This window comes from Oncorhynchus tshawytscha, linkage group LG02, assembly GCF_018296145.1.
Source record: "Oncorhynchus tshawytscha isolate Ot180627B linkage group LG02, Otsh_v2.0, whole genome shotgun sequence".
In the NCBI taxonomy this organism is placed as follows: Eukaryota; Metazoa; Chordata; class Actinopteri; order Salmoniformes; family Salmonidae; genus Oncorhynchus; species Oncorhynchus tshawytscha.
In genome coordinates this window covers 15,885,142-15,996,108 of record NC_056430.1, presented here as the reverse complement: position 1 = coordinate 15,996,108, position 110,967 = coordinate 15,885,142, and the positions used below count along the sequence as shown (strand labels likewise).

At 44.4% G+C, this 110,967-nt stretch overlaps 1 protein-coding gene and 1 long non-coding RNA gene across 5 annotated transcripts; both read right to left on the bottom strand.

The window, feature by feature from the left end:
• Positions 1–1,225: 1,225 nt before the first annotated feature.
• LOC112220915 (semaphorin-3F-like) lies at positions 1,226–108,046 on the bottom strand. Of its 4 annotated transcripts, none has more exons than XM_024382890.2 (19): positions 107,727–108,046; positions 105,684–105,841; positions 35,648–35,808; positions 35,485–35,547; positions 30,638–30,757; positions 28,737–28,823; positions 26,483–26,576; positions 25,154–25,273; positions 22,092–22,231; positions 20,773–20,887; positions 8,680–8,749; positions 6,559–6,703; positions 6,236–6,458; positions 5,163–5,251; positions 4,892–4,933; positions 4,548–4,705; positions 4,265–4,347; positions 3,873–4,006; positions 1,226–3,679 (listed from the first exon to the last, which is right to left on the bottom strand). In XM_024382890.2, the coding sequence occupies exons 2-19, from the start codon at positions 105,796–105,798 to the stop codon at positions 3,206–3,208; spliced, it is 2,433 nt and encodes an 810-aa protein (XP_024238658.2). In that variant the 5' UTR covers positions 105,799–105,841; positions 107,727–108,046; the 3' UTR covers positions 1,226–3,205. The 4 variants fall into 4 exon arrangements, with proteins under 4 accessions (XP_024238658.2, XP_024238665.2, XP_024238672.2 ...); XM_024382897.2 differs by having other exon boundaries at positions 4,265–4,332; XM_024382904.2 differs by lacking the exon at positions 28,737–28,823.
• LOC121847850 lies at positions 37,214–41,154 on the bottom strand. The gene is made up of 3 exons (XR_006084735.1): positions 40,132–41,154; positions 39,880–39,942; positions 37,214–39,631 (listed from the first exon to the last, which is right to left on the bottom strand). It is a non-coding gene; the product is annotated as an uncharacterized LOC121847850 (long non-coding RNA).
• Positions 108,047–110,967: the final 2,921 nt, after the last annotated feature.

Sequence of the window (110,967 nt, the reverse complement as noted above, 5' to 3'; positions counted from 1 at the left end):
AAGAGGGAGCGAGAGAGAGAGAGAGAGGATGAGAGAGAGAAAGGAAGAGGAAAAAAAGAGAGAGAGAGAGAGAGAGAGAGAAGAAGAGAGAAAGGAAGAGGAAGAGAGAGAGAGAGAGAGGATGAGAGAGAGAAGAAGAAGAGAAAGAAAGAGAGAGAGATGAGAGAGAGAAGAAGAGAGAAAGAAAGAGGAAGAGAGAGAGAGAGAGGATGAGAGAGAGAAGAAGAGAGAAAGGAAGAGGAAGAGAGAGAGAGAGAGGATGAGAGAGAGAAGAAGAGAGAAAGGAAGAGGAAGAGAGAGAGAGAGAGGATGAGAGAGAGAAAAAGAGAGAAAGGAAGAGGAAGAGAGAGAGAGAGAGGATGAGAGAGAGAAGAAGAGAGAAAGGAAGAGGGAGCGAGAGAGAGAGAGAGGCTGAGAGAGAGAAGAAGAGAGAAAGGAAGAGGAAAAGAGAGAGAGAGGGAGAGAGAGAAGAAGAAGAGAGAAAGGAAGAGGAAGAGAGAGAGAGAGAGGATGAGAGAGAGAAGAGAGAAAGGAAGAGGAAGAGAGAGAGAGAGAGGATGAGAGAGAGAGAAAGAGAGAAAGGAAGAGGAAGAGAGAGAGAGAGAGGATGAGAGAGAGAAGAAGAGAGAAAGGAAGAGGAAGAGAGAGAGAGAGAGAGGATGAGAGAGAGAAGAAGAGACAAAGGAAGAGGAAGAGAGAGAGAGAGAGGATGAGAGAGAGAAGAAGAGAGAAAGGAAGAGGAAGAGAGAGAAGAGAGAGAGAGAGAGAGAGGATGAGAGAGAGAAGAAGAGAGAAAGGAAGAGGGAGAGAGAGAGAGGATGAGAGAGAGAAGAAGAGAGAGAAAGAAGAGAGAAGAGAGAGAGGATGAGAGAGAGAAGAAGAGAGAAAGGAAGAGGGAAGAGAGAGAGAGGATGAAGAGAAGAAGGAGAAAGAAAGAGAGAGAGAGGATGAGAGAGAGAAGAAGAGAGAAAGGAAGAGGAAGAGAGAGAGAGAGAGAGGATGAGAGAGAGAAGAAGAGAGAAAGAAAGAGAGAGAGAGAGAGGATGAGAGAGAGAAGAAGAAAGAAAGGAAAGAGAGAGAGAGAGAGAGGATGAGAGAGAGAAGAAGAGAGAAAGGAAGAGGAAGAGAGAGAGAGAGAGGATGAGAGAGAGAAGAAGAGAGAAAGGAAGAGGAAGCGAGAGAGAGAGAGAGAGGATGAGAGAGAGAAGAAGAGAGAAAGGAAGAGGAAGAGAGAAAGGACGAGAATGAGCGAAAGAGAGAGGTAAATAGAGAAAGAGAGAGGAGAGAGGTAAAGAGAGAGGGAGAAGGAGAGCTAAAGAGACAAAGGGGCCTCTGTGTGTTTAATATTCCCCCACTAGGGTATGACTCCATCTGCCTTTCCATCCACTGACATCCACAGCATAGCTTTTTGGACGAATATCATATACAGTACATAATACATTTCATGCACACAATGAAAAGCCACCGTCCCAAAGAGTTTGGTATGTGTTTTCCTGTGGTCAAGAGCAGATCATTCTAGTGGCTGTAGCTATATACATAGAGTTGTACATGGAGACGGAGTCATTTTCATGCAGAATACCATCAACAACGGCTGATCAGAGAAGTTGAATAAACTCTTTAGTGAGAGTTGTGTAACATTTACCTTCTGTAGGAGATGGACAACAGCTCTGACAAACCTATGGTAACCCTCTCCAACATGTTACACTTTCATTTTTAAAACAGTCTTTGCGCACTTTCCCTTTAGTGACTTCCATGGACTAACCATTGTCTTACGTCAGGTGGCGTCACTCCTACGCTCGTCCCTCAACCGCCAATCAGTGCAGGCAAAATTGTTGCGCTATCTGACGTAAAACAATGTGGACTAAGGGTATATATATTACAAGGAGAGCTGTGATATTGGAAACTACATGGCAGGATTGGAGGAGTGTAGAAATGTTTAGCACAATTCATATGAAACAACTGACCTCATACGGAGAATAGGTATAGGCTGGAATGCAAACCAGTATACTTATGGATTAGTTTGGAGACTAAGAGATTTCTTTATCTCTTGTAGTAATTGTGCAAAATCAAATTGTCACAAATTATGTAGCGGCCTGCTTGAAATTCTAATCTCAATTGAACAATGGTGTACAAAGGAAAGTCAATGTTATTTCTATCCCCCAAAACACTTATTTTTACTATCACAGCCTCAAGGGTACAACATTGAGATGTCATATTTACATATACTACATATACACACAAAAAGTCCACAGCAACTAGTTCTGGAAGAGACTGGCAATATCAATGTAAATATAACAAATGGGGTTGAAAGAAAGCCAGATTGGACCACAGAACACACAGGCACACCTCATCAGCTTCTGGAAGAGTAGAAAATACTTGAGGGAATTTGGGGTCAAGTCTGGTTTCACCCCTGTTAGGTCAGTTAGGCTGGCTAAGGAAGAGGAGGGCATCATTTCCCACAAGGCCTTTCACTCTCGTGTCTGTCTGTGGCCGTGGGACAAACTCAAAGCTGCAGCCTCGTATCGGCATTTCCTCATCTATCTGCGTGTCCAATGAAGTGCCTTGAAGTGACATCCTTATAGTTCATTGGCTGTGGGAATCAACTGTCCATCATATCTTTGGGGGAGGTTCATCACACATCAGTGATCTGACTCCTCCCACCTCAGACTGCATACTGCCAGCAGTGGAATGATCCAACACGGAGCCAAATTAACAAAATCTTTTTGAAAGCATTCTTATCAGTCCATTCAGCTGTAGATATTTACACTTTCAAATGTCCTTTCGATGTGTTGCTGCGCTTCATCCAAAATACAGAACATAAAGATTTTTTGCAATGTAATAACACCATTTGTAATAACCAATAACACTACCAACAATAATATCATTATAATAACAATCAGATTTGCACAGATTTGCACAAAAAAGCCTTGTTTTGTATTTAAGTACAAAGAAATCCACAGAATCTTACTATGTACAACCTACAATAAATACTGTGTATCTTTTTAACAGTTAAGAAGAACCTGTTTGTTGTTTGCTTGTTGTGGTTTCTCTTTCTTATCGCTATTGATCATTACCTTTTTTAATCCTTTGATTGAAGTCTTTCCCATTTTTGGAGGGTTGTGCAGAGAGGGAGAGAGCAGATGGGACAAGGGGTCGGGGGTCGGGTGTTGGGGTAGTGTGTGGCCTGTGGTATAAGCCTACGGCCTCATGTTTCGGCTGGGGTGGTGTGCTCATCGTCATCGTCCTCACGCTCATCCTCATCGTCATGATGCCGGCGGTTGCGGGGCTTCTTCTGCTCTTTCAGCTCCTTCAGTTCCTTGGCCTTGCCAACGGCCAGCATGGGGTCCCCCGGACTGCCCTCTCCCAGCTGCCAGTAGTCCTGACAGTACTGGTTGATCAGGCCCATCTCTGGCTGGCTCAGGATGGTCAGCAGGTCCTTGTACTGACCCGCACTGGGGGTCCAAGGGCTGGACTGGAGGTGTGGCAGGGCTGGGCTGCCTGTCTCTACCAGGATGCTGTTGACCGTGCGGCTGGACAGGACCACCAGCTGTAGCTTGACCAGCGTGTGTTTGAAGTTCTTCTCTGTGGCTGTGCACAGGTAGACGCCGTTGTCTGATGACTGGAGGGAACGCAGCAGCAAACCCTGCTCTGTCTTTAGTGTCCGGCCCTCAGAGCGGATCTGACAGCAGGGAGATATCATTCATTTATCATTGCATTCATTCAGCAATCATTTCCCATAAACAGCAGGTCATATTGTTAAATAATAAAGTAGTCATTTGTCTGATTATCAGCCTGTTTAGAAGGCAGGCTGTATAAGAGTCAATACAGTAGACTACAGTACAGCTACAGTGGGATGAGAGTTCCTGACTCACCTCTTTCTTCCTGTCGCTGTTCTCCCTCTGCAGGTGCCATTTGAGAGACACATGAGGGGACCTGGCCTGACACTCCAGGAACGTAGTGCTGCCCTCCACCCCATACTGCACCATCTCCAGCGTGTTCTTATTGGCTGCAGCAAAGCATAAGCATCATGACAACACATGCATGTATTTCCTCAGACCAAATCAGTAAATTACTGCTCAACAGTTAGTGAAGTAGCACAGTAGTGGAATTGACCAAATCATGTCCTCTGTCAAAATTACAGTCCCCTTTCACAATATTATACACGTGTGATGTTATTGGATACTGCTGCTGTCAAACTGAATGGTAACCTCAGTGCTGTTAGAGTGTCTATTTGAGGTACGTTAGAGTGTTCTTGTCAGCTCACCATTGGAGTTATAGCCTCTGCACTGGCGGATTGGGTTGCCATACTTTACATCCTGTCGACGGCTGCGCCTAGAGGGGTCAGATCAACATTCCCCCAAAATAAAGAGGTTAACTACAAAACGTTCTACAAACTGCAAGTCTGCAGTAAATGTCAAAATATAATTAAAGAGGGGTGTGTAGAGACAATGTTGAGAGAACATTGTATTGGCATTTGGCAAAGGTTCCTGCCCCTAAACATGAGCAACACACACACAAAGACACACACACACTCTGTTGGTACTCACCTCTTCTGCGAGGCGGAGTAGCGGGTACAGGACTTTCCGTCCCAGGCGCAGTAGGGGTCCCGGGCCAGGCAGCAGTCAGCACACACCTCCCCGTACACGTCACAGCGATGGAGGGCCAGGTGGGTCACACCCAACACTGAGCCCACATACAGCTGTTGCTGTAGGGAGGAAGAGAAGGCGAGACAGAGCGAGGAATAGAGACCAATTGGAAAATGTCGGCATAGCATCATCCAGACTTCGGCATTCACTGTTTAAGCTCTGCAGTGATTTATGTGATATTTTATAGGAAGAGAATTCTGAATGTGTGTGCACTGAACCAGCAGACTGTGGAATGTTCAACTTACCCTTTTGGAGGAAATCTTCATGGTGGTTATGGGAGTTGGCACCTGAAATGTAAGGGATAGAAGACGATCTTAATAAGAGAAGAATAAAAGTTGGAACGATGTTCTACAGAATAAATGTTTCTTACATGAGGAATGAGTTGACAAAAATGGAAAGATACTACTGAGAGAGAGGGAGGTAAAATAAGGAGAGAGCGAGAACATGAAAGAGAAAGAGAGGGAAAGGTAGAGGGAGAGAGAGGAAGAACAGGAGAAGAGAGAAAGAGAGACTCACCCTGAACACCTCCACCTCCTCTAGCACCAGCTCCTCAGTCTGCAGGTCATCTCTGGGCAGGACAATTACCTTCTGAACCGTCCCCCTGTCTGAAGACCCAGAGGAGTGATCAGGTTAACCTCTAGTCCAGACCAGATCCAGAGGAGTGATCAGGTTAACCTCTTCTCCAGACCAGACCCAGAGGAGTGATCATGTTAACCTCTACTCCAGGCCAGATCCAGAGGAGTGATCATGTTAACCTCTTCTCCAGACCAGACCCAGAGGAGTGATCAGGTTAACCTCTACTCCAGACCAGATCCAGAGGAGTGATCATGTTAACCTCTACTCCAGACCAGACCCAGAGGAGTGATCAGGTTAACCTCTACTCCAGACCAGATCCAGAGGAGTGATCATGTTAACCTCTACTCCAGACCAGACCCAGAGGAGTGATCATGTTAACCTCTACTCCAGACCAGACCCACAGGAGTGATCATGTTAACCTCTACTCCAGACCAGACCCAGAGGAGTGATCATGTTAACCTCTACTCCAGACCAGACCCAGAGGAGTGATCAGATTAACCTCTACTCCAGACCAGATCCAGAGGAGTGATCAGGTTAACCTCTACCCTACTCTAGACTCAGAGGATCAGGTTCTACTCTACTCAAATGTCATTAGGGGAATAGGAGTATAGGAGGATCCCCCCGGTCTTGTACAGTGGTCTACAGGAGCCATTCATCACCAGGATGAGTGAGCACAGTACAGTCATCAACTGTAGGGTCTTCCAGCTCCCACCCTCTGAATCACACCATGATTTACGGCCATAGGGACAGGCTGTGTGAAGTACTGCCAGACGATGACCAGGGTAGTATTACCGTACATTCAAACAAATTACAGTAACTCCACCCTTTCCATAAAAATAGTACTGTAGGCTGTGTTCTTTCGTCTTTGAGAAGACAAGCACTTTGACCAAAATTCTAACAAAATACTTTCCCCAAATTATAGTTTTTTTTCTGAATCTATCACAGTTGTGAACACACACTTACAATAACAAGACTATCAAATCAATCAGCAGGCAGGGACTCAGTGCACTGACCTGTCCCCAGGAATAGGACCTCATAGCTCCCATCGGCAGCAGCCACCTGGTCCACGGTGATGGTGGTAAACTCATAGTCCACGTTGTTCCGGACCACCAGGGGGCGCTTGTGTATTGGGTACACAGTGTTGTACATGGTGGGGTGGTTCCGCATGAAGTTAATCACCTCGTCTGGGTAATCCTTAGTGGACTTCATGTTGGGGGTGAACGTACCTCCGGGACACTGGGTTTAGAAAGAGAGCAGAACCAGCCATGTTAAATGTGGTCATTTATTGAATTTATGAATATGTGTGTTTGTTTATCACCCTCAGCACGTCACTCACCGTCCCAGGCCGAGGGTAGGGGATCTTCCCAGTATAGGCCATCCACTGGTAGTTGGGCCCCTCCTTGTGAGCATAGGGTCCATTAAAGACCTGACGGATGTCAGCCATGGAGTAGACACACACTGCTGAGCCCTTAAACACGGATCTGGAAGGGAGAGGTAAAGGGATGAGGAGGTTCAGAAACACTAAAGGGAACAGCTTTAGGAGACATGGGATTACGACTCACTCTCTGAGAAATTAGCTACATTCTCCCTCACATCACATATTCTCTCATAGACATAAGGCAGGCATACTCCAACACTATGATGACCCACAAACACTCTCCACCACAGACAAGCTGTCTGACATACTCCCAATCAAAGATCCACACACAGCCAAGCTAAACATCAGAGAGACAGCAGCACAGCACACCACAGCACAGCACACCCCACCACAGCACAGCACAGCACACCCCACCACAGCACAGCACACCCCACCACAGCACAGCACACCCCACCACAGCACATCCCACCACAGCACACCCCACCACATCCCACCACAGCACACCACACCACACCATATCCCACCCCACCCCACCCCACCACAGCACAGCACACCCCACCAGAGCAAAGCAAAGCACACCACAGCACACCCCAGCACAGCACACCCCACCAGTGGGGTGTGGTGTGCTGTGGTGGGGTGCGTTGTGGTGTGGTGGGGTGTGCTGTGGTGTGGTGTGCTGTGGTGTGCTGTGGTGTGCTGTGGTGTGGTGTGCTGTGCTGTGGTAGGGTGTTCTGTGCTGGGCTATGGTGGGGTGGGGTGTGCTGTGGTGGAGTGTGCTGTGGTGTGCTGTGGCAGGCTGTGCTGTGGTGGGGTGTGCTGTGGTGTGGTGTGATGTGCTGTGGTGGGGTGTGCTGTGGTGGGGTGTGCTGTGTTGTGGTGGGCTGTGCTGTGGTGGGGTGTGCTGTGCTGTGCTGTGGTGGGGTGTGCTGTGGTGGGGTGGGGTGTGCTGTGCTGTGCTGTGGTGGGGTGGGGTGTGCTGTGCTGTGGTGGGGTGTGCTGTGGTGGGGTGGGGTGTGCTGTGGTGGGGTGTGCTGTGTTGTGGTGTGCTGTGCTGTGGTGGGCTGGGCTGTGGTGGGGTGTGCTGTGGTGTGGGCTGCGGTGGGGTGGGGTGTTGTGGGGTGTGCTGTGGTGGGTTGCGCTGTGGTGGGTGGGGTGTGGTGCGCTGTGGTGGGGTGTGCTGTGGTGTGCTGTGTTGTGGTGGGGTGTGGTGTGCTGTGGTGTGCTGTGGTATGGTGTGCTGTGGTAGGGTGTGCTGTGATGGGGTGTGCTATGCTGTGGTAGTGTGTGCTTTGATGGGGTATGTGGTGCTGGGGTGTGTTGTGCTGTGGAGGGGTGTGGTGTGCTGTGGTTGTGTGTGCTGTCCTGTGGTGTGCTGGGTGTACAGTATATTACTATATTAGTACATTCTGTCGAGGGGCCTATCATTAGCACTACAGTAGTTTTAATCAATTGGGCTTCAAGGGGGATGATAACTGTGGCGAGTTAGCATGGAGGCCTTGGGTGAGACGGGGAAACAATTACAGAGCACTTCTCTCACAGACACACATACCAGCATATTTATTATGACTGGGTGTGTGAGTGTGAGAGCGAACTCTCTCTGTGTGTATCCTCCACACAAAATCTACTGTTGCATATGTGGGGGCAGGAGCTGCGAGCCGTTTCCTTGAATCCTAATGCTGTGCTGAATGATGGCTTGTTATCAAAGCCCAGCCATGTGGGAACACAGGTTAAGTCTCTCACTGGAGACCCCTTCCCCTCTGTGCTACGGACTGACTTCCTCTTCTGCCTTTGTAGTGTGCAGAGCAGACTGTGTGGAATAGGCTGTTTCAATAACAGAACGTGTTACACAGGTGCCTTCGGGCAGAATGAATATGGATGGGAGACGGGAAACCACGGGGGGGAACCAAACATCTGAACCACTGACTTCATATTTTCTACAGGTCTGCTGAGGAGATCTGATTGAGTGAAAGCTGAAAGGGGTTGTATTGTTCTTCAATGAGACAGATACAGTGGTAATGACAGTGGTAATGATGTGGTTGAATTAACTGAGACAAATAACACAGTCAATCAGTGGCTCACCCTGAAACTGAGAACACTCCGTAGATGACAGGATTCTTTGTGTCTTGAGTTGGCTGGATGTACACGTCCCCTGTTAGACACAAAGATAATTACATATTGCTAAAAGTGGCACTGCAAACATTCTTTCACAATCACAATACTATCACAGTATGAAGGACTCTGGTAAAACACTGTTAATCTGAGATAAACATGGAAGGATGGTGTCTATTCTCTTCTGTCTCCCTTAGCTAAGCGGGGGATCTATTATTCCAACTGGGATTCCTGAGCAGCCAGAGCTAATTCAAAGCCTGATGTACGGACAGTTTCTACTTCCGGTATTGACACAGGACAGGAGGCGGGTTCAAGGAGAAGACCTTTTGGATTGGACAGCACAGCGGTGGTTAGGTTTGTTAGCCGCGTTTCCGGCCATAATGGGGTCCTGAATCAGAACCCTTCCAGATTAGACACTGATTCCTGCATCTCAGAGGGGGAAGGTAAAAAAATTGAGATCTGTGGTGTAACAAAGCTTTAACGGGAGCCATATGCTGCCCATGACTGTCAGAGCTGAGGTAACGGGACCCTGTATCCTCCAGTGGTTTAATGAGTTAGAAATGAAAGGAAAAACTATAAAGGGGAAAATGTAAATCAATTTTGAGTCGACTACCTCAGTTGAGAAGTATAACACTTCAGCCCCTTGTTGGAAACACAATTCCTGGGTAAAGGTTTTCCATTGAGAGAAAAGTGAAGGGGACAGGGAGAGTAGATTGGACGTGTTAGCCCACAGTCACAAGTCATTGGAAAGTTCAATAACTATGAATGTCTAATGATTAGATGATGCATGAAACATTATACTCTCCATGTATAACTCTGGACCACTGTCATGGGCATTTATGAAGCCAGACGTTACTCGATATCGAGCCTCGTGTATATATATATATATATATATAAAGCAGCTCCACACCCTGACTCTACCCTTTCAGATAAATCTCTCAGCAAATATCAAGTTGAAATGTAAAAACCCTCAAACAACAAAACAGCAGCTCTCTCCATGTACACACTCACCAAATCTCACTGGATTAAGAGTAGAGTCGTATAACGAAATGTTATTTTGAGTTTATCATGCATTAAGATTGTTTGACCAAAGAATAAACCAAATCCGCTTTGACCCACCACTCCTTATTTTTGTAAAGAGAGATTCTTGGCCTCTTAGAAAAGCTGTAACTGAGTTTCTTTGACATTCATGAGTGTGTAAAAATACATTTTTTATTGCCAGGACATGAGAATGACAGGTAATGGCCGCAAACAAGAACGGGAATGAACTTTTGGCTAACAGGAGAGACATTCATAAAACATCGGACGCCAGTTTGACATCCCTCCTGGCTACAGACAGAGAACTTCAATCAAATGTGGAACAAGTTGCATCATTTTCTTTTATTCTGGACCTTTTTGTTTTTATTTATTTATTTATATTCTGGACTGAGGAGGAGTTTCTAAAGTCAGTAGTGTTCCTGCAAAAAGAATGCTCTGTTGTTAATGCTAAAATATCATAACTATGAGAGAAATTGTGTTATTTTGTGTATTTTCATTTTTGTCAATGTGCATGTATAGTTTTATTAAGGATAACCAATAACCTTGCATTTTGCCTTATGCTGATTTTACAAAGACCATTTATATCAGGAAGAAAACTAATGCAGCATAATGATCTTCAATAGTTGGAGTTTCATTCCAAAACGCTCTAGATCAATTTTCAGAAATATTGGTAAATGAGCTGTTATTGTTTAAAGAAATTATGAAAGAGATTGGTGTGTTTTTTCACTATCTAATCATGGCATGTTCAATGACAGACATGTATTTGTTTAAAATCGATCACAAATCATGTTTATTTGTATTTTATTTTTACAAAATGCTATATATCCACATCACTCTCAGAGAAATAATAGTTTCTGATGAAAAAACACAAATGTGAAAATTGGTTGATACAGCGAAAATTGGGCTGAGACAAGTTTGATATGTTACAGTAGATAAATGTGACAATGTGCATTCACAAAAGTCTCTTCTGAATGGTCATGGTGGGTAAACAGAGAGACATAGGGTCTGATGACTGTAATGACTGCATTACCAAAAGATGGTGTATGGTCTCTACCCTGTGGACCCGTCCGACTGCAAAGCATTACAAAAGTATATGGTCTCTACCCTGGGGACCCGTCTGACTGCAAAGCATTACAAAAGTATATGGTCTCTACCCTGGGGACCCGTCTGACTGCAAAGCATTACAAAAGTATATAGTCTCTACCCTGGGGACCCGTCCGACTGCAAAGCATTACAAAAGTATATGGTCTCTACCCTGGGGACCCGTCTGACTGCAAAGCATTACAAAAGTATATGGTCTCTACCCTGGGGACCCGTCTGACTGCAAAGCATTACAAAAGTATATGGTCTCTACCCTGAGGACAGCCACCTAGCACTGTTGTTTTGTTAGCAGTGTTTCTGAAGTACAGCCACCTAGCTCTGTTGTTTGGTTAGCAGTGTTTCTGAAGTACAGCCACCCAGCACTGTTGTTTGGTTAGCAGTGTCTCTGTAGTACAGCCACCTAGCATTGTTGTTCTGTTAGCAGTGTTTCTGAAGTACAGCCACCTAGCTCTGTTGTTTGGTTAGCAGTGTTTCTGAAGTACAGCCACCCAGCACTGTTGTTTGGTTAGCAGTGTCTCTGTAGTACAGCCACCTAGCACTGTTGTTTGGTTAGCAGTGTTTCTGTAGTACAGCCACCTAGCATTGTTGTTCTGTTGGCAGTGTTTCTGTAGTACACTCACCTAGCACTGTTGTTTGGTTGCAATGTTTCTGTAGTACAGCCACCTAGCATTGTTGTTCTGTTAGCAGTGTTTCTGTAGTACAGCCACCTAGCATTGTTGTTCTGTTAGCAGTGTTTCTGTAGTACAGCCACCTAGCACTGTTGTTTGGTTAGCAGTGTTTCTGTAGTACAGCCACCTAGCATTGTTGTTCTGTTAGCAGTGTTTCTGTAGTACACTCACCTAGCACTGTTGTTTGGTTGCAGTGTTTCTGTAGTACAGCCTCCTAGCATTGTTGTTCTGTTAGCAGTGTTTCTGTAGTACAGCCACCTAGCATTGTTGTTCTGTTAGCAGTGTTTCTGTAGTACACTCACCTAGCACTGTTGTTTGGTTGCAGTGTTTCTGTAGTACAGCCACCTAGCATTGTTGTTCTGTTAGCAGTGTTTCTGTAGTACACTCACCTAGCATTGTTGTTCTGTTAGCAGTGTTTCTGTAGTACACTCACCTAGCATTGTTGTTCTGTTAGCAGTGTCTCTGTAGTACAGCCACCTAGCACTGTTGTTTGGTTAGCAGTGTCTCTGTAGTACAGCCACCTAGCACTGTTGTTTGGTTAGCAGTGTCTCTGTAGTACAGCCACCTAGCACTGTTGTTTGGTTAGCAGTGTCTCTGTAGTACAGCCACCTAGCACTGTTGTTTGGTTAGCAGTGTCTCTGTAGTACAGCCACCTAGCACTGTTGTTTGGTTAGCAGTGTCTCTGTAGTACAGCCACCTAGCACTGTTGTTTGGTTAGCAGTGTTTCTGTAGTACACTCACCTAGCACTGTTGTTTGGTTGCAGTGTTTCTGTAGTACACTCACCTAGCACTGTTGTTTGGTTAGCAGTGTTTCTGTAGTACAGCCACCTAGCACTGTTGTTTGGTTAGCAGTGTCTCTGTAGTACAGCCACCTAGCATTGTTGTTCTGTTAGCAGTGTTTCTGTAGTACACTCACCTAGCACTGTTGTTTGGTTGCAGTGTTTCTGTAGTACAGCCACCTAGCACTGTTGTTTGGTTGCAGTGTTTCTGTAGTACACTCACCTAGCATTGTTGTTTGGTTAGCAGTGTTTCTGTAGTACAGCCACCTAGCACTGTTGTTTGGTTGCAGTGTTTCTGTAGTACACTCACCTAGCACTGTTGTTTGGTTAGCAGTGTTTCTGTAGTACAGCCACCTAGCACTGTTGTTTGGTTAGCAGTGTTTCTGTAGTACAGCCACCTAGCACTGTTGTTTGGTTAGCAGTGTTTCTGTAGTACATGAGAATGAAGTAACAAAATAAAATGGCCACTGGATTGATGGAAATAATCATGATATCATTCTGCCAGGTAGACATAAACTACTTTGTAGCTAGTTAACATTTTATTGAGAAGGTTTTTGGGAAAGCCTTTCCATCTACCAGAAGACGGTTAGGCTTATCATTAGGATCGCTATATTTGTTCTTGCTCCTTAATTATTTGAAAGCCCCTCTCAGCCCTCCTCTCAGCCCTCCTCTCACCACCATCTCTCAGCCCCCCTCAGATGGCTCTTCTGGGCTCCACAATTAAACTGTAATCCTTACGGTGAAACTGCCACGTCCGCTTGCAATGTTACAACAATAAAGACGTTATTGCAAACAACCAACACTGTTTTCCCCCTCTGACATCATTGCATGTGCGATAGAAGAGCACAATATGTACGGCAAAAAAACAAACAACGGTTGTCAGTGGTACTGTTTCCCCCTACTGCGGATTCCATCTTTATGATAGAGACTTTAGACATCCGTCACGTGTGATGGATAGCTGTACGTTCAGTGGTGACAAGCCTAGTATGACCTCACTGAGTGTGTCCCAGACTGCTCTCAGACTGAGGGAAACCTATTGACCTGCAGGAGGGACTGTTAAAGAGGTGATGACATTGACGGAAGACGAGAGAAGTAAGAAAAATAGACATGGACATTGAGTAAGAGTTGAGTACTGCTGAACACAAGTGTGTGGTTTGGGTAGTCATGTTGTATCAAAACAAATGGTCCTTCACAGCCCTCAGCCTAAGGCTGAAATGAGCCTCCACTAGGCTACAGGCCTAATATATAACAAACACAATCAAGTAATGATTGATGGCAGCAGTAAAAACAAATGACCTGCAATAAAACAAAATCACATCAGTTATTGTGATTGCATTGGACCGCTAATGAAATATGTCCCACTAATAAGGGTAGCCTAGTGGTTAGAGCGTTGGACTAGTAACTGGAAGGTTGCAAGTTCTAAACCCTGACAAGTTACAAATCTGTCGTTCTGCCCCTAAACAGGCAGTTAATCCACTGTTCCTAAAATAAAAATTTAAAAAACTAGTTTTCATGATCATTTCAAGGAGACTCCTCAGAGTCAGACTTCCTCAACACAGTGCATTTCACTGATGTTTTCCTTAGATGGTGAGCTATCAGTCATCAGAGATGTGAGTGACAGGCAGGGATGATCCCTCTAACCCTGCAGGGTGCCCCCCTGGCTGATCCAGAGACAGACCTTAAAGCCCTGCGCCTCATTACCAGTCCTCCCTAGACACCTACACACACCTCTACTCTCAGCACTTCCACTGTTGTCTTATTGAGGCAACCTGATCCCAGATCTGCTTATCGTACAGGAGTGATGTTGATGTACACAGCTGGGTGGGACAGCGATATCTTAACCACTGCAGTACCTTCCTCAGAATTCCAATCTGTTCCCAGGTGCAGAACGTGTACAGACGGACATTCTGTACCTTGCAGAATAATTAATCAAACAACATTGTAACAGTCATCAACTCTTTGCTGATTTCCTTTTTGCCCTAAATCAAAACTATACCAGAGAGCAGAGCTGAAGAGATGGCATTTTGCTACACCCGCAATAACATCAGCTAAATATGTGTATATAAACCAATGAAATTTGATTTGATTTCAGTGAAAACACAATGGAAGAGTTACTGTGTGTGAGGAATCTGTGCTTGGCTATGGGGGTGCATGTGGAATCTGTCAGCAGATCCATATACACTCTTGTTTTCTATTAGCCGGGTCATGGCGTCACATTGATGCTTTCACTCTCCACCAGCTAGGCTCTCAATTAGGGCTGTGGTGGTCACGACATGTTGTCAGACGGTAAATATCAAACAAATGACTGCCCGTCTTATGGTAATTGAGCGTTAACCATCAGAAGAACGTTTAGCTTCTCCAGGCCTCCAGCATACAAGCCGCTGATGCACGTCTTGGGAACATCAACATTTAAAAAAGTCGAATAAATCCATTTAATATACACAACATCACAATAAATCCATTATCTAGATCATTTAGCGGACAATATATGTTTATACATTTCATGCCATTATTTTAAATTATATAATTTTATAGTAAGAAGAATACATACTGAACAAAAATATAAAAGCAATATGTAAAGTGTTGGTCCCATGTTTCATGAGCTGAAATGAAAGATCCCAGAAATCTTCCATACGCACAAAAATCTTATTTCTCTAAAATGTTCTATGTGCAATAATGTGCACAAATGTGTTTATATCCCTATTAGTGAGCATTTCTCCTTTGCCAAGATAATCCATCCATCTGACAGGTGTGGCATATCAAGAAGCCGATTAAACAGCACAATCATTACACAGGTGCACCTTGTGCTGGGTACAATTAAAAGGACACTCAAAATGTGCAGTTTTGTCACACAACACAATGCCACAGATGTCTGAAGTTTTGAGCGAGCGTGAAATTGGCATGGTGACTGCAGGACTGTCCACCAGAGCTGTTGCCAGAGAATTTAATGTTCATTTCTCTACCATAAGCCACCTTTCTCTACCATAAGCCACCTTGTTTTAGAGTATTTGGCAGTACGACCAACCGGCCTCACAACCGCAGACCACGTGTAACCACGCCAGCCCAGGACCTCCGCATCTGGCTTCTTCACCTTATGGGATCGTCTGAGACCAGCTACCCGGACAGCTGATGAATCTGTGGGTTTGCACAACCGAAGAATTTCTGCACAAACTGTTTGGGATGCTCTGGATTGATGTGTATGACAGCGCGTTCCAGTTTCCGCCAATATCTAGCAACTTCACACAGCCATTGAAGATGAGTAGGATAACATTCCACAGTCCAAAATCAACAGCCTGATCAACTCTATGCAAAGGAGATGTGTAACGCTGCATGAGGCAAATGGTGGACACACCAGATACTGACTGGTTCTGATACACACCCCTACCTTTTTAAAAAAGATATCTGTGACCAACAGATGCATATTTGTATTCCAAGTCATGTGAAATCCATATATATACACACAGTGCATTCAGAAAGTATTCAAACCCCTTAACTTTTTCCACATTTTCTTACGTTACAGCCTTATGCTAAAATGGATTAAATATTTTTCCCCTCATAAATTTACACACAATACCCCATAATGACAAAGCGAAAAACAGATTTTTAGACATTTTTGCAAATGTATTACCAATAAAACAAAGAAAGACATTATTTACATACTAAGTATTCAGACCATTTGCTATGACAATAAGTTGAGCTCAGCTGCATCCTGTTTCCACTGATGATCTTTGAGATGTTTCTTCAACTTGATTGGAGTCCACCTGTGGTATATTCAATTGATTGGACATGATTTGGAAAGGCACACACCTGTCTATATAAGGTCCCACAGTTGAAAGTGTATGTCAGAACAAAAACCACACCTTACAGCCCCTGGAGTTTGCCAAAAGGCACCTAAAAACTCTCATGAGAAACAAGATTCTCTGGTCTGATGATACCAAGCTTGAACTCATTGGCCTGAATGCTAAGTGTCACATCTGGAGGAAACCTGGCACCATCCCTACGGTGAAGCATGGTGGTGGCAGCATCATGCTGCGGGAAAGTTTTTCAGCAGCAGGGACTGGGAGACGAGTCAGGATTGAGGGTAAGATGAACGGAGCAAAGTACAGAGAGATTGATGAAAACATGCTCCAGAGTGCTCAGGACCTCAGACTGGGGCAAAGGTTCACCTTCCAACAGGACAACAACCCTAAGCACACAGCCAAGACAATGCAGGAGTGGCTTGGGTCAAGTCTCTGAATGTCTTTGAGTCGCCCAGCCAGAGCCCGGACTTGAACCCAATCGAACATCTCTGGAAAGACCTGAAAATAGCTGTACAGTGACGTGTGTCATCTAACCTGACAGAGCTTGAGAGGATCTGTAGTGAAGAATAGGATAAACTCCCCAAATACAGGTGTGCCAAGCTTGTAGTGTCATTCTCAAAAAGACTCAAGGCTGTAATCGCTGCCAAAGGTGCTTCAACAAAGTACTGAGTAAAGGGTCTGAATACTTATGTAAATGTGATATTTCAGATATGCACTACCATTCAAAAGTGTGGGGTCATTTAGAAATGTCCTTGTTTTTTGTCCATTAAAATAACATAAAATTGATCAGAAATACAGTGTAGACATTGTTAATGTTGTAAATGACTATTGTAGCTGGAAACGGCAGATTTTTCATGGAATATCTACATAGGCGTACAGAGGCAACCATCACTCCTGTGTTCCAATGGCACGTTGTGTTGTCTAATCCAAGTTTATAATTTTAAAAGGCTAATTGATCATTAGAAACCCCTTTTGCAATTATGATAGCACAGCTGAAAACTGTTGTACTGATAAAAGAAGAAATTAAACTGGCCTTCTTTAGACTAGTTGAGTATCTGGAGCATCAGCACTTCTGGGTTTAATTTCAGGCTCAAAATGGCCAGAAACAAAGAACTTTCTTCTGAAACTCGTCAGTCTATTCTTCTGAGAAATGAAGGCTATTCCATGCGAGAAAATGCCACGAACTGGAAAATCTCATACAACGCTGTGTAGTTCTCCAATCCTAGAACAGCACAAACTGGCCCTAACCAGAATAGAAAGAGGATTGGGAGGCCTGGTGCATAACTGAACAAGAGGACAAGTACATTAGAGTGTCTAGTTTGAGAAACAGATACCTCACATGTCCTCAACTGGCAGCTTCTTTAAATAGCACCCGCAAAACCATTCTCAACGTCAACAGTGAAGAGGCGACTCCGGGATGCTGGCATTCTCAGAACAAGAATAGACTGATGAGAAATGTCTTTGTTTCTGGCCATTTTGAGCCTGTAATCGAACCAACAAATGCTGATGCTCCAGTTACTCCAGTGTACTCCAGTTACTCTAAAATGTCTAAAAAACAGTTTTTGCTTTGTCATCATGGGGTATTGTGTGTAGTTTGATGAGGGAAAAAAATTCTTTAATCATTTTTTGAATAAGGCTGTGATGTAACATCATTTTGAAAAAGTCAAGCTGTCTGAATACTTTCCGAATTAACTGTATATATACATTTTAAAAACAAGGCAGTTGTGATGGAAACAGGAAGTTTATATACTCTTGAGTACAAAGCTGTCATCAAGATGTGCAAAGCTGTCATGAAGAATCTAGGTGTGTCCAAACTTTTGACTGGTACTGTATATACAGTCGGAAGTTGACATACACTTAGGTTGGAGTCATTAAAACTCGTTTTTCAACCACTCCACAAATGTCTTGTTAACAAACTATAGTTTTGTCAAGTCGGATAGGACATCTACTTTGTGCGTGACACAAGTATTTTTTCCAACAATTGTTTACAGACAGATTATCTCACTATATCACAATTCCACTGGGTCAGAAGTTTACATACACGAAGTTGACTGTGCCTTTCAACAGCTTGGAAAATTCCAGAAAATTATGTCATGGCTTTAGAAGCTTCTGATAGGCTAATTGACATAATTTGAGTCAATTGGAGGTGTACCTGTGGATGTATTTCAAGGCCTAGCTTCAAACTCAGTGCCTCTTTGCTTGACATTATGAGAAAATCAAAAGAAATCAGCCAAGATCTCAGAAAAAAATGTAGACCTCCAAAAGTCTGGTTCATCCTTGGGAGCAATTTCCAAATGCCTGAAGGTACCACGTTCATCTGTACAAACAATAGTACGCAAGTATAAACACCATGGGACCACGCAACCATCATACCGCTCAGGAAGGAGACACATTCTGTCTCCTAGAGATGCAAAAGGTGCAAATCAATCCCAGAACAACAGCAAAGGACCTTGTGAAGATGCTGGAGGAAACAGGTACAAAAGTATCTATATCCACAGTAAAACGAGTCCTATATAGACATAACCTGAAAGACCGCTCAACAAGGAAGAAGCCACTGCTCCAAAACCGCCATAAAAAAGCCTGACTACAGTTTGCAACTGCACATGGGGACAAAGATCGTACTTTTTGTAAAATGTCCTCTGGTCTGATGAAACAAAAATAGACTGTTTGGCCATAATGACCATTGTTATGTTTGGAGGAAAAATAGGGAGGCTTGCAAGCCAAAGAACACCATCCCAACTGTGAAGCACAGGGGTGGCAGCATCATGTTGTGGGGGTGATTTGCTGCAGGAGGGACTGGTGCACTTCACAAAATAGATGGCATCATGAGGCAGGAAAATTATGTGGATATATTGAAGGAACATCTCAAGACATCAGTCAGGAAGTTCAAGCTTGGTCACAAATGGGTCTTCCAAATGGACAATGACCCCAAGCATACTTTCAAAGTTGTGGCAAAATGGCTTAAGGACAACAAAGTCAAGGTATTGGAGTGGCCATCGCAAAGCCCTGACTTCAATCCTATAGAAGATTTGTGGCCAGAACTGAAAAAGCATGTGCGAGCAAGGAGGCCTACAAACCTGACTCGGTACCACCGGCTCTGTCAGGAGGAATGGGTCAAAATTCACCCAACTTATTGTAGGAAGCTTGTGGAATACTACCCGAAACATTTGACCCAAGATAAACAATTTAAAGACAATGCTATAAAATACTAATTGAGTGTATGTAAACTTCTGACCCACTGGGAATGTGATGAAAGAAATAAAAGCTCAAATAAACCATTATCTCTACTATTATTCTGACATTTCACATTCATAAAATAAAGTGGGGAACCTAAGGGAATCTTTACTAGGATTAATTGTCAGGAATTATGAAATACTGAGTTTAGATGTATTTGGCTAAGGTGTATGTAAACTTCTGACTTCAACTGTATGTATACATATATTTTTAGATTAATTTATTTAAATTGACTGATTTCCTTATATGAACTGTAACTAAGTAAAATCTTTGAAATTGTTGTATGTTGCATTTATATTTTTGTTCAATGTAATTTAACTTATTTGATTAAAATAGAAAGGATATTTTTCCCATTCCTGAGCGAGTGCGCATGTGAAGTGGCTATGTTGAGTGTAAAAGTGATAATTTAAAACAGATCTTATACTCTAGATGTAGAGTAATTTGACAACTTTAGTTGAGAATAATACAAACCTTGGAATGTCTTAGAAATCAAAACATATGGGCTGCATGATGTGACTATATTGATGATTTGAAAAAGTCTAATAAAATACACTTTCGCTATGTTTCTTGCCTCAGGCTGCACATGCTGTTCTCTCATTAAGTGATAACATTCTCATCCATCAGACTATTTTCAATTCAATCTCGCCTTTACTAATATTTTAAATTTGTTTTGATTTAAAATGGCCATCATCAGATAGGTAGGAACAGGGGTCGGGGTAAAAAGATGTCATCCAAATGCACTCAAATAGTACATCACTGGGTCCAAGCTTCCTGCCATCCAGGACCTATTTTTATACATTTTTTCTTAACTCTATTTCTTGAACTGCATTGTTGTTTCAGGGCTTGTAAGTAAGCATTTCACGGTAAGATCTACACCTGTTGTATTCAGCGCTTTCCTTTGGTTCCCTTTTCAATTATGCCAGGTAGGCTACTCTGGTTTTACAGCTGAGCAATGTGCTTAGCATCTGAGAAATAAATATAGTAGCAGTAGAAAGCCTCTAGCTCCATACCGCCCTAACTCTGTATGCCATGGGCTCTCCAACCCTGTTCCTGCAGCTACCCAGTGCTTAGTTTGCAAAACCAAGTGAAATCTGTTCAGGAACATTGATAGTAACATGTTTTCACAACCAAACATATTTAATTAAACTGTTGACAGTGTTGTTTAAAAAAAATGCTTTTCTGTAGTGCGTCATGTGCATTAGTGCAGTTTGGAATGGTTCAGAAGAACTCAGATGTTACAGAAATACTACAGAAAGATGACAGAAAGTGGGTTCTGAACTGATGGTTTGTCCTTTTACACACTTTCCCTTTTAGGTTGAGTGGAGCAGACTATGTTTAGTGTCTAACAGTTGAGGGTAGGACAACGCTTGAGGAGCATTGTAGAGTTACTGTAAGAACATAACAACTAGGCTGTACCACTGTTGGGAAATGATGCCTACTTACGGAGTTCATCGAAGTGGGTCTCTATGCCGTCCACCCCAGGCACAGAGCAGATGAGTCTGGCCTTCAGGAAAGTGCTCCACTTGTTGACCAGACAGCAGTGTCCACCATCATCATTCTGCAGGGGGGAGGCAAACACAACAAGTGGACCGGTCCACAGATTCAAACCAACAGCTGTTTGATACAGACAACTAGCAGCCAATACTAGCTTACAGAGAAGTTGAGAGTGAAAACATCAGATCTGTGGGTCAGTCTGTCCACCCCATCTGTTGTGGACAGATGCCTGCCCCTACAGAGAGGTGGGGAGGGAGGTGATGCCCATGGAAAATTACTCACAGCCCAGTAATCCTTGCAAAACATTACGAAACGTGTTCATTATGAAATGTCCAAGTTAAAAATCATAGCATGCTATTTATGCAACAATTTATATTGGAGTAATATGCTACTGAACATCATGCAAAGGTTAGAATATTCTATTGTTTTGTAGCTCCTACACAAAAATGTTATGTACTCTGAAATTGTATCAACATGAGCACTCTTTCTACCATGTATTATGTGTATACTGTATCCTTAATGGCCATGTACTCTTAAAAATCAGCATCCGGCACAACCAGAAGAGGACTGGCCACCCCTCACAACCTGGTTTCCTCTCTAGGTTTCTTCTTAGGTTCCTGACTTTCTAGGGAGGTTTTCCTAGCCACTGTGCTTCTACATCTGCATTGCTTGCTGTTTGGGGTTTTAGGCTTGGTTTCTGTATAAGCACTTTGTAACATCTGCTGATGTAAAAAGGGCTTTATAAATACATTGATTTGATTTGAGGACAGTGACTTAGGGTCCAGAGACAGACAGGACCAATGTCCCAACGGTCCCATAGGAGACGTGCAGCAAGAGGGGGAAGGTTTGCACACAGCACAGGGTTACCCTCTGACCCCCTCTAAGGGTAAACAACGTTCTGAGTCACTGCAGCCACTGGATACGTACATCATTAGATCAACATTACCCTGAGAGTGTTATGTGTATGTGTGTTTATGTGTATATACTGGAGGCCAAAGGCAAACTCTCCCACTCCAACAGAATATCACAGGGGACAACAAGCATTCCCTTTAGTTTGGTTTCTTAGACTCCTCATTGGCTGTTGAGGAAGTGGGGGGCAGCGATGATTTAAGGGGATTTTCCAAGGAGACCCCTCTACTCTGGGGATGTCTCAGTATCAGGAGTGGCAGGGTACTGGGTTTGCAGGCTCAGAGGTCACAATATGAGACGAACCCTCACAATTGCAGTGAGAAAACATTTGCAGATAATGTGGTAGTGTGGGCACTTACCAGACAGATCCTGCCTATCCTGGACTGGGCCATGGGACTCTGGCCCATCTCTGAAGCCTTCTCCCGGAAGAAGAAGTACAGCTTGTCATCATTCTTCTCAGCACTGTCTGGGATGAGGTGTGCCTTGATGAATATGGGATCTGAAAATAGAGAGAAAGAGCGAGAAAGGAAGAGAGAGCAAGAGTGAGAGATAGAGAGAGAAAGAAAGAGAGAAAGAAAGAGAGAGAGAGAGTTGAAGACGAGACAGATGCTAGTGAGAGTCAGTTGAGGCCTCAAGCTGAGCACATGTCACTACATTCCAAATCAGTTTTATTAATCTCACTGAATGAGCACAATATGGCATCAACCTCTCTTCCCCATGATAGCTCACTGATTAGGGCACTGCTGGACAAATCAAACTGATCCTTTCCTCCCTGCTGCAACAGACACAACCCATATGGGGGCAGACCATGTGGGATGGGGGAGTACATAGAATAGGTTAGAGATGAGTTCATTAGTCACAGGGATGCAGCTGGAACTGCTGGGTACAGTGAAAATCTTATGCTGAGGGCTCCAACAGCACAGGTCAAAATAAAATACAAATAAGAAAAGAGAAGGAGAAAAAATCTAGATAATAATAATAATCTATACACATTTACAATTGTAGCAATGATAAATTACCATTGGGTGGTGGGGGCAGGTTAAGAATCTGTTGGGGGATGCCCATAAGGGGAGCAGCAGGGGAGGAAGTGAGAAGTGAATGAAAAAACAGTAATAAAAATAATAATATATACATATTTATATTGTAATAGTGATAAATGTCCATTGGGGGGGCAGGGTAGGAAGTCTGGGGGCAGGAGGGAGACAGGGGGAGCAGGTTGGCTATTCAGCAGCCTGATTTTTAAAATGTTTTATTTCACCTTTATTTAACCAGGTAGGCTAGTTGAGAACAAGTTCTCATTTGCAACTGCGACCTGATAAAGCATAGCAGTGTGAACAGACAACAACACTTGTTTACTCCAAGTTACACATGGAGTAAACAATTAACAAGTCAATAACACAGTAGAAACAAAAAAAATGATGGTCTGGGGGTAGAAGCTATTGGCCAGTCTTCAAGTTATTGCCCTGATGCTCCTGTACGGTCCCCGTCTGAGAAGCGGGGAGAACAGGGCATTGCTCAGGTGGCTGAGGTCCCTGATTATCTTCTTGGCCTTCCTGCGACACCTGGTGTTGTAGGTGTCTTGTAGGGCAGGCAGTGTACCCAATGGTGCGTTAGGCAGTGTACCACCCTCTGTAGCACCTTGCAGTCTGCGGCGGTGCAGTTGCAATACCAGGCTGTGATGCAGCCCGACAGTATGCTCTCAATGGTGTTCCTGTAGAACACTGTGAGGGCCCTCAAGGACAGGAAGAATTTCTTCAGTATCCTGAGTTTTAAGAGTCGCTGTTGTGCCTTCTTCACAACATTCTCTGTGTGGGTTGACCATTCCAGCTTCTCAGAGATGTGCACGTTGAGGAACTTGAAGTTTCTGACCGTCTCCCCATTGATGAGGATGGGGGCGTACCCAGCCTGGTTCCGCCTGAAGACCACAATCAGCTCCTGGCACCATGCCGTCAGAGTGCCTACGTCCTCCCTGTAGGTTGCCTGGTCATTGTTAGTAATCAGGCCAACTACTGTCATCAGAAAACTTGATGCAGTCGTGGGTTTATAGGGAGTACAGGAGGCGACTGAGGACACACACTTGTGGGGCCCCTGAGTAGATAATCAGTTTTGAGGAGGTAACGTTGCTTACCTTCACTACCTGGTGGCGGCCTATCAGGAAGTCCAGGGCCAAATTGCATAGGGAGGAATTCAGTCCCAGGGCCGTGAGCTTTGTGGTGAGCTTAGAGGGCACTATGGTATTGAAGGCTGAGCTGAAGTCTATGAATAGCATCTTCAAATATGCATTCCTTTTGTCCAGGTGGGTGATGAGAGTGTGCAGTGCAATGGCGATTGTGTTGTCTGTGGATCAATCAGGGCGGTAGGTGAATTGTTGAGTGCCAAGTGTGTCGGGGAGGGAGGAGGTAATGTGGCCTTTGACTAGCCTCTCAAAGCACTTCATGATAACGGAGGTGAGTGCTACGGGACGGTAGACTTATATGGGGGGTTGACCATGTGGGTTGTGGGGTGGGGTACATAGACTCATATGGGAGGTAGACCATGTTGGGGGTGGGATATGTGAACCCATATGGGGAAAGCAGGATGGATCAGGACGTCATAGTGTGGCCTTGGGACTGATGAACAGGACTCAGGTGGAGATGGGGAGTACCTCCTGCCGTGGACTCAGCCCTACTAATCAATGGTGACACTTTCCTCTCAAAAACACTGACCTCCCAAACACACTGACTTCCCAAACACACTGACTTCCCAAACACACTGACTTCCCAAACACACTGACTTCCCAAACACACTGACTTCCCAAACACACTGATCTCCCAAACACACTGACTTCCCAAACACACTGACTTCCCAAACACACTGATCTCCCAAACACACTGACTCTCCCAAACACACTGACTTCCCAAACACACTGACTTCCCAAACACACTGACTTCCAAAACACACTGACTTCCAAAACACACTGACTTCCCAAACACACTGACTTCCCAAACACACTGACTTCCCAAACACACTGACTTCCCAAACACACTGACTTCCCAAACAGATCAATGCGCAGGGGTACAAGGTATTTGAGGTAGGGCAGCCAATATGCTCTTGCAAACTCTAATATAATGAACTGTTATGCCATACATCCCAGACATGAAATGCTACCAGACATGTATGGCATGACAACAAACCATAGAAGACTTGGCTACAGAACAAACGTGACAAAACATTTCCTACTGTATTGATGTGATAGGCATTGTTGACTTTTTAATGGCTGAAACAGCTAGAGGCTTAGACCATATAAACAGTATGACATACAGAGGTGCTATGAGACAGAACAGGAATGTAGAGACTGAGGAATCAATTGATACCTGATGGAAATATAAAGACAAATGCCATAGAGAGATGATGTCTGCCAGGATGAGACGTGAGACGTTACCATTTAACCATTTGGAGTTGTATTGATCCGTCCTCATGGCAGTCTGTTTCCCTAGAGTACGGAAGATGGACGCATCTGTCCCCATGAAGTCAATGTAGACCCCAGCATAGAGCTCCCCATCTGTCAATCAGAGAAAAAGAGATGAATGGAATGTTATAGAAAGTCAAAAACCTATCGGTTGACAGGAGGTAAACCATAGGTGATTCGTGACTTACCGTCACGAATATGGCCCTGTTTTCTGTAGGACAATAACACATGGTACCCCTTCCCTCCACATAACCAACCAGCTGGTGGCCAGGGTCAGGCAGGACAGTGAGGAGGGAGGTCCCAGGGCAGACACTGGGGACCTGTGGCAGGATGTGGGGATGTAGTCATTGGCCCTGGTCTGGTCATGGTAAGCAGTGTGGGGTGGAGGTCTGGGAAATGCCCGCCACCAGTTGCTTGTGGCTGAGTGTGCGAGTGAGCAGGTGCTGCCCCAGTATGGGACCTGTTTAGAGTGTTGACAGATCTCCCGAAAGACAAGGCAGTATTTTCCTTCTATAATCCCATCAGATCGAACCCCTTCACACTGGGGTGGGTTGGCAAGGTGACCAAACATGGCAGAAAAACTGGGGTCAAGAGAGGTACATAGAAAGCCCCCGTATAAGAGGATAATTCCTTGTTTTGCATCTGCGTTATTGTGGTATGACTGGCTGTGTTGTAGGTCAGTTATGTAGCAGCTGAGTCGCTACAGTAAGTGGATGCTAGTTAGTTCCGCCCCGGTCAGCTCTAGGTGTGGGATGACATGGGAAGTCACAGAGCGGGGTCATGGGAAGTGTCACACACCCTGGGTGGCTGGGAGGTCAGTGGAGCCATGCCAGAGAGGAAGAGGTCAACAGCTAAGTCTGACCAACTGTCTGCAAGCTGGTGTCAACACCAGGCCACCTATTGATATGAGAACTTACATACCGACACATGCTACTCCCTTTATCCACAAATTACAGTAAATACACTGTGCAGTACATAGATGAATACTTCTCAATACAGCAATTCACTTTTCAGTATACTTTTATGATTATGAGAATAGTATAACAATGGAATTTTTTACATCATCACAGGGTAACTACAATTGAAGAGAAAATGGTTTTAAAAGAGGCAGAAGTTTTTGAATGAGCAAGATCTGGTGTGACTTGCCAGTCGTGCATTGATTCCACAGGGGTTGGACTGACCATAAAGACTCTTTGTGGGGAAGAGGAATATAGCTTGACTTTTGTTTCAATAACAGAGACACTCAATTCTTCCAATATTGGAACAAGTGACCTGAGAGAGAAGAGGTGAACAGGCACTTACTGATCAAAGCTGAGACGCTGTTGAGTTTAGGGTCGTAAGGACATTTGCCTTTCCCCGAATCGACTTTGCCTGGCTCTAAACGGAAGATATATTCCTGTAATAGATAGCAAATCAAATGTTATTTGTCACATGCTTGGTAAAACAACAGGTGTAGACTAATAGTGACTTGCTTACTTACGGGCCCTTCCCAACAATGCAGAGAGAATAATAGAAAAATAATTGAAAGATAATAACACATGGAATAAATAGACAATAAGTAATGATATCTTTATACTATATACACAGGTTACCAGTACCGAGTTGATGATAACTTGGCTATATGCACGGGGTACCAGTACTGAGTCAATGTACAAGGATACGAGGTAATTGAGATAGATAAGTACATATAGGTAGGGATAAAGTGAGGACAGAAACAATTAAATATGTAAACATCAATTATTCTGTTGTTTCCATTGAGAACACAGTTGATTCAGACCTTATTTATGTATTACAAGTGATTTGGTTTTTACATAATGTAACCCTTTGCAGGGAAATTCAGACACAAGGAGGATATATAGGGAATGCAGGTTGTTTATTGGGATGAGTCTTGTCCTGGAGGCAGAGCTGAGTGATTTTTACTAGATGGGTGGGTTGCAAAGTCAGCATTTGCCCTAGAACAAGCATTTGCTTTTTGGTCATAATTAAAGTTAGGTTTAGGCATAATGTTAGCAGTGTGGTTAAGGTTATGGTTAGCTTTAAAATCAGATTGTATGACTTTGTGGCTATGCCAGCTAGTGACTACCCTGCAGAGCTGCCTCTAGTACATGAGTCATCCCAATAAAGGTTGGCACACAAATATGTGTCCTTGTTTCTAAGCACAGGTCTGTCAAATGCTGTGTTAGTGTGCTGAACCAGACATCTATGTAAAACACACTCACACACCTGTATTAGCTATAAGCAAGGGAGTATGAAGTGTATAAGGTCAGTGTATAAGGTTATTGGCAAAATGGAGTGCTTGAGCAAAAATGAGAAGAGCGTTCCAAAACGAATCCACCATGCTCCTAATGTTAGAGATGTGGAGAGTGGCTCTGAAGTCCATGAGCCAGGACGGCATTGGCTTTGTGTCAAGTAGCTTACTGTACCCTTGAGGATTGGTAATAATAATGCTTATTTTATTTTAGAATATGTGATTAGACCCCATTTCTTCCACATCATAATCAGCGGCGTCCATTTTGGATGTCAACAGGCTGTACATGATGACAGGGTCTGTCAGACACCAGATGGGCACCTGACCCAGGTCTCAGACCCCAGCCCCTTTCTACAGTAGCCTCCCCAGGTTCCAGACCCCAGCCCCTTGCTACAGTAGCCTCCCCAGGTTCCAGACCCCAGCCCCTTGCTACAGAAGCCTCCCCAGGTCCCAGACCCCAGCCCCTTGCTACAGTAGCCACCCCAGGTCCCAGACCCCAGCCCCTTGCTACAGTAGCCTCCCCAGGTCCCAGAACCCAGCCCCCTGCTACAGTAGCCTCCCCAGGTCCCAGACCCCAGCCCCTTGCTACAGTAGCCTCCCCAGGTCCTAGCCCCTTGCTACAGTAGCCTCCCCAGGTCCCAGACCCCAGCCCCTTGCTACAGTAGCCTTCCCAGGTCCCAGACCCCAGCCCCTTACTACAGTAGCCTCCCCAGGTCCCAGACCCCAGCCCCTTGCTACAGAAGCCTCCCCAGGTCCCAGAACCCAGCCCATTGCTTCAGTAGCCTCCCCAGGTCCCAGAACCCAGCCCCTTGCTACAGTAGCCTCCCCAGGTCCCAGCCCCCAGCCCCTGCTACAGTAGCCTCCCCAGGTCCCAGACCCCAGCCCCTTGCTACAGAAGCCTCCCCAGGTCCCCGAACCCAGCCCCTCGCTTCAGTAGCCTCCCTCGGCCCAGGTCACAGCCCCTTGCTACAGTAGCCTCCCCAGGTCCCAGAACCCAGCCCATTGCTTCAGTAGCCTCCCTCTGCCCAGGTGACAGCTCCATGCTACAGCAGCCTCCCCAGACCCCAGGTCCTCACTACAGTAGCCTCCCCAGAACCCAAACTGCAGTCCCTTGATACAGTAACCTCCCCTCAACCAGGTCCCAGAGCCCAGCTGTTGCTAAAGTAGTCTCCTCTTGACCCCAGCCCCTTACTACAGTAGCCTCCCCTCAGCCCAGACCACAGCCCCTCGCTACAGTAGACTCCCCTCTGCCCAGGTCCTAGACTCCAGCCCCTTGCTACAGTAGCCACCCCTCGGCCGAAGGCCCACCTTTGACTCCACAGGCCCTGCCGTAGTGCTGAAGTCTGCCGCTCGGCTGGTCCTCCCTCCGGACTGGGGTGCCTGCAGGTAGAGGGCCTAAAAAAGAGGACACGTGCCACGCGATTACCACGAGGGTCCCATCGACTGCACCCGAAGGGACAACCCAAAACCAACTGAAACTCAGTGGAAAAATCAACCCAAGAGTTGACCAGAAGGAGAACAGAAAAAGCTCAAAGAAAGACCCATGACCGAAACACAACCATGACCACAACAGAAGAAATGAGAGTGGACTCTATGACATTTTTAAAAAATTACATTTAAAAATTTGGGCAGACACCAGAGCAATTAGGGTTACGTGCCTTACTCAAGGGCACAGACAGATTTTTCACCTACTGACCCAACTCTCTTAACAGCTAGACTACCTGCCACCCCATGAGAATCAATGAGAAGAGAACCCAAAAGTAACAAAAAAGAACTATGTCAAGCGAAGCACGCTAGAGAGAGTTCAGTGACGTGAATAAATCAATATGGATGAGTTTCAGAATCTGCAGCTATCTAGGTTGCCAAATACATACAGAAAACATGCCATGCCATGCAAATGAAAACATAGACACAAGGTTCAGCAACATAAAAAAGACAAATGAGACCCATTTGGGTGAAAAGCAGAAAAGGAGCTCAAAGTAAAGTGAACTCAGTGAAGACGTGAGGTAATATCTGGAAAACCTTGGGAGCTGTCTGAGGACTCAACGTGCGTGAGGCCTTTGGAATGATAACTGGGAGAACTTCCAAACAAATGGTTTCTGTTTACACCTCTAATTTTAACCAATGAAAACCTTTACAGTTCAAGCGATGTAGCTAGCAGGGCCTGGGGGAGAGGATGAATGTCAAGGGGATGACTGGCCTGTACATTGAAACCTAAGCCCTGCAATGAAGCGTTGAGACTAAACAGGCAGGATAGTAACAGTAAGTGTGCACTGGGGACGGCAGCTGCTGCATCTCTGATGGCCGCTGGTCTATGAGGGAGAGAGGGAGAAACAGAGGGAGGAATGGATGGAGGGGGTGAGTTACAAGGCTGATGATGGATGAGAGGCTCCATCGCTAATGATGGCCTTTCAGAGCCTCCCAGACAGGTCAGAGCACGACACATAAACAGGTGAGGGGGGAGAGGAGACAGCCGCTAGTAGAAGATAGTCCTGGTTGTTTTAGACACAGTCAACATTCTCTTCCCTGCAGTTCTTTAGCTGGTGGTTAGCTTCCTATGGTGGCAGTTAGCTGTCTCTCCAGTAGGAGACACTGTAACAGTGTGACTGCCAGAATAAAGGAGAGTTAACCACCTGTTAAGCGATCATTATCTATTGGGGCATTTCCACTGAGGATTGACCCCAGTGTTTTACATCAAAAGGCTCAAACTTTTCTGTTTCCATCTACTTGGGCCGGCACCCGTGTCTCACTGGGCCATGGCTCTGGTGGACCTGCTCTCACTTGGAAGCAGGACCCTGGGTACTTTTTTAGCTTTAATTTACATAACAATGGCTAACTGTGAACTTTAACACCTACTCACAAAGCAACAGTCTTGAATGATGCAGAGGTTGTTGATTCTGCTCGCCACAAGGCTTTAGTGTCACACTCCTGATGGAAACACAATTACACTATAGAGTTTATATTAACATAAAACACTAGTGGCCTACTAAGTCTCAATGGAAAAGCACCAATATGAGCCTTTCTCTGGGTTCACCAGACCATGGATAGAGCAAATCAATGTGAAAAGGGGAGCAGAAAATTGTCCCATGACAAGGACAGACAAGGAGCGGAATGAGATTTTTTGACCCTGAGTTGATTGACAGATCTGACTCTGAAAGAGGGGAGTACAGGAGTGTGACCATGGTTGGCTACATCTTGTCTCTGGTTACCTGGGACCTGCGCCCGCGGTCCACGTAGGTGCAGATGGGGTTGTATGCCCCTGTTCCACACACGTACAGGTGGGTTCGGTTCCACGGTTCGATCAGACGGATGAAGTTCCCACATTCCCCCTGACGGAGACAAGAAAGAAAACGCTGTCAGTAGGATACAAGGATAATCATTACATTTTCAGAAAGATAAACACATTCTGCTCTGGACTACTTTCAGCCTTCTGAGGAAAACAAAAGGTCCAATTGATGAGTAATAACCTTCAGCTAACCACCTCAAACTACCTCCGTTACATTTATGTATTCCACTTGTGCCCATCGAAAACATTCATTTCACTTAGTTGACAATTTAATTATCACAAGCCTAAAAAATATTATTACACACGTCAGGAATACGTATTTGACTACAAGGCAAGTTGGATGAATACAGTTTCCCTGAAAAACAATGAAAGATAGGCAGACTGATTTGATTTGAGACTGCTTTAATCTGAAGGTACACACACACGCACGTTGAACAGGATAAGGCAGTGGCCCATGATGTCTCCTTCCAGCTGTCTGGAAACCCCGTCCCCCTGCCTTAACACCAGCCAGTCCCCCTGTCTTAACACCAGCCAGTCCCCCTGTCTTAACACCAGCCAGTCCCCTGCCTTAACACCAGCCAGTCCCCCTGTCTTAACACCAGCCAGTCCCCCTGCCTTCACCCAAGCCAGTCCCCAGCCTTAATGGCAACCAGTCCCCCTGTCTTAACACCAGCCAGTCCCCCAGCCTTAACACCAGCCAGTCCCCCTGTCTTAACACCAGCCAGTCCCCCTGCCTTAACCCAAGCCAGTACCCCTGCCTTAACACCAGCCAGTCCCCCTGCCTTAACACAAGCCAGTACCCCTGCCTTAACCCAAGCCAGTACCCCTGCCTAAACACCAGCCAGTCCCCTGCCTTAACCTCACCCAGTCCCCCAGCCTTAATGCCAGCCAGCCCCCTGCCTTAACACCAGCCAGTCCCCCTGCCTTAATGCCAGCCAGGCCCTCAGCCTCAACCCCACTCAGCCCCCCTGTCTTAACCCCAGCCACTGCCCCTGCCTTAATGCCAGTCAGTGCCCATGGCTTGTGCCCATGGCTTAACCCTACCCATTCCCCCAGCCTTAACCCCAGCCAGTGCCCCTGCCTTAACGCTAGCCAGTCCCCATACCTTAACCCCAGCCAGTCCCAATGCCTCAACCACACCCAGCCCTCCTGTCTTAACCCCAGCCAGTATCCTTGCCTTAACACCAGCCAGGCCTCCATGCTGGCCACAGTGGTACAGGACCAGGCCTCCATGCTGACCACAGTGATACAGGACCAGGTCTCCAGGACCAGGCCTCCATGCTGATCACAGTGATACAGGGCCAGGCCTCCATGCTGACCACAGTGATACACGGCCAGGCCTCCATGCTGACCACAGTAATACAGGACCAGGCCTCCATGCTGTCCACAGTAATACAGGGCCAGGCCTCCATGCTGACCACAGTAATACAGGGCCAGGCCTCCATGCTGACCACAGACCAGGCCTCCATGTAATACAGGACCAGGTCTGCTGACCCAGGACCAGGCCTGACCCATGCTACAGGATCAAAGATCAAAGTGATACAGGGTCAGGCCTCCAGGACCAGGCCTCCATGCTGATCACAGTGATACAAGACCAGGCCTCCAGGACCAGGTCTCCATGCTGATCACAGTGATACAGGGCCAGGCCTCCATGCTGAACACAGTGATACAGGACCAGGCCTCCATGCTGATCACAGTGATACAGGACCAGGCCTCCATGCTGGCCACAGTGATACAGGACCAGGTCTCCAGGGTCAGGCCTCCATGCTGATCAAAGTGATACAGGGTCAGGCCTCCAGGACCAGGCCTCCATGCTGATCACAGTGATACAAGACCAGGCCTCCAGGACCAGGTCTCCATGCTGATCACAGTGATACAGGACCAGGTCTCCAGGACCAGGCCTCAATGCTGACCACAGTGATACAGGACCAGGCCTCCATGCTGAACACAGTGATACAGGGCCAGGCCTCCAGGACCAGGCCTCAATGCTGACCACAGTGATACAGGACCAGGCCTCCATGCTGAACACAGTGATACAGGACCAGGCCTCCATGCTGAACACAGTGATACAGGGCCAGGCCTCCAGGACCAGGCCTACATGCTGACCACAGTGATACAGGACCAGGCCTCCATGCTGACCACAGTGATACAGGGCCAGTGTGTGTAGGTATAGGTATTCATTGCAAAGTTGTGCTCCCCCACAGGGAGTGCAGTGTGCATGATTGCCTTTGACCTCTTGCCTGAAATGACATTCCCTTTGAATTGCTTTTGAAATGTCATAATCTGTCATTACATAAAGAGGGGGTTTGCCAAGATGTCTACAGCCAATTTTCTCTCTTATTATTACTGTGTTGGAATTCCAACGCACGCACGCACGCACGCACACACACACACACACACACACACACACACACACACACACACACACACACACACACACACACACACACACACACACACACACACACACACACACACACACACACACACACACACACACACACACACACACACACACACAGGGGCCCGAGGTGGTGAGCTGTGTGGGTCAGCGAGCGCATCTAAATGAACATTCCAGTTGGATAAACAGAAGCCTGCTCTCTGAAAACTAGCAGGGGAGCACGGTTATTATCCATACTCCATCCTGCATGCCACTGCCCAAATACACCCTTAGGGCTGTGTGTGGGGGTGTTGACATGTGTGAACAAATCAAAAGAGAAATCAGAGGAGGATCAGACCTTGATATGAATTTAAATGGTGCTCTCAGGTCCACGGGGGGCTGTGGTGTGTGTGTGTGAGTGTATGTGCAGGATTTAACCCTCTGAAACAGATGTGGTAAAACAGGAGCTATAGCCTCCAGCTACAGTCCTCCTCACAATAACAGATCATGATTCAAAGGGGTAAGGGAAGGGAATGATGGAATATGGCTGCATAATGTAAACTGTTGCGGATTATTCCATGTTTAATGGCCAACTCACTATCAAAGTGTCAAAGTGCCTCTCCAAAATAGCCGCCAAGTCACCTGGCAAGTCACCTGACGGCTATTGAAAGGAGTGATTACTGGGGCAGCGGGAAATGTGAAAGTGGACGAACTGAGGGAGAAGATTCCCTGTGTTTGTGATGCTCGTCATTTGGTGCGACGCAGACAGGATGGCGTGAGTGGTGAAACAGAAGATTCATTGTCTGTTCTTTTGAGTATTGATGTTGAGTCTTTGCCAGACAAAGTGATGTTAGGATATTTCCGTTATCCCGCACCAGCTTTTGTGCCTAATCCATTACATTGTTAAAGGTGTCACGCTTATGCGCAAGTGGCAGCAGTGTGTATGAGGGAGGATCCTAGGTGTGAGAAGTGTGCAGAAGGGCATGTGACAGCAGTATGTATGAGGGAGGATCCTAGGTGTGAGAAGTGTGCAGAGGGGCATGTGGCAGCAGTGTGTATGAGGGAGGATCCTAGGTGTGAGAAGTGTGCAGAAGGGCATGTGACAGCAGTGTGTATGAGGGAGGATCCTAGGTGTGAGAAGTGTGCAGAAGGGCATGAGACAAAGGAAAGTGTAGCATTAGGGAAAGAAGCGGTACGTTGTAATTGTAGGGGTGCCCATGGGGCTGGGATCAGAAATGTCCAGTGAGAGAGAGGCAGGTTGAGGTTACCAGGGTTAAGAAGTGCAGAGGGTGTCGTGTGCTGAGACAGTGAAGAAAGTAGAGGAAGATGGGTCAAGGGAGTGGGATCCCCTTGGGTTAAGGGAGAGGATTCGTGTGAGTAGTAGATCTGTGCTACTACAGAGGGATAGGCCAATGAGTGATATACTGTGTATTCAGTAAGATTGGCTTTTTAGCGCTCATAGCAATGGTAATCAATTGTACTGCATGGATGGAACGTACATCGCAGAAAATAGAGGTTGCGGTGGCAGCTGCAGAGAAGTATTTGGGTGTACGAGCTTTTGACGTCAGAAGAGTTACAGGGTGTGTTGAGTAGTGGTGTCCCGTCCTCCCAGGCCGCTGGCCTGAGGTAGAATCAGATAGGTTTAAATAGAGGAATAGGGTGGTGGGTTTTTAATCAGTGTAGGGTATAGGGAGGTGGCAGGGAATTGATTTATTATTATAAAAAAATGTATCACGCAAAGTATAATGGATTTATACCCCAGTTTAGTTGGTGGCGGTAATGCATAATGTATTGGATGCCAACCGCTGTTAAACCTCATCGAAGACGAACACCACACAGAGCAACAGCCCTCAGATGAAGAACCAGCAGAATGCGTCATTGACCAAAAGTGAGTTATTATCTGATGCTTTGTCTGACTATGTACTTTGATTTGTTCTGTAGTTTCTGCCTTATAAATTATGTTCTTGAACTTTACTGTTGATGCTGCACTGCCCTATTGCTTGCCCATGGCTACTTAGCTTCAGCATTTTGCATATTGTTCATTTAAGTTTAAACCGTTTCAGTAGCATTATATGGGAAATGTGTATTGAATGTGTATTGATGAATTGTGCCAGGGTAATTGTAACTTATTGTGGATTTGTTAATAACTGTCACATTTCCATTGTTCCTAGAACCATACATACTACATTCTATAACTTCAATGTCCTCTGATGATTGACCTGCCAAAATAAAACAGTTCAAAGTGAAGTCCTGAATCCAAGTCTCTCTGACAGGAGCCCTTTGGTGGCCACTAAAACCAGCCATACAGTTCTTTCAAAACTAGACCATTTCTTACACCAAGAGCACAACTAACCCACATGTCAAGATGATTGAGAGAGTATGGTACTCACGTTGATATCCTTTCCAGACAAAACACACTCAGTTTTCCTCTGAGGAGCCACAGGCCAGTGAATCTGAGCGAGAGGAGAGAGAGAAGAAGGTTAGTTTTAGTGCTAGACATGCGGTATCCAGCAGGTCTAGCTAGGATCAATAATGGAGTGGGGCATCTCTTACTATGAGTGGCTCCTTGTTGATGTCGTGCAGGTCCAGAGACAGGATGTAGTCCTTGCTGCCCACGTACATGCGGTCGTGGTCCTCATCCATACGCAGGATACGGTAGTCTGTTGAGTTGAGCAGGAAGGAGAAGTGGTGGGCAGTGCCAGTAGATCTCAGCTCTAAAGCGAGGGAGAGGAAGATCATTTGCTTTAATCACTGTAGTCATGAACAATGTGGCCGTAAAGTGCAGTGTATATTGAGAAACATGTAATTCACATACAGGTTACTGCCAAATTAATGGAAACACTTTAGTAAATGAGGGATACAAAATATATTGAAACCGGGTGCTTCCACACAGGTATCCTTCCTTAGTTCATTAAGCAATTATGCTTAGGGTATGAATAAAATGCTGAGCAGGCAAATCTTGGGGACATTATTTTAGCTACCATGGCAATGCCCCTGCTCCCATAGGATGACAATGCCCCTGCTCCCATAGGATGACAATGCCTCCATCCACAAGGAACACGTGGTCACTGAGTGGTTTGATGAGCATGAAAACGATGTAAACCATATGCCATGGCCAGCTGTCACCAGACCTCAACCCAATTGAACACCTATGGGAGATTCTGAGACAGCGTTTTCCACCACCCTCAATAAAACACCAAATTATGGAATTTCTGGTGGAAGAACTGAATAATTTCTCATGGAAGAGTTCACTGTGGTGTTCTGGCTCGTGGTGGCCAAACGCCCTATTAAGACAATTTATGTTGGTGTTTCCTTTATTCTGTATATTCAAAAGTGATTAGCCTTTTATTGAGAGTCAGTTCAAGGCAACAAGATCCTAGAACTGGCACAGGAACCTTACAGTAACAGTCCTTTTGGGGGGAAATCATATTTCCTCCACAAAGTCATGCCAACATTATCCAAGCACACACACACAAACAAACCTTGTGCCGCTTACAATAACTTCAACCACTCATAAAACTAGGCTCCAAATGTAATCCTCCGACACCCACTAACATTTACATTAGCTGTGGTGGAGCGATACCTGCTACTCCAATCTTCTGTTTACATTCAGTTGCTCTGTATGACATACGAACCCGCGCTGGCTGTTATTATAGTTTTTGCTTTTTGAATTGCTATGAGTTATGGTATATAAATGTAATTACACACATCCCAAAAGTGACGCACGAAGAGTATTTCCATAGACATTTTCATTCTGTGTAACAGTAACATTAAGAGGTGCCCGTCAGACTGTGGGTGATGCGAGACTAACACAGGGAATGGACAATATCTGTTCTTGCTGTAACGTGGTAACTAAGGGAATGCACACTCAGACAGGAAATGCAACCTGGGTTTACAAGAAGTGTCTCAACGTGAATATATAATATTTAATATCTAATATCTGCACAATATCAGCATAAGCCATCATAAAACCCCAAAGCCTGTATGGGGTTTGATTTATTAGGATCCCCATTAGCTGACGCCAACGTGGTGACAGTTAGTCTTACTGGGGTCCGACACATAACGGAAAATACATTACAGGCAAAATATTTTACAATTTACATACATTTAAAAACATGAACATGTAGTGTGTGTGTGTGGGGGCGGGACGAGACAGAGGAGGCATAAACATGGGAACAGACTCCTACCCACTTTCTCTGCAAAACGTATAGTTTGAAATGGTTGATATTCCAAACAATAAAGCCTAGAATCAACAAGAAATGTGTTTTGACCAGTCCAAATTCTGCCATATTACTGTATCATTCAGTACTTTGGCAAAGATCATGGACTTCTGAGTTATGTATTTATTCAAATGTATCACAAGCCATTTGACTGATACAGCATGGTTAACTTTATTGAAACCTCGGAAGTCCCTGAATTTTCCACAGAAATATTGTAGATCTTTAACCTCTGATACATTTCATTTGAAAAAATTGGGTGCATTGAACTGTCAACACTTTGGCAACTTTCATATATTTGGTTATGATTAAACAAAGACCTGCAAATATGTTTTAAATTTAGCTTGGAAGTCCATTGTTTAAAGAAACAATGTTTAGACTTGAAACGCATACACATATGTCTAACCATTGGCCCCAATGACTTTATCTGTGATGGCAAATGCATCATATACTGTATGCATTGACTTCCAAACTCTCCAAAACAAATGGCAATATCCCTAGCAGGACAAGCATTTGCCCAGATGACTGTTTTAGTTTACCATCACTTGACGTTAATGTACTAACAGAAATTGGGGATGGCCGATCTCTAACATCTAGAGGGGAATAAAGGAAACCAAGAATAGCAGTCCAGATCAATCTGTCCTGACACAACAAGATGATTCAAAACACATTTGATTTCCAATGCCCTCCAAAATTACATGCATAATGTCTTGCGGAGTTGTTCTATAATATCAAAGTCCGTCTTAGCCTTTTCTATTTCATCACACTGTCTGACATGCTTCTCCAATGTCCTTTTAGTATATGCATCCTCATTGAAGAGTGACTGCATGTCTTCAAAAGAACACTCACAGTGTCTGCACTTACTGTAGGTAAAGCCCACACCCTCTTTGAACCCTGCTAGTTCATGTTGTGCCAGGTGTCTCCACAGAGAGAGACCATGGCACCATATATCATTTTCTCTCCGTTAATAGTTTGCATTTGAACCCCACTGTACAATGTATCCATGTCTTCCTTGATTCTATTCAATTTTACATCTACACCAGATTGACGGAGGTCTGGTGATCTAGCCACGGCAAGTAGCCTGATAGCAGCCAGTTTAGACCTGTATTTTGGATTTATGTTTCCTAGGGTGTAGTACACCATTAACAACTTGTTTTTTGATGCAAAGGATCCTGGTGGATTACAGATCTCTATTTCATCCGTGTACAGAACAATCTGCAATGCATTTGGTTTCTCTGAAAATAAGGGATTTGATTTTAGAAGAGCACCATCAACAATGTCATGAAAAAAACATTCCCTGCACATCTGGGGTCCCTTTTCAACCAGACAAAATCCTTGGGTGTGATAAGAACTGTTCTAGACTTTTGACTAATGGTACATAATGAAATAATTAGTCTTTGATGAAAATGTCTTTGATCCTCCACATTTCATCCTGCATATGGTTCATCCTGCATATGGTTCATCCTGCATATGGTTCATCCTGCATATGGTTCATCCTGCATATGGTTCATCCTGCATATGGTTCATCCTGCATATGGTTCATCCTGCATATGGTTCATCCTGCATATAGTTCATCCTGCATATGGTTCATCCTGCATATGGTTCATCCTACATATAGTTCATCCTGCATATGGTTCATCCTGCATATGGTTTGAGCATTTGTAATGTCATCTGCATCCAAACAGCTAAACTGCTTCTTAATAACACTGCGCTTTCGAAATGTTGCAATGCCAGCAAAAGGCTCAATGAAATTGTCACATATATCCATTGCATCTTCTTCATGTTGACCTGATGTGCATCCTGAATGCTTCTTAAGCACTGCCTCCATCTGCTTCCTGAATGCTTCTTTAGCACTTCCTCCATCTGCTTTCTGAATGTTTCTTTAGCACTGCCCCCATCTGCTTCCTGAATGCTTCTTTAGCACTCCCTCCATCTGCTTTCTGAATGCTTCTTTAGCACTGCCCCCATCTGCTTCCTGAATGCTTCTTTAGCACTTCCTACATCTGCTTTCTGAATGCTTCTTTAGCACCTGCCCCATCTGCTTCCTGAATGCTTCTTTAGCACTTCCTCCATCTGCTTTCTGAATGCTTCTTTAGCACTGCCCCCATCTGCTTCCTGAATGCTTCTTTAGCACTTCCTCCATCTGCTTTCTGAATGCTTCTTTAGCACTGCCCCCATCTGCTTCCTGAATGCTTCTTTAGCACTGCCTCCATCTGCTTTCTGAATGCTTATTTAGGACTGCCTCCATCTGCTTCCTGAGGTTGTCCAATAGTGGTGATTGATACGGCTGTACCCCAGCAACAATGTCATTCACGCCGTTCTGAAAATGAGAGAGAGAGAGGTGGTGATGTCATCAATCATGAAGGTTGGAACACACCTTCATGGATACTTATGACATACAGATTTTGTATTTGACATATTCATTAACATAAGGACATAAGGGATCAACAATAGTAAGGTGGACAACCTAGCACCAAGAATGAACTCAACCATCACTGAACCACTACAAAATGCTCTGCATAAAGTAACTAACCAAATGCTGTGCTCTGTTCAGGAAAAGCATCTTACCTGTGAGAGACGATGCTTGGCTCTGGCATTTATCACAAAAGCAGTGGCATGTGTAGTCAGATCCTAAAAAAAAGTTGACATTGAATGTAGTATCCTGACATGTGCAGGCTGGACATTACTAGTTCATGACAAGTATAATGTTTGTGACAGGAGAAGTGGTTATGGAGACTGACTATGAATGCTATTAGTATAGCCAAGTACTTAAAAAAATATGGTCCATTTCAGTAGATTGCCACCAACCGAGTAACTTACCTACTTACTGTGACAGCTCCATGTTGGTCAATGCCCCTTTTCCCTTCATCTGAGTCAGGTGTATGGAGTTGCTGATCAGTGATGCTGGAGTTAGCTAGAAGGTGATCGGGTTGAATGTTGTCCTGTGTACCACATGTCAAAGAAACAGATTATTATTTCAAAGTGTATTTAGTTTCACCATTAGAGCTATTTAAGTGTTTTGTTCCTATGGGACATTGATTATTTTCACATTAACCCAGCTTTAGCCATAAGAGTCATTATAGCTAAAATGATCGAATAGCCTATGGACAGTATGACTTTGGTCCGTGTGTCGTCCATTCATTAAAACATTTTTTTTTAAAATCCAGCAGTAAACAAAACCAAATCCTAGCTAGCTACTTACTCGGCTTTCCTCCGATGGCTGTTCACCTGGTCGGGTGCCTTCAAGTAGGTGTTGAAGGTGTATCTTCTCTTTACATGATGATAGAAGGAATTGTACACTCTATATTCCTCAGTGCATCCACCAATACCACAGAGCAAGCAGAAATCAGGGCTGCGACTGAAATCTACTGATATGGCTCAATAACAGTTTCAATGAAAAAGTCTGAAAAACACAGCAGATAACGCACTTGAACGTTACTAAAAGGCAAGTAAAACGTTCCCACTGCTTACTATGAAAAGGGTGAAAAGAACTCAAAATGATGTTCACAAGTATTTTTTTTACGACCAAGTAATTTGATTGGAGTAGAGAATAACAACACTGGGACTTTTAACTATACATGTATCACTCCGCTTTACAGGTGTTCTAATAACCATTAATTAATTACATTAACAATCGTTATCTATCTTAGATTGTAACAAACGTCGCACCACAAAGATTAACATATTTCCTCAAATAACATTTTAGTTAAATTATGAATGGTCATCAGGAGAGGACGGTAACGTGTAGACCTACACAAAGTAGCAAGCTAGTGTGTAGGAAAATGTTTATGTGGTGCTTGACAACAGTCCAGTTCCAGTCCAGTTGTGGAACTATGTGTCCCAGTTCAGTTGTGGAACTATGTGTCTCAGTCCAGTTGTGGAACTATGTGTCCCAGTCCAGTTGTGGAACTATGTGTCCCAGTCCTGTCTCAGTCCAGTTGTGGAACAATGTGTCCCAGTCCAGTTGTGGAACTATGTGTCCCAGTCCAGTTCCAGTCCAGTTGTGGAACTATGTGTCCCAGTCCAGTTGTGGAACTATGTGTCTCAGTCCAGTTGTGGAACTATGTGTCCCAGTCCAGTTGTGGAACTTTGTGTCCCAGTCCAGTTGTGGAACTATGTGTCCCAGTCCAGTTGTGGAACTATGTGTCCCAGTCCAGTTCCAGTCCAGTTGTGGAACTATGTGTCCCAGTCCAGTTGTGGAACTATGTGTCTCAGTCCAGTTGTGGAACTATGTGTCCCAGTCCAGTTGTGGAACTTTGTGTCCCAGTCCAGTTGTGGAACAATGTGTCCCAGTCCAGTTGTGGAACAATGTGTCCCAGTCCAGTTGTGGAACAATGTGTCCCAGTCCAGTTGTGGAACTATGTGTCCCAGTCCAGCTGTGGAACTATGTGTCCCAGTCCAGTTGTGGAACTATGTGTCCCAGTCCAGTTGTGGAACTATGTGTCCCAGTCCAATTGTGGAACTATGTATGTTGGCAGAGCCAAATAAATTATTAAATAAATAAACAAATCATAATTTGTTGTCGCTTATTACTGTTAACTAATAAATGGTGCTTGTAGAACTGTTGTATAAAAGCAATATCACACTCGAGGTCGTGCTGTTATACTGAATATTATTATCTTCGGCACTCGGCCTGCGGCCTTGCACCCACGACCGAATCACAGCTGTGCTGATGTTCAGCACTCGCTTTCGTGTGATATTGCTTAACTGACATACGTTCATTACATTATCTAGCTACATAAGGGAGGCCTATAAATAAAAAGTCAAAGCTTTGCGTCATTTAACAACACCATGAACGAAGATGGAATGAATGACACATTCCCGGGCATGGATCATATATCAACCGCAGTATTAAAATGTAATGTTCATTTGTTTATACCCGTCTACCTTCAGTTAGCTAACGTTCATTTGAATTGGAAAGTTGGCAAACCAAGTTAGCATGCTATTTTAACTAGGTAACGTTGACTGTTAGCAGTTTAACAGTTGAACTTTGGTTAGATTGATAGTGTTTCATTGCCAGAAATAGTGATAATAAGGTGTAAATGTGCCCTAATAACTGACACCGTCAGTTAATGTTAGCTAACAAAATTAGACTACCAGTCATTGTCGAAAATCTTAGCTAGGCTATCTAAGATTAACATAACTAAGAGTTTCAAAAAGGGCGACAATTTAGTTAGTTTCATTAGCTTGCACTATCTTTTGGTTTAAAGTAATTAACATCAACGTTAATGATATACTGGTTGTAACGGTTCTCTTGAGTTGAAGGAGAGGCGGACCAAAATGCAGCATGGTTTCTATTCATGGTTCTTTAATAAAGAAAAGTATACATGAATAGACTAACAGTAGTCTAATTTTGTTAGCTAACATTAGCTAGCTTGGTAAATCATTCCTGCATTAATTGGAAAGGGAAGACAGTATGCTAATGTCTCATAACCTATATCAACCTGACACTTTGCGTCTATGTATTAGTTGCTAATTATTTAACTATTTACCATGTGGTTAAATGTGTATTTCAGCTGCTAATATAAGCACAGACATGGTGTCCAGCTTCTTAAAGGAGGATTTATGTGATCTCTTTCCCGGGCCAGAGCACTTCTTCAGAACCATTTGGAGACTTACTCATGGTGAAAATGAGATAATGTTAGATTTTCACAGTTGGGAGACATTTAATCTAACCATGCAGGCAGTGTTTCCTGTTATCAAAGCAGCATTTCCTGGCCGTCATTACAATACATGTATCTGAAGATGTATTTGTTTTGGTGTTTGCTGTTACGTTCTTGTTACAGTGTGGTGCTATTTGTTCTTTATAATTACCATTGAATAAATGTATGTCTTATACAGGGTGAAGAATCAGACCTGTGTAGACCAGGCACCTCCTCTGGGACCTGTGATTTCAGCCCCACTCCCACACCCTTTCCCTCCTCCTCCTCCTCCTCCTCCTCCTCCTCCTCCACCCCTTCCACACTCCACCCCCTTCCACTTTGTTTTTGTGGTCATATTTGTTTTTCTCTTTGTGTTTGTGTCAGTCTGCAGAAGTCCCCAACACCTTTCTTCAGGCGAGACCAATCTTCAGCCCTGTCGTGATTGTCTGCGAAACCAACTGCATACTGGCCATTGGAACCATGCCTGTGGTGACCTTCCCAAAAGAGAACATCTATGCCTGGGTGACTTATCTCATGACGTGTTATTACGCCTTTCACCTCACATATCCCAAGTGCATTGCGACACTCCTCTCGGACGCCATCCACAACCGGGAGATGACTTCTTCACGTAAAAGGCTATGGCCGAGTGGAAAAAGATCATTACTGACTAGGGTTGCACAATACAATTTTTTCAATTGCTGGTCCCGATAACAGAACTGCGTGTATCAGCCGATCCGAGAACTGATCCGATAACCTTTAATGAATAGGCAGTGTGTTTGTTGTTTATTATCAGAATGGTTTTAAGCACTGTTACATTTGTTATCTTGCCATAGGTCTTACATTTGGTCTTCGTTGTTTCTACATTCTTTGTTCTGCCCATATGCAGCCTCCGGATATACTGAGTCCTCAATAAAGAAGTGAAAAGAAAGGCAAAAAATAAGCTCTCAAAAACAAGAAAAAAAGCATTAAAATGGGGTAAATATGACTTAAAATTATCTGCCAACAAAACAGGAAAATTTCATTTGCCAAGATTTTTAAAACAAGTAAAAAATATCTAGTCTCAAAGAACGCACAGATACAGTTGAAGTCGGATATTTACATATACCTTAGCCAAATACATTTAAACTCCTGACATTTAATCCTAGTAAAAATTCCCCGTTTTAGGTCAGTTAGGATCACCACTTTATTTTAAGAATGTGTATTTTGACACCTTGCCCGAACACACTTTTTCAGTTCTGCCCACAACTTTTCTATAGGATTGAGGTCAGCGCTTTTTCATGGCCACTCCAATACCTTGACTTTGTTGTCATTAAGCCATTTTGCCACAACTTTGAAAGTATGCTTGGGGTCATTGTCCATTTGGAAGACCCATTTGCGACCAAGCTTTAACTTCCTGACTGATATCTTGAGACGTTGCTTCAATATATCCACATAATTTTCCTGCTTCATGAAGCCATCTATTTTGTGAAGTGCACCAGTCCCTCCTTCAGCAAAGCACCCCCACAACATGATGCTGCCACCCCCGTGCTTCATGGTTGGGATGGTGTTCTTCGGCTTGTAAGCCTCCCCCTTTTTGTTTCAAACATATCAATGTTCATTATGGCCAAACAGTTCTATTGTTGTTTCATCAGACCAGAGGACATTTCTCCAAAAAGTACGATCTTTGTCCCCATGTGCAGTTGCAAACCGTAGTCTGTCTTTTTAATGGCGGTTTTGAAGCAGTGGCTTCTTCCTTGCTGAGCGGCCTTTCAGGTTATGTCGATATAGGACTCGTTTTACTGTGGATATAGATATTGTTGTACCTGTTTCCTCCAGCATTTTCACAAGGTTCTTTACTGTTGTTCTGGGATTGATTTGCACTTTTCGCACCAAAATACATTCATCTCTAGGAGACAGAACATGTCTCCCTCCTGAGGAGTATGATGGCTGCGTGGTCCCATGGTGTTTATACTTGCATACTATTGTTTGTACAGATGAACGTGGTACCTTCAAGCATTTGGGAATTTCTCCCAAGGATGAACCAGACTTGTGGAGGTCTACAATTTATTTTCTAAGGTCTTGGCTGATTTCTTTTGATTTTCCCATGATTTCCCAAAGATGCACTGAGTTTGAAGGTAGGCCTTGAAATACATCCACAGGTACACCTCCAACTGACTCAAATGATGTCAATTAGCCTATCAGCTTCTAAAGCCATGACATCATTTTCTGGAATTTTCCAAGCTGTTTAAGTGTCACGTCCTGACCTTAGTTACTTTTTCATGTCTCTATTTTGGTTTGGTCAGGGCATGAGTTGGGGTGGGCATTCTATGTTTTCATTCTATGTTTTGTTCTGTGTGTTGTATTTCTATGTGTTTGGCCTGGTATGGTTCCCAATCAGAGGCAGCTGTCTATCATTGTCTCTGATTGAGAACCTTACTTGGGTAGCCTGTTCCCACCTGTGTTTGTGGGTAGTTGTTTCCTGTTTTGTGTTGTGTCACCTTGCAGTACTGTTTCGATTTTCGTTGTTTCACTTTTGTTATTTTGTGTTCAGTGTTCAGTTGTAATAAATTTAAGATGGACACGTACCACGCTGCATTTTGGTCCGATCTTTCCTATTCCTTGTCCGAAGAAGACGACAATCGTTACATTAAGGCAAGGTCAACTTATTGTATGTAAACTTCTGACCCACTGGAATTGTGATACAGTGAATTATAAGTGAAATAATCTGTCTGTAAACAATTGTTGGAAAAATGACTTGTGTCATGCACAAAGTAGATGTCCTAACCGACTTGCCAAAACTATAGTTTGTTAACAAGAAATTTGTGGAGTGGTTGAAAAATGAGTTTTAATGACTCCAACCTAAGTGTATGTAAACTTCTGACTTCAACTGTATCTACATGAACATGTAGTGTGTGTGGGGGAGCGGGTCGAGACAAGAGTAGGCATAAACATGGGAACAGACTACTACCCATTATCTCTGATCTGGCCCTGGTAATGGAAGACATGTAACGTGACTCCGGTCCTAGTGTTCTAGTGTCCTAGAGTTCTAGTGGTGTTCTAGTGTCCTAGTGTTCTAGTGTCCTAGTGTCCTAGAGTTCTAGTGGTGTTTGAGTGTCCTAGTGTTCTAGTTTCCTAGTGTCCTGGTGTCCTGGTGTCCTAGTGTCCTAGTGTCCTAGTGTTCTAGTGTTCTAGTGTTCTAGATTTCTAGGGCCACCGGTCGAAAACAGCTCGGGTGGATCAGCCTACCAACCCAGAGGGACAAGTTCATAAAAATGTAAAGTTATTAAAAAAAACAACGATTCTGATCATACCATAGTCCAGTTACATGTAGATTTGAATTCCATGTGAACTCATCGTAATGTTTTACATTTTAGTAATTTACCAGGCGCTCTAATCCAGAGCAATTTACTGTAGTAGTAAGTGAGTACATTGTTGTACTGGTCCCGTTTGGGAACCCTCAACCCTGGCATTGCAAGTGCCATGCTCTACCAACTGAGATACACAGGAAACATTTTTTGAAACAATCTGGAAATAAAACCTGTCGCAAATTACTCATCTGTCATTAATGGCGGATTGCTGCCATGGATTGGTGTGTGTGTGTGTGTGTGTGTGGGTGTGCGTGCGTGCGTGCATTTATGTGTGAGATCAGGGGTGTGAGGGCAGATGGATGGGAGGTTTGGGACACAGAGTAGAGCTTTGTTCCTGTCCTCCTCCCATTAGTTTCAACTGGTCTGGTATGATAATGGGTCCATTAAAAGGTTGAGAGGATCTCAGTGTTAAACCGTATGTCACGCCCTGGCCATAGAGATGCTTTTAATTCTCTATTTTGTTTAGGCCAGGGTGTGACTAGGGTGGACATTCTATGTAATTTTTTTCTATGATTTTGTATTCTTTGTTTTTGGCCGGGTATGGTTCTCAATCAGGGACTGATTCTCTGATTGAGAACCATACTTAGGTAGCTCTTGCCCACATGGGTTTTGTGGGTAGTTGTTTTCTGTTTTGTGTATTGCACCTTGCAGAACTGTTCGTTTGTCGTTTTGTAGTTTTTTTCCCTGGTACGCACCCCATAGCACGCATCACCCCGTGCTATGGGGTGATGCGCACTGTGTCTCGGCCGAGTATTCAGAGGCCGGTGTGCTCTGTGCCAGCGTCACGCATTTGCCGGGTGGAAGCTGGCATCCAGCCAGAACGGGGGGGCAGCTATGCGGTTGAGACTGCCAGTGCGCCTCCACGGCCCTGTATATGCAGTGCCTCGGCAAAGGAAGAGGCCGCCTGTATGTCTCCCCAGCCTGGTGAGTCCTATGCCTGCTCCCAGAACCAAGTCTCCCTCCAGTCCAGAGCTGCCAGAGCCGCCCTCCTGTCCGGAGCTGCCAGAGCCTCCCTCCTGTCCGGAGCTGCCAGAGCCGCCCTCCTGTCCGGAGCTGCCAGAGCCGCCCTCCTGTCCGGAGCTGCCAGAGCCGCCCTCCTGTCCGGAGCTGCCACGGAGCTGCCGCCCTCCTGTCCGGAACTGCCAGAGCCGCCCTCCTGTCCAGAGGCGCCAGTGCCGCCCGTCAGTCCAGAGGCGCCAGAGCCGCCCGTCACTCAGAAGCTGCCAGAGTCGCCCTTCACTCCGGAGCCACCAGAATCGCAGCCCCTCAGTCCAGAGGCGCCCCTCAGTCCAGTGGCGCCCTCTTCAGTCCGGGGCCCGCTGCGAGGGTCCTCGCTCCAGAGGCGCCACCTAAGTGGGCCAAGACTGATGTGGAGCAGGGTCCACGTCCCGCACCCGAGCCGCCGCCGTAAAGAAGGCCCACCCGGAATCCACACCTTTGGGGGGGTGGTACTGTCACGCCCTGACCATAAAGAGGCTTTTTATTCTCTATTTTGGTTAGGCCAGGGTGTGACTAGGGTGGGCATTCTATGTTCTTTTTTCTATGTTTTTGTATTTCTTTGTTTTTGGCCGGGTATGGTTCTCAATCAGGGACTGATTCTCTGATTGAGAACCATACTTAGGTAACTCTTGCCCACATGGGTTTTGTGGGTAGTTGTTTTCTGTTTTGTGTATTGCACTTTGCAGAAGTGTTTGTTTGTCTTTTTTTTTTTTTTCCAAGTATTCGTATTTATTAAAAGGTATTATGAATACTTACCACGCTGCACCTTGGTCCGATCCTTCATATTCCTCATCAGACGAGGACGAGAATCCTTACACCGTAGCTGGGAAACTGACAGGAGGTCTTTCTCTCTCTGTCTCTCAAGGTGGGCCTCTGTGCGTGCAGCTTGGGAAAGTTGATCCAGCACCTGGACCCCAAATGTCCCAGAGGACACCACGAAATAGGTCCTGTTCATTTTCCACTCCAATGGGTGCAGACAAACGACCCCCGTCTTCTGTAACTTCTACTACTTTTCCAGAGCCCTCCCCTTTCTCCTGCCGCTAATGGTATGCTCCATTGAATCAGGAGGAGAAAGCCTCTTCTCAATAAAAAAGCCCTCCCCACAACAGCTTTAGTGAACATCTGTCCATGTGGAAATAGAAGTGTATAATATTATGTTTACCCAGATGGAAGAAGTGAATGAGTGAGTGAGTGAGTGAGTAGCTCTCAAGTGCAGACAGAGACACAGGAGATGTGTAACTCTAAAAGTGACATGGATCATCTGGCAGAGGGCTACGCAGTTGTTAATGTGCCGAGCGCTGGCTTTTCCCCTTAGGAAACTCTTCAATGGTACTATCATAGTTTAGCAGGTGTGAGATAGCCACACACAGATACTGTATATAGTGCAAGATGTCTTCCCTTTCTCCTTCTGTTAATGTGAACGCTCTTCCCATATGCACATGCACACACACATACACACACTCTGCCACGTTGCTCTCTGTGCCTCTGTAACTAGGACACAGGTGGTAGTGATATTTAAACCCTCTCTAAACCCCTCTAATCCTCTCTAGCCCCCTCTAACCCTCTCTCCCCACTAACCCTCTCTAACCCCCAATAACCCTCTCTAACCCCCACTAACCCTCTCTAACCCCACTAACTCTCTCTAACCCCCACCAACCCTCACTAACCCACTCTAACCCTCGCTAATCCCCTCTAATTCTCTCTAACGCCCTCTAACCCTCGCTAATCCCCACAAACCCTCACTAACCGTCTCTAACACTCACTAACCCTCTCTAACCCTCACTCTCTCTAACCCTCACTAACCCTCTCTAACCCAGACAGACAGACAGGAACATCCCTTTCTCTCAGCAGTGTCTGTTCAGCCCACCCAGAACAGATACAGAGCAGCTACAGTAGTGCCCCCACACACAGACACACACACACACACCACATTCAACAGTGTGAGAGCAGTGAAAGGTCATCCATCTTCATAAAAACCCGGGCCAACTAGTCTGAGCAGCCCTGTTGTCAGCTCTGGTCATCAGCTGGCGAGTCGCCAGCCAGCGGTTCCTCACCGGGCCCAGACATCACTCCCGTTCTGCCCCGTAGTGCTGCTGGCAGGTGCGGCGGGCCGAGGGGATACTGGAGACGCTGGGTTCAGAGGACACGCCGTCACCAGCTGACATGTGGCATTCATCACATCCGCGCTGAGATTAGCACTCTTGGTCATTTGAATGGGACCGTGGTGGTGTCGCGTCACTGTCTGCCTGCTCTGTTTCTAGCGCTTGGCAGGGGTAAGTTAGGCATTGCACAAGTCCCTAGCAGGTCCAAGGTCATAGGAGAGAAACATATACACACAGACAGACACAGACAGAGAGACAGACACAGACAGAGCGAGAGAGACAGACATACACAGGAATATTACAGGGGCGTCATTTACCCCCAAAATCTGATGGGGCACAAAGTATGTGAGGATGGCTTGGGGTGGTCCAATGGGAGGACTCGGCCCCCTGTATGGAAGTTGGAGCAAAAAGCTTTTTCCTGCAATCTAGAGCCACCATTAACTTCTTTGGGATTGGGGGCAGTATTTTCACATCCGGATGTAAAAGTGCCCAAAGAAAACTGCCTGTTTCTCAGGCCCAGAAGCTAGGATATGCATATAATTGGTAGATTTAGATAGAAAACACTAAAGTTTCTAAAATTGTTAAAATTATGTCTGTGAGTATAACAGAACTGTAATGGCAGGCGAAACCAAGGACAAACCCCCAAAAATCTGCTTTACCACTGTTTTCAATGGCTTGAACTTGAATTATAAGCCCACGTGCTCCCAAATTGCAGTTCCTAGGGCTTCCACTAGATGTCAACAGTATTTAGAAAGAGTTTCAGGCTGGTTTTTAGAAAAATTACCCGGAAATTGTAGTTTTTCTAGGTGGCTCCCATTTTGGCTTTAGTGATTCTGAGCGCGTGGAGGAAAGCGTGTTCTTTGTTGTTTATCTCCGGTAAAGACAATAACGATTCTCCGTCTTAAATTTGATTGTTTATTTGTGTATTAGGATACCTAAGGAATGATTATAAACGTTGTTTGACTTGTTTGGAAAAGTTTATGAGTAACGTTTGGGATTCATTTTGTATGCATTTCGACGGAGGGAAACTGAGTGGATTATTGACTGAAGCACGCCAGCTAAACTTAGTTTTTATGGATATTAGAACAACATTATCGAACAAAAGGACCATTTGTGATGTTTATGGGACACATTGGTGTGCCAACAGAGGAAGATCTTCAAAGGTAAGGCATGAATTATATCGTTATTTCTGAGTTTTGTGTCGCGCCTGGTGGGTTGAAATGTGATTGTCATGTGTTTGTTTGATGGGGTGCTATCCTCAGATAATCGCATGGTTTGCTTTCGCCGTAAAGCCTTTTTGAAATCTGACACGGTGGCTGGATTAACAAGAGGTTACGCTTTAATTTTACATATTGCATGTGTATTTTCAAGAATGTTAAATATTTACCATTCTGTAGTTTGAATTTGGCGCCCTGCACTTTCACTGGATGTTGGTCAGGTGGGACGGTAGCGTCCCATCTAGCCTAGAGAGGTTATTTAGCTTAATTCTACGTAAAATATGCTTATTTTTCTGCATATCAAAGCATACCTTTTGAGCTGTCTGTATCCTACTGACTGGTGTTTTTTTTTAAAGAAACTAAATATGCTTCTCTACATCAGTGTAAAAAATTTGGGTAAAAGGTTGAAAGGAATGTGAGTCTTATTCAGTACATTTAGTAATTACTTGCTTTTCTAAAGTCAACCAACCTTGCGAGCAGGCATGCCAGCTAAGAGAGTTGGACAAGCTAGATACTATACATTGATTGACAGCCTGAAATGGCTTCTTGGTAGCTAGTTATGAGGTTGGGAGATTGGGAACGTATCTGGGCTAGGTAAAGCCAACTTCATACAATTGCCAGGTGGCTAGTAGTATTACAGAGAAACAACAACAAAAACATTTGTTTGGAGGGGACAAATCTGAGGGGGCATGTGCCCCTGTGCCTCTTATGGACATGATGCCTCTGTGGGACAGGCAGACATCCATCCAAAACTTCCAAAACAGCTTGAGTTGCAAAAGCAACATCTAAAGACGTGCATCGCTATGCTGAGACCTTTCTGTTTCTAAAGCTACATATGTGGGTGTTTTTTGAAGCATTTGTTCATGTTTTTTTTTTTTTCGGATCCCCCATTCTGCACAAAGAGGATGAGTAAGTGACTCGCTGGTTGGGTCAAATTTCTCAAAAACAAGTGAAATCGCAAAAAAAGTGTCTGGACCCTTCTATAAAATAGAGATTTGGTTATAAAAAAGCTAAATTCTCCTTTAACCCACAGACAGAGATAAAAAAAATCTACAACATCACCAGCTGGCAACGAGGAATAAAATAAACGACAGTAAATGTAGCAAACATTGAGAAACCTACAAAAAATATTGAAATAGCATGACACTTAATATCTGCATGGTCTGCTTAAGACTAATCAGGCCGAGGAGAGTTAACTAAATATACAGCTGAGGTACATGCTCTCTGCCGTTAAAATGATATCAAAACATGACATTAAATAAATCACTTTTATACTGGAATAATTACAGTCTTATGTTACATTAAATAGTGCTTGTGGTTTGTTTTGCAAGATGGACATTTCATGTAATTGTGTTTTAGAACGATCACTGGATCCAACAATCATCTTAAAAATACATATCCCCATTTCAGCATTTTCTGTCTCTGAGAAAATTCCCATTGTAAGTAAAGAGTATTATGGGATAATTTAAACGTTTTCTGGCTGTTTAACATAAAACAAAAAAACTGAAAACACGTCTTCTGCGCTGCAAAATTCCTTGTGGCTAAACACACTGCTGTTAAAAATGGGTGGTGTCTGTTGTTTCAAATAGGGTGAATGAGAAACATCAGGAGCACCAAATATACAGTAAAGCATGCCCCTGCATAACATATGACTGGAGATCAGGAGACTAGGAGGGAGGGACACACTGAGTAGAGATGTGTCTGCTTCTCTCCTGCCTGTCTGTCCTCTTCCTTTGTATCTGTCCTGGATTACAGAACACAGCAGGTATACTGTCGGACATGACACAGCAGGTATACTGTAGGACATGACACAGCAGGTATACTGTAGGACATGACACAGCAGGTATACTGTAGGACATGCCACAGCAGGTATACTCTATGACATGCCACAGGAATTATACTGTAGGACATGACTCAGCAGGTATACTGTAGGACATGACACAGCAGGTATACTCTATGACATGACACAGGAATTATACTGTAAGACATGACTCAGCGGGTATACCGTATGACATGACACAGCAGGTATACTCTATGACATGACACAGGAATTATACTGTAGGACATGACACAGGAAGTATACTTTAGGACTGAGCACAAGATTGAGCAGGGTGGGGTTACTGGCTATCTGCTTACTTAGCCCTTTCACCTCCGAATCAGATTAGTAATCCTTTTGTGACACCTACAGTACGCTGGACCGACTGACTGACACCCATATGCCGTTGAACGGCATATCTTTCTCTATCAGCATATCCTTCTCCTCGCCGTGCATGCTCGCCTCGATCTGGGCAAATTGAAGTGCAATCTGGTAGCTGAGAAATATTTATTTCCTTTGCCATTAGCAGGTTACAGCATATCTCCACTGTAACTAAACTACTGGTAGAAGCATGGTGAAATCACAGTTATGGTATGATGATGGTTCTAAAGCCCACATCCTCCTTCTATGATGGGATGGGAAAGCTATCATCTACACTGAAGAGTAGATTGAAGTCATTCGGTAATAATATAATGATATAGCTATGACACTTAGCACAGGTTTTTATCAAAGCGACTTAAGACAATTTAACAAATAAAGTATTTCCAATCAAATCAAATTGTATTTGTCACGTGCCGAATACAACAGATGTAGACCTTACCGTAAAACGCTTACTTACAAGCCCTTAACTAACAACGCAGTTAAAAAAATTGAGTTGAGAAAATATTTACTAAATTAACTAAAGTAAAAAATAAAATAAAAAATAACTCAATAAAATAACAATAACGAGGCTATATACAGGGAGTACCGGTACCTTGTCAATGTGCAGCGGTACAGGTTAGTCGAGATCATTTGTATATGTAGGTAGGCATAGCGAGTAGCAGAAGTGTAAAAACAAAGCCCCCCCCCCCACCCCTTTGTTTTTACACTGCTACTCGCTGTTTATTATCGCTGCATAGGTGTCAATGTAAATAGTAATTTGATTAAATGGCCATTTGATTAACTGTTCAGCAGTCTTATGGATTGGGGGTAGAAGCTGTTAAGGAGCCTTTTGGATCTAGACTTGGCGCTCCTTTACCGCTTGCCGTGCGGTAGCAGAGAGAACAGTCTATGACTTGGGTGACTGGAGTCTTTGACAATTTTTTGGGCCTTCCTCTGACACCGCCTGGTATATACAGTGCATTCGGAACGTATTCAAACCCCTTTACTTTTTCCATATTTTGTCACGTTACAGCCTTATTCTAAAATGTATTAAATTGTATTTTTCTTCATCAATCTACACACAATACCCCATAATGACAAAGCATGTCAGAGAAAAAACCAAGCCATGAGGTCGAAGGAATTTTCCGTAGAGCTCAGAGACAGGATTGTGGCGAGACATAGGCCTGGGGAGGGTACAAAAAAAATTCTGCAGCATTGAAGGTTCCAAGAACACAGTGGCTTCCATCATTCTTAAATGTAAGAAGTTTGGAACCACCAAGACTCTTCCCAGAGCTGGCCGCCCGGCCAAACTGAGCAAACAGGGGAGAAGGGCCTCGGTCATGGAGGTGACCAAGAACCCAATGGTCACTCTGACAAAGCTCCAGAGTTCCTCTGTGGAGAAGGGAGAACCTTCCAGAAGGACAACAATCTCTGCAGCCTTTTTGGTAGAGTGGCCAGACGGAAGCCAATCCTCAGCAAAGGGCACATGACAGCCCACTTTGAGTTTGGCAAAAGTCACCTAAAGGTGAAACAAGATTCTCTAGTCTGATGACACCAAGATTGAACTCTTTTGCCTGAATGCCAAGCGTCACGTCTGGAGGAAACCTGGCACTATCCCTACGGTGAAGCATGGTGGTGGCAGCATCATACTGTGGGGATGTTTTTCAGGGGCAGGGACTAGTAGACTAGTCAGGATCGAGGGAAAGATGAACAGAGCGGTGTACAGAGAGATCCTTGATGAAAACCTGTCACAGAGTGCTCAGGACCTCAGACTGAGGTGAAGGTTCACCGTCCACCAGGACAACAATACTAAGCACACAGCCAAGACAATGCAGGAGTGGTTCGGGACAAGTCTCTGAATGTCCTTGAGTGGTCCAGCCAGAGCCCGGACTTGAACCCGATCGAACATCTCTGGAGAGACCTGACAATAGCTGTGCAGCGACGCGCCCCATCCAACCTGACAAAGCTGGAGAGGATCTGCAGAGAAGAATGGGATAAACTCCCTAAATACAGGGGTGACAAGTTTGTAGTGTAATACCCAAGGAGACTTGAGGCTGTAATTGCTGCTAAAGGAGCTTCAACAAAGTACTGAGTAAAGGGTCTGGATACTTATATAAATGTGATATTTCAGTTTAATTTTTTTAATTGACAAAAAATGATTAAAACCTGTTTTTGCTTTGTCATTATGTGGTATTGTGTGAAGATTGATGAGGAAAAAAAGCTATTTAATCAATTTTAGAATAAGGCTGTAACGTAACAAAATGTGGAAAAAGTCAAGGGGCCTGAATACTTTCCGAATACACTGTTGGTCCTGGTTGGCAGGAAGCTTGGCCCCAGTGATGTACTGGGCCGTACGCACTACCCTCTGTAGCGCCTTACGGTCGGATGCCAAGCAGTTTCTGTATCGATGCTCTCGATGGTACAGCTGTAGAACCTTTTGAGGATCTGGCGACCCATGCCAAATCTTTTCAGTCTCCTGAGGGGGAAAGGGTGTTGTCGTGCCCTCTTCACGTCAGTCTTGGTGTCCCGTCGATGTTAAAGGGGCTAGTTTGGCCCTCTTTTTCCTGTAGTCGATGATCAGCTCCTTTTCTTGCTCACATTGAGGGAGAGGTGATCAGGCCTACCACTGTTGTGTCGTTATAAAACTTAATGATGGTGTTGGAGTCGTGCTTGGCCACACAGTCGTGGGTGAACAGGGAGTACAGGAAGGGATGAAGCAGACACCCCTGAGGGGTCCCCGTGTTGAGGATCAGTGTGGCAGATGTTGTTGCTTACCCTTACTACCTGGAAGTCCAGGATCCAGTTGCAGAAGGAGGTGTTTAAGAAGGTTTTGTCTCATTTGCATATTTTCATTTTAAAATGTATAAAACTTGTAATACAAAAATATCATGTATTTATGTATACTTTTAACTGGGAAAGTTTCAGTCTGGTAAATCTGGTGCCTGGCCTTAAAGTCCAGTGAGTGCATACATTTTAGTGTACGTCATCCTTGCAATCAAGATAAGTGCTCATCTCAGTTGCAGCTCTGATAGTTTTACCTAGCACGACATAATGAAAGTGAGAGGACGCATATAGAGGAGAAACCTTCACATATAAATTGTGTGTTCAGTGCCAACTGGTGTCAATAGTTCCACCCAAAGCAGATCAGAAGGATCTGGGATACATCACTGGAGCTAACCACAACCAGATGCAGATGTGTGTGTGTGTGTGTGTGTGTGTGTGTGTGTGTGTGTGTGTGTGTGTGTGTGTGTGTGTGTGTGTGTGTGTGTGTGTGTGTGTGTGTGTGTGTGTGCGTGCGTGCGTGCGTGCATGCGTGCGTTCCAGGACCTTATGGTTATGATGAGGAGATAAGGTTGAGGAGGAAAAAGGCCTTGGATTTAAGCACCTGTCACATTTACTGCATCTCAGGGGAGATTGACAGGCGAGCTGAGGGAGAACGAAAATCTATTAGGGAATGACCTCGACCTTGGAGCAGCAGACCTAATGGAACATCCCATCACAGGTAGGCCTGAGAATGTAACTAGTGAAGAGCTCTGTCTACCACAGACCCAGGCCAGCATGTCAATTACATCTGGTGGTAAACTGATATTGTCTGTCTGTCCACCAGATTATTTGATCCCTCTGCTCCCTCACTACTCTGTTCTACTGGGTGGGTGGACAGGTGGCTGGGCTGGGTGGCGATCTGGAAGGTGGCGATCTGGACGTAGAAGTCGCAGAAAGCAGAAAATCCCACATACCTGCCCAGGCATCCCATGTTGTCTGAATTCCCCCATCAACAGTTAGGTTCAGAGACCCATAATGGGAACATGTGGCTCACCTTGATTTGGCTTGTCTCCAGCCATGTGTGTGTGTTTGTGTTGCATGTATGGTACAGAACATACAATAAATGTTGAGCATACTGAGCAGCGGCTTTGTATAAGGAAAGAATGCTGACTCATTAGTGATCTTTCTCTTCCTATCTCTCCTTTAGACATCAAGGGACTAACGTATCCTTGCAAAGAGGGCTTCACTCACCTTGTGCGTACATGCATCTGTGATTGGGTGTGTGAGCATATAGGGGTTGTATTTTATTTATTTATTTCACCTTTATTTAACCAGGTAGGCTAGTTGAGAACAAGTTCCCATTTACAACTGCAACCTGGCCAAGATAAAGCAAAGCAGTTCGACACATACAACAACACAGAGTTACACATGGAATAAACAAACATACAGTCCATAATACAGTAGAAAAATTCTATAAACAGTGTGTGCAAATAAGGTAAGATAAGGCAGATAAGGCAATGAATAGGCCATGGCGGCGAAGTAATTACAATATAGCAATTAAACACTAATGGTAGATGTGCAGAAGATGAATGTGCAAGTAGAGATACTGGGCTGCAAATGAGCAAGATAAATAAATAAATACAGTATGGGGATGAGGTAGTTGGATGGGCTATTTACAGATGGGCTATGTACAGGTCAAATAAAATTGTATTTGTCACATACACATGCTTCTAGTTATGACAATGCAGTAATAACCAATGGGTAATCTAACCTAACAATTTCACAACAACTACCTTATACACACAAGTGTAAAGGAATGAAGAATATGTACATAAAAATATATGAATGAGTGATGGTACAGAACGGCATAGGCAAGATGCAGTAGATGGTATTGGGTACAGTATATACATATGAGATGAGTAATGTAGGGTATGTAAACATATAAAAGTGGCATTGTTTAAAGTGGCTAGTGATACATGTATTGCATCAAGATGGCAAGATGCAGTAGATGGTATAGAGTACAGTATATACATATGAGATGAGTAATGTAGGGTATGTAAACATTATATGAAGTGGCATTGTTTAAAGTGGCTAGTAATACATTTTTCATCAATTTTTACATTATTAAAGTGGCTGGAGTCGAGTCAGTATGTTGGCATCAGCCAAGGTGCATCCATGACCAGCTCTGAAACAAGATTGCATAACGGTAGGTTTCGAAATGGTCGGTGATCTGTTTGTTAACTTGGCTTTCGAAGACCTTAGAAAGGCAGGGTAGGATAGATATAGGTCTGTAACAGTTTGGGTCTAGAGTGTCTCCCCCTTTGAAGAGGGGGATGATAGCGGCTGCTTTCCAATCTTTGGGGATCTCAGACGATACGAAAGAGAGGTTGAACCGGCTAGTAATAGGGGTTGCAACAATTTCGGCAGATCGTTTTAGAAAGAGAGGGTCCAGATTGTCTAGCCCGGCTGATTTGTAGGGGTCCAGATTTTGCAGCTCTATCAGAACTTCAGCTATCTGGATTTGGGTGAAGGAGAAATGGGGCGAGTTGCTGTGGGGGGTGCAGGGCAGTAGACCGGGGTAGGGGTAGTGTCATGACGTTGCCCTCTTTGAGACAGCGAGCACCATCCCCCGCTCTCTGCTTCTACAACCAGATTGCTGTCGTCAGAGGTCGTAAATTCCGGAGAAGACCTCATGGACACACAGTTATAAAGAGTAGTTTTTCATGGAGACAAAGGAAATCCTTCCACCTCACAGAACTTGAGGACAAATTTCATGTTCCAGAGAAAGTGTAAAAGATTGGTGAAGAATCCAGCTATGAACTGGTCCGTTTGGCACAACTTGGGAAGCTCAAGAGAGACGGTGTGGCCTCATTACCATAACACTGTTTATATAATAGCCTCAGATATGAGGTTTACATCTAATTGTTGTATAAGATGAATGAGTGAGTATGATACTGTTTGTATAATGGTGTAATATGATTGTGGACTGTTTAATGAAGAAAAATACAATTCCCTTTTGATTTGAACTAAATCAGAGGACCGCCCCTGAGCCCAGTTAGGGTCAGACATCCTGGGAAAGCCCTCTTCTGCCACTCCGAATAAAACCCAACTTTGAGAAATTATCAGCAGACCAAACCTACCTCAATTACGAGATGGATAAAGGTTGTAGAGTCTTTTAACCATACCATGTGGTTAAACTCTTAGACTATCGATACCGACAGAATAAGAACAAGTCTTTTATATTGATTACTAGTCTGCAGCTAGGAATTTGGTATCTTTGAATGCAAAGAATGACAACCGCCGAAACATCCATTCTATAACGAATGTCACTGAACTATCCCCTCTAACCAAGACAGAGAGAGAGAGGGAGAGAGACGGACAATTCTACAAAATAAAGACTTTTCACCAGCGATCAAGACGACACACTGAGCGTAAATATATGTATTGATTGCAATTGTTCCCGAATGAGTGAGCGTTCATTAAAAGGATTAGCATTTTAATTGTTATAATTATCACTCTGTAGTGACTTCTTGGTCGACCCCCCCCCGATTTCCCCTTTGTCTAACAAGCCGCCATGCCGGTTCAGCCCACTAGGGCACATTTTCACGTAACCACATTTACCAAGTTTTTTTTGTTTTGTTTATGCATTTCTGTGAATTACTTAGTTAGTAATAAATAAATGATTTAAGACAATTGATGTATGGATGACTCATAGTGAAGACTGGGTTCGTGCAGATAACCAACCATTTACAACGTTTGGAATGAGACCAACGTGAGGTCAAATAAATAAATAATGAATCAGAAAACTATTGATCAGATATGAAAATATCTGAAAGGTTATATTGGGAAATTATAACTTTGTAATCTGAATACTTTCCTTGGTGCCCCAACTTCCTAGTTAATTACAGTTACATGATTATTCAGTTTAATCGAGTAACTAATTACAGAGAATCTTTGATAAAAACGAAGTCTTCAGTTTAATGATAGTAAAGACACGACAGGTAGCCAGGTGGAAAGCATGGCCAGCCGTAGAAAAATGCATATTGGAATTCTCAATTCTAGTGGATTTATCGGTGGTGACAGTGTTTCCTAGCCTCAGTGCAGTGGGCAGCTGGGAGGAGGTGCTCTTATTCTCCATGGACTTTACAGGGTCCCAGAACTTTTTGGAGTTTTGTGCTACAGGATGCAAATTTCTGCTTTAAAAAGCTAGCCTTAGCTTTCCTAACTGCCTGTGTATATTGGTTCCTAACTTCCCTGAAAAGTTGCATATCACGGGGGCTATTCGATGCTAATGCAGAATGTCACAGGATGTTTTTGTGCTGGTCAAGGGCAGTCAGGTCTGGAGTGAAACAAGGGCTATATCTGTTACTGGCTCTACATTTTTTGAATGGGGCATGCTTATTTAAGATGGTGAGGAAGGCACATTTGAAGAATAACCAGGCATCCTCTTCTGACTGGATGAGGTCAATGTCCTTCCAGGATACCCAGGCCAGGTCGATTAGAAAGGCCTGCTCGCTGAAGTGTTTTAGGGAGCGTTTGACAGTGATGAGGGGTGGTCGTTTGACCTCAGACCCATTACGGATGCAGGCAATGAGTTAGTGATCGCTGAGATCTTGGTTGAAAACAGCAGAGGTGTATTTGGAGGGAAGGTTGGTTAGGATGATATCTATGAGGGTGCCCATGTTTACGGATTTGGGGTTGTACCTGGTAGGTTCAGTGATAATTTGTGTGAAATTGAGGGCATCAAGCTTAGATGGTAGGATGGCCGGGGTGTTAACCTGTTGCGACGAGCAATCCCGTATCTGGGATCCTATTTATAGCCTCAAGCTCATTACCATAACGCAATGTTAACTATTCATGAAAATCGCAAATGAAATGAAAGAAATATATTTGCTCTCAAGCTTAGCCTTTTGTTAACAACTCTGTCATCTCAGATTTTTAAAATATGCTTTTGAACCATAGCTAAACAAGCATTTGTGTAAGAGTATTGATAGCCTAGCATAGCATTAAGCCTAGCATTCAGCATGCAACATTTTCACAAAAACAAGAAAAGCATTCAAATAAAATCATTTACCTTTGAAGAACTTCAGATGTTTTCAATGAGGAGACTCTTAGTTAGATAGCAAATGTTCAGTTTTTCCAAAAATATTATTTGTGTAGAACAAATCGCTCCGTTTTGTTCATCACGTTTGGGTAAGAAAAAACCCGAAAATTAAGTCATTACAACGCAAACTTTTTTTCCAAATTAACTCCATAATATCGACAGAAACATGGCAAACGTTGTTTAGAATCAATCCTCAAGGTGTTTTTCACATATCTATTGACGATAAATCATTCGTGGCAGTTTGGTTTCTCTTCTGAAGAAAATTAAACGCGCATGGACCTGGAGATTACGCAATAATTTCGACGGAGGACACCGGGCGGACACCTGGTAAATGTAGTCTCTTATGGTCAATCTTCCAATGATATGCCTACAAATATGTCACAATGCTGCAGACACCTTGGGGAAACGACAGAAAGTGCAGGCTCATTCCTGGCGCATTCACAGCCATATAAGGAGACATTGGAACACAGGGCATTCAAAATCTGGACCATTTCCTGTATGAAATGTCATCTTGGTTCGCCTGTAGCATTAGTTCTGGGGCACTCACAGATAATATCTTTGCAGTTTTGGAAACATCAGAGTTTTTTCGTTCCAAAGCTGTCAATTACATGCATAGTCGAGCATCTTTTCGTGACAAAATATCTTGTTTAAAACAGGAAAGTTTTTTTTCCAAAAATTAAAAGAGCGCCCCCTATCTCGAAGAAGTTAAGCATGTCCCAGTTTAGGTCATCTAGAAGCACGAGCTCTGAAGATAGATGGGGGGCAATCAGTTCACATATGGTGTCCGGGGCATAGCTAGGGGCAGAGGGTGGTCTATAGCAAGTGGCAACAGTGAGAGACTTTAAAAGTTTTAAAAGTAGAAGCTTGAATTGTTTGGGTACAGACCTGGATAATAAGACAGAACTCTGCAGTAGATTGCAGCACCGCCCCCTTTGGCAGTTCTATCTTGTCGGAAAATGTTATAGTTAGGGATGGAAATTTCAGGGTTTTTGGTTGTCTTCCTAAAACAGGATTCAGACACGGCTAGGACACCTGGGTCGGCAGAGTGTGCTAAAGCAGTGAATAAAACAAGCTTAGGGAGGAGGCTTCTAATGTTAACATGTATGAAACCAAGGATTTTACGGTTAAAGAAGTCAACAAATGAGAGCACCTGGGGAATAGGAGTGGAGCTAGGCACTACAGGGCCTGGATTAACCTCTACATAACCAGAGGAACAGAGGAGGAGTAGGACAAGGGTACAGCTAAAGGCTATAAGAACTGGTCGCCTAGTACATCCGGAATAGAGAGTAAAAGGACCAGGTTTTTGGGCGCGACAGAATAGATTCAAGGCATAATGTACAGACAAAGGTATGGTAGGATGTGAATACAGTGGAGGTAGTCCTAGGCATTGAGTGATGATGAGAGAGATATTGTCTCTAGAAACATCATTTAAACCAGGTGATGTCATCGCATGTGTGGGAGGTGGAACTAAAGGGTTGGCTAAGGTATATTGAGCAGGGCTAGAGGCTCTACAGTGAAATAAGACAATCACTAACCAGAACAGCAATGGACAAGGCATATTGACATTAAGGAGTGGCATGCGTAGCCGAGTGATCATAAGGGTCCAGTGAGTAGTGAGGCTGGTTGGAGACACGCCGATTCAGACAGCTAGCTGGCCGGGGCTAGCAAGCTAGCAGAAGGGCCTCAGAGGGACGTTGCGATGGGGGATGTCTGTTTATAGCCTCCTCGTGCGGAGCCTCCTCATGGGTTTACGTCGGTAGACCAGTCATGATGGATTAGTAGGGTTTCGTGTTGTAAAGTGGACCAGTCCAATTGGAAAAATACGTATAGTGGCCCAAGAAATTGTCAGATGGAGCGAGAGCCAGAAAAAAAGTCCTTATTTTAGCCTGACAGAGGCAGGGATATAGAAAGGACATCCAGGACATCAGAATAACCAGGTTGATCTGAACTAGAGGCCTTATCTCAGGGAGCTGTAATGTGACAGCCTGGTGTTTGCCTCCCATCGACAGCTCATAATCAGCCCCTACCACCACCCACTGGTCCGGGACTGTTGACTCAGAACACATGTCACAGGAGCTGATTGGTGTTTACCTTCACCTGTCAAGGAGAAATAATTGCCACCAGATTATGTCTTATCTCTGAGTCTCTGGAGGTTGTCACTCCGACGCTCTCATACTCCTCCGCAGCTGTGACTGACAGTGTGTGTGTGTTCGTGTATCAGTATGTGTATGTGTGTGTGTGTATAGATGTGTGTGTGTGTATATGCACGCACATCTGTGTGTGACAGTGCAGCAGCGAGCAAAGCTCTACAATCCTCACATCAAATCAGGGACACCTGTCTCCCAGTGCAGGGATCAGGAAGAGGCAACATTGATTTAAGCAGCGCTGCTCCTTCAGCTGAGTTCCTGTGTGGAAACAGGAGATTATAAAAATCTATCTGGGCTTGTTTCAGATGACAGGAGAGGTTAATTAAAGCCACAGGGAGAAGGTGTTGACCTTCACATCATCTGACACTTTTCTCTGTCTTCGTCACCCTCTGGTCAGTGCACTTGATCGTGACTTTTTCTTCATTAAAGGAGGAGAGAAAATGTGAATCAACTGCGGTGCCGAGTGGAAGAAGGAGAGGAGTTGTCTCAGAAGGAGTTGTCTCAGATAAGTGAACACGTACAGCATCAGTCAACTTAATGGCAGTTGCAAATGTGCTATCCCACTATCAATCTTTTCCTTCCCAGGAACCAGTCAGGGATGTTAGACTGACGAAACACAAAGTGCCCTGTTTTCCAGAGTGATGCTATTGGCTTTTTTTGTTTGTTTAATTCAACCAAACAGTCCAAGCAAGCGCAACACATGAATCATCACTTGTACTTTGTTAAGGAAAAGACCTGTAATCGCTCTGCATTGCAAGCACAAAAATCATGTGGCCAAACCAAATGATCAGGAACTCCTTTGAGTCGTAGAACAGTGCTTGGGGAAAAGTGGAGGAGAATGACAGAGTTGACATGTACTAATAGAACGTGAGCTCTGAGAGGTTGTTTGGGGTGAAAGGGTGGGACTGCACTATCTGAGGTAAACATCTGAGTCTCTATCCCACACGCCCTCTTCCTCACCAGATGCGGCCAAAGACAGATGCCTGACCCGCAGCAGCCCATGGTCAGGGGTTAAAGGTGAAAGGGAGCCAGGGGGCTGGTGAGAGGGTTTATCCTGGTCCAGCATAATCTGGGATTATGTCAGTGGCCAGTGTGGCTCGCCTGATCACAATCAGGGGCTAGGGATAGGTGGAGGGGGATAAGAATGGTGAGGGTCGAGAGGCACTCCATCAGGAGGATGGTCAGGTGGTCAGCCACTGAGAGGAGAATGGACTGTATGGAGGCTGGGACGTTGACAGTCAAGGGAGGATGAGTGGAGTTGTTCTACTCATTTTGAGTATTGACAGTGAACTGAATCATGACATAAAACAGTCATTTTTATGTAATGTTTACGGTCTCTCTCAACAATGTTTTCAATGGCATCCTTCCAACAATACAATTGGCTATAAAAAAAACAGCATAGTGCATCAAATCCTTCAACATGGCTCCAAGAATCTACAAGAATAGTTTCCATATTCTACAGCAAAAAACAGCCTTGGAGATGCCAAAAAGTTGATAAACGTATGCAGAGCTTCTAATACCATAAACACTGTTGCCCTGGAGCGTGTCAGTCTACTGGTTCTAACCTCCTCCCTCAGAACACCAATCCCTGGCTTCTGGTGAACGCTGAGAACGATGGTTCCTCGCCTTGGTACCATCAAATCAAATCAAATCAAATGTATTTATATAGCCCTTCGTACATCAGCTGATATCTCAAAGTGCTGTACAGAAACCCAGCCTAAAACCCCAAACAGCAAGCAATGCAGGTGTAGAAGCACGGGGGGCCTATATCTCAGTGGCACTGTCTGGGTCCTGGCTAGCGAGTGGGTGGGGGAGCTTCAGAGTAGACTAGAGGGGGTATGTGTAGCTCTTTATCTAGCCTCTGTAATGGTGATAGAGCTGTGTTTATTGTTGTAGCTGTGCTGTAGGCTAGCCGGCGGTGTGGTGCGGTAGGGGTCAGGGTGTGTGTGTGGCTGGCCCGGTACTGAGACCATCAAAGGGATCATTGATGAGCAGAATAATAAGACAGAGACCTGGAGGTGGTGTGGATTAATAGAGCATCTCTCTCTCTCTCTCTCTCTCTCTCTCTCTCTCTCTCTCCTGGCAATTAAAGCAAACACTCAACAAAGTTAACTCATGTAAAACATACTGTGCCCTTAAAAAGGTTGGGATGGTGTTCTTCGGCTTGCAAGCCTCCCCCTTTTTCCTCCAAACATAACGATGGTCGATATGGCCAAACAGTTCTATTTTTATTTCATCAGACCAGAGGACATTTCTCCAAAAAGTACGATCTTTGTCCCCATGTGCAGTTGCAAACCGTAGTCTGGCTTTTTTTTATGGCGGTTTTGGAGCAGTGGCTTCTTCCTTGCTGATTGGCCTTTCAGGTTATGTCGATATAGGACTTGTTTTACTGTGGATATAGATATTTTTGTACCTGTTTCCTCCAGCATCTTCACAAGGTCCTTTGCTGTTGTTCTGGGATTGATTTGCACTTTTCGCACCAAAGTACCTTCATCTCTAGGAGACAGAACGCATCTCCTTCCTGAGCAGTATGACGGCTGCGTGGTCCCATGGTGTTTATACTTGCATACTATTGTTTGTACAGTTGAACGTGGTACCTTCAGGCGTTTGGAAATTTCTCCCAAGGATGAACCAGACTTGTGGAGGTCTTAGCTGATTTCTTTTGATTTCACCATGATGTCAAGCAAGTAAAATTCTCCATGATTTCAAGTAAATAGTCATTTACAATATTAACAATATCTATACTGTATTTTTGATCAATTTGTAAAAAATATATGTGGGTTTGGAAGTGATGCAGACAATTACATTGATGGAAGCTAGAATCTATCTGCAATATTAAAGCTGATCTACCCACTAAAAAAGAAGCCCTAACACCCATGATGAATTCACACTGAGAATCTCCTTTATAACTTAAGGATCTATTTTTCCCCACTACATCAACTGTCTGCTCTTCCTCATATGATAATTTATTTTAAAAAACGAGCACCAAAGGGTGAGTAAAGGGGTGCATTAGATTTATTCTTTAGCCTGATCTCTCCTTCTATCTTTACACATACAATGGAGTGCTGGGCTTGATTTTGGGAGTAGTGTAGAGTCTGTATCCCCCTTCCCCTCTCCAGCAACAGGGTCATGGCCAGCATGGCTCCAGCAACAGGGTCATGGCCAGCATGGTGAGAGGTGGGTAGGGGTAGATGGGGGGAGGTGATGAGAGGTACATGGGGAAATTAGAGGGGGTAATTAGGAGGTATATTTAAAGAGACCATTAGAACGGAGTGTTGACTCAGGGACTACTGAGACTGAGCTATCCACCGCTCTCTCTCTCCCCACTCCAGGGCAGTGAGAGGAGCCTAAGATGGCCTCCCGGGTCATTGATCAACCCCAGGACAGGACTGATGGTGGTGGGGTAGAGGGGTGAGAATGGAGGAAGGAGTCCCCAGGGTGGATGAGTCTGACAGCGTGGCCTAAGAGCTTTCATTTATCAACACAAGCCTGGCAGGAGGAGTGCCTTGGCAACTTAGTGTTCTCTCTCTGAGCCTGAATGACTAGTACAGAGGCTTTAGTGAGGCTATAGAGAAAGACGCTACTGGCTGACTGAGGGGGCAGAAAACACTCAACTCTGTTTCCATTTTCATTTCAAAGCAGCTCACTCACAGTCGAAGGCGTAGCTTTGGGAGGCGTACCGAGGTCTAACAACGACAATCACGGACAGAAAGTTCCTTGACACTCACAGAAACACTGACAGACATGGCTGGCTGTAGCCATTAGAGGTAGGAAAGAAAGAAAAAGGACCACACCAGGACCTGTAGGTTTCCTCCCGGGACCTGTAGGGTCCCTCCCAGGACCTGTAGGGTTCCTCCCAGGACCTGTAGGGTTCCTCCCAGGACCTGTAGGGTTCCTCCCATGACCTGTAGGTTTCCTCCTTGGACCTGTAGGGTTCCTCCCAGGACCTGTAGGGTTCCTCCCAGGACCTGTAGGGTCCACAACAGGACCTGTAGGGTTCCTCCCAGGACCTGTAGGGTTCCTCCCAGGACCTGTAGGTTTCCTCCTTGGACCTGTAGGGTTCCTCCCAGGACCTGTAGGGTTCCTCCCAGGACCTGTAGGGTCCACAACAGGACCTCTAAGCCCACATACAGGTCCCTCCCAGGATCCAAAAGATACGGTCTATGTATGGTCAGTTGCATCGCAAATTCAGAACTGCTGGACAGCAACATAATAAACTAAAGCTGCTAAGGTTTAAATTAAATAATGAAATAGGTAGCCTTGCCTACAAAACTAAAACAATCCACATGATTAACATGACATCAACAACGCAGCCACATGTCGAGTCCCCGGTGCCGACACATTCGGAAATCAAAAGATGGTTTGCTATTTAGTTTAAAAGCTCTGACGAAGGCCAAGAGAACAATAAACACTTTTCAATGAGAAAACAGAAATCCATTTGGGGTAAAAACATTTTTTAAAGATTGTCAAGAAAATAACTGTCGGTCTCACGGTAATTGACCGTTAATTAACCTTAAACACATTTAGCATCACCCGGCTTCCACACATGGCCTACAAGCCACTGGAACATCTACATTTTAAAAAGTCTAATAAATCCATGTAATATAGTCTACACCTTCACAATAAAGTCATTATTATTTTAGACAGGTCTAAAGAAGTATGATAGGAAGAAAATGTAGTGTATTTCAGAAGAACAGAATAACATACTCTGAGTTGTCCTTATGTTAGGTCCTGATCTGGCTGTGCCAAATTGCTGTGGGCTTCACTAGTTCATTTAGCAGACAAGATTTGCTTAGAATTCCATGGCATTATTTTATATTATTTTATACTATGAAGAATACAATTGAACAAAGATGAATAAAATATAAATATTTTCTCCAAATGATTTGAGGGAGTGAGCACATATGGTTATTCTGTGTTGAGCGGTTAACAAAGAAATAGGTACTCCGATATGCTTAATTTAGAGTTATTAATGTAACCTTAATTGTTCTACTAACATTGGGCTATATGTTTTGATTTTTAATACATTGTAAGGCTGCATGATGAGACTCTAATGATGATTTGAAAAAAGTTGCTTGAAAGACATGAGCTCTGCTTTCTGTTTTTGCACAGGCTGTACACACTCCAATAGTCTCTCATTCACAATTTGACAAGCACTTGATAATGCCTCGAATTTCACGGTGGTATCCCCTTTGTGGCCGTAATGCCCCCTAAAAAATCCATGCCTTTTGCGGCCAATGGCCGTTGTGCCTTTGGCCCAGAGTGCTGCGTTGTGCTCTTCTCCATGAGTGCTGTGCACTCCGAAGCACCTCTTACTCACAAGGCTCTCCATCACATGATTGGGGGTGGCAGGTAGCCTAGTGGTTAAAGTGTTGGGCCAGTAACTGAAAGGTTGCTAGATCAAATCCCTGAGCTAACAAGGTAAAAATATGTTGTTCTGCCCCTGAACAAGACAGTTAACCCATTGTTCCTAGGATGTCATTGTAAATAAGAATTTGTTCTTAACTGACTTGCCTAGTTAAAAAAATTATAATTGGGCCTTCCTCACAGGCTACAAGTGAAGTTGGATGCAATTGCGTCCGTCCTTATATTGAAGATATTGGAAGAGCTGTCTTCAAGATGAGTAGACTATTCTGTTCTGTGTGAGAAGTAAATATTCCAAAAATAGTATGGGATAGTTGAGGGATGCAATAGATGCCAAAATAATACAAATTTTACACAATATGGCTGATGCAACATTTAGCTTAAAATGTTGATAAACTATCAGGTTATTTCTTCACATTATAAGCGCAGCAATGCGCACATGGCAGTAGGCTATATGCACACATTTTCCATTAGCGGAAAAACACCAGTATCAAAAGTGACCGCAAAATTGGTTATGCATGTAAGGCTTTTATTATGAAGGTGCCTTTTTATGGTGAAAATAAACTTCCCCAAACTTGAAACTCCACAACTCTTGCTTATGTATGCCAGTTACGCTCTAAACCCCTTGTAAAGCAGATTAATGTGCTTCATGTTAAGAAGTTATTTGGCCACTTTTGTTGTGATACAAACCTTATTAAAACATATACTGTAGGCCCATGGGCTAGGCTACATGAGATGTGCCACTATGATTAGAAAAAGTAGAAAATAAAAGGCAGTTTCTTATGCTGGGCATCATTCACCAGTGATAATGTAAAATTCACAAGTTATAAGGCTAATATTGTCACCCATCAGACTATTTTTGATTTACTCTTGTCTTTACATATACTAAATAATATATGTGTGAAATTTGTTTTTATTTAGAATGGACCATTAGCATGCACCTGTCTCGAAACAGGGACAGGGGAAAAAATACATGTCATCTCTGCACTTAAGTAGCAAATGGAGGATGCTTTTCCCATAGTTAATTTTCATGCCAGCCAGGTAGGCTATACTCCTGTTGTAAAGATAAACAATGTACTTAATATTAGGAAAGTTGAGAAAAAATAGGCCTAGCCTATAGAAAGCTGATGGGATCCTCCTCTTTTTAGTAGATGCCATCACTCTGTTTTCTCACGCAATTGCATAGCCTATAGAAATTTTGCGCAACATGAAGTGTTTGATGAGATTGATTTATTTTTATTTTTTACCCCTTTTCTCCCCAATTTCGTGGTATCCAATTGTTAGTAGTTACTATCTTGTCTCGTCGCTACAACTCCTATACGGGCTCGGGAGAGACGAAGGTCGAAAGCCACACGTCCTCCGAAACACAACCCAACTCCTTCTTAACACAGCGCGCATCCGACAAATGTGTCGGAGGAAACACCATGCACCTGGCGACCTGGTTAGCGTGCACTGCGCCCGGCCTGCCACAGGAGTCGCTAGTGCGCAATGAGACAAGGATATCCCTACCGGCCAAACCCTCCCTAACCCAGACAACACTAGGCCAATTGTGCGTCGCCCCATGGACCTCCCGGTCGCGGCCGGCTGTGACAGAGCCTGGGCGTGAACCCAGAGTCTCTGGTGGCACAGCTAGCACTGCGATGCAGTGCCCCAGACCACTGCGAAGTAGTGCCCTAGACCACTACCATCAGGCGTTTGATGAGATTTTTGATTACATTTGCATTGATATTAGAGTGATTAGAGGGACAATAGAGTGCTGAGTACCAGGTAGTTAACAAGTTTGGTAGGCTACTAATGACCATCAGCAGCATCAGCGAGAAGCCTAATTACCATGACTAAACGGTCACGTGGAATTTGACTGCCTTCATGACTCGTGACCGCTTACCCTACATTTTAACACCACTGCAGAAGATTCAATATTCGGCATCTTCCCAATTAAGTAGCCTAGTTTTGTTGTTTGGCTACTTGAAGAGAACTAGGGCCTATCACTTGCAGCCCACCTCTTCCAATACATTGTTCTACTAGATGAGTATGTGAGAATGTTATAGGTTAATTTCGGTAGCACAACCCCATATCTAATTATCTGCTGTTGTCAAAGCAGAAATTAGCATAACATCTGGTCATTTAAAGTGTACTCGATTTTGGAAATATCACAAACTAAAAAACATTATACTATACTAAACTATACGAATAATACTTACTTACTAATGTTTTATAATACTATAAAACATACTTTTTCCCCTCATACTAAAACAGTCTACTATTTAGGACTTAAGTATGTATATTCGAACACGGCTTGTGATCTCCATCATTCTTAAATGGAAGAAGTTAAGCCTCTTCCTAGAGCTGGCCGCCCTGCCAAACTGAGCAAACGGGGGAGAAGAGCCTTGGTCAGGGAGGTGACCAAGAACCCAATGGTCACTCTGACAAAGCTCCAGAGTTCCTCTGTGGAGATGGGAGAATGTTCCAGAAGGACAACCATCTCTGCAGCACTCCACCAATTAGGCCTTTATGATAGAGTGGTCAGACGGAAGCCACTCCTCAGTAAAAAGCACATGACAGCCCGCTTGGAGTTTACCAAAAGACACCGAGAGGACTCTCAGACCATGAAAAACAAGATTCTTTGGTCTGATGAAACCAAGACTGAACTATTTGGCCTGAATGCCAAGCGTCACATCTGGAGGGAACCTGGCACCATCCTTACGGTGAAGCATGGTGGTGGCAGCAACATGCTGTGGGGATGTTTTTCAGCAGCAGAGACTGGGAGACTTGTCAGGATGGAGGGAAAGATGAACGGAGCAAAGTACAAAGAGATCCTTGATGAAAACCTGCTCCAGAGCGCTCAGGACCTCAAACTGGGACAAAAGTTCACTTTCCAACAGGACAACGACCCTAGGCACACAGCCAAGACAATGCAGGAGTGGCTTCAGGACAAGTCTCTGAATGTCCTTGAGTGATCCAGCCAGACTTCAACCCGATCAAACATCTCTGGAGAGACCTGAAAATAGCTGTGCAGCGACGCTTCCCATCCAACCTGACAAAGCTTGAAAAGATCTCCAGAGAAGAATAGGAGAAACTCCCCAAATACAGGTTGTAGCGAGCTTGTAGCGTCATACTCAAGAAGACTCGAGGCTGTAGTTGCTGCCAAAGGTGCTTCAACAAAATACTGAGTAAAGGGTCTGAATACTAAAATTATGTAAAACAATTTAATACATTTTAGAATAAGGCCGTAACGTAACAAAATGTGGAAGAAGTCAAGGGGTCTGAATACTGTACATATAATCCATAAATGCACTGTACATATACCGGACTCTGACATTGCTCATTATAATATTTGTATATTTCTTAATTCCTTTATTTTTATTTTTTGGACTTGTGTGTATTGTTTTGTATTGTTGGGTATTACTGCACTGTTGGAGCTAAGAACATAAGCATTTCACTACACCCGCGATAACATCTACTAAATATGTGTATGCAACAAATAACATTTTATTTTATTGTTCTATCTAATATTTTTTTGTCATATCTGATATTATGACATCTTGTAGCCCTTTGGGGTACTTTAGATTAGCACAGGTGTCTGTAATTTTCTCTGGCTCACTGTGTGGCCTTATCTGTCCCACTATTGTTTGTGGAGACATTCTCTGATGAAGGTCGACTGACCGAAAGCTCAGCCACAATTAAAGAAATGTGCACCTGACAAAGTGTGAGGAGACTTTTTCCTGTTTCTACAGTTTTGCCTTTTGCCTCCAGCACCTTCACTAATCAGCTCTGGGTTTGGGGTAGATTATGCCTATTATCTGAAAGGTGAATGTAAAAAGTCACTTTAAGGACAGAGAAATTAATTAGGTTTGTCAGAGTCTATTTTTGCAGGATCAGGTACAATTACATTCATAGGCATGTTTAGATTCTGCTGAATTACTTCACCTCTCTTTCTTGGCCATGTTTTCTCTGTTAACCTTTCACTCTGACATGGATTTAGGGTACAACGTGGCCAACAATCACATTATGATTCCCCTGCCCTTATTACGCAGGGCTTTCAAACAGATTTAGCCAAGTGTAAAGGAGCAGGCAAAGGCTGTATTGTTAAGAATAAGAGCATAAGCTGGAGGAATAACAATAATAATACACTTCATTACATCAGAAGTCCTGTATAAGCTAAATGTCTTGCCCTGCTACAGTATGGCAATCTATTCTGACACACAGAATGCAATCCTTTCTGAGGCATCTGTAAATGGCCCATTGACCTTTGATTATCATCTGATTTTCCAGCAGAACATTGAAGGCTGAAAAGGAAAAACTGTCAAAAAGAGACCTTGACTCTGCCTCCCACACCGTGCCCTTTCACAATCATGATTCACGAGAGTACAGGTTATCCAGAAGGTTTTCTCAGCTCCAGCTCAGCTAGCCAAGGATTAGGACAAGACTCAACATGACATCTATAATAATAATAATACTTTGGTGGGTGCTTATACAGTATTGGTCCTATTTCAAGTGTGTATTATACACGTGAGAATTGGAAATGTGTTTTTTTGCATAACTCCTTCTCCCTGAGAGTGGGGTCACGGCCAGGGCTGCCATTATGAACGGCGACCCTGGAGCAATTAGGGTTAAGTGCCTCAAACTAGTGACCTTTACGGTTACTGGCCCGACGCTCTAACCGCTAGGCTACCTGCCGCCCTGCCACCCACTCTTAAATCCCAAGTCCTGTGTACTCATTTGGTCACCTTAACAAACCCTGCCAGAGACAGACTTTAATCAAATGCCTCATAGAAACCACCACCTTAATGGAGTTTACAGCATCACAAAACATTCTGGATTGTGATTATACTGTAGATCTGAACTCATTCCACGGTTCTCATATAGTACTATTGATTGTAATACAGTGTGCATGGCAAATTGACTGTGTCACTCGCTCCATCTGTGCGCTTCAGCACACACAGACATCCCCACCTATTTATCTCCTCCCTCCTGTAGTGTTTTAGGCCAATAGGGGGCGATACCATCCGCATGTTTTATTAGTACATAATCACGATGAGATAAAGGTTGACATCACCCAACCCAGGTCTATACTGTGAAAAGGTGACTGGGTGGGAGTGATTACAACCCCCAACTCTACAGATCCCCTCTCAGTCCTCAATATGCTAGGACTAACTGCCCTACAGAACAGAACAGGAGTCAGTAGGGTCAGAGGACAAACTGCCCTACAGAACAGAACAGGAGTCAGTAGGGTCAGAGGACAAACTGCCCTACAGAACAGAACAGGAGTCAGTAGGGTCAGAGGACAAACTGCCCTACAGAACAGAACAGGAGTCAGTAGGGTCAGAGGGGTTACCACACTACAAGCCATTAGTGGCCCTGCCAATGCTTCAGGCTCCTCTTCCTCTTCCAGGCCAGGGGTGTCCAGGGATTTGCCTGCCCTGCATACACCCACTTGACCTCTCCGTCTATGGGACACAAAGACCAGGGTCACCCCCGACCAGATAGGTGTCAACAGAGACCCCCAGCCCAACCTCTTGTGGCTAATGCCATGTGACAGGCAGAAGACACTGGGATAGCGGGAGGTCGAGGTGGCTGGTTGTTGTGCTGCGTGGCGTGGAGCCGTGGAGGCGTGGGTCTGTGACGGGGTGTCAGTGTTGGGCCCTGCCTGCAGAGAGGCTGGCTTATTCAGCTGACAGGCTTTGTGTTCAGTGAGCAGCAGATGGAGGCCATGCCACTAAGACAATGTGACAGGCATGGAGACCATGGAGCATGATGGGGGAGACCAAAACTAAACGTTCTCCCAATTCAGCCCTACCATGAGGAATACGAAATCACCTCTTAAAACAACATCAATCATCTTGAACTGTTTGTACAGTATTCAAAGCACTATTCTTTCCTTTTATCCCTCTCCCACGCTTGTATGGCTTTCCTTTTATCCCTCTCCCATGCCTGTATGGCTTTCCTTTTATCCCTCTCCCACGCTTGTATGGCTTTCCTTTTATCCCTCTCCCACGCTTGTATGGCTTTCCTTTTATCCCTCTCCCACGCTTGTATGGCTTTCCTTTTATCCCTCTCCCACGCTTTTATGGCTTTCCTTTTATCCCTCTCCCACGCTTGTATGGCTTTCCTTTTATCCCTCTCCCACGCTTGTATGGCTTTCCTTTTATCCCTCTCCCACGCCTGTATGGCTTTCCTTTTATCCCTCTCCCATGCCTGTATGGCTTTCCTTTTATCCCTCTCCCACGCTTGTATGGCTTTCCTTTTATCCCTCTCCCACGCTTGTATGGCTTTCCTTTTATCCCTCTCCCACACCTGTATGGCTTTCCTTTTATCCCTCTCCCACGCCTGTATGGCTTTCCTTTTATCCCTCTCCCACGCCTGTATGGCTTTCCTTTTATCCCTCTCCCACGCCTGTATGGCTTTCCTTTATCCCTCTCCCACGCTTGTATGGCTTTCCTTTTATCCCTCTCCCACGCCTGTATGGCTTTCCTTTTATCCCTCTCCCACGCTTGTATGGCTTTCCTTTTATCCCTCTCCCACGCCTGTATGGCTTTCCTTTTATCCCTCTCCCATGCCTGTATGGCTTTCCTTTTATCCCTCTCCCATGCCTGTATGGCTTTCCTATTATCCCTCTCCCACGCCTGTATGGCTTTCCTTTTATCCCTCTCCCACGCTTGTATGGCTTTCCTTTTATCCCTCTCCCACGCTTGTATGGCTTTCCTTTTATCCCTCTCCCACACCTGTATGGCTTTCCTTTTATCCCTCTCCCACGCTTGTATGGCTTTCCTATTATCCCTCTCCCACGCTTGTATGGCTTTCCTTTTAACCTGTAGGTGGAAGGGTTTGAGGAAAAAAATTGTGGGAAAGATATTCAAATAAATAGTAGCAAAGAATAAAACAAGCCATCAAATAAAATGTAAACATCTTGTTGTGTGTGTCTTTGCTTGATGGACTAGTTACAGTATAATGATTAATAGATGAGCCTCTCCTCTACTACTCTATGGATGCTGCTTAAGGTCAAGTTTTCTGTCTGCCCAAATTCCCTAAAGAGAAATCTTGAGAAGAAATTCCATTACTGACAGCCAGGCTGCACACAGGTATAACAAATCAATATTGCATTGACCCAGTGCAAGGATTTGTGGATAATTACACTCAAAAATCAAACTCTCTCCCTCAGGTTTGTTAAACCCTGCGACCACAACCTTGGCTTTAGAATAACATTAACTGACAGGTTACTTAGTTCTCAAACCCAAACACTCAGAGACCTCCAACAAGTTGTCCCAGTTAACTCCTCTACTGTTGTTGTTGTTACAGGGAAGAGCCAGGCTCAATATTGTGCTTCAATTCGACTGGCCTAGACGGTGACGCTCCAGAGAGTGAGAGATTGCGAAATGGATCCTCAGAAAGCTCTGTTTTCCCATCTCTCCTCAGCCTGGGCCTCAGCTTTTGGGTTCTCTGGTTCTCTGAACCAGCTCTCCTAAGGCTAAACTCCCCATAGGAATCTGGTTCCCCACAAGAACAACCCTCATTTGCAGGCCATTGATCCAGCCAGCCTGCTCCTTGGCAGATGGGAGTGGCCCAGAGGATTTCACGCTCTACACAAAGTGCATTGTGAGATCAGTGGTGGAGACCCATAAGAGTGATAGAGCAGCTCGGGTGCATGGAGCGCATCCTACCACCATCTCTGTTTATCCCAAACAGGAGGCATTCTTTACTCTCTTTATCTTTCTTTTCCATCATCACAATGGAACCATTCTGAACATGACCAGACTGTGTGAATACGACAGACTAGGGTTTGACCTTGTTCATGGGAAACATAAAAGACTTCATAGACACGCTCACCCGTTGGTACGTTCACACACATCATAAATGTGATCCAGGCTTTGAGTAGGACGCAGCAGGAGTGGTGGGTGGGGGTTAGGGGGAGAAAAAGGAGTGAGAAAGAGTCGGCAGGGTGCTCTGACTGACAGGGAGCTCCTCAAGGCTGAGTCCCCCTCCTCATTCTCGTTCCTTTGCCTGTTAGGCATGAATGAATGAAGAGTGGAGGGGGATATGGAGGTGGAGCGAGAAAGAGAGGGGGATGATGAGGTGGAGAGCTGTCAGTCAAGACCATTCCTCTGCCTTGCTGTGGAAGTCTGGCACTGCTCTGAGATGAAGGTAATGATAGTGGGAACAGAGGGAGGGATGGAGTGAGTGGAGGTGTTGGGGGAGGGATGGAGGTTGGGGGAGGGGGTGTCTTAAGGAATGCTGGGAGAGGGAATTATTACAGAAGGTTATTTTGATGGAAATAGTGGAGAAGAGCTGATGGAAGAGAATCTAATGGCAGTAAACGGTTGACAAAACATTTCATAGTCACCCCTATTTTTCTGCCCTACCCATTTCCCCATTGAAAACACTCCTCTCTTAGCAGTATCTGTCTCTTTAGGTTGTTGTGATACGAACAGGGTCGCTCTCTGAATGGAGGCCTGTTTGACAGGGCGAGAACATTTCCTATCAGAGGTGTGAAGAGAGATCTACCCTACACCTGCTGTCCAGCATGAAGTATTGAATGAACATATGGGGCGTGAATTTTATATCTTGCATGGGAGAAGTAATCTGGGGTCCAAACTAATATACAACCTGTCCATTGTCCTACCGAACATGTGGCCGTCTGTTTGTCTGGTCTGTCGGGGTCTCTACAGCCATACATGAATGATACTGATAGGAAAATGACAAATAAAAGCCAGCACTTCAAACCTAATGGGTTAAATATTCTAAAAATAAGTGCAGGCTAAAACTACCATTTACTACATTCCAATAGTGCAAATTAATTTGCTTTGAAATGAAGTTTTGTCATTTAAGATAAAACATGTTTGCATCCATTACATCCACCCAGCCAGCCACTTTAGCCATTTCATGTTTGACGGACAGACAGGACATCCTACCCTGTAACCTTTTTTCTCACCCATGACAACTAGGGTCAGCGTGGAGTCTAGGGTTATGTGGGGGAGTTGGAGGAGACTTTGCATTGCTCCAGTTACTCCCAGAAATGGTTAAAACCCTGTGAAGTCCATTGAATGTTCGTATCGCTACGGATCACTTTACACGTCTACACAGAGCAATCAATGAATGAAGATAAAGCCTACAGACGGGTTGGCTGACAACGTCACGAAAATTATGCTAAAGCATCGATGTGGCCGGAAGCCGTGCTTTGTTTTGATTCTGAACGGTCAGATAGCTAGCAACAATGAAAAGAAGCTGCCATGTGGGGAATCGTAGGTGACTGATTTCATGTCAATATGGCTAAAATGCAATAGCTATCTAACCAACAACTGTAATAATGTATTTGAGAGACAGGAAGTGCTCATTGTGCAAATGTATTTATTTTATCAATACATATGGAGACAAAATACAGTTTTCATCTAGTTAACAATCTAAGCCAACCCCGTCTGTTTTGCCCCATAGTTGCGCACTCAACCAACCCGTCTACAGACACAATCATTTAAGAGGCACAGTAAAGAGAGAGAAGAGTGAGAGCGCTAGCCTATCTTGTCTGTCACACTCTCTAACAGAGACCCAACAGAGCCCCAGCTTTGGTGCTGCTCCGTCTAGTTCACAACGTCCCTCTCATTAGTGCAGTCCAATGATGTGTATAAACCCTGGATGACTGACAGGGGGCGCTGTATTGAAGCACAACCCAGCCATCTTGGTACTCCTCCGAAATTATTTTGTTTGGGGGGAAAGCTATAGAAATGCATGTCTACATTCAATTTTCACATATTTATTCTATTACAGACACCTTAATGCATACTTTTAAATTATATTATATGAGCTTAACAAAAAAACACAAAAACTTTAAGTTCCTTGGGATACATATTTCAGAGGAGCTGAGATGGTCAAAGCACACCGTGGTGAAGCAAGCACGTCAGCGACTCTTCAAAGTCAGGATGCTGAAGAAATTCTTCCTGTGCCAGAGGGCCCTCACCGTGTTCTACAGGAGCCACACCATTGAGAGCATACTGTTGGGCTGCATCACAGCCTGGTACAGCAACTCCACCGCCACAGACCAGAAGGCTCGACAGGGAGTGGTACACTCAGCCTAACCAACCACTGGGTACACTGCCCACCCTCCAGGACACCTACAACACCAGGTGTCGCAGGAAGGCCAAGAAGATAATCAGGGACAGTGAGGATTGTTTATTATTACTTTAATTGTTTTTATTTCACTTTGTCTTGTATTGTTGGAGCTCGGAGCTTAAGATTTTCACTGTACTCTGTAATTACATCTGCAACCCTGTACATGTGACTATTCAACTTCTTATCTAATCTAAAACCTTCATCAGGATAGATTGCATAAGGATTAGACACTTTCTGACTGTCTATTAGCTCCTCAAATGGGCGCATGTTTATCCCTCCAACATAAAAAAATGTATTTCACCCACCCTATTTAACCAGGTAGGCCAGTTGAGAACAAGTTCTAATTTACAACTGCGACCTGGCCAAGATAAAGCAAAGCAGTGAGACACAAACAACAACACAGAGTTACACATGGAATAAACAAACATACAGTCAATAACACAATAGAAAATAATCTATATACAGTGTGTGCAAATGAGGTAAGATTAGGGAGTTAAGGCAATAAATAGGCCGTAGTGGCGAAGTAACTACAATTTAGCAATTAAACACTGGAGTGATAGATTTGCAGAAGATGAATGTGCAAGAAGAGATATTGGGGTGCAAAGGAGCAAAAAATAATAATAACAATATGGGGATGAGGTAGTTGGATGGGCTGTTTACAGATGGGTTATGTACAGGTGCAATGATCTGTGAGCTGCTCTGACAGCTGATGCTTAAAGTTAGTGAGGGAGATATGAGTCTCCAGCTTCAGTGATTTTTGCAATTCGTTCCAGTCATTGGCAGCAGAGAACTGGAAGGAAAGGCGGCCAAAGGAAAAATTGGCAATGGGGGTGACCAGTGAAATAGACCTGCTGGAGCGCGTGCTACGGGTGGGTGCTGCTATGGTGACCAGTGAGCTGAGATAAGGCGGGGCTTTACCTAGCAAAGACTTATAGATGACCTGGAGCCAGTGGGTTTGGCGACGAATATGAAGCGAGAGCCAGCCAACGAGAGCATACAGGTCACAGTGGTGGGTAGTATATGGGGCTTTGGTGACAAAACTGATGGCACTGTGATAGACTGTATCCAATTTTCTGAGTAGAGTGTTGGAGGCTATTTTGAAAATGACATCGCCAAAGTCAAGATTCGGTCGGATAGTCAGTTTTACGAGGGTATGTTTGGCAGCATGAGTGAAGGATGCTTTGTTGCGAAATAGGAAGCCGATTCTAGATTTAATTTTGGATTGGAGATGTGAGTCTGGAAGGAGAGTTTACAGTCTAACCAGACACCTAGGTATTTGTAGTTGTCCACATATTCTAAGTCAGAACCGTCCAGAGCAGTGATGTTGAACAGGCGGGCAGGTGCAGGCAGCGAACGGTTGAAGAGCATGCATTTAGTTTTACTTGCATTTAAGAGCAGTTGAAGGCCACGGAAGGAGAGTTGTATGGCATTGAAGCTCATCTGGAAGTTAGTTAACACAGTGTCCAAAGAAGGGCCAGAAGTATACAGAATGATGTCGTCTGCGTAGAGGTGGATCAGAGAATCACCAGCAGCAAGAGCGACATCATTGATGTATACAGAGAAAATAGTCGGCCCGAGAATTGAACCATGTAGCACCACCATAGAGACTGCCAGAGGTCCAGACAACAGGCCCTCCGATTTGACACACTGAACTCCGTCTGAGAAGTAGTTGGTGAACCAGGCGAGGCAGTCATTTGAGAAACCAAGGCTGTTGAGTCTGCCGATAAGAATGTGGTAATTGACAGAGTCGAAAGCCTTGATCGGGTCGATGAATACGGCTGCACAGTATTGTCTCTTATCAATGGTGGTTATGATACCGTTTAGGAGGTGCACCCATGACCAGCTCAGAAACCAGTTTGCATAGCAGAGAAGGTATGGTGGGATTCGAAATGGTGGGTGATCTGTTTGTTAACTTGGCTTTCGAAGACCTTAGAAAGGCAGGGTCTGTAACAGTTTGGTTCTAGAGTGTCACCCCCTTTGAAGAGGGAGATGACCGCAGCAGTTTTCCAATCTTTGGGGATCTCAGATGATACGAAAGAGAGGTTGAATAGGCTAGTAATAGGGGTTGCAACAATTGCGGCGGATAATATTTTAGAAAGAGAGAGTCCAGATTGTCTTGCCCTGCAGATTTGTAGGGGTCCAGATTTTGCTGCTCTTTCAGAACATCAGCTATCTGGATTTGAGTGAAGGAGAAATGGGGGAGGCTTTGGCAAGTTGCTGTGGGGGGTGCAAGGCTGTTGACCGGTGTAGGGGTAGCCAGATGGAAAGCATGGCCAGCCGTAGAAAAATGCATATTGAAATTCTCAATTCTAGTGGATTTATCAGTGGTGACAGTGTTTCCTAGCCTCAGTGCAGTGGGCAGCTGGGAGGAGGTGCTCTTATTCTCCATGGACTTTACAGTGTCCCAGAACTTTTGGGAGTTTGTGCTACAGGATGCAAATTTATGTTTGAAAAAGCTAGCCTTTGCTTTCCTAACTGCCTTTTTATATTGGTTCCTAACTTCCCTGATAAGTTGCATATCGCGGGGGCTATTCGATGCTAATGCAGTACGCCACAGGATGTTTTTGTGCTGGTCAAGAACAATCAGGTCTGGAGTGAACCAAGGGCTATATCTGTTCCTGGTTCTACATTTCTTGAATGGGGCATGCTTATTTAAGATGGTGAGGAAAGCACTTTTAAAGAATAACCAGGCGTCCTCTACTGACGGAATGAGGTCAATATCCTTCCAGGATACCTGAGCCAGGTCGATTAGAAAGGCCTGCTCACTGAAGTGATGAGGGGTGGTCATTTGACCGCAAGACCCATTATGGATGCAGGCAGTGATCGCTGAGATCCTGGTCGAGGACATCAGAGGGGTATTTAGAGGGCAGTTTGGTCAGGATGATATCTATGAGTGTGCCCGTGTTTACGGATTTGGGGTTGTACCTGGTAGGTTCATTGATCATTTTTTGTGAGATTGAGGGCATCTAGCTTAGATTGTAGGACGGCCAGGGTGTTAAGCATGTCCCAGTTTAGGTCACTTAACAGTACGAGCTCTGAAGACAGATTTGGGACAAACGATTCACATATGGTGTCCAGGGCACAGCTGGGGGCAGAGGGTGGTCTATAACAAGCGGCAACGGTGAGAGACTTGTTTCTGGAAAGGTGGATTTTTAGAAGTAGAAGCTCAAATTGTTTGGGCACAGATCTGGATAGTAAGACAGAACTCTGCAGGCTATCTCTGAAGTAGATTGCAACTCCGCCCCCTTTGGCAGTATCTATCTTGTCGGAAAATGTTATAGTAGGGATTTTTTATTGTCAGGATTTTTGGTGACCTTCCTAAGCCAGGATTCAGACACGGCTAGGACATCCGGGTTGGCAGAGTGTGCTAAAGCAGTGAATAAAACAAACTTAGGGAGGCGGCTTCTAATGTTAACATGCATGAAACCAAGGCTTTTACGGTTACAGAAGTCAACAAATGAGAGCGCCTGGGGAATGGGAGTGGAGCTAGGCACTGCAGGGCCTGGATTAACCTCTACATCACCAGAGGAACAGAGGAGGAGTAGGATAAGGGTACGGCTAAAGGCTATAGGAACTGGTCGTCTAGTGTGTTCGGAACAGAGAGTAAAAGGAACAGGTTTCTGGGCGCGGAAGAATAGATTTAAGGCACAATGTACAGACAAGGGTATGGTAGGATGTGAATACAGTGGAGGTAAACCTAGGCATTGAGTGACAATGAGAGAGGTTTTGTCTCTAGAGAAATCATTTAAACCAGGTGAGGTCACCGCATGTGTGGGAGGTGGAACAAAAGGTCTAGCTAAGGCATATTGAGCAGGGCTGGAGGCTCTACAGCTAAATATGAGAATAATCATTAACCAAAACAGCAATAGACAAGGCATATTGACATTAGGGAGAGGCATGCGTAGTCGAGTGATCATAGGGACCAGTGGATAGCTAGGCGAGCTGGAGATACAACTATTCAGACAGCTAGCGGGCCGGGGATAGCAGGCTAGCAGAAGGGCCTTAGGGGGACGTCACGACGGAAGAGTCTGTTGCAGCCCCCTAGGATGGTTACGTCGGCAGACCAGTCATGTTGGATTGGCAGGGCTCCGTGTAGGCAGTAAAAGGGTCCAGGCCAATTGGCAAAATAGGTATTGTAGCCCAAGAAATTGGCTGATGGACCTCTTCAGCTAACAGTCCGACATACTCTAGACAGCTAACGGGCCGCGGCTAGCAGGCTAGCAGATGGGCCTTCAGGGGACGTTGCGACGGAGGAGCCTGTTGAAACCCCCTCGGGCAGATTACGTTGGTAGACTAGTCGTGATGGATTGGCGGGGCTCCGTGTCGGCAGCAAAAGGGGTCCAGGCCAATTGGCAAAATATATATTGTAGCTCAAGGAGTGGCTGATGGACCTTTTCAGCTAGCCGGGAGATGGGCCTAGCACGAGGCTAGTTCCAAGCTAACTGGTGTTTGCTTCGGGACAGAGACGTTAGCCAGTAGTAGCCACTTGGATAGCAGCTAGCTAGCTGCGATGATCCAGGTGAAAAGGTTCAGAGCTTGCGGTAGGAAACCGGAGATGCAGAGAAAAAGCAGTCCGGTATGCTCTGGGTTGAATCGCGCTGTGCAGACTGGCAGGAGTTGACAGGGTTAAGGTTAGTTGATGACAGCTAGCAGTGGCTAACTGACTACTAGCTAGTAGCTAGTTAGCTGGCTAGCTGCTGTTCGGGTTCCGGTTCTAAAGTATAGAAAATAGCAGATCCAAACCACATTGGGTGAGGCGGGTTGCAGCAGAGTATGTTGAAATTGAGGTTAAAAGTATATAAAATATATACGAAGAAAAAATATATATATACACGGGACAAGACAAAGACAAAGATTTCTGAACTGCTACGCCATCTTGGAAAATCTTGCTTTTTTTTTAATAACATTTCTAGAATTTTCAATTGGGGCTCAAAAACACCAACACACCGCTATTATGGGAGATGCTCAGACAGGTTGGAGGAGAGGAAATATTAGTTGGAAGCATCTGTTTTTTCTGTGCCCTGTAGGTTGAAGGAGGGTGGAAAAAATAGTTTTATCTGCTGGGAGAAGCAACATGCGTGACAGTGGGAAGTGGTGATCATGGTTCCTGCTTCTCTCCATGACAGTGATTCCAGTCAGTGACACATTGAGGGGCTTAAAACTCTCTTATCACACACTATCAGACCTGCTACCAAATCAATAATCACGCCATCCGCTCTGGACCGGTAAGAAACCCAAACACAGACCATTCTACACAGGGAGTGGAGAGACGCACTTCTCCTATCCGGTTTTAGCCTCCCGCTCCAGAGTTCAATTTGACACCGATGAATGACTGCTCAGACTGTTCACACAGAAAAAAGCTGGCCAACTCATGAAAAATAATACTGGGTCTTGTGATCTTGTGCAAAATATTAAGGGACAAAGCTTGTCATTTCAATTTCATTTCTTGGGTAACTGTAGCCACAACAACATCGTCATGGTAACATAAGCGTGTTTAGCCTGGAGACTTCCTCTTGAAAGTTCAGAAACTCGACCTGCATGGACGTTTGGACACCTGTTAAAGTATTTAATTATTTCATGCATAGGATAGATTAGCACTTTTTTTTATGTTTCTTATTGACCATCTTGTTGAATTATTACAATGATGGGCAGTAAATTAAAGAATTATCTTAAAAGGAATGGAGATATTAGTCCTAAGCAGACCAAAAGACTTCAGTGTCATCTAGGCCTATATTTATTCTTCCAGTGAGCAGAGGCAGACTTGAATTCTTCCCTGGTCCATGTTAAAAGTTCTTAATCTCTGAAGCTTTTATTACTGTTGCAACATAAGGATGTAATACTACATTTAAACCATATTCTGTTGGCTTGGTGATTTCACACTGCATTGAGAAATCCCAGTCCTCTAACTTAATGAATCTATTTGTTCTCTTCCCCAATCTTCTTGCAACATTGTACAGGGTATCCAGTACTGCACAGCACACTGGGAAAGTTGTAGTAGTTTTAAAACAGTTTAACCTTTCCACTTCTGTCAGTGGCAAGGCAAGAGACCAAGAAGATTTATAGAGATCATCTTTCCTTTGCCAACAGTAGGGCGGTTGTAAATTGTAAAGCTATCAAGAAAGCCTTTCCATCATTGGAATGCGTTCTGGTCTAAATTACTGTCTTAATGTTATTGTTAATGATGAATTAACCATGGATTTGCGGTTTAATTAAGCACAAACATGTTCAATAACAAGAACAACGTAATCTGGTCACGGATGTTAGAATGTAAATCTTGCTGTACGTAACCATTCCCTAGTGATGTTGGATTAATCAACAGTCAGGCTAATATATTCCAGACTGACAAGAGGTGATTATTGGTGAAAACCCTGCCTGTTACCTCCCCATCATCTTCATGCCAAAAGAGTTTGGTTTTGTTTCCTATCTCTTTGTTGCTCAACTGAGTGGACACCATTAAAAAGGACTCAGTCAGAACGAGGCTATAGAGAGAAGGCATGCCATGAGAAGAAAATGCCATGCACACAATGCCCCCCGATTCACATGCGCTCAATGTACATCACCTCCTTTGAAACCGTAGAGCGCCACTTTATCTTAATGTGAACCATAGGGGCCAAAGCCAGCGTAAGGGATACCAGTGAAGATGTAAGGTATATTGTTGGTTGGTTCCAATAGAACAATAGCACTGGAATGGGTAGAACTATCACATGCTCTGACCGTTCCTGGGATTCTTAAAAATACTGTCTCTGCAGTACAATGGCATTGTGTAACTGATCATGACATGAATGTTCACCATGAGGTTCCCAGAGGACAGCAGACTCCCATCACTGTATGGAAGGTTTAACGCTGGGTACAGCGGAACACATCAATTCATGCAACGTGAAATTCTCAAAAACAGCTACGGATAATTTCCGAGTTCTGAGTAAATATCATCCTAGCATGGGCACCAAGAGGGGGAAGTGGAGAGAAAGAACAGAGAAAGTGAGAGGAAGAAAGAGAGAGAGAGATGCATTTAACCAATGTTGTCTGCCTCCTTGTGTTGAAGCCTCCTGGCTTCCCTTCAGACATGAATGAAGTCAGTGAATTGTGGACCAGCCCACATAAACGCCCCTCTACTGTTGAGACGTAGCACTCCTTTCACTGGGATTAGAAAGGAGGCGACACCACCAACAACAACAGCAACACATTGGGAACGGAGGCCTCTGTTCTTCTTTCTCATTCTCTCACAAACATACACACACACACACATGCACACGCACACACACACACTTTTCCACACAGGCCCACATTGCCAGCATACCATTGGAGACACCTACAGAGGGTGCCTGAGAACAGGGGCATCCGACAAAGCAGGAGGGTTAGAGGGGAGTGAAGGGGAGTGAACGAGGCAGGACATGGGGAGAATCTTGGCATCATGTCAATGCAATCGCCACAATGACTGGGGATGAGAAGCCATCTCCTCCACCAACAATCAGCACATTATCCATGCAACAGAAACCCCATCAGTACATGAACCCAGAAAACAAGGTCTGGAACCCAGAAAACAAGGTCTGGAACCTCATGTCCCACCACACAGGGCCTAAAATCCCCCTGTTCCTTCATTCCAAATTCAGGGCCTTCCCCTTCTCTATTATTCTTCCAGGAAGTGGTTCATTGGAGGGATCAGAGCCTTAGCCCACCCAAGGGTGATCTCTGAGGAGTGTCACTGCTCCTCAATGTTCTGACACCCACACTGACTGACTCTCACATGCACTCTGCCTTCCCTAGCCTGAAAGCCACAATGACTGTGGAAAAGGGATGTGAAAACAAACCCAGTTGGATAGAGAACAATCCACCATGGATTCTTGGCCATGTACATTATGCTACGCCTGAAGCATTTGACTCAATGACACTACATCTGTGAGACCACACTTGTTGAATTGCTGTTCAGTTTCCTACAATATGCATATGCAGCATGAAAGGTGAGAGCTAACACTGGTTACAGGATGTGCGTGGTCTCATATCTAGTAGCTTCCACATTTATGTGGTGTGTGACCAAACCAGAGTGTGCCAGACAAAACACTTGCTCTGTTTATTTTGATTTAACATGGGTAAACATTGATGCCCTCCAAGTGCACCTGATGGATGAGCACAGAGGGGCGAGGGGGAGGCTGTAGGGTGTGACCTTGTTGTTGGTTGGGTAGCAGTGAAAGGAACTGGGGTAAAATAGTGCTGTCACTGAGGTAGGAAAAGGAATGCTGCTGAGGCTGTTTTAAATCTAGCAGTGAAGCACAACTACAAACCTCCCTCCCACCAGATCAGCGTTTGCTCCCAACCACACTCTCCATCTCCAACCCTGATCCCTCTCATACTCCCAGAGACAGACAGCTAGTTGGTCCTCATCCCACCAAAATCATTGAGCTTAATGGGTTTCAGGGTGTTCCAATGGGCAAATCATTTCTCTCTAGTGAACTTGTGTTCAAAGGTTCTGCAGCTGGGAGTGCTCCTGGGTGACACACACACGCACAAATGCGCAAACACACATGGTAGGGATGCCTGAACTCACCCAGACCTGTTTCTTAAAGCTGCAATATGTAACTTTTTGGGTGACCTGACCAATATAAATGTCAGTTATAGATCAGTCATTCTCATTGATAGCTAGTCTAAGAAGCTGTAGATATGTTCTATGTGTGCTATTTCTATGCTTCCCATTCTTAAGTTTAGTTTTTGTGTCTTTCACTTTTGGTTTTGTACATCAGCTTCAAACAGTTGAAAATACAATATTTTTGGTTATGTAAAATATATTTGACAGTGGTTTAGATGGTACACTAATTCTCTACACTAGACTTGCTTGTTTTGTCACAAACTGGAATTAGGAAAACAATTTGAATTTTAGTAACCAGGAAATGGCAGAGTGATTTATGTATAGTGCACCTTTAAACAGAACACACTATCCTCAAAGTAACTATTGATATTGCCAAACTCCTGCTTGAACAGAAAAACACTACACAGCTTCTCATTTAAGAATGATTAGTTGAGAGTTTCCCAACAGGCAATGCCAAGTCAGTTCACTGAGAAATACATACTCCCTAATGCTCAGTAAAATAGTAATTTCTCATTTTGGCAGACAACCACTTATATGGTCAGTGAGTGAATGGTATGGCTCAGTTATACTGTCCAGGCTCTAGTCCAAATTAGCTCACGTGCCAAGTGATCTGAAACAGTTGGTTTAACACAATTTGAATGACAATTCAAAAGTGTAAAGAAAGTCAGGGGTATGTTGATGTTCAGATAGGATCTAACAGTAGAGGAGAAGGCATGAGGTTACTGTCAGGGCATTGGCATGAAGGTGTCCCAGCACTCAACCACCATGAGCTAAACCATGTCAACCAACACTCAGAGACAGCTAATAAGAAACAGAGAGACAATCTGTTCTGAGTACGCCTCCAGCTCCCACGCTCCTCTCCTCCTCCTCCTCATCCCACCATCTATCCATCCTTCCATCTAGCCAGCCATGACCTTTCTAAGATAAGAGGCCTGACACTGATGCCCCTCCATCCATTAGTAGTGGAATAGCCAGCCCTCTCCAATCCCTCCCTCCAGGTTCAACCCATCACCTACTCTCTCCCTCACTCCCTTTTAGTCTCCCACGCCTTGCCTGAAACACTTCCTTACTCCATTTCTTTCTTTCTTTCTCTCTTTCTTTCTTTCTTTCTTTCTTTCTTTCTTTCTTTCTTTCTTTCTTTCTTTCTTTCTTTCTTTCTTTCTTTCTTTCTTTCTTTCTTTCTTTCTTTCTCCCTCTCACCCTCTCTCTCCCTTTCTCTTTCTTTCTTTCTTTCTTTCTTTCACTCTTTCTCCCTCTCACCCTCTCTCTCCAGCACCATCTCCTCTCACCCCTTGTGTCTTCCCAGATGAATTCTCTCTCTCTCTCTTCCAGAGACAAGTCCAGTCCATCAGTTCATCATGTCCCGCTAAGTCTCACCACAAGGAGGAGAGCAGAGCCAGGCTAGCTCAGTCTCTGGTGATTAGTCACTCCACATTTAAAGTACATCACTGGGATGGGAAGAGAAAAGGCTCTCCCTCCTCCCCACCAACAATAGAGTACCATAGTATGAGTCATAATACCCATAACATCTTGAGGTCAAAAAGGGAAATAGTTCCAATTGTTTTTCCACCATAAATTTTCCCATAGTTTTTTTTTTTGAAACACTTAAATAAGGGCTGTGTTTAGTGTAGGCTTACCCTGGCATGACTTTGATAACCGTGTAAATCTCTCTAGGACAAGGTGACTTTTATCATTATATTCGGCTCTATCCCCCCCAAATTAAATGCCAATTAGCTCCTAATATGGCGATCAAAAATAACTACAAATGCTATGATGATCTGGATGAGACTGCCGAATAGAGGCAAAGGTAAGAATCTCTGGATTAACTATCTAATATTAGCTAAATGTAGTAATGAATAAATTGGCAACATTTCTTTAAATGTAAAATTCTGTGAACTGTCTTGTGCAAGTTTTAAATTGACACAATAATTGTCAGCAAAGGTGTCAACTAGAGATGACGTGCAGGAGCTTGCAGGGATTTGTAGTCTTGCATGATGTCTACTTTGATGCTAATTAACATTTTAGTATCTGTGAGTAAATAGAGACAAATATATTGATAAGTCACCTTGTCTGAGAGAAATTGACTGTTATCAAAGCGTCACGCCAGGGTAAGTCTACACAAAACACAGACCTTATTTGAAGTGTTTCTAAAATCAACTATGGGAAAAATGTATGGTGGAAAAACGATTGGAACCATTTCCCTGTTTGACCGCTAGGTTTTATGGGTATTATGGCACCTCTACTGTTGGGCTCTTTAGGTCCATAACTAACTACCCTTGTACCTTTCCTCAGCCCCCTCCCACTTATGGACAGTTAATACGATATACACTTGAAGTCGGAAGTTTACATACACCTTAGCCAAATACATTTAATCTGTTTTTCACGATTCCTGACTTTTAATCCTAGTAAAAAAGTTGGCCCATTCCTCCTGACAGAGCTGGTGTAACCGAGTCACGTTTGTAGGCCTCCTTGCTCGCACACACTTTTACAGTTCTGCCCACAAATGTTCTATTGGATTGAAGTCAGGGCTTTGTGATGGCCAAGCCAATACCTAGACTTTGCTGTCCTTAAGCCATTTTGCCACAACTTTGGAAGTATGCTTGGGGTCATTGTCCATTTGGAAGACCCATTTGCGACCAAGCTTTAACTTGAACTTATTTTGTGAAGTGCACTAGTCCCTCCTGCAGCAAAGAACCCCCACAACACGATGCCCCCAAACAAAATGATGGTCATTATGGCCAAACAGTTCTATTTTTGTTTCATCAGACCAGGGGACATTTCTCCAAAAAGTACGATCTTTGTCCCCATGTGCAGTTGCAAACCATAGTCTGGCTTTATGGTGGTTTTTGAGCAGTGGCTTCTTCCTTGCTGAGCGGCCTTTCAGGTTATGTCGATATATAGGACTCGTTTTACTGTGAATATAGATACTTTTGTACCTGTTTCCTCCAGCATCTTCACAAGGTCCTTTGCTGTTGTTCTGGGATTGATTTCCACCTTACGCACCAAAGTACGATCATCTCTAGGAGACAGAACGTGTCTCCTTCCTGAGCGGTATGATGGTTGCGTGGTCCCATGGTGTTTATACTTGCATACTATTGTTTGTACAGATGAACGTGGTACCTTCAGGCGTTTGGAAATTGCTCCCAAGGATGAACCAGACTTGTGGAGGTCTACACTTTTTTTCTGAGGTCTTGGCTGATTTCTTTTGATTTTCCATGATGTCAAGCAAAGAGGCACTGATTTTGAAGGTAGGCCTTGAAATACATCCACAAGTACACCTCCAATTGACTCATATTATGTCAATTAGCCTATCAGAAGCTTCTAAAGCCATGACATAATTTTCTGGAATTTTTCAAGCTGTTTAAAGGCACAGTCAACTTAGTGTATGTAAACTTCTGACCCACTGGAATTGTAATACAGTGAATTATAAGTTAAATAATCTGTCTGTAAACAATTGTTGGAAAAATTACTTGTGTCATGCACAAAGTAGACTGACTTGCCAAAACTATAGTTTGTTAACAAGAAATGTGTGGAGTGGTTGAAACATGACTTTTAATGACTCCAACCTAGGTGTATGTAAACTTCTGACTTCAACTGTACGTATCCCTCATATTCAACTCTGGACCCCGAAGCCAGTTCCACCGCTATTTTAAATTCTAACCCTCTAATCAGAGACTGACTTAGACCTGGGACACCAGGTGGGTGCATTTAATTATTAGGTAGAACAGAAAACCAGCTGGCTCTGGACCTCGTGGAGTAAGAGTTGAATACCCTTACTATATATGACATCTTTTTTGTTTGTTATTGAAGTATAAATGACCAAAGTCACAATAGATTGCCATAGATTTTCTGTTAATTACCTAAATTACTTTGGTAAATTACCAGTAGCTTTGCAACCCTAGCTGTCCTCCCTACTCCCCAGACATAAGCAGTATCTCTAATAAGATAGCCAGTCAGCTGTCCTCCCTACTGCCCAGACATAACCAGTATCTCTAATAAGATAGCCAGTCAGCTGTCCTCCCTACTCCCCAGACATAACCAGTATCTCTAATAAGATAGCCAGTCAGCTGTCCTCCCTACTCCCCAGACATAACCAGTATCTCTAATAAGATAGCCAGTCAGCTGTCCTCCCTACTCCCCAGACATAACCAGTATCTCTAATAAGATAGCCAGTCAGCTGTCCTCCCTGCTGCCCAGACATAACCAGTATCTCTAATAAGATAGCCAGTCAGCTGTCCTCCCTACTCCCCAGACATAACCAGTATCTCTAATAAGATAGCCAGTCAGCTGTCCTCCCTACTGCCCAGACATAACCAGTATCTCTAATAAGATAGCCAGTCAGCTGTCCTCCCTACTCCCCAGACATAACCAGTATCTCTATTAAGATAGCCAGTCAGCTGTTCTCCCTATGCCAGGTGCCTGTCTCTGTCTCCCTCCTGTCCAAACTCTGTCTGTCTGTGTTTGTATATGCGATGGCCATGTCTCAGCAGCATCATGATAACAGAACCTAGCCCTGACAGACAGATAGTAATAAATTATGTCTGACTGGCTAAACAGGACCAGCAGGGCAAGAGAGAGGCACCCTTGACCCCCCATCACTGCCATCCCCTTAATTTCAGCCCTGGGGTCAAGCCTTGACCGCTAACCCCCAGAGAACTCCCACACACACATGGGGTCACATCTGGAGGGCCCATGGGGTTTGTGTCCTTGAGGAATCTACTCTTCCACTTTCTCCTCTCCCTCTCCCTCTCTCTCTGTCTTTCTCCTTCTCTTTCTCAAACAGACAGACACAAAGCCTACACACACCAACCACAACCTCAATCACATCCCCAATATTGAATTGGTATGAAGGTGAAATTGTCTCCCAAAATCCACTTTTAAAGTTCCCATTTATCTTAACTAGCAGACCTTTATCCTTGTTCATTTCAGACTCCATCTGTGTGCAGACACGACAACACACACCAGGGGAAATAAGACCAATCCAGAGATTGCATTAATTTCCCCTCTGAAGAGAGTAATTTGAAATCAGTTCGGTTTGTTTGAGTGGACAAGTGGCAGGTAGTAACAGCCATGCTGCTATGGCAACGAAGCCAAAGAACTGTCACTGTCACACTCCACCTCCAAACATGGGCTCTGTTGCGGTTTCCACACACACACACACACACACACACACACACACACACACACACACACACACACACACACACACACACACACACACACACACACACACACACACACACACACACACACACACACACACACACACACACACTTGAAGAGATTAATATTCAAGAAGTCATCCTCCTCTGTCACTTTGAATCTTAAGAGAAACACTTCTTTAAAAATCCATTATCATCTATCTCTGTGACTTTCATCTGCAATGCTCCCCTTATCCTCCATCCCACACCTTTCCACCACTGTCTCAGTAGCAGGGGCTTTACTCTATTACTCTACAGCCTCTGCCTCCATACTTTTTCATTAGAAGCAAAGGATCTGCAAGGGTTCACGAAGGAGTTTCTTACATTCATAAGGAACAATAGTCAGAAGATCATTGATGCCTGTAGTCAATGGTCAATTGCATGTGAAAACAAAACACGTCCTAACATGGACAGTGAGGATGTCTGAATGTTCAGCGCTCCTTGGGTCCTGTTTTGAAGGGCCTAGAAAAATGAGACGAGAACATCGCTGCATCTACTACTGTGGCTAAAGCCTATTTTTATCCCCTCTGTCATATTTCGATTGGATAAAAAGGCCGCAGCAGACACCAAGACACACACACACACACACACACAAATCCATCAGAGACCGGTAGTCTCACACCCCTGCTGAGCGTTGAAACCCTTTGCACAGCAGAGAGTGTGAAACAGAAGGGCCATTTATCAAGCATGCCAAAGTGGCCCCATGTGAAGAAGACTATGGTCTACATGTGATTTTGCATTCTGAAAAAGCATTTCATGTATAGGGAAAACAAAAAACTGCACTGTGGGAAAATCAGAAAAGCTTTATCCGATCTGGTGTTTTCATGGTTGCCAGAATTCTAATCAAAACATAATTCCACAGATGCACACATGCATAGATAGTCAAATTCATAAGGGTACATAAAGCAGTTATCTTAAAACATCAGGCTTGTTACCTTACATGCTTACTAGGGAGCATAAAAGTAATGGGGAGGGAAAAACTGTTGAAAGGTTATATCAAACTTGGTTGAAATAAAGAGAACAGAGTACAGAGAACAGGGAGAGTGTGGTGTGTGTAGGAGAGTACTATGAGAGTAAGAGTGGTGTGTGTTTTTTTTATATTTTATTTTACTAGGCAAGTCAGTTAAGAACAAATTCTTATTTTCAATGACAGCCTAAGAACAGTGGGTTAACTGCCTGTTCAGGGGCAGAACGACAGATTCGTACCATGTCAGCTCGGAGGTTTGAACTTGCAACCTTCCGGTTACTAGTCCAACGCTCTAACCACTAGGCTACCCTGCCGTGTGTAGGAGAGTACTATAAGAGTAAAGAAGGCTGTGAGAAGGAGGAGAACATGGGAGAGCGTGGTGTGTGTAGGAGGGTACTATAAGAGTAAAGAAGGCTGTGAGAAGGAGGAGAACATGGGAGAGCGTGGTGTGTGTAGGAGAGTACTATAAGAGTAAAGAAGGCTGTGAGAAGGAGGAGAACATGGGAGAGCGTGGTGTGTGTAGGAGAGTACTATAAGAGTAAAGAAGGCTGTGAGAAGGAGGAGAACATGGGAGAGCGTGGTGTGTGTAGGAGAGTACTATAAGAGTAAAGAAGGCTGTGAGAAGGAGGAGAACATGAGAGAGCGTGGTGTGTGTAGGAGAGTACTATAAGAGTAAAGAAGGCTGTGAGAAGGAGGAGAACATGAGAGAGCGTGGTGTGTGTAGGAGGAGAGTACTATAAGAGTAAAGAAGGCTGTGAGAAGGAGGAGAACATGGGAGAGCGTGGTGTGTGTAGGAGAGTACTATAAGAGTAAAGAAGGCTGTGAGAAGGAGGAGAACATGGGAGAGCGTGGTGTGTGTAGGAGAGTACTATAAGAGTAAAGAAGGCTGTGAGAAGGAGGAGAACATGAGAGAGCGTGGTGTGTGTAGGAGAGTACTATAAGAGTAAAGAAGGCTGTGAGAAGGAGGAGAACATGAGAGAGCGTGGTGTGTGTAGGAGGGTACTATAAGAGTAAAGAAGGCTGTGAGAAGGAGGAGAACAGGGAGAGCGTGGTGTGTGTAGGAGAGTACTATAAGAGTAAAGAAGGCTGTGAGAATGAGGAGAACAGGGAGAGCATGGTGTGTGTAGGAGAGTACTATAAGAGTAAAGAAGGCTGTGAGAAGGAGGAGAACAGGGAGAGTGTGGTGTGTGTAGGAGAGTACTATAAGAGTAAAGAAGGCTGTGAGAAGGAGGAGAACATGAGAGAGCGTGGTGTGTGTAGGAGGGTACTATAAGAGTAAAGAAGGCTGTGAGAAGGAGGAGAACATGGGAGAGCGTAAAGAAGGCTGTGAGAAGGAGGAGTGTGTAGGAGAGTACTATAAGAGTAAAGAAGGCTGTGAGAAGGAGGAGAACATGGGAGAGTGTGGTGTGTGTAGGAGAGTACTATAAGAGTAAAGAAGGCTGTGAGAAGGAGGAGAACATGAGAGAGCGTGGTGTGTGTAGGAGAGTACTATAAGAGTAAAGAAGGCTGTGAGAAGGAGGAGAACATGAGAGAGCGTGGTGTGTGTAGGAGGGTACTATAAGAGTAAAGAAGGCTGTGAGAAGGAGGAGAACATGGGAGAGCGTGGTGTGTGTAGGAGAGTACTATAAGAGTAAAGAAGGCTGTGAGAAGGAGGAGAACATGGGAGAGCGTGGTGTGTGTAGGAGAGTACTATAAGAGTAAAGAAGGCTGTGAGAAGGAGGAGAACATGAGAGAGCGTGGTGTGTGTAGGAGAGTACTATAAGAGTAAAGAAGGCTGTGAGAAGGAGGAGAACATGGGAGAGCGTGGTGTGTGTAGGAGAGTACTATAAGAGTAAAGAAGGCTGTGAGAAGGAGGAGAACATGGGAGAGCGTGGTGTGTGTAGGAGAGTACTATAAGAGTAAAGAAGGCTGTGAAGGAAGAACATGGGGAGGAGAACATGAGAGAGCGTGGTGTGTGTAGGAGAGTACTATAAGAGTAAAGAAGGCTGTGAGAAGGAGGAGAACATGAGAGAGCGTGGTGTGTGTAGGAGGGTACTATAAGAGTAAAGAAGGCTGTGAGAAGGAGGAGAACATGGGAGAGCGTGGTGTGTGTAGGAGGGTACTATAAGAGTAAAGAAGGCTGTGAGAAGGAGGAGAACATGGGAGAGCGTGGTGTGTGTAGGAGAGTTCTATAAGTGACTGACAGGAAGACTCTTTCCTCTTCTCTCTCTCTCCATTTTAACTTCACTCCACACCACAATGTCTCTTTCCCATCCATCCGGTTCAACAGTGCCCTTTCCATGTCATGCCACCTCAGTGCCCATTCCATTCTGCAGCCTGTCCATAGACCGGGCTAAGTTAGACAGGCTGATGAGCTGATCCCTGAGATGAGGGAATCTGTCCTTTTCCTGTACACAGGAACAGCTCTGACTCTAATTAAAAGGCCTGGCTATCCCAAACCACAGATCAAGAATAATAAAAACGCAGTGATTCTGATTTAATTTGGATGGTATGTCTTTATAACTCTATGGAGAGTGATTGCAGCATGATTAATGAAATACTTAGTTATGGGCTCTGTCTGATCACTGTCGCCTGCTGTCATGAAATACTCTGCTCACACGGGTATAAACAGCATCAGCCTGCCTGCTTTTCATTTGCTGTTCATTCCCTTTGATTGAGAAGAATAGTCTTGAAGTGCTTCACGTCTTTCTGTTAAAATCCATGACATCACTTTGAGGGGAGAGACAGGGATCATAGCTATACGGTAGTACTATAGCAGCAGTCAGATTCATCATTATGCAACAGGGCTGACATAAAACCACACAGAACAGAGGAGATTTAACACGCTCTATTTTCCCTCGGGCCTGTGATCCTAGTTACCGTGACGGTGACGCTGTGACAGAGCTGGTATGTCAAACCCTTCCGCCCTGAGAGGCCTACCCCCCACCACCACCACCACCACCTTTCGGCCATCTCCCTTTCCCCTTTGAAGCGTGCTAAAACAGGGTGCCCATGCTGTGCTAGGTAATCCCCACTCCTCCCTCCCCCTGCCTCCCCTCTTCTTCCTCCCCTCCCCTCTTCTTCCTCCCCTCCCTGCCTCTGCCTCCCCTCCCTGCCTCTGCCTCCCCTCCCTGCCTCTGCCAACCCCTTACCAACAAGCAACAAGAGAGGGTGCGAGGAGGAGAGGAGGAGGAGGATATAGAGAGAAACAGAGACAGACACTATATTTAGAGCTCAAGCTGTCACCTTCTGTTTTCCCTCCTCGAATAATCAGTCTGACAGCACGACTCCTGCAGAGCAGAGGTTGCTGGGATGCATACGCCCCCCCCCCCCATCACCATCTCTAGAGAGAGAGACACAGCCAAGGTAATAATGTTTGCTGCAGGCTTGCGTGCCACAGCCACTGAATATAATTCTGTTGAAGCAATTTTTCAAAGACCCGAGAGTTAAAAAGACAGTCACAGAGTAAAGGAGCGACTGGTCTAGACAGTAAATATGTGTCAGCATGGTCAGTGATGGTCAGCATGGTCAGTGATGGTCAGTCATGGTCAGTGATGGTCAGTGATGGTCAGCATGATCAGTGATGGTCAGTGATGGTCAGCATGGTCAGTGATGGTCAGTGATGGTCAGCGATGGTCAGTGATGGTCAGCATGATCAGTGATGGTCAGTGATGGTCAGCATGATCAGTGATGGTCAGTGATGGTCAGCATGGTCAGCATGGTCAGTGATGGTCAGCATGGTCAGTGATGGTCAGTGATGGTCAGTGATGGTCAGCAAGGTCAGTGATGGTCAGCGATGGTCAGCGATGGTCAGTGATGTTCAGCTTGGTCAGCGATCATCAGCATGGACAACATGGTTAGCATGTTCAACATGGTCAGCATGGTCAACATGGTCAACATGGTCAGCTTGGTCAGCTTGGTCAGCGATGGTCAGCATGGTCAGCTTGGTCAGCTTGGTCAGCATGGTCAGCTTGGTCAGCTTGGTCAGCGATGGTCAGCATGGTCAACTTGGTCAGCATGGTCAGCGATGGTCAGCATGGTCAGCGATGGTCAGCGATGGTCAGCATGGTCAGCATGGTCAGCTTGGTCAGCTTGGTCAGCGATGGTCAGCATGGTCAGCATGGACTGCAGACTAGTAGCTCCCCTTCACGCTATGACTGCCTTTATATCTCAGGTCTTTGAAAAATGTTCAGCAGAAAAAAGCCAACCTAAAGAACTCCATTCACCACCCCAAACGTATAGATAAGCGGACAAGCACAGACTCACTACATGCTGTCGTTGAACTAAAATATCAGAGCACCCGTCGTGACCCACGTGACACAGGGACTGACCGCACTCACTGCACTTGACTTGGCTTGTCTGAGCCCATTCCGAAAACATGCTGCTTATATGTATTAAACATTTGCTATCCTGGACATCTATTATAAACGCTGTGTACATGCACAGCTGGCAGAGCGGAGCGAGCGATAGGGAGGGAGGGAGGTGGGATGCAGATTAGAGATGACATGGCATATATCTGTGCAGAGTAAGGGGACGAAATAGCACAGTTTGAGCAGGGAGAGGAGAGGACGGCAGGCAGGGGCCTTTCACACTGATGTACTAGCTACAGAGCGTCCGCTGCCTCTTACTTACATAGTGTGTCTGACATAGCACTCTCTATCCTTACCTAACAGCAGTGGCTCTCTGTGTCAGATGGGTTTGGTGAATCTGTCTTCTGGAGGTGGGAGTGTTACCATTAATAAGTAATTATGCAAATCATCAGGATATAAAAAGACTGCAAATGTGTTCTGTTTTCATTCTGTCACATCTTGCCTGTCCCTGTTCAATGGTTTAATGTCATGGAATCAGAATGAACTTTAAGACCAAATGAGCACTTAGACAAATAGCAGCCGCCTCTACCTGCTCTGAAAATTAACTGTGAGTAATTCCAAGTAGCATACATACCTGGAGACCCAGACACGGTCTCCCCAGTGATTATTATACCTTGACAAAGCTTCTTGTCATCTTCAGTGAACCATTGTTTTAAACAGTTGAACCAGCCAATGGATACAGTATATCCTAACTGATTGGCGAGCAATAACCCTTGTACCTTACATGTTTTGGTTCTGGTCTTATTGGGAGTGTTACACTCTGAAACCATCTCTCTCTCCCTCTCTCTCTCTCTCTCTCTCTCTGTGTCTGTCTGTCTGTCTGTCTGTCTGTCTGTCTGTCTGTCTGTCTGTCTGTCTGTCTGTCTGTCTGTCTGTCTGTCTGTCTGTCTGTCTGTCTGTCTGTCTGTCTGTCTGTCTGTCTGTCTGTCTGTCTGTCTGTCTGTCTGTCTGTCTGTCTGTCTGTCTGTCTGTCTGTCTGTCTGTCTGTCTGTCTGTCTGTGTCTGTCTGTCTGTCTGTCTGTCTGTCTGTCTGTCTGTCTGTCTGTCTGTCTGTCTGTCTGTCTGTCTGTCTGTTGTCTGTCTGTCTGTCTGTCTGTCTGTCTGTCTGTCTGTCTGTCTGTCTGTCTGTCTGTCTGTCTGTCTGTCTGTCTGTCTGTCTGTCTGTCTGTCTGTCTGTCTGTCTGTCTGTCTGTCTGTCTGTCTGTCTGTCTGTCTGGAGCCCAGGGAAGGTTTTGTTCTGCCCAGAAAAACGTAGGAAAGCAGTGGGCATAGTCACCCTGAGACTGTCTCTTGACAGGTTAGCTGTGGACAAGATTCCAGCAGATCATTGATTGCCATGGGCCTCTGTTCTGGTAAGGCTGGGGCACTTAGCTCTGGCTCTAGTGTCACAATGGACCCAACTAAATAGGAACCTAGGAGCCTGGAAGAGACATGGATGGAGATCTACTCTGCCAGTCTGGACATGTGCATCTAACTGTCTCCGTTTCACTCTCACACTCACAGACACTCATCCACACAAAGACCACACACACACATTCCCACCTCGTGTCCATTACATGGAGACCGGACTGTGGCCTTTTCCCCTGTCACTCTTGCCTTTCTTTCTTGGCTGGCCATCTCTCTCTCTTAGGCCCTGACAGGGGTGGAAAGCTCAGCTCAAGGCTGGCTCTCAGACAGACTGCGCACAAATAGACTGCCATAATGCTCTCCCTTTCAGTAGACATGTCAGCAAGGGTTTCAGACAACCCGTACAGTATAGTAACCAACCACAGCCAGGCGGAAAGCTGAGAGAGCACCTCCAGCAAGGCATTTAACCATGAATAGGCTTTCCTCTCTTCCCAGCCACAGTAGACATGTCTGCATGTCCGCCCACATTTCTTTCTCTAATCTAAGAAACCTGGGCTATTGTAATCGTAGAGCCGTAGAGAGACACTGAGTGAAGTCTAAGTGAAGTTCACTGTGAGTAGTAGCATAATTCACATAATAGGGAAGCAGAAATATAGCCAGAGCTGATCTGTGTGCTAATATATTCCACCCTGAGAGCACAGACAGGAGAGGTGAGCTAACACTGAGCTCTTTGTGCTACTGTGATAATCACTTAACCATTAAGTTACATGATAGAGAAAGAGAGAAGCCAGGGGAAGTTGAAATAACCTTGAGATTCTGTTTGAGAAATAGTCCAATTATATGACTGTCTGGCCGTGCATTTTCACCCCCATTTAGAGTGTTCTATTTCCCCCCCCTCCCTCACTCACCACCAACTCTGTTTCCAGGTGTTTCACCCTGGACCAAAGGCAAAAGGAAAACAACGTTAAACACTTTCGAATGTGACTGAAGATTAGCGCAACGAGCTATTACTAGCTAATATGCTCCCATTCTCCCAAGGTGTGTGTGTGTGTGTGGGGGGGGGTAGTGCAGTTAGTGTGACTGGCTCCTGTTTTGGGGTCATGACCCCTGAGGAGCCCCACACCTTGAAATAGCACGTGATTATAGAGCTTGTTGGAGGACAAATATAAGAGTTCTTCTCTCAGAGGCTGAAACCAGTCAGTCCTATTAGCTCTTTACAAATGAAGATGGCAATGGGTACCCTTAATAAGGAACACAACGGTGGTGCTTTGTTTGTGTTTGTAACATTGTATTACAACGTCCACCATCCACTATTACCACTGACCCCAAAAGAAAAACACCCAACCAAAAACCGGAGAAAGTGTGTCTAATAAAAAGCATGAACTGGAGCTCCCCCGGAGGACATGATGTAGTGTCGAGGTGCTGACTAACAGAGAATAAACTGGAAGCTAGAAAAACAAAGAATGTCACACACTCCATTAGTATAACCTCCCAGTAACTTATTGGATAAAAAAACACCAACGTTTCAGCATAACTGTGCCTTCTTCAGGGTGTCTATATGTCTACCACACTTTCTGTTCTTTGAAAACCTAAGCGCCCACTTTATCTTCATAACCTTAACATGTGTTTGCTAACCAGCCTGCGATAAGCATTTAGAAAAGGCGTTTAACATGTATGCGAGCATGTAAGTGTATTTTTGCGTGTGTGACTAACTGGGAGCATTGTGTTCAACAGTGCTTTAGTGTATTCAATAGGTGTAAATGGTGTGTATGTCTGTTTTCGTCACCATTCATCTCATACTACTAAAGCAGTCTGAGAGATGATCGATGCTTACGAGTCCTGAGTGGACATTCCTTTACTCTCAGTTGCTGTTTACTCTTCCCTTATCACGAGTGATAACTCACAGCCCTGCACCGCCTCTGACCCCCTCACTGGCTGCTTTTATAGACCTCACTATATACTACAGACAACTGATATAAACTTACATAGAGAGCTCAGTGCTGATAGGGACTTAAGCTACTTCAATTCAATAATTGAAGATAAGGTAGGTGGACTGATATTATGGACAACATTCAACAGAAACTATAGACAGATCTGGGACCTTTACTCAACAACAAACAAATCTGAATCAAGCAAAACTGAAAATGTCAGTTGAAAAAATAAATATGATATAACAATTTATAGCTCAGAATGATAGAAAACTACATTTTAAACAACATGGGCAACAATTCCCGAGAGAGCATTTTGCTTTGTGTCTTTTCTTAACCATTGTGCTGGGAAATAATCATAGGGAATGTGCTGTCATGTCACAATGGAGTTATGTGATGGCTACCTAGCATGTGACGTGTCTCTCCCCTCTCCCCCCGGGCCATCCTTTAGCATGTCAATCCTTCACGCTTTCACTCATGTAGCAGAAAGCTTTTCTGTCTCCGCTCAGGAAAAAAACAACAGAAGATAAGAGATTTAAAACATTTCTATGAAAATAGAACCTGAATTTTGAGCTGTGAAAAGGAGACAGTAAATGGCAATGTGAACTAATATGACTTGAATATGGATTCAACCAGTGTAGTAGCATTAACTGAAAACGGCCTCCTACACATGCATGTGATGCATCAGTCTGGCAGACCAAGGTCTCTGTGAGATACTCTGTAGCGTAAGTTCCCTGAGTGAGTTGACTGATGGACACATCCATCTTTCCTCTCCATGTAGCAGGAGACTACATGAACTCAAGTCCTCAATCAAAGGAAATAAATTATCTCTAATGGCCCCTGCCCTTTACTCCATGTGTTGATGTTTCAAATCAAATCAAATCAAATTTTATTTGTCACATACACATGGTTAGCAGATGTTAATGCGAGTTTAGCGAAATGCTTGTGCTTCTAGTTCCGACAATGCAGTAATAACGAACAAGTAATCTAACTAACAATTCCAAAAAAACTACTGTCTTATACACAGTGTAAGGGGATAAAGAATATGTACATAAGGATATATGAATGAGTGATGGTACAGAGCAGCATAGGCAAGATACAGTAGATGATATCGAGTACAGTATATACATATGAGATGAGTATGTAAACCAAGTGGCATAGTTAAAGTGGCTAGTGATACATGTATTACATAAGGATGCAGTCGATGATATAGAGTACAGTATCTACGTATGCATATGAGATGAATAATGTAGGGTAAGTAACATTATATAAGGTAGCATTGTTTAAAGTGGCTAGTGATATATTTACATCATTTCCCATCAATTCCCATGATTAAAGTGGCTGGAGTAGAGTCAGTGTCATTGACAGTGTGTTGGCAGTAGCCACTCAATGTTAGAGGTGGCTGTTTAACAGTCTGATGGCCTTGAGATAGAAGCTGTTTTTCAGTCTCTCGGTCCCAGCTTTGATGCACCTGTACTGACCTCGCCTTCTGGATGACAGCGGGGTGAACAGGCAGTGGCTCGGGTGGTTGATGTCCTTGATGATCTTTATGGCCTTCCTGTAGCATCGGGTGGTGTAGGTGTCCTGGAGGGCAGGTAGTTTGCCCCCGGTGATGCATTGTGCAGACCTCACTACCCTCTGGAGAGCCTTACGGTTGAGGGCGGTGCAGTTGCCATACCAGGTGGTGATACAGCCCGCCAGGATGCTCTCGATTGTGCATCTGTAGAAGTTTGTGAGTGCTTTTGGTGACAAGCCGAATTTCTTCAGCCTCCTGAGGTTGAAGAGGCGCTGCTGCGCCTTCCTCACGATGCTGTCTGTGTGAGTGGACCAATTCAGTTTGTCTGTGATGTGTATGCCGAGGAACTTAAAACTTGCTACCCTCTCCACTACTGTTCCATCGATGTGGATGGGGGTGTTCCCTCTGCTGTTTCCTGAAGTCCACAATCATCTCCTTAGTTTTGTTGACGTTGAGTGTGAGGTTATTTTCCTGACACCACACTCCGAGGGCCCTCACCTCCTCCCTGTAGGCCGTCTCGTCGTTGTTGGTAATCAAGCCTACCACTGTTGTGTCGTCCGCAAACTTGATGATTGAGTTGGAGGCGTGCGTGGCCACGCAGTCGTGGGTGAACAGGGAGTACAGGAGAGGGCTCAGAACGCACCCTTGTGGGGCCCCAGTGTTGAGGATCAGCGGGGAGGAGATGTTGTTGCCTACCCTCACCACCTGGGGGCGGCCCGTCAGGAAGTCCAGTACCCAGTTGCACAGGGCGGGGTCGAGACCCAGGGTCTCGAGCTTGATGACGAGCTTGGAGGGTACTATGGTGTTGAATGCCGAGCTGTAGTCGATGAACAGCATTCTCACATAGGTATTCCTCTTGTCCAGATGGGTTAGGGCAGTGTGCAGTGTGGTTGAGATTGCATCGTCTGTGGACCTATTTGGGCGGTAAGCAAATTGGAGTGGGTCAAGGGTGTCAGGTAGGGTGGAGGTTATATGGTCCTTGACTAGTCTCTCAAAGCACTTCATGATGACGGATGTGAGTGCTACGGGGCGGTAGTCGTTTAGCTCAGTTACCTTAGCTTTCTTGGGAACAGGAACAATGGTGGCCCTCTTGAAGCATGTGGGAACAGCAGACTGGTATAGGGATTGGTTGAATATGTCCGTAAACACACCGGCCAGCTGGTCTGCGCATGCTCTGAGGGCGCGGCTGGGGATGCCGTCTGGGCCTGCAGCCTTGCGAGGGTTAACACGTTTAAATGTCTTACTCACTTCGGCTGCAGTGAAGGAGAGACCGCATGTTTTCGTTGCAGGCCGTGTCAGTGGCACTGTATTGTCCTCAAAGCGGGCAAAAAAGTTATTTAGTCTGCCTGGGAGCAAGACATCCTGGTCCGTGACAGGTGCATGCCATATCTGTGCTTTTATGTTTATACACACAGTTAAATCTGTGTGTGTCTGTGTTGCAAGGCACCCGCATGCAGCTTCAAAGCAATCAATAATGCCAGACATACTAAACAAACTCCTGAACTAGCTTTAGTTAAGCCGTCTGACAGTCTGAGTCCTCAGCAGAAAGGACTGGCCCAAGTCTAACCCCACTGATGACCAGCAGGTGGTCGACAGCAACTACAACTCATCCAAGATTATGACATATAATAACACAAAACAGTATGCGAAAAAAATGTATTTAGAACAAACTGTCTACAAGTCTGACATTGAAACTGGAGGGGAAGGCTTCAACCTCAGTGTTTGACAATAGACCAACCGGATTAGAGAATACTTTTGGACCACCAGACCACACTGGCGGTATTAGCCAGAAGTAACAATGATGCCACAGGTTAGGATTCACATTTAGGCAACACAGTCCACAATGTACTGTACCACAACTGCTTCAATAGACAGAGATTGCCATCATGAAATAGTAGGTGTAAGAGGTTATGTAAAGCTTGGAGTGTCGAAATCAAAAAGCTTGTATAAAAACAGTTGGATGGCTAGAAAGAGATTAGTTGCATTTTTAAGAGGTTAGATATACACTTGTTAAAATTCAGCTAAGCACCCATGGCAAGCTCCAAGGAATCTTGACCCCATGGATATGCTTTTTAAAATGTGTAACAAAACAATTGGCTCACCAAGGTCCATAAAGGAATCAATATGGGCACATTTAAAAGCAATTCCCCTCAGCGTGAGCCAAAATGACACAATTAGAAAATGTGCAGCTCATGTTCAATTCTAGTCACCAACAAAGTAAAGATGCTCTATCAAGCATATAGGTCTCTCAAAAACCAATTAAAAACAAAAAAGGAACTAATTGAAAGGAAATGGGAAAGAAATTACCAATTTGGAGCAGTGTGATTGTGAAAACAAACTTGATTAGAGAGTGAGAACAGACAGGTAAGCAAAAAAAAAAGAGAGAGAGAGAGAGAGAGAGAGAGAGAGAATGAGAGAGGAGGGAGAGAATGAGAGAGTGAGAGAGAGGGGGAGAGAGAGAGAGAGAGAGAGAGAGAGAGAGAGAGAGAGAGAGAGAGAGAGAGAGAGAGAGAGAGAGAGACACTCAGGTTGCCCAATTCTATATACTTGCAGACAAAAAGAAAAAGTGCAGAATCTCCTCTCTGTCCCCATGTGAGGTGATGAGGATTTAAAGACATCTGGAGGCTTTGCGAGTCCTCTGCTCCTTTGAGCTCCAACCCAGGGTTCACCTAACGATTAGCCTACAGATGCAGGATATTAGTTTGAGGCCATTTGCTACAGCAGGAAAATAATCCTGCAGCAACAGGAAATGTGAAATAAGTGGATTATAATTAATACATTTTTGTAAGGGTTGATACATTTTTCATAAGGGAAGATTTTCAAAGTGGAGATTAAAAACTTCAGAAGCCTTTTTATACCTGAAATACACGACAAGTTTTACATTCCCTTCAATTCCCTACAACAGGGTGATCAAAGTAAGCCCCTACACCTGTAAATAGACACAGCAATTAGGTCTACAAGACATTAGAGATGATGTGCATAAAGAACCATTTTGAAGGTACAGTTCAAAACACAGACAGGGCCTCATGTGACATTGAAAGGCATTCATAATACGCTGGGCCCTCTAAATGTGGACACGGCCAAGTGTTAAATCCAACTTGATTCTAGAGGGGAGCTGAGGGCAGGCAAAGCCCTGTTGGAGGACTGTGGTAGTCAGTCAGTCAGTCTGTTTAATGAAGATGTGCTCTCTGGCCTCTGAACAGTAGGAACAAACAGCACCTCTCCTCATCTGTCTCATCGCCCCCTCTCTCAACAGATAATCAGGTTTCAGCCAGAGAGAGAGAGGGATGGGCTCTGACTGACACCATGGTGTGCCAAAATAAGCGCATAGCTGGCTATAACGGCAGTCTAGTCCCCCTAAACCCTACATTTCACCAAGAGCAGACAAAGCTAGGAGGAACTGTGAAAATAAAAACCTAGAAGCAACCACAAGAGCTCACATACAAGGACATTCTATCCACCTGTTTTCAGTCACAGAGAACCACACAAACTATTTGAGATATCTGAAAGTGTGAGTGGCTTACCTTTGAAGGAGAGGAAAACCCGAGGGGCAGAGAGGGGCTCAATGGGCAGTGTGGGCAATGCTTCGGCCGGCAGGGCCAGCAAGGTGGACAGCCACCATAGTTTGTCCCACAGCATGGTCCCTCCGCTTCCAGAAACAGAGGAGAAACAGTCCAGGAAGCTGGGGGGGGGAGAGAATGATCAGCTCTGTACCACACCCCATACTCACACCTGCAACACACTGGACCTACTAACTCCTTCTGGGTTAGGGTTCTGGGTTAGGGTTCTTGATTTGATTTGATTTGATTTGATTTTTTGCCATTTTTCACGAAAAAAAGTGTTGCATGTTGTAACTATCAACACTAAGTGAATGTTTATGCATCCATATTGAGGATATTTATCATACAAATTCCATCTTTCACTGTCACACCTCTTATAAAAAGGGAAGTGTTGTAGAGGGGGGATACATCACAGATGAGACCTGCAGTGTCTTGTCCTCCCAGGTAAGTCGGTACAGGTACAGACCACTACAAAGCAACAGAGAACGTAAATGTAGGGATGAAATTGTTGGGGCGCGGTACGAGATCGGCGTTCGATCACATTGAATTACAGTTTCCCCCTCAACTATTCTGCATCTTCATGAATCTAATTTTACTCCCGAGACCCCCGCAACATCCCCATCGCTGTCACATTCTATAACCCACCACTCCACAGTTCCCTCCTCCCCAGCGTCTCCGCAGACCCCAGAGAGCAAAGAGCACCAGAAAGAAGTGTTACCACATCCCTAAAAAACGTAGGTCTGGCGGGTCTGCCCCGCTTACCGCTGCCCTGTCAGGCAAAAAAAAAGACCTCATACACGCATATAGGTTTACTTTTATGCCCAGTGAACGAGTCTGTTGTCAAATATGTTATCTGGATATATTTTACGCAGACGTAGCACAGCACACTGGCATCTCCAAAAATGGACAGTAATTTCAATAATAAAACGTGCGACGTTTAAGGTGACATGATAAAAGCCTATGATTAACCTAATGTGGTAATTTAACAAAACACCACGTAAGTAGAGATACTGTTAATATTAAGGCCGATTTATGAGGTTTGGAGCTCATAAAGGCTACTCAAAGACATGTTTTGCCATCTAATCCCTCCTGCATGGCACTGTTCTGCTCGTAACGCTGGTCAACAGGGTATGAGGTCAAGCTGCCACGAAGGGATTTAGGATCAAGTTCCCAATGAGAGCCTCAACCCTCCAGGTTAGGACAGACCTCCAAGCGTAAAATTCCAAATTATAGCCTGCCATTTTCCCCAAATAAAGCGTGACTGCGTTTAAAATGATACGACATTGTTATTGCTAAACATTAATTATTCCGTTGAGAAGTCTGTGCAATAAGTTAAATTAAGTTAAATTAGGCAACATTTAACATTTCAGACTGGCTTTAACTGGGAAAATGCTTGTGTTATAACAGAATAACAACAGTCTATTGACTGTTTTAAACCACCCACTAATAGCAGCACAGATTTCTACAGCCTGTTGGATAAAGAAACTCGAGCGCTATAAAATGCTCGCTTCTTGCGACGCTCTTGAGAAGTACAGCAGCTCAAAAGACCATGCAAGAGCTCCCACAGCAGTTTGAAATGCAGAGAAATCGGCAGAGAATCCAAACGGGTTTATTATGGATAATATCATGCGATAGTCTACTACGGGGACTGAAAGCTTAGGCTATATTGTTCCTCATGCCGGGACAATGCAACAAAATAATACATGATCATAATATTAACAATACAAAGAAACCATTAAAACTGGATTTGATTACACAAAGCATTAGCTTCTTATTTGTCTACACTTAAATCAGTAGACTTAAAATAGTATATATTATTATAGACAATAGGCCTAATTCACCAATTATTGGTCGACTCAATTACTGGAGCCATTGTGTTTTGATTGTAATCTCTTAGAATAATAAATAATTCAACATGGACATATGAGTCATGATTTGACTGAAAAAGCTTAGGCCCTATGCATCAAAACATTAGAGCTAAATAAAGGAGCCTACAGTTGTGCCTACCTGGTTATTATTGCCCGGTGTAAATGATGTTGAATCCAGTTATACAAGTCATTGAGAAGGTAGTAAACAAAATCCTATTCAATTATTCTTCTCAGTGTAGCCTACGAATGAAGCAGCGGACATCCTGCACGATTCCCTGGTAACAAATATATAGGTTCCAAATGAACTTGTTAATCACCTCAGCTTGCAATATTTGTGTCCTCTATGCGCTTTTCTCAGTCTATTGTGTACAATCCCACTTTGTTGTTCTCACAATGAGCGTTATTCCTTGAAATGGAGTAGTTGCTAAAGTTGAAACGCGGCGCACGCAACACGGCTCTGTAAGCTACTGAAGGGGAAACGCATGGGCAGGTGGATACAGCGCGCTCGCCGGTATCCTGCATAGACACACCCATGGGGCGGGAACTTACCTTAGCCGCGACGCCTCTGTACCTCCCTCTTGAAAATAAACTGGAACACAACCGCAAGATTTCACGTCCACAATATCCAGGGTCCACAGGTATAGTAACTTCAAAACTTGACGTTTCTGAATATATACTGAACAAAAATATATACGCAACAGGCAACAATTTCAAAGATTTGACATAGTTACAGTTCATATAAATAAATCAATTATACCCTAATCTATGGATTTCACATGACTGGGAATACAGATATGCATCTGTTCATCACAGATACCTTTAAAAAAGGTAGGGAGGTGGATGGAAAACCAGTCAGTATCTTGTGTACACAATTTGTCTAATGCAGCATGACACGTCTCCTTTGCATAGATTGGGCTGTTGATTGTGGCCTGTGGAATATTGTCCCGCTCCTCTTCAATGGCTGTGCAAAGTTCCTGGATATTGGCAAGAATTGGAACACTCTGTTGTACACTTCGATCCAGAGAATTCCAAACATGCTCAATGGGTTACACGTCTGGTGGGTATGCAGACCATGGAAGAACTGGGACATTTTCAGCTTCAAGGGATTGTGTCCAGATCCTTGCAACATGGGGCCGTGCATTATCATGCTGAAACATGAGGTGATGGCAGTGGATGAATGGCACAACAATGGGCTTCAGGATCTCGTCACAGTATCTCTGTGCATTCAAATTGTCATCAATAAAATGCAATTGTGTTCCTTGTCCGTAGCTTATGCCTGCCCATACCATAACCCCACCGCCACCATGGGGCACTCTGTTCACAACATTGACATCAGCAAACCGCTCGTCCACATGACACCATACACGTGGTCTGCGGTTGGACGTACTGACAAATTCTATAAAATGACACTGGAGATGGCTTATGGTAGAGAACGGAACATTCAATTCTTTGGCAACAGCTCTGGTGGATATTCCTGAAGTCAACATGCCAATTGCATGCTCCCTCGAAATTTGATACATCTGTGGCATTGTGTTGTGTATCTGTCCATTTTGGAGTAGCCTTTTATTGCCCCCAGTACAAGGTGCACCTGTGTAATGATCATGCTGTTTAATCAGCTTCTTGATATGCCACACCTGTCAGGTGGATGGATTATCTTGGCAAAGGATAAATGCAATAAGGCCTGAGGGGGTGTGGTATATTGGCCATATATCACAAATAACAGCCCTTAGCTGTGGTATATTGGCCATATACCAAACTCATGAGATTGTTATTATAAACTGGTTACCAACATAATTAGAACAGTAAAACGTATTTTTCATTCCCATGGTACATCATGGCTTTCAACCAATCAGTATTCAGAGTTCAAACCACCCAGTTTATAATTGTAAATAAAATCCATGCACAACTACAGATAAATCCGACAGGAGAGTTTGAGTTATCTCAGCTCACTGGTCACCATAGCAGCACCCACCCGTAGCACGCGCTCTAGCAGGTATATTTCACTGGTCTCCCCCAAAGCAAAATCCTGCTCTGGCCGCCTTTCCTTCCAGTCCTCTGCTGCCAACGACTGGAAAAATCACTGAAGCTGGAGACACATATCACCCTCACTATTTTTAAGCATCAGATATCAGAGCAGCTTACAGATCATTGCACCTGTAAATAGCCCATCTGTAAATAGCCCATCCAACTACCTCATCCCCATATTGTTATTTATTTTATTCATATTTTTTTTTACATTTGTTTTGCTCCTTTGCAAAACAGTATCTCTACTTGCACATTCATCTTCTGCACATCTCACTCCACTGTTTATTTAAGAAATTGTAATTATTTCGCCACTACGGCCTATTTATTGCATTACCTCCCTAATCTTACCTCATTTGCACACACTGAATATATATTATTTTCTATTGTGTTATTGACTGTACGTTTGTTTATTCCATGTGTAACTTTGTGTTGTTGTTTGTGTCACACTGCTTTGCTTTATCTTGGCCAAGTCGCAGTTGTAAAGGAGAACTTGTTCTCAACTGGCTTACCTGGTTGAATAAAGGTGAAATAAAAAATACACTGTATGTAGGAATGTCCGTCCTACATGTAGTTTTGGTACATAGAATATTCCTCAAATGCATATATCATAAATTGCTATTGCAAATAGAAGTATTATGTTCAACAACTGACATTTTCAGATATTATTTTGACAAACACACTCTGGTGCTTACAATTAATTCTCTATTGTCAAAGATTTGTTGGGCACTGACATCAGTGATCTTTGTGATATGACTTTCTTTAAGCACGTACTGATGAAACTGTGACTTAATATTTTTTTCTTACATTTATTCACTACTTTTATTATTGTCCTGTAAATGGTTCAGTGCCTATAATTTAGGCTGTGTGTAGAATGGGGCATAAAGGAAATTACCTCTACTAATAAATTACTACTAAATTATAGTGATAAGCAAAACAGCATACACATTTGGCTTGTGTATTCATTTGCCTGTAACTAATCATATTTCCATTATGTTTACATAAAAAAGAGAATACTTCAAAATGAGAAGATCCTACCATGGAAAAGATGACTGGGTGGACATAAAGTGGAAAGGAGGGGAAATAACTCCCACCATGCAGCAGGACCCCTTCAGCTGTGGGGTCTTTGTAATGCAGGTTTGATAGTTATATTTTCATTAATGAATGGTTAGCTGTTATGTGACAATTAGGTATTTTTTGGTGTAGATGGCCAAGGAAGTTGCACAGAACTTCCCCAACATCCCCTCCCAAATTGATATGGAACTTTCAAAAACACATTGTCACGACTTGTTTGGGCGGTGCTCGGCGGTCGACGTCACCGGTCTTCTAGCCATCACTGATCCATTTTTCATTTTCCA

Bases quoted from the DNA above. Each gene is read 5' to 3' on its own strand.
- LOC112220915 (XM_024382890.2), bottom strand. From the start codon at position 105,798: ATGCTGTGGGACAAACTATGGTGGCTGTCCACCTTGCTGGCCCTGCCG. The intron at 22,232-25,153 runs GTAACGTCTCAC...CTCTATTTTCAG, and splicing joins CAACTCCAAATGGTTAAATG to ATCCCATATTCATCAAGGCA. The intron at 3,680-3,872 runs GTGAGTCAGGAA...CCCTGCTGTCAG, and splicing joins ACAGCGACAGGAAGAAAGAG to ATCCGCTCTGAGGGCCGGAC.